The sequence below is a fragment of the Rattus norvegicus genome, chromosome 9, assembly GCF_021556685.1.
Source record: "Rattus norvegicus strain SHRSP/BbbUtx chromosome 9, alternate assembly SHRSP_T2T, whole genome shotgun sequence".
NCBI lineage: Eukaryota > Metazoa > Chordata > Mammalia > Rodentia > Muridae > Rattus > Rattus norvegicus.
The window spans coordinates 96710168-96854346 of NC_141542.1; the positions used below are offsets into that span (position 1 = coordinate 96710168).

General features: G+C 38.9%; 1 protein-coding gene, 2 long non-coding RNA genes and 1 other non-coding gene across 10 annotated transcripts; 2 read left to right on the top strand and 2 right to left on the bottom strand.

Annotated features, from left to right (window-relative positions):
- Positions 1–5478: 5478 nt before the first annotated feature.
- On the bottom strand, positions 5479–83475 carry Cul3 (cullin 3). 6 transcript variants are annotated; one of them, XM_087565481.1, is made up of 17 exons: positions 83329–83475; positions 83037–83227; positions 64542–64611; positions 44867–44980; positions 30795–30955; positions 30119–30233; positions 28256–28484; positions 24492–24637; positions 23525–23701; positions 22275–22445; positions 21716–21823; positions 18858–18982; positions 18256–18352; positions 17191–17325; positions 12049–12235; positions 9648–9793; positions 7168–7635 (listed from the first exon to the last, which is right to left on the bottom strand). In XM_087565481.1, the coding sequence occupies exons 3-17, from the start codon at positions 64560–64562 to the stop codon at positions 7504–7506; spliced, it is 2064 nt and encodes a 687-aa protein (XP_087421607.1). In that variant the 5' UTR covers positions 64563–64611; positions 83037–83227; positions 83329–83475; the 3' UTR covers positions 7168–7503.
- LOC148003802 (small nucleolar RNA SNORA23) lies at positions 73727–73852 on the top strand. The gene has a single exon (XR_015630016.1). It is a non-coding gene; the product is annotated as a small nucleolar RNA SNORA23 (small nucleolar RNA).
- Positions 83476–83876: 401 nt separating the features above from the next.
- On the top strand, positions 83877–86904 carry LOC134480395 (uncharacterized). Its single transcript, XR_015629672.1, has 2 exons — positions 83877–83919; positions 85829–86904. It is a non-coding gene; the product is annotated as an uncharacterized LOC134480395 (long non-coding RNA).
- A 37436-nt stretch (positions 86905–124340) lies between these two features.
- Positions 124341–131406, bottom strand: LOC134480397 (uncharacterized). Of its 2 annotated transcripts, XR_015629671.1 has the most exons (4): positions 131343–131406; positions 129350–129611; positions 128326–128418; positions 124341–126597 (listed from the first exon to the last, which is right to left on the bottom strand). It is a non-coding gene; the product is annotated as an uncharacterized LOC134480397 (long non-coding RNA). The 2 variants fall into 2 exon arrangements; XR_015629670.1 differs by lacking the exon at positions 128326–128418.
- Between the last annotated feature and the right edge of the window lie 12773 nt (positions 131407–144179).

Here is a 144179-nt window from a genome sequence, read left to right on the forward strand (position 1 = left end):
TCGAGTCCCTTATAAATGTGGGTTGAACTTTATTTCAAAGTACTAGAATCCAATCTAGAGATACTACATAAATTAGTGACAATATACATTAGTTAAATAGTTATCTGAAACTGGTATCAGAAATGACAGGATTAAAAATCATATCAATCTTTGGTTACAATAGATAGAACATTTTTTGTACAGATGTAGACGGTTATATTCAGGCATTTGTAGTACATTTCTTAAGCACAAAGAGGTATCCACATAATAAATTTTGATGACACAATTAACAGTGGTTAGCATACGTATTTTTCATATTAAATAAGTTTACTGTGATGTTCTAGGTATGTGGGTTTATAGGTTTGTGCACCTGTTTTTTTTTTTTTGTTTTTTTTTTTTGGCCTTAGGATTTGTCGGTATTTCATAATTATTTCCTAACTACCTTTTAAAGAAAACTAGAGCTTAAAGTCATTTTATCATTGTCTGATAATGAACTGTATATGTAACAAAGCATAGCAAAATTTCCTCTCCCAATGATTGGTTATATGATAACCTTTACAATCTAGTCTCTAATCATGCATATACAAACAGGCACACCCAGACCAAATGTGCCCAATTGGAGACACACATGCGCAAAAGCACTGACATAAAACTGGACTCAGTATAATTGTTGTTTAACCATCTTAACTCCTCATATTTTGGTCATGATGACTATAAAGAGCAGGAAAAATGGGACTTAAGGTGTATTTTGATCAGTCATACTAGCTTAAAAAAGCATGGATTCCTTAATCTGTTTTTATAATCTCTAGGTGATGAGAGGTCAGTTGATCAGAGAATGAGTTGGCAAGGCTTATGGGAAGCTTATGCTCAGATGAACTTTATGCAAACGAGGGCACCAAACCCCTTTAGTGTTTCATAAATGATGGCTCTATCCTCAATGGGTAAGAAGTCAGTTATTGGAAATTGACTAGCAGGTACCATATTGAGATATATTTCAGTGAGAGCATGCTGTCAGCCACTCCTTAGTAAGCTTCAATCTTCTAGATGGAAAATAACCTCCCATGAGAGTTACAATGCCACCTGCTCCCAGACTGCCACTGGATCCAGAAACTTGAAGGATGGAAACATGAGAACTAAACAATAGGCTGTGCTTTCATGTAGGCTGAGAACAGGACTTACTATTGAGAAGTCTATGAAGGGCAGGTGTATCTTGAGAGGGCAACAGTTGAGACTAGAAGATTGTATTAGAGCTAGGGGCAAGTGTGACTCATTAACCTTGAAAACTGGAATTGGGTTTTAAAAGCTTGTAGGTTGGGGTTGGGGATTTGGCTCAGTGATAGAGCACTTGCCTAGCAAGCACAAGGCCCTGGGTTTGGTCCCCAGCTCCAAAAAAAAAAAAAAAAAAAAAAAAAAAAAAAAAAAAAAAAAAAAAAAAAAGCTTGTAGGTTTTATATGCTTAGGTTATGCAATGTTTGTCCCAATCTGATGAGGGAGCAAACATTTTAACTTTTACTAGATAATTCTATGAGTCAATTACTGAAAAATAACCCAAATTTTACACTGAGGAATTAGGTAATCGAGAATCCTGAATTCTTCAGGAAGTTATCTTAATGTTAGATATAATCAAACCAAAAGCTAAAAATAGAATCTCTTCAAGCCATCTGGATTGAAAATTGCCAGGAAAACTGTTTATATTTACAGACATAATTTGTGAAGTTGGCTATACAAATCCTAATTTTTGCCACCCAAACTAAGTCACGTCATAACCCATGGCTCTAGTGAGATAATTCTAAACTCAGTCAATAGGTGCTTGGCTTTTTACTCATCTAAAAGTCACTGAACTTTGAATGCTGGGTTTTTAATCTAAGTTCATTTTCTCTTAATGACAGGCCAGCAGGGGCCACAGGTTGCTATTTTTTCTGTGGAGGCAATGACTGACTCTACCCTCCCAATGAGGACTAATAGCTTGGCTGTGATGAATGGGACCTGTGCTCATGAGCCCATTTTCTTTTTTTTTCTTTTGGTTCTTTTTTTCGGAGCTGGGGACCGAACCCAGGGCCTTGCGCTTCCTAGGTAAGCGCTCTACATGAGCCCATTTTCTTATAGACACACTTTGCCTGGAGAAAGTTTTAACAGCTGAAGTCTAGTAAATACAAGATACTAAAGCATCTTACAACTTGCTTAAGAATAACCTTAGCTAACTAATGAAACTGGGAGTTAGTGTCTAACACAACCGTTAAACAATGGCTCCCATAGTTGTCCCTCACCTTGCACCTAATAAAGGCACAATCTTTTTGGACACCCCCCCCCCCAAAACAAAACAAAACAAAACAAAACAAATGGTTCCCTGGGCTCTGGTGTGTACGTAGGATAACCACCAACAAAAGCTTGGCTCATTCTCTTCTTGAACTGCCTTTTATTCTTGAGCACACTTCTATAACCCAGGTGAGAACCTTTACTGCCTTGAAAATGGGAGTCTGCTCCTTTAATGGCTCAAGTCAGATGAATACAGATGCCTTCCAATAAGAAAGAATATGGGTTTTTGCCTAAGAGATGCTTTTCTTAGGAATGTTGCAAAAACCGTTTGTGGGCAACATCTTGAGAGGACTTTCTAAAACTCAATCAAGAACTTGCCCAGCCTCTCCTGTACCCCTCCATTTAGTCATCACAGTCACGATGTCTTCCTGTTTTGTTGGTGCACATATCTTGTGCCTCTTGCAAGAGTTGCATTGGAACAGAGTGAATGGTTTTGTATCACTCTACATCTTATCTTTAGTTACATTTCTCAGCCTTGTTTGATCTATAATTCTACCTTTAAAACACCAAGTTAGTAGGTCTAGACTAACACAGAGAACATATTAACTCCACAGATATTGATATCAGGCAGCAATCTCTTCACAAACAACAACACAAATCATATATACCAATATGCATGTTACAATTTTTTGTCCATGCTGTTTCAGAACACCAATAAGCCAATATAAACTACCACCAAACTATATGCCAAGAAAAATCTTTTAAGACCCAAATTTAATTTGCACTGCCTACCCTTTACAAACCACTGGTTGCTGGAGATGGTACATGAATAGTCATGAAAAACACAGGCTTTAGAATTGAGACCTGTGTCCAAATTTCAGCACTGTCCCATCAGTGAGATTCTGTACATCTTTTTCTTCAGGTTCTTCCCATTTTTCATTTTTAAACCAGTAAAAGAAGAGTTCCTAGAAGCTCCAACGATCTAAGTCAACAGCAAGCTTTTGCATTTATCTTTTGCTTTTTAATGCTTAAATAATGCTGCTACACCTCATTTGCATGAAACTCTACACCATGCATATTAATTATAGTATAATTATATACACCCCTATCCTGGAAGGAGGGACTACTTTAGAAGACAATTTTTACTGAAATATAATTAAATAGATTGTGAGATTATAAATGATATGAAATTATAATACCATTTGCCCATCAACTTAATGCCACTTGCTATGTAAATTTTTGCAGTTTCTAAAAGGTAGTATGTTCTGCCTTCCTATGGTCCAAACAGAATAAAAACGCTCAGAGAGCCAATAAGGTGTCTGTGTTGTTCACTTACACAGGCAAAGTGGCTTTTGTATCAGTTGTTTACGTGCACCAAATAAAGCTCCTGAATTAATACTATAGTGTCGTCATCTTTAATTTCTGAGTGAACTGTCTTGTACATGTTTTTGTTCATGGTGTCTCAGTTTTACTGTAGATTTTAACTTAGGTAGCTGAATGCTTCTAAGACTGGGAGCTACCTACTAACAGTAAAGCACAACTGGAATTCAGAGTGTCATATCCAACACACCAGATCCTACTAGGGCAGGCATTCAGCAATCACAACAGACAAATAATCTGGAGACTCAGGATTTTAATTTTTTCACACTGCAAGAACTGTGCACATTAAAACTTTATGCTCCATGAGCTGTACTTTATTAGAATGCTTAAACTTTACTTCAATTAGAAACACAGCACACACTAACTACTTGGAGCTTCTCATATACTGAGGTCCACTCAGGATCAAGTTAGACCCAAATAATAAGGATGAAATTACTTGTCATGTTTACAAATGTGCCATTTCTAAGAACATTACAAGAAGTTTTGTTCAAGTTCTCCTAAGAGCTAGCTTTATGACCATTAAGTTCACTTTGTCATTTAGTGTCCTTATACTTTATTCAGAAAGGCGTAGGTATAAACCTTATACCTGGAAAACTGACTTGGAATGGAAAACCATGAAATAAGGAAAAAATGAAGTGTGGATCTTAACCACTTACCTTGTGCTCCTCACACTAAGAATTTGAGAGTATATGCTCCTCTAAATGGACATGTTCCAAAACAGTAGCCATCACCATCCTTGCTTCTTGCCTAGTGTTGATATCAGCAAATATGGGCCAAAAAACATGCAGAATTCCATACTAAGATGCTTTTCACATTACATCCACTGCTTCATGCAAATTGAGCACAGTGACAGATCTCAATGGAAAGCCATATCCATTTGCAACACAAGACAGACATAAACTGTATATAGAGTACTAGCCTAGAATCAAACCAAGGTTCAAATCTTGGCTTGACCATTTTTCAGGAGCTACCTTGCACAACACTTGGTATAATGGCTAAGACAGAGGACACAACTAAATAAACAGAAGAAAGAACTCACACGTGACTGCTCACAGTAAGTACCTGTATGACTTGAGTACTTCTGCTCTCAGGACTAGAAATAATTTAGTTTCACTTCGACTTCTCTTCCTTACCAATAGAACACAAAGTACTCACTGCATAAAGAGGTGCCATATAATGCAAAGCTTATGACACAGATGCTAGCACAAAGGCTCTCCTTCTAAGACTGAGAGTGCCTTATGCTGTGTAAAACATGTAACATGAAAAAGTAGGCTGCTCTCAAAGGACAAGGCAGACAAGGGCAAGATACTGTATTATTTGTTCAAAGTAGATATTCAAAATGAAACCCAAAGGGCCATTGTGTAGACTGAATATACTAAAATCTAAACCCAAATAGAGAAACTAATTATTCAAAACCTATAAGGTGTCAGTGAGGACGCTAGCTTCTGGAAATTTACACACTATATAGTTTCTGGAAATTTACACACTATCTGTAGAGAATTGGTTCTTTCTTACCTAAGCCTATCCGTCTGTCTTGCATACTGAGGAAACAAAAGTCAACCATACTTCACTGTTCTCAAGAGTCTCACTGCAAAGGCATATTAAAACAGTGCCTTCCTGTCCTGTACTCACAACGGCCCCCCGTACATGCATCCTTTAATTCCATTTGTAGTTAACTGACATAAAAGCCTTGCAATTACAATCATTTTTTTTTATTTTGTGAGGCTGTTTCCTAATTGTAGTAAACTTTCAATATTTAAACGACAATTAAAAATGCTGTCCCACAAAGAATGACGGCAAAGAATAACTGAAGAATTAATGACATCATTTTTTATAGCTGGGAAATTATCCATCTTTCCTAAAATTCAAGTCACAAAAACATCTCATCACATCATTCTTTTAAAACATTTAGAGGATAAAAATGTCCATGACCTACTGCTGAGAAATACCAAATGCATCACAGGAATTTTGTAAGGTAGCAGAGCCAGCATTGCCCAACCGATAAATCTACTTTAACCCAGAAGCAAGCATCTACCAGAACAAGCAGCAAACCTTTATGTCCCTACATATACACCGAACCTGATCTGTACAGCTGAGCTGCCCTTACTTCCAAACTGTTAAAAGCAGCCTCCTTAGTAAAAATTCCAATTACACCGAAAGCAATTCTTCAGTGTCCCACTGTACCTGTGCAAGTACAGCAAGGTGTATACTGGCCACACCTTCACTGCCTCATGTAAAGGTGGGAAACATGTAGAGATTAAGATCATAAGACTTCAACCATTCAGTGCATATAAAAGCAAATTTAAATGCAACAAAACCAAGTCTAAAAGGAAAATTATAATCCAAGACGCATGGGGAAAATATTTATGTGGAGCTTTTAATCCATATTAGAATTCAGTTATTGTAACTTCATAAATTTAACACAAACCATCTTCTGAGACATACATTCTAATAAGTATATCAACAGTATTGATATTCAATGGAGAGTTGGTTACTTGAACTCAGTAACATTTCATTTTTCTGACAGAAATCTAGTGGTTTTCCCCAATTACATATCTAAAACATTATCTTTTAAGAAAAAAAAGGAACAAAATTAAATAAAATGGAAGATAAAAATACTCTGAAGTTAAAGCAAACTATAATCCTTGGCAGATCAATCAGGTAGAAAACGTCAGTGATAGTTGGAAGCACAGAGTAACGGACACGAATCTCCAGCACAAAGCACATCTTTGAAAACACGAACATGACTCTTCAGAGGACAATGGATAGCTAAATATCCACGTTTGAAAAATATTGCTTAACACTTTCCAAAACACAGCTGCAAGAACTGAAGAATTCCTTCAAACTATCAAGGTAATCTATTTATTGCATCTTTAGATTGCATTTTGAAACAATTAATGGTGTACCACAGCTTCACCAAAATATATATTTAAACTGTGTGTGGGGGGTGGGGGATGTATTTATAAACAAATGGTAGAATGGATGTGCTTTTCAAAGGAACTGAATTAAATATAACCAGCTGCCACCTTTGTGCTCTGACATACTTCAGTTAGTGTGTATGTGAATACTAAATTCATTTATTTTGTCTACAATAAATGAAATAAAAACACCACCCTATACAATCCACTATTAGCAGTAAGTACAACAGCAAAAAATTATTGTACAATTTATACATACTAAAATATTTTCTTTCTCTAGAAATAACTCAGAGCAAAACCTAATCATCTTAGAACTTAATTTGGAAAACCTCAGATTACAATAGAGAAAAACAACTCAGGGTATGTACTGATGTCCAAACAAAGGTCCTTGGTCGTAAGGCTGAGACAGTAAGTGCAAGTGGTAGGGTAGAGCATGCGCCAACTGTACGTCTGGGTCTCTGTATACTTAGCAAACCTGTAAACAACACCAGCTAAGGAAACGTCACAAGCAGAGCAAGAGGACTGGGAATTCTGTCTCTTTTGCCATTCTTGCTCCCCAACTTACACAATGCGCAAAGTGTAGTAAGCAACACTACAGAAACACACTTACAGCAACACTGAAGACCTGGGGAAATGAAATCCAACAATTTTATTTTAATGAGCTGTGTTTTCTAAATTTGTTTTATTTTTTTTTCCTGTTTTCATACAATATTGAAAACAAAACGCGGCACATTCACATTTTCCCGAGGAACTGTAAAGATGATCTCTACAGGGATAACGTTGGAAAGCCTGAAGCTCAATCAACTGATGTTGAAAACTCTCAGAGGGAGTAGAGGCTTGATCTGAGTGGTCTATAACATGTACTGCAATTTAACAGAAGAGATGGTCGTCTTAATAGTAGGATTTAAAAGAACTTCCCAGTCCATGCGAAGAGTACAGTCCAAGAATAAATCAAATTTCTGAATGCATTTTATGCTACGTATGTGTATACTTTGCGATCCTCAGGTGTTCGTGCCAAATATTCTCTCTCAATAAGTCCTTCAATACGTTTCTTAATAACAACTGGACTTGGTAAGAATCGAGCCTTCAGTTGCTGAGTTACCTAAAAAGAAAAGGTAAAGTCTAAATTTAACTAAAACACTTCCACATAAACAAACAAAAATCCCCATCTTCTACTAGAGCGGACATGCCACTTTAAAGCTAAAAAATTTAGTGACTGTACACCTAAATTTTTTAAATTTTTTAAAGTACCAGGCATGGTGCCTTATACCTATAATCTTAAGCACTTGGGAATGTGAAGCCTCAACATAACAGATAAAAGAACTGGACAGGAAAAAGTACCAAATATTAAAGCTTTTACTTGAAAATTTACTGGATGTTTAGAGCACACTTCCATGTGTCAAAATATGGATGCTAATGAGGATTAGTTAGAGTTCAGCATTCTGAATACATACCAGCATATAATTTAATCATTTCGATGATATTATTAACTTCTGGGTTACCTTCCCAGTTCATAGAACCTAGTAGTGTTTACAAGCAAAGGCTCTGGATCCAGACTGCTTGGGTTTAAATTCCTGATTATCTCAGTCCAGCTAGGGTTTCAGAGATGAGTTGACAGATAACAATCCTTTACAGCAATGGCATGGCACCCAATACTAAGAGAAACTTCTGGCATTCTTTACTCCAGCTGCAGTCAGATCTTAAGTATGTTGCTACCAGTAATATGTTCAAATGTAGCAGCCAGTCTGTTAACATAATATTTATATATATCTACACACACACACACACACACACACACACACACACACACACACACACACACGAACACTTTCACAATTTTAACTGCAATGTAGTCTGTTTCATTTTATAAAGGAAATTAAAAGTTGGTAATGACAATCAGTAACAGAACCAGAGAGAGTCCAAACCTCTTTGTCCTCAAAGCTCACACTCATTTCAATAATCCACCCTGACTCATTAGCCAGATTTTCTTTTACTCTTGTTGATCAAAGCTTTTTTCCAACATGCAATTATTGGAAATTCTTTGACACGTGAAATTTTAGCACCCAACTGTACAACTACAATATATCATCCTTCCACAATTTCCATTCTAGTATCAAAACCCTTGTTCTTGGCAGGTTTCTTTTCCAACCTTACCCTCTCTGCATTTTCACAGTGCATTTACCCAACCCACTTATTAAAAAAATAACAACAAAAATCTTGCAACCACCCACTTGAAATTGCCAATCCTTAACTCTATCTTATAGACTGTGAATAGACAGACTTTACACTTATTCTTCTTCCTTACAGAGTCTAAATTGCAATCAACCTTCAAAAGTACCTCCAACTCTCAGTTTAAACTTCATAATCACCCATTAGCCTGTTAGAGCCAGAGTGCTGACTCTGGAAGTGCTGATTCATTAAGTCTGGGTGGACCAATGACCTCTATTTCTAAGACTCATGACATTAGTACAGCTTCTTTAAAACCAGTTTTCAAGGGTTCTTCTCAGTGTCATTCATTAAGCACTCTCATTGCTCCAGAATATGGAACTGTAGGGCTTTTTCTTGCAATTTTTTTCTGTTGTTTTTTTCCCATGGTACTCCCGAACAATTTAACATGGACTCAGTTCTGACTATATTTCCATACAATGTGAGCTCCCAATTCAACATCTGGACTTCTCACTTTTTAACCAACTTTCAGTGCCACAATTGACTCCTACCCAGGCATATGCCAGCACACAATAAAAATCAACCATGCAAACCATTATTAATTAAGATATGGACCACTCTGTAGTTAAGGGGCTCAACTTCTGTCTACTTACTCAAGTGAGGAACTCAGGAGGCTAAAGTCATCCTCCTTATTTGCCATCATTGGTTAATGAACTGCCAGCTCTACCTCTCAAGTCTTAACTAGGTTAATGGTCCCTTCATGGGTATTGGCTTCCTAACTTATGAAAAGCTCTTAAAAAAATGGTGACTGTTACTAATGTTCAGAAACACAGGTGATTTGTTTATAAAAGCATACTGATATGCAGGTGTTTATGCACAGGATCTTGTTCTTGGTGAGCAGTGCTGTGTGACAATGACGTTGTTGACCCAGGCTTCCGGTGTCCTTACCTCTGCTACTAAAACATTGTGCTGCATCTTCTTCCTAGACTTCATTATCCGCACTATAGCAGCTTCTATCTCGTGTTTTCTGTCATCATCTACTTTCTGTCTTGTTTCTTTCCTTTCTGGGTCAGATTCACCTTGTTTGGCTGCAACTAAAATAGGAATAAGACCATTTATCAGATTTAGCTAATAATAAATGTAATTTAGTATTATTAAGAGAAAAAAACATCTCAATTAGAATATGCACACAAGTAAACAAACAATAACAAATATTCATGCTCACATCAATTAAAAATTATTCTTTTGCAAAATTTGAAGTTCGTTTTAGAGAGGAAAATAAAGTCGTCTTTTTTTAAAGAGAGTCTCATTATGTACTCCTGACTGGCCTAGAACCCTTAGACCAGTATGTCTTCAAACTCACAGTTTTACCTGCTTTGGCCTCCTGACTTCTGGGATTAAAACTGTACTGGATACATGCCTAGCTGACTAGAATAATCCCTATTCTAGAAGAACGAGGGAGTGGATATCCTCAGTGATAACATTAGTAGTACACACTTTACAAACTATCCAGGACTTTCAGACCTCAACTCTTACTTTTCCTTCATGGCATCCAAGATTTATTTCAACAAAAATATTTCAGATAGGCAAGTATCTGTGGTCTCTAATTCATAAGACACTGTAAGAGAGGGAGGGAAGAGCAGGTGTTGTCAAGATTCTACCAGTTAAACAGAAAGAAAGCATCACTGGTCTATCAGAAAGGGAAACTCTGTTCTGTAGACCTTGCCAGTATCTCCTTAGATTTTATTATCTAACAAAATTCTTTGCATAATCTCATCATTATATCCACACTGTATTCCAAACTTTAGGAAAGCCTCACTCTGTCCTTTCTATTGTGTTTGAAATAACCAGTAACAGACATATAAAGAACTAATGTACAACTAATGCTATAACTGATATAGTAAATAACAGAACCATTTGTTGTGCTATCTGGTTCTTTAAAAGAAGACAGTCATGAAACTTTCTGAATCAAAGCAGAAAATCTCAAAGAAACATGGCTGACTTATGCATAGACAGAGACATAAGATAGAAGATTTCTAATTTATAAGATCATTCTGGTATGCATAACTATTTAGCTACTTGTAGGTAAAGTTTCTTGGTTAAGAACACTGCTTTCAGCCTGGTGAAAATGGCTCAGCGGTTAGGAGCACTGACTGCTCTTCCAGAGGTCCTGAGTTCAAATCCTAGTAACCAAAACTATCACAACCATCTGTAATGGGATCCAATGCCTTCCTTCTTCTGATGTGTCTGAAGAGAGGGACAGCATAACTACACATAAAATGAAGAAATAAATCTTTTAAAAAGGGGGTGGGGGGCAAGCACCGCTAACCAAAAAATACTGCTTTCTGCTGGGGACATGGCTTAGTGTTAGAAGCACTTGGCCTAGCATGTGTAAGACCCTGGATTACAGCCCAAGTATTTTATCTGTCTGTCTATCCACCCACCCACCCACCCACCCATCCATCTATCCTAATTATCTCTTTCTCGCTCAGACACAGAGAGAGGCATGTGCATAAGAAAAAAAAAAAAACTGCATTCAGTATATTCAGTATTATCTGCTAAGAAAATAAAGAGTAAAAGGTAATAAAAATGGGGTTGGGGATTTAGCTCAGTGGTAGAGCCCTTGCCTAGGAAGCGCAAGGCCCTGGGTTCGGTCCCCAGCTCCGGAAAAAAAAAAAATAAAAAAAAATAAAAATAATCTACACAAAGAATTATTTCCCACCCATGTTTAATGGAAAAAAAATTAAAAGAAAGGAAGGTATGGGTTTATATTAAAAGAAATTAAATAAGTGATAACATGAAAACATGGAAAGAATCACAGTTCTGACAGCTAAGATGAAAAAGAAATCGCTGAGACAATTCAAACTATAGACACAGATAGTATGTACATGTTATGAAATTATTTTACTAGAGATACAGTATTTGAGTGATGAAGGAAAACATCTTACTTCAAGGAGATGTGTGTTCTGAGGTGTGATTGTACTAATATTAACCTTGAAACCAGGTAGCAGAATGCTTTAATTCTAAACAATGAAGACAAAAGGCTTTTTGCTACTTACAAACCAAAAATAAAAACCTTAACTGATTATACATACTGAATAGTATTTTACTATCAACATGACAGGCTTTACTAAAAATTCTTCACCAATGGTGTTATTTATGCTTTTAAATTAAAAGTAATAATACTGGCTTTACAATTCCAAACTTACCCTGTTTCTCATCTTAGGACCAAGCATATTTTTGTTGACAATGAAACTATTACTTTTTAAGAGGAAGAAACCCAGCAGATACAGAACTTTTCTATGTAAAATATACATAATTTTAAGAAGGAAATCTTAATTCCAGGTACCTGTTTGAATCTTGACTCTGTGTAGTTTGGATGTGAATTGATCATTAACTGTAAATATGTGGCCACTTTCTATCTCCTTGGACTTGGGTTCTTTTGTGAGGACCCGCTGTGTTGGTTTACCACAGGCGAGGGACTGGAGGGCTCTAACAAGTTCTCTTTCAGGGATATCAGTCTCTTGTTGAATTTCCTGAAAATTTCATTAGATTTAACATAATTAGATTTTCCTCACAAAGATTAAAAGTACATCAGTTAATCAGCAAATAAGTCAATCAAGCAGTAGAGAAAGGTTAATTCTATGAAGGAATTAATTTATAATAAAGAATCCCTGAATATTATTACTTGCTATTAAAATCTTATTATTTGGACAAACTATAAATTGTTAAAAGGCACAGGCATTTCTGCTTCAAAAAGTAGGTTCTAAAAATGCCATCTGCAGGCACTACCAGGAACCTGACAGCATTCAGATAAACTACTACAATGGGCTCAGGAATATTTACTATATTCTAAATTTACTTACAGCATACTTTGTTCAAGCTTTCATTGAAAACAAACGTCAGAATCTGGATCGACTATATTTACTGCCTCTGGGATCAAAATTAAGATTTGGCTACTGGAAATTAACATTAAAAACAAAATCTAAGACATCTGTTCTGAGTTCTAATTGATAACTTTTGTCAATGTTATGATATGAATACAATGCTATACAGGTAAAATAAAATAAAAACACCCGGAGAAAGGCTTGTAATTTTTAACTCACTGTTATCATGTCAACGGGATAATTAAAAGAACTATACTCAAATGACTTAGTTCACAAATGTGCTATGGAAATATAAGTTAAGTAAAAGTAAGAATTCTGTGAAATGCTATTTTACACATTTCTTTGTTTCAAATAATTACACGCTTACTACTGCTGCAGACATTACAAATACTAAATTAATAGGAAGCTAAATAGGTCTTATTTTAGACTACAGATAGTGAGCTATAACATATTTTAGTTATACTTAAAGAGCAGAAAACACTCTTAGGTAGAAACAGCTGTGTTGAGTACAGATTTATTTCAAGAATTCTGTGTCTATTTCGCTGAATCTGAATTCTTTATACAGGTTTCAATTGTATTTCTATTTCTCTATCAATATGCTTAAATATTTCCCTCTAACTATTATGTATTACACATACCATGTGGTGTATGACTGCTATCAATTACAAATGAAAACCTTTTTCTTCCTAGACAAGGTTTCTCTGCATAGCCCTGGCTGTCCTTGAACTCAGAGATCTGCCTGCCTCTGTGTCTTGTGTTGGGATTAAAGGCATGCATCACCACAACCAGAATTGGGTAGAATGTTTAATGGCCTTCCATTTCAATTATATCTGACATTAAAGTCAAAATTAGCTTATACTTGAGACTCATAAAAATTTTTAAAAAGCATACTATAGAGCATTAATACAGGAATGACTAGCCATGCTGCTTTGCAAAACAAATATTAGTTATTAAAACTGAGATGTAAGCTACTATTTTATGTTCCTTGTAACTATTTTGTATTACAGTGAACTTTATTCAAGACCACCTCCTCGAAAAGAAAAACAAAAACAACAAAACAACAACAACAACAAACCCCAAAACAAAAAACTCTCAACAACTTTATTACTATGGAGTAAATATGACACTACAAAATCTTCCCTGTCAGTTTTTAAATATTTTTATTGCACTTATTTATTCCTGGGTCGGTGTGTGTGCACGTATTTGTCCCAATTCACGTGTAGAAGTTAGTCCTCAACTTCCTCTACCATGTGGGTCCCAAGGATCAACTTCAGATCCGCAGGCGTGGTGGCAAGCATGTCTACCTGCAAGTACTTCTGCACTCTGTTTTCTCACCAGCCCAGACGGACTAGGTGACCAACAAGTAAGGGAGGAACAATAATGTGACACCAAGATCACAAAGATCACATAGTTTCTTCTTGGGAGCCCGAGGACTACTCATTCTAGGACAAATGAGGCACTATGATGGAAGATGACCAAAACGTCACGTAGAAAGGCCTATCTACATGAGAAGAAACTACAAACTACAGACTTTTACCAAAAGCAACAACCAACCTGCCCACCATGCAAAACCCCTTGGAAGCACACCCCTCAAGCCCACTCTACAGGAGGTTTTCTAACCTCAACCCGACATGTAAATACAACCTGTCAGGACCTTGAGCCGTAACTATGCAAGTGAGTCCTGCTAAGCACTCAACTGAGAAACACTGCGAGTGGATGCTTTAGGTCAGATCATTTAGGGATTTGGTACGTGGTGACACACCCACCTTACTGATTCCAAGACTCTCATAAGGTCAGCTTTCTTATTAAGTACTATAATGCCGCTAATCTCTGTAAAAAGAGCTGGCTAATGAAGCTTAAGTGATAGATGTTACATACAGTGTAAAATGCACGTTATCTGTCATGCATAGTCTCACATCACCTTAGATTTGAGGTATAGGGAACATGAAGGTTTTGAGGCCCATTACACTTCACAGAATTCTACACAGAAAACTCTGTGTATGATATAGCTAAAACTGGCAATGTTAGAGCAATAATCTAATTAATTTCTTCTACCTATAATTCGCTCATTAATAACAATGTATCCCAAGCTGGTTGAAAAAAGGAAGCTTCCTTCAACCATTAAAGTTAATACATCTATTCTATAGTAGCTTTGAAAAATGAATTTATATTTTTGCTTATCCCATCATACTTTTTAGTTCTCTATACACAGAGCTCTCAAAACTCAACCTTGATATTTATCATACATAAGACACTTCATAATGTTCACAAAAAAGCCTCAATTAAAAAATATGTATTAGATTCTAGGATAGTTAGAGCCACATAAAAGAGCCACTCTGCCTCAACTATGCCCCGCAAAACAAGCAAGCAAAAACCAAGCTAAACCCTACTGGATCTGGTGTATACATTCAGTTTGCAGAACACTGCCTAACATGCAGGATGACCTGGGGTTTGATCCTCAGCATCACATAAAACCTGATGTAGTGACTGATGCCTATAATCTCATCCTATTTCTATTTTCTACAGAATTCCATCGCTTAGATTTTTTTTTAGTTTTTTTGTATATTGTTTGGTTAAGATATACACCATGTTTGCTTCATCAACAGAACTCCATGTAATTCCATATAATTTGCTATGAAAATTAGCATTATCCTTAGGAAGAATCTATTTGTTAAATATAAAGAAAAAAAACTGTCTTGATTTGGCCACTGAACTAAAATATCTAAATTTCAAGCTTTAATGTATTATATAAAAATGATATTTTCTTAATATGTTTGTCAGAAACCAGAAACATAACGGCAAGTACCAAAACAGATGCTGAGTTTTAGCTTCTTGCTCTTAATTTCAAACTCATGTTTCCTTCCTATAAGCAATAGCTAAAAATTTGCTGTATTTTATGTATGTGAGTACACCATCACTGTCTTCAGAAGAGGGCATCAGATCCCATTACAGATGGTTGTGAGCCACCATGTGGTTGGTGGGAATTGAACTCAGGACCTCTGGAAGAGCAGTCAGTGCTCTTAACCACTGAGCCATCTCTCCAGTCCATATGAAGGCAATTTTAAAGGTTTCCAAAACATGTAAGACTTTACTTCAAAAAATTAAGATGATATTCATTCAACACCAAGCAACATTTATGCATATAGGAAAAGACTGGTTAAATTTAATGTAACCAGGCTTAAAGATGGCTGGGCAGTAAAGGTGCTTGCACCAAACTCTATCCTTGCTCCTCAGGGCCTGCATGGTAGGAGAGAAAAGAATCTTGCAAGTTGTTCTCTTTCACACACATTCTTTTTCACACACACACACACCCATGTGCATAGAAAATAAATAAAAAGTATTAACTATAAAAACCCTTGTTGGAGAGGTCTCACTAGTGTTAGGCTTTGAGGTTTCAAGAGCCTAGTGCTCTCAGCTGTTCCTGTCACCATGCCTTTTCTCTGACATCATAAACTCTAACTGCCTGAAACCATAATTCCAATTACATGTTTTCTTTTGTAAGTTGCCTTGGTCATGGTGTTTTGTTACAACACTTACAAAAGATGTGGCAAAACAATTGTGTCTGCAGTTTAGTGTGTGTGTGTGTGTGTGTGTGTGTTAGTGTGTGTGTGTGTGTATGTACAAATACACACATATATGAAGATCAACAAAACTGGCAAAAAGTACTTAGACTGTAGAGGGTATGGAGCATTTGGAGCTCTTGCCTTAGGGTACAGGTTGGACAGTTTCTTAAAAAGTTAAACATAGAGTTCTGTGTGTTTGTGTGTATATGTCTAGGTACATGCAAGTAGGTACGTAGAAGTCAAGGACAACCCTGGTGTAGTCTCTCACAGATCTATGGATCATCTCCCCAGTGCTTGGATTATGTGTGTGCGCCATGATACCCGGCTTTTAACATGGTGGTGGTGAAGGTGATCATACTCAGATAATGCAGTGACTTTGCTGACTGAGTTATCTTTCCATTTTTATGTTTCTAGTCTTAAACAATCTAGTACCAACTCAAAAACTTAGTAAGTGAAATAATGGAGAAAATGTGGCAAATTCACACAGTAAAACATTGTTGAGCAGTAAGAAGAATCAGCTACTGGCACTACACATTAGGGATAAATCTGAAGGAAAAGGACAAGAACAAAAACAAACAAACAAAAATCCCCAAAGCAAAAACCACTTAGCTGTGAAATCTCAACACAAACAATACACATAACTACATTACATTTACATTAAATTCTTCAAAAGGCAAAACAACCCACAGAAATAATACATTAATCATTAGCTAACTGGCACCAAGATTAGAGGGAACTGACTACAGATTTAAGAAAAAAAAAAAGAGGTAGTATTCATGATGATGATAATGGGACACACTGGTACCCCACTTTTAAAGTTTAGCAAGCTCTCTACTTATAAAATATGAAAGCTATCCCTCAATAATGTCAATGAAGAACAACAAAACAAAGCATGACCCAGGAATGGATTCAATGCCTAAATTTTATGCAGTTTTCCCTATTGGTATTCAAAGGGCATCTCTTAAAACTCCATCAAGACTCAAGTAACAAAAGTAAGAGAAAACAATAGCACTGGTCAAACATTATTGCTATAACCCATACCTCAAATGTGTATTTCTCTCTATTATTAAAAAGCATTAATATGGTCATCTGGAAAGTGGAGACTTGCAGTATGTGCTTCCGTGTATTAGAACCAGTTACTTGTGCACCGCCAACACCAACCTCAGATCCATCTTCCTGTTAAATTAAAAAAAAAAAAAAAAAAAAAAAGACATTATCTTCTACCAGCTTTTGCCATATTTTCAGAAATAAATCCCATAAGCTCCTCTGCTCTAATAAAATTATAACCTATTCCAATATAATCATGCTTAAACATACACAGGTATGCACACCTGCACGCATGCACATGCCTCTTTATTAAGGAATTATCCCCGTTTCCCTACACAGTGAATACCTCAATATAGCCAAGAAAGTTATCATATACTTAAATATGGAATTGCCATATACTTGTCAACTAAATAAAGTTCCTCATCTATGTTAACTGCATATAAAAACAAGTTATACATGTAGTAAGCAACACTAAAAATGTGACTCATTAAAAATAAGTCTAGGTTATATCTAGATTAAAAATTTTTGCTAAGCCTTGATTTTCAATTTTAAGGCAAATGGCCTTAAGAATAATTAGTCTACACTTCAAAACCTAAAAAAACAAAAACAAAAAACCTTACTAAAAAGAAACAAATTACTGGCACATTTTTAAAAAATTACTGTATGAATACATGCATGTCTTATAAGTATCAAGTGCCAATCCCCTGGTTTTCATTTACCAGAAATAAGAAAAGACAGAATTTTAAAAAGGGGCATATGGCTTTGCTCTGTATGCCTTCCAGTCAATTCACGTTATGCTATTTTCAGCAACAGGGTTTCTGGTTTAATCTTATAAACATAATACATAATTTCTTTAGTATTTTATTTTTAAAGAAGACATGCTCTTGATATTTTCAAATGCAGTTGACAAATGAAAAAGTACACACAGTAAGTAAAAAACAAAGATTTCCAACATAAGAGATGGGGAGTAACAGCTACACTCAGGTCAATCCTAATCACACAGCAGTTCTGTATATGCATGTTAACTTGCCCTGCGTATTGAAACGTGTCAATATTTACCTTTTTAACTGGACCATAAAAGGTGGCATTGAGATCTGCAGAACCCATGTGATGCTGGAGTGTGAGCTGCCGACCACTGTGTTTGGCTAAATAGAACCTGTAGGAAAGCAAAATAGTTTTATAAAATCATTTGAAATTATAAATTGTAAGATAACAACCCTTAGCAAACAGATAAGAGACTAAAAGATGAAGGCCTTAGGAATTAAGTTCTGTTCCTACTTTTTAGCAGAAGAGAAAGTTAGGGGCAAAGTATGGGGTGTTGTTAAAAGACCAATGTGACCTAAGTAGGCAGCCACAGAGAAAATCATTTCTCCTATATACTCTGACCAAGATTTTTCTACACAGCCTATCCTAAGGCAGTGATCAATACTAACATACACAAATGCTGAAGAAAGGATATCGATACTCTTCTCAAGTTTTATGCAATCTGTTCTTACATGCTAAAAGTTATTAATAAAAATTCTCCACAAGATGAGGTTTAAAGCCGCTTGCGTGTGTGTGTGTGTGTGTGTGTGTGTGTGTGTGTGTGTGTATCAATTAGGAATACAAGAATTCAAATTTAGTTATTAATATTCAGAGAAAGAGTCTTCTTTAGGTGTTACCGTCTAAATATCTCAAAAGCATGTCTTGGAGCAGGTGGGATGTTGCACTTTGGTGTGGCTGACTGAGTAGGCCAATATCCCGTTGTGAGAACCCGGACTGTGAGATCAACTCCACCTAAAGATACCTATACAAATAGAAAGAGGTGAACTAGAGTCATTACCTACACATACAGGCCGTACTACATTATCAAAGTAGCCATATCAAAATAGATATCTTCATGACTAGAATCATATAAAGAAAATGATCTTCTTAATGATATTAGATCTATTTAATCTTTCACATAATTACAATTATTTGACCGTGGAGTGGCTTTGAAGCATATGACACATGATAACTCATTTAGACAAAACTGTATCTTTCATCTCTGTGTTTAACATTTTTACCACATTAAACTAACATTAGCTGTAGGTACAGCGTTATGCATCTCTTTTCAATAAACATCTATCTGTATAACAGATGTCAACTTCAGTAAAATACATACTACCATCACTCTCATCATTAGGCTTTCTGCCCTTGTTAAAAAAAAAAAAACAAAAACAAAGGACAAAATTAATATTTACAAATTCTTAAAATACTATAATCACAGGTATTATTAGATTAAAAAAAAAACTTAAGTATTTGTTTGTATGACTCTAAAAAGTAAATCAAAGAACCACTATGCTGGCTAGATTACAACAGGCCCAAAACCTTCAAAGAGTTATGTTCAGATTGAAGATCCACAATATTTTAACAAAATTCAAATTCAGGGAGCTCCATTTGGCCGACTCTGCTGCTATACAGCAACTGTTTCTAACACAGGAAATTGCTGAGAAGATTCGAAGTTTAAATTCTGTAGCATAAACAGTTACTTTTTAAGATGTTTTTATTTACTAGTTTTAATCATGTTTATATGTCTGTATGACTTTGTGTGCTTGAGTGCAGTTGCCCTAGTAATACAGAGAAGGTGCCAGAGCCCTTGGAAGCAGTTACAGGCAGTTGTGAGCTGCCTCACATGGGCTCGGTACCAAAAAGCTCTTAGCCGCTGAGCCCGCTGTGCAGCTCTACCTGCTCTGACCGTGGAATGGCTTTGAAGCATATGACACTGCCCGAGACACTAATAAGGAGGGACAGACCTTCAAAGTATAAAAACAAAGATCCAACATTTGAGATAAGAAATTAATGCAGGTCCTGTCAAAAGGACAAAATAGCAGCCCACAGAATGGGAAAATATCTTCACCAACCCCACATTCAACAGAGGGATGATATACAAAATCTACAAAGAACTCAAGAAACTAGACATCAACAAACCAAATACCCTTATTTAAAAATGGGGTGCAAATACAAAGAGAATTCTTAACAGAGGAATCTAATGGACAAGAAACACTTGAAAAATGTTCAATACCCTTAGCCACTAGGGAAATGCAAATCAAAACAACTCTGAGAACCAATCTTACACCCGTCAGAATGGCTATGATCACAATTTCAAGTGACAGCTCATGTAGAACAGTGGGAACATTCCTCTACTGCTAGACAGAGTATAAACTTGTACAGTAACTTTGGAAATCAATTGGCGGTTTCTCAGAAACTTGGGCATAGTTCTACCCCAAGACCCAGCCACAGCACTCCTGAGTATATACACAAAAGATGCCCCACTCTACCACAGGACACTTGCTCAACTATATTCATAGCAGCTTTACAGAAAGTGGAAATAATTTAATGTCCCTCAACTGAAGAATGGATAAAGAAAATGTGGTACATTTACACAATGTTAATGGAATACTACTCAGCTGTTAAGAAATTTACAGGTAAATGGATGGAACTAGAAAAGATCATCTTGAGTGGGGTAACCTAGACCAAGAATATACTCACTTATAAGTAGACATTAGTGTAAGGTAAAAAATAACTATGTTACAATCATAGGCCCAAAGAAGGTAAGTAATAAGCAGGGGACTTGTCAACCTCACTAATTAGAATCGACATCATGGATGGACAGAGGGGAGGGGGCTAGACAGGGAAGGGGATGGGAACAGGAGGGATTAGGTGGTGAGGAAGACAGGAGTACTAGGAAAGACACCTGGCATGGAGGTCACATTGCTGAGACAAGCTAGAAACAGGGCAATAAAACTCCCAGGAGGATATGGAGCCTGAACCAGCCATCTTTGGTACACAACATTCCAGACACAAAAACTTTTGGTCTACAATTTGTGTTCAGAGGTGAAGATGGAACAGAAACTGAGGAAGTACCCAACCAATGATTGGTCCAGCATCTGAGACACATGCCATGAGAGGAATCCCACCCCTGACACTATTAATAATATTCTGCTATACTCGCAAGTAGGAGCCTAGCATAACTGTCATCAGAGAGACTTCACCCAGCAACTGATGGAAACTGATGGAGACAGACCCAGTGCCAAACATTAAGTGGAGCTTGGGGAATCCTGTGGAAGAGGGGCAGGACGTTGTAGGAGCCAAAGAGGTTAAGGACACAAGAAAACCTACAAACCAACTAACCTGGGCCCACAGAGGCTCAATAGACTGAATTGCTGGAAGAGTCTACATGGGACTGACCAACCTAGGCCCTCTGCAAATGTTCCAGTTGTGTAACTTCCTTAGTCTTTCTGTGGATGCCTAACAGCAGGAGCAGGGCCTGTCCTTGATTCTGCTGCCAGCCTTTGGGACCCTTTCCCCCTATTGTGTTGCCTCATCTAGAAGATGCACCTAGTCTTATTGCAACTTAATATGCCAAGGCTGGTTGACAGTCATGGGAGGGCTCACCTAAGGAGTAGATGGGAGAGGACTGGGAGGAAAGGAGGGAGTTGAAACTGAGGTCATAAAGTAAATAAATTAATTAACTTAAAAAAGTAATGCAGATTCTTACCCCCGTTGCCTGTAGATGTTGCCTGAACTCATCCATAGTTGTGTTTGAGATGCTCATATCCCTAAACATTCCTTCCAGTTTCGATGTGAATTGACATCCACACTCAGTCTATGGAAAAAGATCACAAATACGTACAAATAGCAAACTTTCCCGTGAGAAAGTGTAGAAAGTCTTTTATGTTATTGCCATCTCTAATTATTCTTCTGAAAGTCTTTCTAGTGGTTGCTCTGAGTCTGTGGCTACTAAACCTTAGCATGTTTAAAAATAACTTAAGGATTTTAGTTTAAAACATAATTTCTAGGCTCCTCCAGATTCCACCATACTCAAGGGAGAGTAGAGTATACTGAAATGTCCTACAGACATCTCAAGTGACGATGACACAGATCAGTTTAGAAACTAGACCATGCGACAGTGCTACACAACTTTGATGCTCTGTACCTTTAACACATGGAAACAAAGCCTATGCCCTGCTCAAAATGGCTACAACAGTGTGGGTGAACACCAGCATAGTGAGTCAACATCATTTGGGAATACTGCATTCATCTTAAATAAAGCTTACCTTTAATTTAGAAATCATATTTTTTTCAGAGTCATCAGAAACACTTTTATTTGTGAGCAGTCTTCTTGCCAGATGTTGTTTATAGTAACGTTCAAATACATCTTTTTCTTGCATAAACCTAAAAAGGACCATTGCCTTATCCAATATCGTTTCTACTTCCTGTTCTGTTAGCTGAAAAATTAATCAAAAGATAGTTCCGTTTTAAAACCACAATAATTGGTTAAGGGAATGAATGTGATCTGGGACTGTGCCCTACTCCACACACTGTTGTCCTCTCTACTGCACTGAAAGAATGGAGTGCTGCCACTCATATGGGACAGTCACTACTACAGGACTGAGCTAAGTAAAGGATAACCAAAAACAGATAAATTGATTGACGAGGGAAAGAGTAAAACTTTCTGCAGGAACTTGCATAGCCCCAAGAGTTTTGTTTTGTTTTGTTTTGTTTTTAAATTCATTAAAAAACTCAAAACTGACAAACAAATGGGTTTTTGTTAAATCCAAAGAATACAGTCTTTACTTCATCTTTTAAATAAAGGAAAGAAAATAGCATAGAAGACTGTAGTATGCTTGTGATTTTAGAAATGAGAGATTAAACTAGACATTATTGCTTGGCAGTCAGTGATTTGTTTCTCACTCAGCTGCCTCTGTAACCTGCAGCCTTTTGCTGCTTTTCTCCTGTCTCGAAATCTCTAAGTTGAGGTTTTAAAAGACCACACACAATCAAAATAGCTTATTTTGATTTTTCTACGGTTCTAAGTGAGCTCCCAAGGTCCCAGAGATAAAACTAAAAATTGAGCTTCAGTGTGTAGAACTTTCAAAAGTTATTTCAGAATTCAGTACACCTTTTCCATTCCTCAAAACCAAGCCCTTCTTGATGTTCTATACCCAGAACCAGATAAAAACAGTGACAATCTGTAACTGCCAGCGAGTTCTCCAATTTGTCATTCCTCTCACTAATTTTCAGCTATAAAGGCAATCATTTTAAAACCTGTAGGTGTGATGTTTGTGCTTTTTCTTTTGGGGGTATTTTTTAAAATGACAATTATATAAGAATGAATATGTGAAATGTCAAGCAATCTTTAAGCATATCTAAGACGTTTAAAAGGAGTGTCTCAAGACCTGCACATAAGTGCAGCAAAGAGGCCTGCCCTCTTTTTACATTTTTATCTGTAAAATACCTTACATTCATTTCCGAACTTTAAATTGCTGAGGAAAATCTACTGCACTTTAGATGCATTACTACTTACCCCTTTGACTCCCTTTTTCAGCTTATCATCAATAAATAATGAGAGGTATTCAGGAGACCTGGAGTTGAGGTTTAAGAAATACTCAAAGTCCCCAGCAATAGTCTGTTTAAAGAGTCGGTCATTATTGAAGGATTCTTGAAGGAAGCGATCAAACCTACTCTTCAGATCCAATAAGCCCTTCCAAATAAAAACAAATTTGGAAAACATTATAAAAATGTTCTTGTAAATAAAATACTTATGATCTAGCCTTACCCTAACATTGTTGGTAATTATGTGTCTGGAGATAATTTTACAGACTATTATTATTTTCCAATCTGTATATATGCTCAAGTGTTAGTAATGGAATGTTCTATCTTTCGCATGTATAATATATCAGGAATACAACAGGGTCCAAGAGATGGCTCAGCAGGTAAATGTACTTTTTGGATCCCTGAAACCCGTATCACAGGAGGAAAGAAACGACTCTGCCCTGACTTCCACAAGGCGCATGTGTATGCATATACCCCGTCCCACCTCAGCACCCTGTGTAAATAAATGAAATGCACACATTTTAAGATGAAACAAACAAAACCCCTGCTTCTGCTTTTCCTAACTTTTTGTCTGGACCAAATACAGTAGCCAGAAAATAAATAAATAAAAAATAAAGCTTAAAAAGACTAATTATTCAAATTAAACCAACTTGGAATACAATTTAGTCAAAGTCCTGCTTAAAACAAAACATTTTGACATTTAAGCAATTAAAATACAACCTGGCTTTCCCTGTATTTAAATACTAACAAACCACAAAATATAGATCACTTCAGATTAAACAAATTAAACAGAGGCTGAGTTTTAGCTCCCTGAAACACATGTAGACATTTTGAACTATTCTAAAATAGTTAGCATAGGTATATAACACCTAACTTAGTAAAAATGATGCATCAAATATTTGTAAAATGTGTATCATGAATGTAAAACATTAGTCTACCTGGATATAGTCAACAGGATTCTTCCCTTCTCCTTCCTCAGAAACAAGGGCTTTTCCTTGTTCCCTCAAATAAGAACTCATACATTCACACATTGTCTTCAAACCATTTGGCACACGACTAAATAATTTGTACATACAAGCAAGGTCTAGAATCAGAAAATAAAGAGACTGGTTACATTAAAGATGAAGGTAAAAATTTCAATCTGTTCAAAAAAGATGATCAATTACCACCATTTGCTGTCCACATGACTATAAAAAAATAGGTGTTAGTTAAAAGCTACAATTTATGAGCTTACAGTGCTTGGCTGGCTATGTTGAGAGCACTAATAAAGTGTTAGCATATTTTAACTTATACAGAAGGAACAGAACTCAAACAGCATACTAACCAATTCCTCTAAAATGACAAATAGTTATACATAATGTATCCTCTGTTACTCTAATGTAGAAAGTACATATATTACAAATGTCTACTAAAAGGTATAGTTAGACGTTACAAGTAAAAATATAAAACCAGTTAATATAGCTGAATTGTCAACCATTACAAAAATTAAACATATTAAAACATTTATTACTACTACTACTACTACTACTACTACTACTATTACTCCACTGTATCTCATTGTAAATTTTAAATAAATTTACAACCTAAATACCTCCCCTCCCCCCAACTAGTATTTCTCACTGACATTGTCTGTATCTCTGTTTTAAAGACTGATTCACCACACTACACTGTTTCAATTTAGACTCGGGTCTTCACATTTTTTTCCTGTCATTTTTAACACCACCACAATGTGGAGCTAAAGTAATTTTCTTCCATATGCCCAGTGTTTCTCTAAAGTAATTTTCTTCCATATGCCCAGTGTTTCTCTAAAGTAATTTTCTTCCATATGCCCAGTGTTTCTCTATAAAAATGTTTATTGGGACGCTATAATGTCAGAATTTTATGACATGAAAATGTTGTATTGTCATTAACTTTTGAAAATGGCATTAAAACAGCAGTTTCTAGGTCAGGGTTGGCTGACAGTTTTCTATTCAGCATCAAACAATAAATATTTTAGGCTAATGAGTCATATGATCAATCTGACATAAAATCAGTTTTGTCATCACAGTAAGCAATCTATTTTGGACTTTGTAAGAGCAAATTAGTGGGGCTGGGGATTTAGCTCAGTGGTAGAAGCGCTTGCCTAGCAAGTGCAAGGCCCTGGGTTCTGTCCTCAGCTCCGGAAAAAAAAAAAAAAAAGAGCAAATTAGTGTCTACATTTAATGTTGGTGTATTCTAAAAACAGTGAGCAAAGTTTACACAAAAGATCACTAATATCTGTTTTACTGAATTATTCACAAGTTAAAATCTATAATTCATTTTAGAGTAATCAATGTATAGCAAATCATGTTATACATTATAATCAAAACTTTATTAAAGTCATTACAAAGTACAATAGCAATTTATAAACTAGAGAATGCTTTGCATGCCAAATATCTGAAGTAAACTGTTTTTCCCCCCACCCCCCCAACCCCCGGAGCTGGGGACCGAACCCAGGGCCTGCCTAGCAAGCGCTCTACCACTGAGCTAAATCCCCAACCCCGAGTAAACTGTTTCTAATGTCTACTTTGTTCCTACGTCTTAAGTTTTACTCATCTGTACATTTAAGTTATATATATTAATCAATACAATCTCACTGAATTGTTTGTTCTCATGTTAAATACATGGGATAGTAAAAAATGTGAGCACTAATTGAAAAAATATGGCATTGAAAAATCATGTATTATTCCTCAATACTTAATTAAAAAATAAGCCAATAATATGAGATGCCATTTGAACTTACTGATTCATAGTGTTATATGTATCTAATGATCAATGTACATTTATCTTCCCTTTGTATCTTTCATTTTCTGATTTATGAGAATGATGATGAAACTGTGTCTGACAACAACTGTTCATGAGCCAGGCGCCCACAATGAACACACTCTTCATTTAAGCTTCTAGTGGTAGGGGAGGGAAGTTAAAGGCAATTTAAAAATCTAATTTAGAATCATAGGTAGCTAGCAGGTGCTAAGAACATTAAGCCTTTTTTTTTTTTTTTTTTTCCCGGAGCTGGGGACCGAACCCAGGGCCTTGCGTTTGCTAGGCAAGCGCTCTACCGCTGAGCTAAATCCCCAACCCCGCTAAGAACATTAAGAACTAAAGCAAAATCATGCATGGTAAGTGGCTACTCTGTTATTTAGAGTGCTTGCCGTAATGGGCATGCCGAGTAGTCGCAAACAAATGTCCACAAGGCTTCTCCACACGGCTTCCAGAAATACTGTTGTTCAAGCACTCCCAGCTCCTAAGCGCCACTTCCACAATGTAGTTCATGCAACAGCCAAGCTTTGGTGTCACTGTCAGGGGTTATTTTCCCACTATAGCAGCACATTAACCTAAAGTATGTGTTATCTAGCCCTTGGCAAGGTGCTTGCTAGGAGCCTGAGAAAGGAGGATTCAGGGTGTAATAGCCTGATAACCTGAGTTCAATTCCCAGAACTCAGATGATGGCGTGATAGAATTGACTTCCACAGGTTGTTCTCTTGACTTCCGAACAATTGTATATGTGTGTATACGTATACACATTCAATATAATAAACGCCAGTAAAACTAAGTCAGATTACATCTCGCTTACACAAATATCCAAGAGTACTATATTTGAGAAGAAATAAACTAGGAGACTTTTGTTTCCTCAAAATAATAATAGAAACAATAAATTTAGATATAGCTTTTTAGGAACTTGCCACATACTTAAAACTCTTAACTAAAACCACAAGTCAAGGATTCCATTAGAGACTAAAAGGATAATTCTTGCCTGTCAGTATTTCTCTAACACCTGCCTTTCTGTGTCTTGTCTCTGGATATTTCTGTCAAAAAACAAAACAACAACAACAACAAAAAAAAACAAACCAAACAACAACAACAACAACAACACCCAAAACTAACAAAACCCTTTCTCTTTCCTTATCTAGCTCACACAAATAGGTAGTATATTTTCTTTTACTAACAGTAAATAGCTAGAATACTGCTAAGGAAGAAAACTCATGGCTATTAAAAAGATCATCATCACTGTCATATAAAATGAAAGCTTCAAAGCAAAATACCAGAAACCAAGAATTTCTTACAGAACACCCAATCATTTCATAACCTCTAAACATAAACATAGTAAATTAAAGTTAAGAATGATCACTACAATTATAATGATTTTTTTTTTTTGGTTCTTTTTTTTCGGAGCTGGGGACCGAACCCAGGGCCTTGCGCTTCCTAGGTAAGCGCTCTACCACTGAGCTAAATCCCCAGCCCCAATTATAATGATTATTATGTCAAAAAATTGCTAACTTTTTGTTTTACTACTTGTCTACTAGTTTTTTTTTTAAATACTCTTTTACGGAACGTAAGAGTATGCACAAACACAAAAATGCTCCAACCTTGTAAGAAAATATATGAGACTTTAGCACTCAAACTCATTAGTATTTCAAAAAGTATAGGAGTGCAGTAGGAACCGACTGGCCTATGATTAAATATTGAGCTTCATCTTCTGCAAACATGAAGTGAGGGAACAAATATAAAAAGCAGGGGGCAAATGTAACTGAATACTCTAAATATGGAACATTTTCATGACTAATACAATAAAAAGCTTTATCCCAACCCCAGTGCTAACTAGGATAAGTTATTACTATAAAACACTGCTTTTTGAAAGCTGACATGCATTAAGTTAGAGTGATCTTTAACTGATAACACTTACCTTCTGTCTTCCCATTTTTCAGCATATGTACTAGCCCAGAATTTTCCATTTCTACAATAGTCTTCATGTGCTTGGAAATGAGTTCCCTCTCCACCACCTTCACAATAGGCTCTTCTGTGGATTTGTCGAGACAGTGCATCACCCGCTCTATTTCCTCATTAATCCTAGCTTCTACTTTCTTTATATATACTGAAGCACTGTTTTCTGCTAAAAATTTCTGGCTTTCCATCTGCAATTAAGAGTTAAAAAAAAAAACATAATAAAAAATGAGTTTCTGTTCTAACAGGGTTTCTATAACATTTACAACGAATCATACCAATGTTAGATGTCTTTAACTGCCAATGCCATTTCATGCAGTTTCTTATCATACTAAATTAGTCTTTAAAGCTTTTATTTACAGAAAACTAATTTAACACATTATCTTTAAGTAGTGTTTTAAAGATTGGCTAGTATACTTCAAATTCAAGCATCTGACCTAAGTCAGGAGGGAAGCTTCTCCCATTTACTATTGTAAACTTTAACAGGAAAGATTCAATGTCATAAACTTTGCTGACACACCATTATTACTGAAGTTTTTCTGCTACTCCATTTTATAGCTTAAAGAACACATACTCAGTATGAGAAAAATTAACTTTTAAATAATTACTCATCTTGTCTGCTTTGTCCTTACCAGTTTCAGAGTTACTGATGTCATCTCAATAGATTTTAACCTACCTGATAGTAGCATTAATACAACTAAAGATATATATAGATACATAACATGATATACAAAAAAATAAGTATCGCACTCTATCTAGCAGAAGTAGTTTTCACTTTTAAAATTAAGTTCCTAAGAACAGACTTTAATACATTAAACAACAATCTTGGTGAGAGCATCTTCAGTCATAATAAACTGTTTCTAAGTATACCTGTAATATGAATGTAATTACAATGTATTTTAGAGACGAAAGAAAATAACACTAAAACCAGCTAATACATTATTCAAAAATAACACTGCTTCTAAAATTATAAACTCATAAAGCATGACCCAGTCTCTCCTGTGCACTCACAAAGATCTTTCTAATGGCTGGCTGGCTATAAGCCAATTTGGAAGAAAGCAGCAACTCCATTTTTTTTTTTGTTTATGGGTAAATTATCAAACACTGTTTTAATACACATCTAATGGTTCTTACGAATGAATTACTTAACTTCCAAGTTGGCAATAATTTTATATTGATTTATTTTTAAAATCATAGTATCAGTATAGAAACAGTAATGTAGTTGGGTACCACTATATTTCCTCTGTAAAACAGTTGTTTTAAGGAAGGATGACTGGCTATTCTTACGGCTACTCATACATTTGTCAGTACTCAGTGTTGTTGCCATAATTCATTATTAATTGTTCTAATATGACCTCACTGTTAGAATTTAATTGGTTTTGAACACAGACGATTTTACTTGCTTTTCTAATCAGTAACCTTTAAGTTAGAAAAATATGCCATATGGAATCACATATTGCTAATACTGTATCAGTTAACTGATAGCTAAAAAGTCTGGTGATGTGTGAAATTTACAGTAATTAGATAAATACAATAAAGTCTTATGATACTTCTCAGCTTATGTTTTTTAACATAATTTTAAAGTGGAAAATTTTCAATTATTATTAATAAACACCTCACTGGTGTGTCAGAAAATGAAGTAGGGGTTCTGAAGAATGTATGTATGTATGTATGTATGTATGTATGTATGTATGTATGTATATAGAAGTATCCCCTCACCAATGAATGAGTTCTACTCAAAACAGGCCAAATGTTCAGATTAAGTAAATTCAGTGAATGTTATGATCATCATAAAAGAGCATTTATCTATACAGTCACAGATTACCTGAAAAAATTCTGCAGACATTTCCAAAAAAGGAGCCTCAAAATCTTCCTCATAGACTGATCTTCCTTCAAGACCTAAAATCATTAACATCTGGCAAGCATTTCTTATTGCTCCTCTGTCAAAAGAAGTTAAATTACTTAATAATCAAATATGTTAAAGACATGCAAAAGTTGAAATACCTTTATAACATTTAGCTTTTATCAATGTGACCAGTCTTCCATAAGTGTTCAATGTTCAACATTGGTCTGCATAACATACTGAGACCATGCGTCTAAGCTACAATGAGGCAGACTGCAGATCTGCATTGGCAGCACACCTGCCTAGCTTAAGCAAAATCCTAGGTTCAATCTCATTTAAACTAAGACAATGAAATATAAAATAAAAGGGGCAAAAAATTTAAAGAGTTCTTAAAGGAAAAAAGACTAAGCTGATACACCAAAAACAAAAGTGGGAAAAACTAAAATGGAAGACCAATTTTTAAAAATAAATAAATAAATAAGCTTATGACGGTGCCCTTAAATTCTAGGTAATCAAAAAAAAAGAAAGAAAGCCTTTTAAGATTTCAGTAACTGCTAAACATTCATGCTTTTAGTGTTTTAATGAAATTATGCCATCAACCAGTTCTTATGATATAAACTTGAAAAACCAAAACAAAATGTAAGGGTAAATGATATACCTGTCTACAACTTCTCCTTTCCTCTCTCTGGCAATCATATCCAATAAAGTTTGCCGAAGATGATCCCTAATACACCCATACCGTACAACTTGATCTCGAAAAATTATTAATCCCAAATTGTAGACATTTTCTACATTATTCTGTTGTACATATACACGGTCCTGCAGTTAAAACAAAATGTTAAGCAAAAATTATTGCATATATAAAATAATCTTCACAACCTACAATAAAAATTGTTTCAAACATTTTTGGAAATGTTTAGTACCTCTCAAGTTACATAGAGTTAAATCTTTATAATTTACCATGGTTACTAAATCAAATTTAAAAAGAACTTCTGTCTACTATACAGCTAAAATGGAAAGTACTGCTAACTGCAAAAAGTCTTTTGTATCAGCTACGTGATAAGCCTATTGAAAATTAAACAAATACAAGGAAATGTAGCAAAGAGTCAATGAAAGGATAAAGAACACCCAAAAACTTAAGTATGACTATATAAAATTAGTAATAATCTATTATAGCAAATGCCTGACATATATGGCTAGTCATCAAGACAAGGGCTGCAAGTATGAATGGCATGTTTTAAACAAGATCTTCAAGCAAATTAGTAGACTATAAGATAAGATACAATGAAATATTTGCTGTGTGGTAATGCCAAGTTCTCACTGCAGTAGGAAGCTCCCGTTTGTTAACTACATTGTTGATTTTATGTAATACAGCAATAATGTAGCTCTAATCATAATTCTTTGTTACTTTAAAAAGACCCTTTACTTCTCTCAAAAGGAACGTCTTAATAAAAAAAATCACCCCCAAAGACAGATAATAAAAACATTAAGAACTAATTTTAAATGTTATATTCTCAGAATTAGATCAAAGTGCAGCATGTTTAAAGTCCAACACTAGTAACTATCTACTGCAAAGAATGCAAATAAAATACTGTGCTTTTTATTTATACTTTAAAACCTCAAATTCAGACATTTTAAACATATTCTGAAAAATATCTGAAAGTTCAATTAAAGGAGTGCATTTCCTCAACAAAGGGAAAAACACATTTTAAATCTACTAGTAGTTCTCTTAGTAGTTATCTCTTGCCCAAGCACATAGAGTCAGCAGGAGTCTTCTCAGCTTGAGAGGCAGTCCATGGCACAAAGTGGGGAATCAATGGAGACACTCTTATGCCTGTCCTTTCACAGAGCTAGGAAGGGAGTCAGATCCTGCTAAGGACTTTACAATGGTTCACATCAGAAACCAACTCGTAAACACATCATCTGTAATACATTCCCTTACAACTTTTCAGTCCTTGCTAAGAACAGCTATAAACTAGATAAATTTTTAAGAAAAGCACTATTTGTTTAAAAATAACAAAGTCTAGCTATACCTTAACCAGGTGTTCTCCGTATCACATGCCTCCCTCCAACTGCTAATTAAGGCCAAGGGTCCCATCATCTCTAACAGAGTTAAGGAGGTACTTAGGTCAACAAGGCCACAGATATTAAAACTTTAACCATTTTAGCAGTTTATCCTTTCCCTCCTGGTAGCTCAAAATCAGCAAGGCACCCAATCGTTTACTAGGAATATAAAAAGATCAAACTCAAAAAACTCTAGGCAAAAGCCTGTCTAGAGGCGTAAAAACCCACTATGCCGAAGTAGTTTTTAATAAATTTAACCTAGGGGTTAGGGATTTAGCTCAGTGGTAGAGCGCTTGCCTAGGAAGCGCAAGGCCCTGGGTTCAGTCCCCAGCTCCGAGGGAAAAAAAAAAAAAATTTAACCTAAACAAGAGTCTAAAAATTCCCCTGTAAGTGGGCCAAATTGTTTCATTACTCAAGGTATGGTATTAAAAGTCATGCCACAGAGAAACAAGTCATGGTACGTGGCTCCAGGCTCATGAAGTAATCAGTGTGCAAAAGAAGGAAAACTTAAGCTCTACCATTCCTATCTAGTGTTTATTTTGAACAATGTTTGCTTTCAAAATTAAACAAGTGCTGAGGGTGGTAGCATACACCTAGACCCCCAACAACAGAATGCCCCCTCACTAAGCTCTTCTTAGCTAGTCTGTCAGAACATGTTTGAACCGCCTTGACAGGCTTAATCACAAGGCAATGTCATTTATTAAAAATTAATAATAGTGTTTTCAAACAAGGTTATTTCAAGCATGAAATAGATAAGAGGTTAAAAGGGCTTAACACAACGAAGACAGAAAGCAACAGTAAAAAGTCAAAGCACCAAATTCTACAGAATCAGGAAAAAAAAGTCTAATTAACTCATAGTTTATAAAATGAACTTAGTATTTCCTCAATACAACTCTGATTTCATTTTTTACAAAGGGCACCAAGTAAGGTGTAAAGTAGTAAGCAGTACACTTCCTGTGTGAATACGGTACTACTTACGGATAACTGGGTAGAAAAGCACAGGATGTATTCCTAAAAATCCTCACTTGGATGCCTTAAGCTCAATCATAGTTTCAACCACTGTACAGTGGGTTAAAAAATCTTTCTCAACACTGTGAAATTTTAAAATAAGAACATTCTACTTGTTGAGAGAAAAATATCTTGTAATTTTTGCTCAGGAATTGCCCTATCAAAATACAAGATAAACTAAAGTACACTGTTCTCCACTGTAAAATTTTATAATCAACAAGCAGAAGAAAAATAATAACACTAGAAACGAGTCTCTATTAAACTCGTTGGCGTTCAGAAGACATGTAGCATAAATGAGTTTAGTGAATAGATGGCTCAGTGGATAAGAACAGTTGCTGTTTTTCCGGAGAATCTGGGTTCAATTCCCAGCACAACACAGTGGTCTGTAACTCCAATCTTGGAGATCTGACGCCCTCCTCTGCCACCGACAGGCACTGCACGACCATACTTGGAGGCACAAAAAGAGCACTGATTCAAGGAGCATAATACATTTCTTTCCATCAGTTCTATGTCTGACATTTAATAACTATGACCGTCATGTCTGTTTCCTTATCTGTAAACATCTACCTCAAATGTTATCCATTTGCAATATTAACAATAGAAAGAACTGCCAAAGCTACCACTTTGCCTTCAAATTTAAAAATAAAAACCCACTATTAAAATAAAAAGCAAAGCTGGGTGTGGTGGCAGGTCTTGAATCCCAACACTCAGGACGCAGACAAGCAGACCTCTGAGCTTGAGGCCAGTCTGGCCTATAAAAAGTTCCAGGACAGCCAAGAGGACACAAGAGAATCACTGTACCAAAAACCTAAATAAATAAAATAAACACTCGACAACAGAACGAAACAAGAGCAACACGTAAACACCAAACAAGCAAGTGGTAGTCAGAACGCAGAGGAGATGAACTCTTAGTACTAAACTGCAGGAGAGATGTGGAAAACAGCATCCAAGTTTGTCAAAAATTAAAACCAGAGTTAGCCTATGACCGAGCAGTCATATTTCTTGGTACATACCCAAAATACAGAAAGCAGAGCTGGAGGGACAATGTTCACAACAGCAATTTTCACAAGTTCTAAAAGTCACAATTAAAATGTGCAGTGATGAATGGATGGGACAAACAAAATGTGGTTTACATATAAAATGAAGTATTATTCAGACTTAAAAGGCAAACAGGCATATTTTACAACATGGAGGAGCATGTGCTAAGTGAAAAAAGAAATCCTGTATTGCTCCACTTATATGTGGTACCCACAGCAGTCAATTCATAGATGCAAAGAGCAGAATTGGGGATTGAGGGAGGTGGGAGGTACGGGGCAGGGGAGGGGGTTCCAGTTTTGTAAGACGAACTCTACTGAGTGTTGTTACCATAATCAATTAAAACCTACACCACCACCAGAAACACACATACACACAGACCAGTGTTTAAAATCATCACCGAAACCTGGACTTACTGGGGCCAAGAGAGAAAGTACAGTTAAATCAGCACTAGGTACTACTGTAACTTAGTATCCCCAGTAGTCAGACACAATGTTACAGGTTAGTACATGTCCGCTGGCACTCCAACGGGCAAAGGTTCTGAAGAAGAAAGACAACCAAAACTGTCAATCATGAGATGGTTTCTTGAGTAAATCGCTGACCTGAGCCTAGCCATATCAAGGACCCCAGTATTTCCGACCCTCGGGAACTGGCAAAGCCTTCCTCTGTTTAGAGTGTGAGTGCTGAGCTATCAACTTCAGCTTTCTGCTTTAGGATGGCTGCAGCCTGAGACCACTCCCCTACAAGAACCTCCTACCGAGATGAGACTCGCTAAACCGCCTGCTCCCTTCCTCATTCTGCTGAACACTGTACCCCTGTCTTCTCTGAGAGCTGTTGGTGATGGGTCTTCCTTAGAGCACAAGACCCATTCCATCTCAGCTTTTCTACAACTAGGTCTGTGTCCTTTCTGCATTCTCCCTTAGCTCAGTCAGATTTCCACAACTAAGCCATGGAGAAAATAAAACAAAATTCAAAACACAACAGAATAAAGAGATCGCAGCACTAAGATGCTAACTGGCAGACTTGCAGTCTAATAGGTCAAATATGACAATACGAAAAACAGTATAGCTAATACCTCAGGCTTTTAGCTGAGATCTTAAAGGGGCTACAACCACTGTGTAGAAGGCTATAGCCAGGGGGGGGGGGCCCAAAAACTAAAAACATGTTAGCACTAAGAACGCCTTAATTCCACCAGATCATGTGTTCCTATTTGACCACCTACCAAAACAAAATTAAACTTTCTTTAGAAGAAGGTATCATCCATTGTCTCTAGTTTTTCACACAATACCAGCGGTCAATCCACAACTATTAATGCTGCTGTCCCTTGACAAAAAACAGCAAATAACTCAGACTCGAATGTCTGAATGTTTTAACTAGGGTGTGTGTGGTGGGTGACAGGTGGGGTACATATGACATAACCCTGGAAGCCAGTGATTCATGCCTCTTACCTTACTCAGAAAGTGACTTCAAAAAAAACCAAAAACTTAAAAATGCCAAGGATACACTTTAAAGACATTTCAAGAAGATAAAGCGATTTAAATTTATATTTGCTTTGCAACACAACTAAAACAACTAAGTTAAAAGGAAAAAGACCATTACTCAGCAATTGGCAAAATGAGCTGTCAAAAACTGGAGTAAGAATATGAAAGATATGAGTGATCTGGTCAACAAACCTGACCAAACAAGCATCCATATAATTAATACTCCACCTACAATTCTAGGTCAAAAACTTTATCAAAGACTGCATTAAAAAGAGGACCAAAAACACTTGTTTACTTTTAGTTACATACATGTTCTAATTTTATTTCTGCTATAATAAAATACTATTATAAAAATCAACTTAGGTAGAAAAGTTATGAAAATGTATTTAAACTTGTAAATCCAGGTAGGTCCAGTCCTTCATTGTGAGGAAGTCAAGGCAGGAACTTCAGACAGCAACCATAATCGAGAACAGAGAGGAAGGAATGCATGCATGTTCGTTTGTTTGACTATAATTCTTTCATTCTTACAAAGTTCATTCAAGACCACCTAGTGAGAAAAAAAATGGTACCTCACATACTGGGCTGGATCTGACCAGTATCAATTAACTTAGGACAATTCCCCATGGGTATATTCAATCCCCCACGGGCAGGTTCACAAATGGACTCAAGACCCTCACTGAGACTTTTCCTAGTTGATTCTGGGTTGCATCAAGTTGAGAACTAAAGCTAGCCACTCCTAAAAACAAAACTAAAACAAAAAACTATTTTAAATTTGCATAGGCTTATGATTTGTCAACGGATGGCATAACTGCCAGGGTGCCAGGTTTCAGAGCTTCTAAGTACTCCCATTATGGTTTTAAGAACTACTGAAAACTGATCTTGGAAACTGACATCTTCAGAGTGAGACTTTTACTATTACTTCAAACATATAAAGAAAGAAAAAATATTTTCAATGTTTTCAAAGATTGCCAAATTAGGTATGGGAAACCAGGATTAACTGTTTAAAAGGATTTCTACATTAGAAAACTGCTGATTGAAAAGGAACTGGAAAACAGCTACTCATTATTGAATCTGTTGTCACAGCACAAAGGTGAATGTTAGTTCAACTCTGGGTTTACCACTAATTCTACTAGACCAATGGCTTGGCTTGTAAGATTGACTATAATAACTAATACTCCAAAGTGAAACTGGAAAGTGGTGAAGACCACAGGCATGGAATGAAAAAAAGACATGGAATCATCTCACTACTCATGCCATATAGATACTGAATAATCTTGTTAAATCAATCTCTCTACCTCCAATTCTTAATCCCTATACCTTAAATTTCTTTATCCATAAAGTGAAGGCAATTTAATATTCAACTTGTGACCTGGGTATGTATATAAGTTAGTGGATAGAAAGGGCTATGTAATAAGAGATATTTACTGTCATATACTAAGGGAAATATTTTATTTTTATTGCTTAACTACTTTTAATAACTACTCTAAAACAATGATAAAACATATATTGTGAAGACTAAATGATAAAGTGCCTAAAATAGTGCCCTGCCCACACAATGGACTATGAATGTGCTGCCAGTTATCACTAAGTAGATGCCTTATCTACTTAACTGAGATGTATTCTTACACCAGGCTATCAATCTACTTTAAGAGTTCCTAAATTGTGGTCCACTTAATATCAACATAAATGCTTCCTGTTTACTTCCTTTTCACCAATCCCTACAAATTGTATCTTGCTGTTGCCTTTCAGTACTATAATAGTTCAAAGCTTTAGAGCTGAAAGAACCCTGAAAATTTGATCATCCCAGCACCATTCCCTTAACATGTACAGAGGGCCTCATGTTCCCTTCCATACAGATAAAGCCAATCTTGTGAGGTACATGAGCACAAGCATGACCATCTCTAAGACAGGATCCAGAAATTCCAACCTTGCACTGAGTTTTCTGACTCCCAGAAAGCGCCAGAGCTCTTATACAATAAATGTTTTATAGATATGAAAAAACAGGCTCATCCAGAGCATTAAGTAAGTGAAATAATGACAAAGCAGAAATTAAAGCTAAGACTCTCTTAATCATCATTAAGCGTTTTCTCACTGCTTCAAACTTCCCACATACACTGGCAGCAGCGCTTCACGCCAAAGTCAGCTTCACTCCATATACTTCATCAGGAAAGTTGTGGTCTAGCCACAAGCCCTGCACACAAGTTCGAACCGGATAGAATCCCAGCCCTAAACTGAGAAGGATAATGGACACAAAGCTCTACGCTTAGACAGAACTGTTTGTAACTGGTGCCAAGGGAAAATCAGTCTTCTCCAATGGAGTGTCACTTAGGCATATCAACCACAGTCCAGAGAGGCCCCATACCCAACATAAAATGTACTTCAGGGTTTTTCTATGCATGTTTTGTTTTGTTAATTTTTGTCTTATTTTTTGTTTTGATTTTATTTTTAAGTGAGAGAGAGCACAAAATCAGCAAGGGAACATGAAGTTAGGTGGGTAGGATGTGGGAGTAAGAATATGATCAAATACATGGAAAATTTTTTAAAAATTAAAAGACATCCAAAAGCTGGTTGTGAGTGCTCTGGTGAGGCTCAGGCTCAGGTAGAGTAAAGGAAGGTCACTGTGATCTATGGAAGCCAAACCCTTCTGTTCCTCAGAGAATAAGGCAAAGTCAACTGGGAAATTATCAACATTTTTCTGTGCTTCCAGTTTTCAAAAAGCAAAACATAACTGACTGGCTGGGATTATTGGCTATGGTTTCTGAGTGCATTAGTGTGACTCCACCTTCCTATTAATTCCTTATCCCTGGTCCCGTAAGTGTTTTGTTCTCTTTCTCACCTATGCTTTGATACACTTTGAAGAGGTCGTGTTAAACATGTTATATAGGGATGGCATCTTGTTAGTGCTCTAGCCACTACCTCTACCTCTCCTCCCCAAGACAGAAATGGCTTTCTATTCCTTTAATGTTAACCTGGGTTGCTAAAGGGAGTCTATCAAACATTTATAAAAATTCTCCTTTGTTATTTATTTCTATAGTAGACAGAAAAAAATAATGAAATAACTTCAACTATTAAGTACATTATTCTATAAAATACTAAAATATGGCTAGGAATGTAGTTCAGTTGGTAGAGTACCTGCCTACCATTCATTAAAAACTTCAGGTTTCCTCCTCACTATCACAGACATGATAGCACACTCATACAATCCCAGAACCCAGGAGGTGAAGGCAAGGAGGGCCACGGTTTTCTTCTACTATATAGTAAGTTTAAGGTCAACCTGGGTTATATGAGATTCTGTTTCAAAAAATTACAAATCCTCTCCTAATCACTAGTTTTTCTGGATAATCTAACCTGAAAAATGAAACTTCACCAAACTGTCTTAAAAGCTATACATGAGCAAACAATACACCCAATGCTGGAGGAAAGCCGAGTACTCAAGTGGACTTGCTCATCAGAGGAGACCAGAGTATGGGTCCTAGCACCCACATAATTATGGATCACAAACAAGTTAACTCCAGTTATAGGTGACCTGATGTTCCTTTCTGACCGCCAAAGGCAGCAAGCAGGGACAGACAGACAGACAGACACACACACACAGAAATCTTAAAAAAAAAAAAAAAAAGAAAGAAAGAAAGAAAGTGAAAAAGTGAATTTAAATAAAGCAGTTACAAACTCTAATGCATTCACCAGCCAAACAGGTAATGCAAATCTCACATCTCCCCAGAAATCTGAAGGATCTATGTGAGAGTGGGGTAGAAGAACTTTAAGAGCCAGAGGTAGTGGATCACTTAGGAAACTGTTTTCCAGATACAACAAAGATGCATATCACATGTGACAGTATGCACAAGTCCCAAATAAACTAGACCACATAAAGTCCCTGACTGGCATGAAGTCCCATCCCTAACTCAGGAACTACTGGCATTTGACTGCTCCTAAGAGAGGAAAACTCAAGTCAGCTTTAATGGCACCAATACCTGGTGCATCTACAACTACTCACACCACGAGTAGCTGGTTCAGCACAAACTGGACTTGATATGCAGAGAAAAGCTGAGTCAGCAGGAAGGTCAGAAAGGATTCCGGAGGAGTTGAGGAAGGGGAATAAATATGATCAAAATACATTGCATAAAATTCTCAATGAATTAATAAAAAAGAATAATACATACTAATATTTCAATAATTACTTCAACATGTACACATTTTTCTTAATTTTAAAATGTCATTTCTGGTATATTTTAATTAAAATCACAATAGTACATGTATTTAAAAAGTTTGAGACAGGAAAATGAAGGATATAAAGATAAAAAATTTCTGGCTTATGGGAAGTAAAGATAATTCTTTCTGAATTTAAAATAAGACTTACTAAGTACTTTGAAAAGGCAGTCAATTCAAAAAGATCGTATACTATACTGCTTGCGTGTGTCTAACCTGCACAAGGAGCTGGGCTAGATGTTACAACACAAAATGGTTGTGTAGGCACTGTCCCTTTCCTCAATTCAGTCTAGCAGATAGACCATACGATAGGACAATAATCCATGCTTTCTGAAGGTTTGCTTTTAGTTTGGCCCCAGATATTAAATGGAAAATTTTGGAAATAAACAATCCCCAAGTTAAAAATTATACAGCATTTTAAGTAAGGACATGAAACCTCACCATCTCACTCTGACCTACCAGACTGAATCACTGCTCTGCCTGGAATGTCCACAGTGAATTAGCCAACACCTTACTCCACCCAACCTCCACTTAGGAACTGGGTTTGCAGACCCACAAGTCACATGGCTGAAGTTTTTTTATTCAAATAACTTTCATATTAATTATTAGCTCCAAATTTCAGTAAGTGATGAGATGCTGTGACTGTTGCTAAAGAACAGTTCTGAGCACAAAGGGAGCGCACCTGTAACTTATAGGGCAAAACTCATCAGAACACTAGTAAGAACCTTTCATTCTCCTTGAGACAGGCTGCTAACTCTGTGGCTGAAAAGGACCTTAAAATCCTGATTCTCTTGACTCTGCCTTCCAAGTGCAGATATCACAGATGGGTCACCACTAATTCCACCCCAGCTTTGACAAGAAATTTCAAAATTTAATCAGAACAAGGACAGTTTTCAAAACCTTTCAAAACAAAGGATATGAGATTTCCAGAAAATTTAAGTGGTATGATTGGGGGAGGATGGGGCGGGAGGGGGGGGGTAAGGAAAAACAACAACAAAACAAACAAAAAACCCCCAACAACAATAAAAATTCCTCTGGGAAAAATATTGTCTAGTGGTGCTTTGAGACTAATTCACTCTCCCTCCTGCCCCCCCCCACCCCGTTACAATAATTTTAAAAAAAGGAAGATTGATCTTGGCCAATAGATAGGAACATACGAAATCAGATTCTAGCAAGGAAAGATGTAGGTAACTAGACAATTACAAGCTCACTTGGGAATGTCAAGTTTGAGGTGCCTTACAGACGATAAATGGTGCCATCAACTAAACAGATAGTGTTAGCCAAATCTCTTACAATAGTTATATATACAATTTGAAAATTGTGTACAGAAGCACAAAGAACTCTTAGGGTAAGTAGAAGAAAAAGTCAAAACGTCCAAAGATACCTTGATTTACTGAAGAAGAGGAGGAAGAGAAGGATGTGGAAGAGGAGCAGTAGCTGAGAAGGAAGAAGCAGAAGGTTGGAGGCACACAGTGCTTTGTCACAGTAACCAGGGACCAATATATTAAAAGAAAAGTGCACCCATCTGTGCCAAATGCTGCTGAAAAGTAAGTAACAAGGGAGGAGGATTAGCAGTGCACTCTGAGTCCAGATGTAGAACTTCTCCATGGTGATCCCAGTAAGGACGAAACTGAACACTGAACAAAAACTGAGGTAGATACTGAACTGGGATATGTTTAGAGTGAATATAAAAACAGAGAGCAAGTTTCAACATTTGTTAATCAGACATTTACCTGAAAGGAAGATAAGGACCCTGGGAGAGCTGGGCAGTAGTAGTATAAGCCTTTATTCCTAGAGCTTGGGAGGCAGAAGCAGGCGGATCTCTGTGAGTGTGAGGCAAGCCTAGTCTACAAAAGGCAGGGTCTAGGACAGTCAGGGCAGTTACACAGAGAAATCCTATCTTGAGAAGCAAAACAAACAAGCAAGCAAAACAAAATAAAACAAAACCACCCCTGGAAGATGGTAGTTCATCAGAAAAATGTAGCTGAATTTTATCCAAAGCATGCATGGCTTGAACATGACAAACATTTATGGAATCAATAAAAACATTACAACTCCCAAGCACTTAAGGGTACAAACCAGATAGTAGGAGATATGATCCCTGACACAGGTTAAAAAAACAAAAAAAAAAACTGGCCTATGTCATAAGGAGATGTCTTCTGGCATTAATACAAGTGGAAAAAGAAAAGAAAGAAAGAAAAGGAAAAAGAAACACATAGGTCCTACCTTTTTTCTTTTCTGAGAGGGAGATAGTAAGTAAGACCTTTTCCAGGAAGGAAGCCAAAGGACAGAGCTGAAGACTGATGAGCAATAGTCAGGAAAGAACTCAAACCGGGGGGGGGAAGCCAGGCAAGGGAGAGGGCTACCAGAAGGTCTATGACAGTGGACAAGTCCTGACACTGATCCCTCTAGTATGAGGTTTCCTCTAGTAGAGCATCTGAAATGGTAAGGTAAGTCACTGGATTCATCTAGTTATTATTGTGCTACCATGTGCATTATCAAAAGCATTAAGGGATAATTAGCTGAGTTTATTACTAGGCTATGTTCTACAATACATGGTTCATCTAAACCCCAATAGTACCCAACTGTAATTTTTCACTCTAGAAATGAGCAAAATGTGGCATGAACTTACTGTGTGACATAGTCATGTAAAGACTAGAGCCAGTACACAAGCCTTGAGATTTCATTGTTTTTGAAAATGGAAATGAAATAAATTTTTAAAATTATTAAGCATAAATTTAAAAGTTCATTAAGAGACAATGGCTAATAAAATTCCAATTCCTGGTGGCTGTATACTTGTGTTAGACAGCTGTACTGAATTTAAAGGCTCACTCCTATTAAAACTGCAAGGACAAGAGTTGCCAGCTTCCTTCACACTTGAATGTCAGACATTTGTTTTCACATGCAATCTCATTTATCCTCAAATTGTTAACACAAGCTGAACCTATAACCGGGAAGAATGTGACACTCAAGAGACTAGTTACTTTGGTTGAACTTTGATTTCACCCCTGAAAAATAAGGTGGCCTCTCCCTCTTTGCCACTAGGAGACCTCATAAAATCTGCCTGAATTTATTCAGCAGAACAAAACAAACAAAACTCTTCTTGCTTGTTCTCATTGGAAATATTTTCCAAATTGCTTTATTCTATTAAGAACTAAACTAGGACAAGCTTTTCTTTTCATACTGCACCTGAAGACCCGAAAATAAAACTGAAGAGAGTAAATTAAAGGCTTAAACTAAAATCATTATGTCAATTCTCCAACATAAACACTGACAAGGTCTGGAGAGATAGCTCCATGGTCAAGAGCACTGGTTGTTTTTTTTTTAGAGGACCTAGGTCAGATTAACAGTACCTACACTGTTTACAACTGTAACTTCTGTTTCACAGGATTCAAAGCTCTTTTCTGGCTTCCAAAGACACTGCATGCACATGGTGAACAGACATACATGCAGGCAAAGCAAAGACAGACATACATGAACATAAGCAAAGAAAAAAAAAACATGGATAACAAGTCATTAGACTTACTAATTTTGTTGTAGCATAATAAGCTGAAATAATTTAGATTTATTCTGTAAGCGTACAAGTATTTTTTAATTGAGAGTAAAAATCTCAGGCTAGGTGCAAAGCTTTAACCTGAACATTTGGGAGACAGGTGATCTCTGAGTTTGAGCTGTCCTAGTCTACAGGGTGATTTCCACTACAGGCAGGTTACAAAGAGAAACCCTGGAGAGAGGCAGAGAGGCAGGGAGGCAGGGAGGCAGGCAGCAAAGGAGGGGAGGGGGGAGGGAAGGAGGGAAGGAGGGAAGGAGGGAAAGAGGGAAGGAGGGAAATCCAAGGTTTCCCAAGCCATTTTTCTAAAGATCTTTTTTGACTGATAAAAAATGAAAACCAGCAACACCAATAAAGCACAGACTGACTGCAGTCATATACTGCAAGTATTTACAAAAGAGATGGACAGCAGCTATGAAAAATCTAACTATGAGGAACTTTCTATTATATGGGGGACTTTTGTCATTGAAAATATTTATAGTTATGTTTTATAAACTTAGAAGATTTGGCTTTCAACACATATTGTCATTTAACTACCTTTACCTCAGGAAGAAGTATTAAGAACAGCTTTTTTAATACTTATTTTTTGAAGCACAATGCTAAATGTTAAGAAAACATTGTTTTCCTCTCTTTTTCATATGCATGCTCAAACCTAGTAATGCAGATGCATACGCCTGTGGAGGTCCAATTCTTTCTCTGCATTCTTTTGGGGGCAAGGTCTCTCAACCAAACTCAGAATTTGCCAATACAGATAGTGTAGCTACTTAGATTTTTCTGGGGAGCCTACCCCCACCTTTTAAAGCTGGAACTACAAATGAGCCACCATACCCACTCAGCACTGGTATGGGTCCTGGGGAGCCAAACCCCAGCCTTCTTGCTTGCTTGCCAAGTATTTACCACCGAGGTGTCTCACCTCTCCAATTTTGTGCCTTTTTAGTGTTTTACTCTAATGTTATATGAGCGCACATGATTAGGATTTCACTGACACACAGGTAGCCTTTACAAAGGAAGTATTTTTACTTAGAATTCAAAAACCAGGACATGGAGAGATGGCTCGGTGGTAAAGAGTACTTGCTGCTCTTGCAGAGGACCTGAGTTTCGGTTCCTACTGCCCACATGGTGGCTCACAACTACCTGTACCCCAGTTCTTGGAAATAGATACAATGTCCTCTGACCTCTATGGTCACTGCAGGACATGGCATACATACAAGCATGCAGAGAAACACTCCTATAGAAAACAGTCCTTTTAAAAAAAAAAAAAGAAAGAAACAAAACCCCAAACTACTGTCAACAAAAATCTAGCCAGCACTCAACTAAAATTGACAGAAAGTCGTTGCTTTTAAATGTTGGACTTTTTAAAAGAAAGACAAGAAACACTCTACTTACCATATACATTAGTATGTCTCTAATCATCACCATGGCTGTTTGATGATCATTCCAAGCTTGATTTAGTGTTTGAAGAAAGTTGTTATTCAATGAATTTAGTACATCTTCTCGCACCTATTAACAGAACAGTTTATTAGTTTATTTACGCACATAAACACTCATACAAATACATGCACCTCTCCCACCTATACTATTTCATATAATCTCTCCACAGATACTATCTCTATCTCTCTATATACACTCTCTTTCTAAATACCCTCTATTTCTCTCTACTTTTTTACTCTCTGCTTCACTTTTCTTCCTACTACTACCTATCTATATTACCTATTTAGTTATTGCTTCTTCCACTAAAATTTAAATGCCTCCATGATAGCAGAATGCCTCTTTTAAGTGTTCTTCCTCTACAAATAATACAGTGTTTGGTGTATAGAAGATCAGATCAACTATCAGTCACTTTAACAAGCTAGTATTTTTAGGAAGTTCCCTCATATCTGAAAATGTCTTCTTAGTCCAATCATAACAAAAGACCACTATTTTTCCCTTTCCTAATCTACAAGCTAGCTACCACAATCTCCAGTTAACATTTCCTGCTGTCGCTATCAGCTCAATGAAAAGATTATTTGCCCAGAAAAACTTGTTCTATGCTTCTAACTTTAGAATGAAGTAATGTAGTTGAATCCCAAATTTGTATAATTCTTTGAAATTTCAGTTAGACCTTCATATCTGTATGTCCCACATCCACAGATTCAAGCAACAATTTATCAAATATTTGGGAGAAAACGTCTGTGTTCTAAAAATGTGTACACCTCTCATCCTTGTTATCATTCCCAAAACAACACAGCATAAAAGCCTTTTGAAACATCTGCACTCTACTCACTGTATGTAACTTAGACATGAGTTAGAGTACAGAGGATGGTGTGTGCACGCAGATTTCACAATACGGGAGCCAACCAAAACTTACAGAATTTGGTTGCTATGGGGGATAAGGAAGCAATCCAAGAGGACAAGAAAACAGTTCTATGCTGCCAACCTCCACAAATACTTAATTACAATGTCTTCCATGGACCAACACAATTCTCATTAACTCTAGTCTAAACAATTTTGTAACACAAAACATATGTTAAACCTTGTCAGGTTAGGGAAAATCTCAAGCCATTTTGAAACACATGAAGTAATGAATTCAGATATACATATCTATAAATCTGAGTTGTAAGTGCATATAAATAAAATGCCATTTCACAGGAGATTAATTAAATGGGTAGAAGCAAAGATCAAACATATAGAATGCCCTCAATGTACAACAGATTAAAGCCAGGAAACATGTCTGTCTGTCTGTCTGTCTGTCTGTCTTTCTTTCTGTGTGTGTGTGTGTGTGTGTGTGTGTAAGGGGGTATAGGTGACACTTTGTCCATGTGGAGGTCACAAAATTGGTTGTAAAGTTGGTTCTCTATATCCATCACATTAAATCCTGGGGATTGAACTCAGAAAATCAGACTTGACAGGAAGTACTATCTCATTTTTTTCTTATATGCTGGAGAAAGGCAGCTATTACATTTTAATAATGGGATCATACATATAACCTACCCAATGTACAGTATGAAAACTACTAGGCATAAACCCAGAAATTGGTCTATTTAGTTTTTGCTTTAAGATTGAATACCTTAATTTTAAAGTATGGCCCCTAGATTTGCTCTACGAGTATACTGACTATGATCAAAAGAGGAAAAAAATGTTAGTTAATAGGGCTGTGATAATGAAATACTTTCACACAACAGGGACAAATTTGTAAAATTATATATTAATGAGTAAATATACAAGTATTAAGTCTAGAGCTTGTAAGATGCAAAGTAGGGAACACATACATATCACATAAAAAAGCAGCATCTTGAAACAGTCTTCATCAAGCTTCTTATACTTCACAGGACTATTAAGGACCCAAGCACTGGGAGGAGACAGATGATCCTGAGTTCCAAAGATAGCTTTGGATTACATAGAAAGACCTTCACCAAACCAAAAACCTTATACAATCTACATATGAAAATCACATATTCCAAATACCAAAACATCTGGCCAATTATCGTTAAAAGTGAACAAACATTTTCTTCTTACTTTTCTTTCTCTTATTTTTGTTTATTTGAGACAGTTTCTTGGTATAGCCATGGCTTTCCTGGAACTAGCTTGGTAGATTAGCCTGGCCTCAAACTCAGAAATCCAATTTGTTTCTGCCTCCTGAGTGCTGGAGTTAAGGGCATGAGTTACACCTGACTGGGTATTCATTTCAATTTAGGAAGTTGTTCTTTAATGCACTTGACACATTTGTTCAATGAATGAAAAACTGACAATCTAATAAGAAGTTAGTATTACAAAATGTTCTAAAATGTACTGAATTATATACTTGAAAATGTAGCAGCATATATTTCATATAATATAATGTTTACCATTCATATCAGTGTAGTAGTTTGATTGAGATGTTCTCCATAATTCTTGACATGAGAATACTTAGTCACTTTTTGATGGCTGTAAGATTAGAAGTTTGTTCCTGCTGGAGAGAGTATGTTGCTGGAACCTACTTTGAGGATTCAAAAGCCTCAAAAGTGCTGTTTCTAGAGAGCTCTTTCAAAGTTTCCTTTCTGCGGTTTGAGACATGAGCTATCTCAGTTGTTCTGGCCTCTGTGGCTGCTGTCATGTCTGCTGCCATGCTGTCCCATCATTATCAATCCTAAACCCTGGAACCATAAGCCCTAAATAAACTCTTCCCTTTATATGTTGCATTCGTCATGATGTTTTATTACAGTAACAGAAAAGTACCTATGATAAGCAGCCTCCGAGCAAAATTAAAAAGACATCAACCAGCATAGGCATCACAAATGATTGTGCCATTTGCATCATTTTTCAAAACACCAGACCGACAATCAGTTATAGTGAGCTTTTACCAGGTAGAAAATACCTGACTAAAATCTGTTTTATGATTGTTTTATTGATTAAAGACTTGTTGGGATACAAACCAAGGTTTTCTGCAGGAGCAGCAAGTATTCTTAAGTCCTGACTTTTCTCCCCAGACCCATGATTATTTTTTTAACAACTGGGCACATATGCAAAACCTAACAAAAAACGAAGTATCTTAGACACAGCTGTTATTCTATTCATATTTATTCCAGACTATATTGTAAGAAAATTCTTTTAACAATTTCCTACATAATTTTCCTATCCTTAAGTAATAAAAGTGAAAATATTTATTCAAATGCAAAAGTAAAAATAAGATTAAAATTAACTTTAATAAAAACTAACAGCTTTTTGAAGGAAGGTTAAGTTGACACAGAAACTAAAATGCACATTGTTAGTAAGTGACTTGTTTTCAAAATTAACATAAAAATTAGGAACAGAGAGCAACATGTACCTGTGTTCTAACACTGTTGTTAACCTACTAATATCACCATTACTTTTTTTCCAGCAGCAAGGCAAGCGACCAGAACCTGCTGCAGAGGCAGTACTGAATAAAGGGACTACTATACACCAAATACTGAAAGAAAACTTACATCAAATTCATCCAGGTGAAGAGTTGACATTTGAAGAGCAACACAAGAAGAAACACGAAGAAGTAACCACGTCAGAAGTTAAGAGTAAGATGGGACCAACTGTGATGAGAGGAAAACAAGCAGTGGAGAACTAATGGCTGTGTGTGGTACTTGGCTTTGCAAAAGAATAAGAGTCTCACAATACAGTGGATCAGTCTGCAGAAAATTAAAACCACTTAACAACTTTTGAAAAGTAGATTACAGTCAAGAGAATGAGAAGACCACCACTGGCTATAAAGACCTATCTGATAAAAGATTATAATTCAAAGCATACAAGCAACTTTAAAAATTTAACAAAATACTAAATAGCCCTACTTTTAAAATGGGCAACAAAAGGTATCTAACTAAAGATAATCTGACAGCAAATAACCGTATGAAAAAATATTCAACACCAGGCCACTAGGGATAATACTGCAGTGATCATACATGCCTATTCCATGACTAAAGGCAAAACCTAACAAATACACGTTGACAAATCTGTGGAACAGGAAGCCTCTAATTCACTGTTGACAGGAATGCAAGTAAGCAGTTTTCACTGAGAACAAACAAAAGTCTTGTTCCCTTCAATACAAAAATCAACAGATGGTGGCACATGCAAACAGTGAAATACTACTAAGCACTAAGCAGGAAATACGGAACCAGGATGTGAAGAAGAGACTTAAATGCATCAGTCAAGCAAACAGTCAAGCTACATGCTGTTTGACTACAATTACATGACATTCTGGGAAAGGCAAAACTAAGAAATCAGTAAAATATTAGATTGTCAGTACAGAAAGATTGGGGGATGGAGGGGTTGTAGTCGAAGAATTCAGCAGAGTTTAACAGTTACACACACCCCCACATTTAAACCCACAGAATCAGTTCACACTAAGGCTTATGTTAACTATGGGCTCTGGGTGGTAATGAGGTATCAGTACTGGTTAACAAATGTACCACTCTATAAGGAATGCTCACTGAGGTGGAGGCAGTGAGAGCCAGTACATAAGAAATTATTGTACCTTCCCTTATTTTGCTAAAAATCTAAATTTCTCTGAAAAACAAATATTTAAACAAATTCTGAGGCCATCCTAAATCCAAAGGCAGACACACTAAAGTAAAGTGCCACCTAGGCAACTCTGGTAAGGTCCAGGTGCAGAAGACCACTGGCTTAAAGGAGCAGGCCAGTTCTGCTAGCTTTTGCACTACTTCAATATCACTGTTCTTATATTGCTGTAACAGTATTTACACAATTCTGGCTCCTGATAATATTGATTGTATTTGCAAAGCATCATGGAGAAAGAGCTATATCATAATGAAAATATATCATGTGAGAATTTTAACTGTCATCCTGATTTGTAAAGCCACAAACTATGAGGAGAAAAATAACTAAATAAATAAATCATACAACTCAAAAAAGAAGGCAAAGAACTCAATTTTAAAAATTGACACGTCTTGGGCTGGGGATTTAGCTCAGTGGTAGAGCGCTTACCTAGGAAGCGCAAGGCCCTGGGTTCGGTCCCCAGCTCCGAAAAAAAGAACCAAAAAAAAAAAAAAAAAAAAAAAAAATTGACACGTCTTGAACCGACACTTCATAGAAGAGGAAAAGCAGAAGGCAATTTTTCAAGGAGAAACTATTAACTATGCTAGAACTCTAAAGTAAGCTGACAGTATCAAGTGCTGGCAAAAATATAGAGCAAATGAAAGTATATTAATACAGCCATATATGGAACTAGGCATTTTTATGAAGTCATATACATACACACTTATCATATGCCCCAATAATCTCACTTCTAAATATCCCAGAGGAATTAAAATTTATTCATACCAAGTTTGAATACATATTTATAAGCTTTATTCACAATCTCAAAAAGCTGTATACAAGAATCATTGTTCATTAAACACCGGTAATTGGGTGAACAAATGGTAATACTCTGAGACAACAGAGTATAAGTTGATCATTAACAAAAGGAATCACCTGAATTGGTAGAAATAATTACACTCAAAGAAGCTGGTCACTTAAGGTAGTGAACTGTGATGCCAGTCACAAAACATTCTTTAAAATACAAGATTATAGTGAAAAGAGAACTGATCAGTACAGAGACAAGAGGACAAGGAATGCATGACTATGAAGGGAGTATTCAGAGTTCTGTGGGGTAAAGGAACTGTTCCACACTGAAAGTGTGGTGTTGCATCAATCTGAATACATGCTAAAACTCATAAAGAACTATGCATGAAAATAAAAGCTAATTTGTTTATGTTCATTAAAAATTTGGTAATAAAATTCTCAAGTTGGACCTTGTCATAAACTACAATTCAACAAGCACTGTTAAAACAACTTTAATGTCAAAAATGTTGGATTAAATAACTTCAACATATTAAACTAATACTATAACAAACTAGGTTTGCATATTATTTATTTCTGTGAATACAGCTTTTTCTTACATTTTTAAAAGTTTCAACTTTAGCTATGATTAAAGTAGAATTACTGAATCAAATGGAAATCTTTTATTTTTCAGTAATAAAACCTGTTCACCTACAAACTAAGTTCAAGCTACAATATACATATTCTTAAGTCATTGAAGCTCCTGGCACACAGAATGGGACCTGACAAAACAAGGGACGAAATACCCAATTCTTTGTTCTTGAGTTTCTATATCCAAGAGTTCCTACAGATGGACAAGAAGAATGATACTAGACCACAATGAGATAATCTGCCAGAATATTCCACTCTCCAACACACAATTTTAACCATTAATAAAACGCTCACCTTTTAAATTGTAATGCCCACAGTTAAAATCCCAAAGAACCAATTTTAATCAAATGCCCAGATAAAACAGAAATCACCTCCTAAAACAAAGTAAGTATATAATTCTAAAGCTTACCAAAACTGTAGCAAAGCTATATAATTAGTAACAAAGTAGAAGTAAAAAGTGGAGGACTTCCTTTAATACTCAAATTACAAGGCAATACTTAGTCCAAAAATAGACAAATCTCTTTATTTCGTTCACTGGAAAACAAACACACAATTAAAATGGGGCATGAATTATGTGGAATACATATTAATTATGCCAAGAACATTAAAAAAGTACAACAAAGGCATAACTCTGGGCATATTATCCTAGAAATCTGTGGTATTAATCATCACTAAGAGACCAAAATAACCAAAATAATCATTTTTCAGACAACTGTATGCAGGGTCTCTAACCAAGTCACTTACTTGGTCTCATCTACAGTCTGTTTCTTACATAAAGTATGATTGTGATTAATCATACCTGTGATTTCCTATCATGCCCGAGGTGCCTTACTAATAAGAGTCAAATATAGGGGGGTTGGGGATTTAGCTCAGTGGTAGAGCGCTTGCCTAGCAAGCTCAAGGCCCTGGGTTCGGTCCCCAGCTCCGGGGGGGGGGGGGGGGGGGGTGGGGGGAGAAGAGTCAAATATGATTTTTATTATTTTTGTGTTTAAAGAGGATTTTCTAGGAATTTTGAAATAACAGTCACTAAATGCCTGCTAAATAACTCTAAGGCACGTTGATCATTTCATTTAAGGACAACAGTGTAATAAATAATGGCACCTAACATTTCATGACCTACAAAAAACCCCATCTATTTCTACTTACAAATGTGAGTCTTGTAATTAAGTGTATGTGGTTAGGTAGAGTCCTTGTTACTTAACACATTTTTCAAAGGAATGCTATTAAACAGCCTACAGTTATATATCCTATTCATACAATAAGGGCAGTGTCAGCCCTTAAGACTACAGGTATTGCTATCCTTTCCTCTAAAACAGAAATAGTAACATTAGTTAATGCACAAGGCCAAAACTCCAATTACTTCTATCTTCAACATAAACTTGGTGAATGGATGTTGCCATTATTCACTTACTTCTTTAGATGTCTGTATCTCAAACCAAACATCTATCAAGGCTAAGAAAATGGAATTTACATTGTGTAGCTTTTTTAACTTTCCAAAAATCCATGAATGAGCTTTCTGAATGTCTGTCATAAAACTCATCAGTAGGTAGGTTGGCTATATCATTCTAATTACTTTCCATTAACTGTTAAGAATAAAGGTAGGAATTAGAAATATCATCCCAATGACTTTAAAATGAAGTCATCAAATAACAGCTACCATTCGAAAGAATAAACAAAACCTATCTTATACTGACAGACTTGTGACAGCTTCCATCAGGCAAAGAGAGGTGCTATAACAACGCTATAGTGGGATATAAAATGCATTAAATCATTTTATAATCTCTAGAGTAGAAGAATAGGAAAATTAGTTTTAGACTCAAAAGATACATAAAGTTCTGGGCTTGTACATTTTCATAATTTCATACATTAAGATATGCATGTTAGGGCAAAGAGAAAAGCATGGAAACTTGGTACTTCTGAGTATTCTTTTTGAGAAAGAAATTATTTATTTTGTGTGCATGGGAAGGTCAGAGAACAACTTGCCAGAACCAGTTCTCCTTTCATCATGTGGATCTCAGAAACTGAACTCAGGCTGTCCAGCTTAGCAGTAAGTGCCTCTTCCAGAAAAGCTCTTCTTGTCCAGTCTTCTAAGAAGCATTAATTTAAATTTCCAGTTTTTGTATGCATACTTGTTTTGCCTGAATATATGTTTTTGCCTCACAGTGAATGCAGAAGCAAGAGAGTGTCAGAGGTTTTGGGTACTGGAAATCAAATGAAGTCCCTTAGAAGATCAATCAGTCTGTCCATATACTTGAAGTTCTAGCTAGAGCAGTAAGACAAATAAAGGAGATCAACAGGATACAAATTGGAAAGGAAGAAAAGCAAATGTACTGCTATCTGCAAATGTTGATAGTATACATACATAAGTGACCCCCAAAATTCTACCACAGAACTCCTACAACTGATAAACACTTTCAGCAAAGTGGTTGAGTGTAAATTTAAAAAAAAAAAAAAATCAAATCAGTAGCCCTCTATACAAACGATGAATGGGCCAAGAAAGAAATCAGGGAAACAACACCCTTCACGACACAAATAATATAAAATATCTCGGTGTAACTATAATCAAGCAAGTGAAAGACCTGTATGGCAAGAATTTCGAGTCTCTGAAGAAAGAAGTTAAGAAAGATATCAGAAGTTGGAAAGATCTCCCATGCTCATGGAGATAGGTAGGATTAATGTAGTAAAAATGGCCACTGTACTAAAAGCAATCTACAGCTTCCATGCAATTCACATCAAAATTCCAACACAATTCTTTACAGACCCTGAAAGAACAATCCTCAACTTTACATGGAAAACAAAAACCTATGATATCTAAAACAATCCTGTACAATAAAAGAACTTCTGGATGCATCACTGTCCCTGACTTCAGAATGTACTACAGAGCAATAATAATAAAAACTGCATGGTACTGGCATAAAAACAGGCTAATGATCAATGGAATCAAACAGAAGACCCAGAAATAAAGCTACACACCTATAGACACTTAATTTTTGACAAAGAAGTTAATACCATTCAATGAAAAAAAGAAAGTGCCTTTAACAAATGGTCTGGTCTAACTGGATGTCTACATGTAGAAGAATGCAAATTGATCCATTCTTATCAACTTGCACAAAGCTTAAATCCAAGTGGATCAAAGATTTCCACATAAAACCAGATATACTAAATAGAAGAAAAAGTGGGGAATAGTCTTTAATGCACTGGTTTAGGAGATAACTTCCTGAACAGAACACTGATAGGTCAGGCACTAAGATTCACATATGGGACCTCATGAAACTGAAAAGCTTCTGAAAGGCTTTTTGTTCATCTATAGGACAAAATGGCAGCCTACAGAAAAGAAAAAGAAAGATCTTCACCAATCCTACATCTGATAGGACTAATATACAAAATATACTGTATATATGAAAACGGCAACAAGCCAAATAACCCAACTTAAAAATGGGGTACAGAGCTAAAAAGAACTCTGTTAACAGAGAAATCTATAATGGCCAAGATGTATTTTAATACCCAAAGTTCTGAGTCATCAGGAAATAAATGCAAAGAAAGACGACTCTGATCCCATCTTACAGCTCTCTGAATGGGTAAGAATCAAGTGACAGTGCATGCTGGCAAGGATGTGGAGCAAGGGAAACACCCCTCCACTGTTGGTGGCACTGCAACGTGTACATTCACTCTGGAAATCAATTTGGCACTGTCTCAGGAAATTGGTCATAGTTTTACCCCAAGACCCAGCTATACCACTCCTGGGCACATTCTCGAAAGATGCTCCACCATACCACAAGGACACTAGCTCAACTATGTCCACAGCAGCTTTATTTATTTGTAATAGCCAGAAACTGGGAACAACCAAGATGTCTTCAACTGAAGAACGGATAAAGAAAAAGTAGTACATTTATTTACACAGTGAAATACTACTCCATTATTAAAAACAAGGACATCGGGGTTGGGGATTTAGCTCAGTGGTAGAGCGTTTGCCTAGTAAGCGCTAGGCCCTGGGTTCGGTCCCCAGCTCCGAAAAAAAGAAAAGAAAAAAAGGAAAAAAAAAAAAAACCAAAAAAACCCCCAAACAAGGACATCATGAAATTTGCAGGCAAATGGATGGAATTAGAAAATATCATACTGAGTGAGGTAACCCAGACCAAGAAAGACACGCATGGAATGTACTCACTCACAAGTGGATATTAGCCATAAAGTATTCAATAACCATGCTATAATCTTCAGACCCAAAGCAGTTAAGTAACAAAGAGGGCCCAAGGGAGGATGCTTGAATCTCCCCTCAGAAGAGGAAATAAAAAATTAAATAGATATTAGAGGTGAAGGGAGGGAACTGGATATGAAAGGGCATGAGAGGGGAACGGGGATGAGTATCAGGGGTGCGGAACGAGGAGGCTCGGAAGAAACCAAAAGTCGGTGGGGGGTATCTCTGGAACTAGTTGGAGACCTAGGATAGGGGAGGCTCCTGGGAATCTATGAGGGTTACCCTGAGACTCTTAGCAGCTAGGAATATGGAGACTGAGGTGACTACCACCTCCTATATATCCAGGCAGGACTTCCTGTGGAGGGAGGGGACATCAATCCACCCACAAAACCTTTGACCCAAAACTTCTGCCTACAAGATGCACAAGGGATAAATATGGAGCAGAGATTGAGAGAATGGCCAACCAATGACTAGCACAACTTGAGAACCATCTTATGGGAGAGAGTCAACCCCTGACACTATCAATGCTACTCTATGCTTGCAGACAGGAGTCTAACATGACTGTCTCCTGAGAGGCTTCATCCAGCAGCAGATGGAGGTAGATGCAGAGACTCACAGGCAAACATGAAGCAGAGCTAAGGGACTGTGTGGAAGTGTTAAGGAGAGCAGCAAGCAAGCTGGAGGAAGGGTCAGGGACACCACAAGAAGACCTACAGAGTCAACTAACTTTGGCCTGTGGGGGCTCAGAGACTGAACCAACTAAAGAGCATACAGAGGCTGGAACTAGGTGCCCCAAACATTTGTAACAGATGTGCACCTTGGTCTTCTTTGTGGGTGCCCTAACAATTGAGGCGGTGAGGGGGAGGGCTGTCTTTGACTCTATTGCATGCTGTTGGATCTCCTTCCCTTAGCTGGACTACCTTGTGTAGCCTCAGCAAGAGAGGATGTGACTAGCCATGCTGCATATTGATGTCCTAGGGTGGGGTGGTTCGGGATGTGCAGGGGGGTCCCCTTCTCTGAGGATAAGGAGAAGTGGTAATGGGGGCTTGTGAGGGTGGGACTGGGAGAAGAGAGGAGGAGCAGCAATCAGGATGTAAAGTGAATAATAAACTAATGGTAAGAACAAGAGAAGGAGAATAAGGAGGAGGGGGAGGAGGACCAGCCAGTGCTTATAACACTGCTCTGTATCTCTAGCCCTTTAGAAAACATTCTTGTTTTCAAGTATTCTTTCACTGCTGGGATACAACTCAATGGTAGAGCATCTGCCTAGCATGTACAAGACTATAGCTTCAGTTCCCAGTACTACTAATACCTCTAAACTTGTGTTAATCCACATCAGAGAATCATTATTTCTAAATACATTACAGTACCATAAAGAAAAAGGAAGGGTTTGTTTTTTGTTTTTGTTTAAAAAGAAAACACAGGGCTTGTGAGATAGCTCAATAGGTAAAGGCACCTGATGCCAAAGTGACGCTGAGTTTGACTCCAGGCAAACATGTATTTAATAATAATCTGAGTAGGTGGAGGTCTAAGTCCAATCACATAATATAAACTGCCTCTCAGGAAATTTTGGTTATAAAAACATGATCCTTTCCACTTTCCTGACTTCTTTTAACAGACCAATGCAAACTACATATGAACCAAGAGTCACAGAGGTGAGCAAAAGGTCTCACGTGTATCTACTACTATTCATCAAAAGGTCATTCATTCACATACTTATTAAAAGACCACAGTCAAAAACTCTTAATAGAAATAAATGGAAGAAAGGTGCCTGACTGTGATTGTAAACTACTTAACAAATTAGGCACAAGTGATGGGTACTACAGAAGAAATATCATATAGCATCATTTTTAAGCCTGGTTCTTCTGACAGCTACCCCCACCCCCATCTTTCAAAGCAGCAGCCATTCAACGGTCTATGTATCTCATATCCTACAGGTACTCTATATACAATTCTCTAATAATCTCGTCTCCCTGGCCTAGCTCCAATCACTCCATTGAGGTTACTCTTCTGTGTTCTGGGTACTATCACCATGCATTATATCAAGGGAATTTACTTCCTAGCAGGTAGCCTTTGATTTCTATTATCACCTTAAACAACTCTAATATCCAACAAAACAGGCTCAGTTTCTCCCAAAAGCTTTAAGTTAAAAGTATAAGACAGCCCAAGAACTTAAGGTAAAATTCAATGAAGCATAGAATGGGGTTAGCATTAAGCACTTTATACTGTCAGCTCTATTTGCAGTCACCTTCTTTTAAAAATTTAAAAATAATGGCGCCTTCCAGGAATACTTAAGACCCAAAGCTCTTATAGTACTTTTCAAAGTCCAATCCCCACGTGCCAACCTCATTGCTAAAGATGCCTCTGAAGATCTTCCCACTCCAGCCACCTACCCACTGAGCAAATACACACCTGACTTCTTTCACAGGTATTATTTCCCTACTGGAACTGTTATTTGTCTGTCTTCATGATAAATTTTTATCTTTTAACAGTTGCCCCAAATGGACCTCCTTTTTGTATCTTGCTTTGAATTTCCTACACAAAATGATTTGTCCTCCAATTCTGATTACTTTCTTTAAAGCTTCTTGTTGGAAGGGACTCTTTTTAGGATGGATGAGAAGAAACTGGACATCTAAACTAAAATTAATGAAATGAGGCAATGAATCTGCAGATATGATAGAAATCTTTCTCCTACTGTTCTGCCAATCACATCTTAATAGTTGCTATCATTGTATGTCATGTATATATGCAATTCGACTATCTCTCTACACTGCTTTACATTTGCCTAAGAAGAGGAAGACTCAAAAAGTTAAGTATTCAACTAACTGGCCTACACTCAAAGCTTTAAAGTTATCAACTTCATTTCTACAACTAGTACCCTCACATAAACATTCCCTAAATCATCTATCTATAGATACAATATTTAATACATTAATTCTCCTCTCCTAAAATATGGGGGAGAAAAAAAAAATCAAGACTCTGAGAAACTGGTTTAGAGATACAATTTTCTACCAAGAAGGTAACCAAAAGAAAAAAAGAAGGAAGCAAGTTATTTGTTACCCAAGTAAGACTTAGCATTTTCAAATCAATTCAAAAGAAAGAAAGTCATCTAAAATTTTAAACTCTGGTCCCTCTACTGTTCCAATTTCTCTTTCTGTGAACTAAAGTATTTAGAAGTAAGGTCAGAATTACAACCCATAGATCCAAGAATGTCAATCTAAAACCTGTAATGCACAAAAAGGCCATGACAATAATAAAATCACATCAAAACTAGTTTCTTCTTGGACTTAATGAAAAAGGTTTTACTCTACACACATCTGTGGTTCAGATTATAAGTAATATGCATCAGAAACCATGTGTTTCCAAGTCTTAAATTAAATAACCTAAATGTGCCAAATGTGGTGTTGTCTGCCCATCATCCTAACTCAGAAAGTTTAAGATAGAGAGTCTGAGGTAAACCTGGATTATACAGGAAGATTCTATCTCAAAACAAAGAAACAGTCTGATATGATGACGCATGCCTTTAATCCCTGCAGTCAGGAGGCAGAGGCAAAGGCAGAAATGGAGCCAGAAGCAAGAGGGTATCTGTGGGTTTAAGGTTAGTCTGTTGTACAATATTGAATTCTAAGTCAGCCAGGATATATATATACTCAAACTGTCTCAATACATAAATGCATAAAAATTAAAAAAAATTCTAAGTTACTGAAAAAAGCCAAAGTAACAAACAAAAATTTGCCATAACTCCTTACTTAACTAAATAGTTAAGATTAAGAAAGTATAAATATGCTTCACTTTAGAATCAGTAAAGTCCAGAAAAGCCTAATAATTTTTTTTCAAGATCACTAGAAGCAGAGTTAGTCTATTAACCTTGTTGCAGTTCTCATTTCTATTTAGTACTTTCCCTACTGCAGCTCTATCCAAGTTACTTATTAAATAAATAAAATTATAAAAATTGTAAATTTTACAGGTAAAATTATACATGTAAGATCCCATGTATCTGACAACATCTGTGTCCTGTAGCTTTTACTATGCTGGTGTATATTATTACCATCACGGGTATAAATCATTAGATTCTGGATTACATCTTCCTAGTCTTCACTTCGATTCTCAAGACCTCTTAATTCTCCAAGCAACAGCACAAGTAGGATTTTAATAACCAATATAGGGGCTGGGGATTTAGCTGGGGCTGGGGATTTAGCTCAGTGGTAGAGCGCTTACCTAGGAAGCGCAAGGCCCTGGGTTCGGTCCCCAGCTCCGAAAAAAAGAACCAAAAAAAAAAAAAAAATAACCAATATAACAGCATGCCACCATTTTGTTTAACCACAGTTGGCTTTCTAACATACATATAATTAAAAATTCTGCCATAGCTTCAAGATCTGGCATGATGGTTTCTGACTCTCTTCAAGTTCATCTTGTCCTGTTCCCAGCACCTACCAACTCTTACACAAATCGTCAAGAGCAGATTTCCTGAGAGTAAAGACTTTAGGAATTGGTAAAGGATGTCCTGCTATTTAAAATCAAGTTTCATTGGAATCCCACCATAAGCATTCACTTAGAAATGGCATACTGCTGCTCTCTGTGCCTCAAGAGAAAAGCTAAAAATGTGACAGAGACAGGTACAGAAAAGCAAAAGTACTCTCTGGCATGGACAGGCGTTCTCTTTGCCTTGTGTTCTTCAACCATGTCTTGGACCATGTCTTGCTCATCTCTAAATCCCACTCACCACTTCACCATCACTACATCACGACATCTTCAAATAGCCCTAATTAACCCATCCAGTTACTCTCAGTATTTTTCCTTTATCATGCTTATACTGTATTTTAAAATTAAGAACATTTATTCCACGGCTAAAGGTAAGACATGTTTTGTTGATATATTCCTTACATCCAACTCAGAGCCTGACAACTAAGAAATACTCAGTATGCTAAATTCTGTAATGACAAAGCTAGGATACTTCTGAGGCACTCACAAACTAGTACTTTTGTAAAACTCCTTAAATACAGAAAACATCAGGACTATTTTTTAGCTATACTGCCATTTCTTAGGAAATAGGAAAGAACACAGCTGTGAGAAACTCATGTTTTCATGCTTACTAAAATACTGTATTTTTCTTATGACAAGGCACAAAGACCTAAGATCCCATGTTCTGCTTTGTGGTCTTAAGCATTTCACTAATAATTTCTTTGGGTCTCAGTTTCCCAACAGGAAATGTTCTAGAGATAGAATACACTACCAGTACTGGACTAGATATAGCACTTGGATTATTTTCACCTTTTTTCAATTTTGTAAACATTTCTGAAATTAATAAACAGCTACTTTAATAATTAAAATAATTATTTATATATAATTGTATATTATAAATAACTACAATATATTTAATAATCAAATTAATAAGTCTGTCTTCTCTACAACATCTCTTCACCTACCTTCATTGTCTGTATTGCTCTAACAAAAACATGTTATCAATACTGATTATTTTCATCACAAAAGTCTAAGTACTAAAAACAACATAAAAACAGCCTAACTTCATGTAAAAATCCAATTTCTTTTCACGTCTGAAAAGATAGGTCTTGGTTAGACACTGGCACTAATGTTTATTTATCTAGCCATCCATTTACCTGCCTGCCTGCCTGCCTACCTACCTACCTCTTTTCCTACTTACCTATTTATCTACCTTATTATACTATGCGGATAGTTCAAGTAACTACAAACAAGAAAATACAATGCAACACAATACAGGTAATATTGACTCCATGCAGAATATACTTGTATACATTATATCATACTTAGCATTGCCAAATATTTATTCACTGAAGCAGCTGATACTTACTACATCCAGAGACAAGCATTTTGAGCTACTGTATACTAACCTCTTCTATCCAATAACAACTCTCCTTTGGTAGTGGCCCATTCATATAATAACATTCTATCTGTAGCTATACTTTTTCTCCCCTAAGAATAAAAATGAATAAAAATAGAAAAGACAAAACTAAAAGAAAGCAAAAATACTAACAGACGTTGAAACCTAATTTATCTGAAACACAGAACAGATGTGCAGAGTCAGTAAACTTCCTCATTTGAAAAGGCTTTTAAATTTGTGGGGAAATAAAACATTTCAGATGGTAGGGACATATTAGAGATTATGTATAAGAAAATCAGAGTTTAGTATATAGACATAATTTTTAACTTTAAATCTAGAATAATCAACTTAAACACATGTCCTCAAGAACATACTGAGGGTAAAGCCTTTGTGTACATGATTCATAGTCTCTCTCTGCCATATGAAGATGAAGCAAGGAAGAATTTATGTGCAAACCAGACACACAGCCCTCCCTACGGTTATCTTGGTCTTGGGCTATATAGTATATAGTATCTAAAGCTGTGTGTGAATAGCTGTTGTTCAAGCCATATGGGCTATGATATTTGTCATGGCAACCCAAGCTGAGACAACAGTTATGGGACTGCATTAAGCCTTAACATTTCTCATGGCAGGATTATTCTTATGACTTTATTATGTACTTAAGCACATTTCAGATTCCAAAAATCATTCACTTAAACACTGACTTCAAACTCACTTTTTCCATGAGCCAGTTTTCATCAACACGAGTGTAGATTTTTTTCCTGAATCAGTGTCCAAGTTACAAAGCATTGCTTAAAATAATACTACAAATTACATCTTCTAATCAACTCCTACTAAAACCCTACATCAATTCTTTAGCATAATCTTCAAAATGATCATGTCAAGTATCTTCTCTCATTTTCAGAAGGCATTATTTAATGTTTATATATTCGACTAACCTGAAAGCCCCACCAACTAGGGCTGAACCTAACACATAGTAAATGCAAAAAAAAAAAAAAAAAAAGTTATAATCAGTATTATCATTATTCCCTGACAAATAGGAACTTAATTTTCTTAATTTATTTCTCCATTATCCTTGATCCCACATCTAAGAACTCAAATATTCTAATCCACCACCCTTTGGTGGCTTTAAGCAAAACATTCTACTCTTATCTTTCCTTTCTTTTAAAGTCTAACCTCTTAAGTTAGTCTTCCTTATTTCCAACAACTCCTTGTAAGTTTCCTCAACATTCATCCCTTGACTCTTGTCATTTCATCCTCTGAAACATAATGCTTACTCCTCAGTACATACTCCAAATACCAAGTGTCCACGTGCAGTTCTGAGTTTCCAGCATATCCAACTAACACGTACTTGTATTTGAAGATCTTATGGCTCACATGTAAAATGACTTCTAAGGTATTTTTTAATGATAAAAAGTGTCACTATAATCTAAAGCAAAACTTACTCCCTTTCTTTACCTGCTGCAAATCACTTTATAATCTGACGTCACAGTTCTACTAGATGTACCACAATTTTCGAAGCAAACTAATTTTGCCTGTCTTATTTCTATTCACTCTTTTCCGATCTTTCCTTTTACTCAGATTTTTCAAGGCTTTCTTCTGATTCTAATAAACACCATCTTGATTCTACATTTCATATCTTATCCTTGTATCAGTAATCTCTAAATTTTATATTGTCACTCATGTGTACCTCTTAAATTCACTTTTTAATTCAAATTCCTTAATGATGCATTTAAATTTATTAAAAGCTTCCTATGTTCTTTCCCATTAATAATTCAATAATCCTATAATTATACTCCTCAGTCAACATCCTCTTTTCTTCCTAAGAGTAACCAGTTGTTCTTTTGAAAAACATATACAGTCTGCTATACTAGAGTGCCGCCCAGTGTTTGGATGCAACTATAAACACTTGGTTAAATTTTCTTTCTCATGAAATCTTCCACAGTTCAGGTAATTTTTCCTTCATGTAATCCCTAAGCTATTATCACCTACACAATTCATTTGCCACTTAATAATGCACAGGGTTTTGCACTATTACTAAAAGGAATAATATACAATACCTCTGTGCACCTACTGTATTTTTTTAAATGAAAAGCTCAGGTATCTAGCAAAAACTTGAATGCACGATGAACATAATCCTCTTAAAAGTCATGAAATACTAACCTACCTAGCTCATACAATCTCTCCACTTCACTTCAAGAGAAAGACACTCTAGAAGACAGATAGGAACGGAGCTGCTTGCAACCCTACAGCGATGACTCGTCAAAGAGCTATCAATGAACACTGAAACCACCACAGGGGAGTTTCTACAGGACATTCATACAGTATCAAAATATCACTGAACAGATTACTTAGGAATTACAAAGGGAAAAATGGTACCTTTACAGTGAAGAAATCTGGCGGACACCAAGTGATCAAAGTTAACATCACCAATAATGGGATAAACTGACAGCATGTGCCTCCTGATGTGATGCACTGAGGACACAACATCACTTACGTATTATTCCTGCCAAAAATGCACAACCTGAAACTAGTCATGAGGAAACAATCAGACAAGCCAAAATCTGAGGGACAATCTATAAATCAACCGACCTACAACCTTCAAAAATGCCAATGTGCAGACAGACCAAGTTCTGAGGAACTTAGTATGTGATCCTAGATTGGATCATGGATCAGAAAAAAATTACTGTAGAGGACATCACTGCTACATAGGACAACCAGTAAAATCTAACATGGCACTGCACTAATGCTAAATTGTCTAGTTTTCTTCATACCTCTTTGGTTATGTAAGACAACTTCCTTGTTCATAGGAAAAATGAAAACAAATAATTTAGGGTAAATGAAATGTAAACCTCATCAATAATTGTTCAATAACAATTACAATAAAACATTAGTAAGAGACTGATTTGCAAAAAATTTAGCAAAACATAAAAGTTAAAAATATGAGTTCATTTTACTATTCATAAAACATTTCTACTCCCCCCAAAATATTCAAGAAATGAATATAATAAAAAGTATCAATGAATCTGTGATGTAACATTGTATTTGACAATCTTAAAGCAAGACACTGTAGTAAGTATATTTTGTAACTGAAATTAGATTTTTTGCAGTCTGTTCAATGAAAATCTTTGTTAACCACTAATTTATCTTTAAAGATTTTATATTTACCACAAACTTTGGCTAAAATGAGTAGTCTATTTCAATTTAAACATTTGTGAATCACTTAAATGTTTTCTTCATTAATTTATGATTATATATTCAAAAGAGACCACAAACTTCATCTCCTCTCAACTATTGTAAATTGTCCTTTAGCCTATTGTAGGTTTTCAGTAAGGTTTTACAATACAGTGGCAGCTAAATATAGGCTTCCTGTAGCCTTGAAAAGAATTTCCTGGTCAAAATACAACAGTATAAGGATTTTCTACAGTCAAAATTGTATTAGCAACAGTCCTGTAAATTGGGTACCTTATTTATGAGATGTTCAGTAACAACTTCTCTTAGTCCAGTGTAGAGCTTTTCTCCATGTTTATGCAAAACCATTGTATATGCATTTCTATAGAGCTCCTCAAAACTAAGACCACTGTTATTCTTACGCTGGATTTCTTGAATTGCATTTTTCAGAAGGTCCCAAATGCTGTTTACATATTTTTCATCCATGGTCATCTGTAATATCCAAGAGAGAAAGGGAAAAAAAAGGTTGAAAATAATTCTGTATTTGTTTGTATGATACCTATTTTGACTATGACTACAAACCGATAATGATTTATAGGGACATTAACAACTGTTTTATCTTAGTAAAATAAGGGATACATCTGAAGTTGCTTGAGCTAACAGAAACATTCTTTTTCAATCCTTTATAACCCCCTCCATTTAAGTATACCAAAACGCCCTACTTTAAAATCACAATGGTTTATGTATCCACAAGTCACTTAACCCTTTTCTTCAAGGTACTGAAAAGTACATATGACCAGGAAACACTGTACAAACTGACCATATCCACCAATATTTTTGGTTATATGCCAATTTAATCTGTTAATTCTTACTCTAGTACAGTACAAGAACCAGAAGTAAATAGCACAAAGAAACACAGGATATTAGGCCCCAGCCCATTCCTACACAATTTGCATTTTAACAGGAACTCTAGGCAAAATGTATGCAGAACGTGAAGTCACCTACTGAAGGATTACTTTGTTCACAATCATCTTTCTCATCATCACTGATTTTCCCTCCCTACTAAATCATTCCTATTTACATCTCAAATTATTAGGTTTACATCTTTAAAACATATTTTCACAATCCTTTTATTAACTTCTTTCCATTTTCAGCAAACAGCAAGGGATTGAAACAGTCCTTTACATTCATTCCAAGTTCCATTTTCCAATCTTTAATCCACCTCAATATAACATTCCTATCTCTTATTTCACTGGAACAACTTTAACATTCATAAATCTAATGGTCAAAGTTCTAGATGTCATTTTACTAGACCCATACAGCAGTATTTTGAAAGCGCTCTCCAATTCTATTACTTAAGACAAAAATCCAACTTGCCTTTCTTTATGCACTATAGCCACTTCATTTTTCTTCCCATTTCACTGGTTCCTACTTGGTTTGCCTCTGTTCTTACTACCATCTCCAAACTTAACCTCACATTCTAAAGAGAGATCTCATTTACTTCTCTAGCTTCAAGTCATCCCCAAATTTCCTATATCCTCCCTAGCCCTGTCTCTTGCACACTAACGATAGTTCCAGCTGCCTACTCTGTTTCTACCTTAATGCCTACTAAGCGACTCAACCTTCTCAAGGTTAAGACAAGTTCTAATCTTTCCCTCACTTCTACTTGTCCTGCCATCGCTTCCCAACTGAATAAATATTTACTTCTTCCTTCCAGGTGCTGAGGGCAAACATTCTATAATCATCTTTGGCTATTCCTCCCCATTAATTCCAACCCAAAATATAAGTCCTGTTCTCTACCTTCAAAACACAAGCAGAACACAACCCCTTCACACTAGTTCCATTAATACACTCGTGGTAAAACCATCATCTCTCAGACAGTTCTAACAGTTACTCCACAATTCTTGGTCTGTCTCCAAAAAGTGATCTCCTGAAAACAAAAATCAAGTAATGTCATTTACCTGTTCATAAGTCTCAAATGACTTTTCATTCCCCCTGGAGTCAGTCAAATGCCTGCAAGGTTCTCCCACAGAGCCTTATCTGATTCACCTCTCAACTTCATCTTTCCCACTTGTTCACTCTACTCTGTGCACACTTACTTCCCAACTATTTTTTGGAATATGGAATTAAACTCATATTAGTTTTTGTGCTTCCCACCCTCTGGAATGTTTTACTCTCCAACATATCTGAATGTCTCAAACCCACCAGTGACAATGTACTATTAAGTGGCCATCCTATTTACAATAAATACATCTTCCTACTATTGACCCTATCTACCCCTATTATTTTTCTTTTTCTGATGCTTCTTCAATAACTCAAATGTTAGTTAGATTCATTTTAAAATAGCCCCGAAGTAATACTTGGTACATAATAGGCATCTGTAGTTTCTGACTGAGTGGTCTTTCTGCTAATACCTTCTCTATTACAAAAATCTACTCAATTCAATTTTTACAACCTGGGAAACACTAGTCAGTCAATACCACTCTGTCCTAACTGGGTAAGAATTAGTCAGTGGAATTTTTTCCAAGTTCTGTTTATGCATAAAAGTGTGAAAAAGGAAGTATAGAAAAGATTTCGGGGTTGGGGATTTGGCTCAGTGGTAGAGCGCTTGCCTAGCAACCGCAGGCCCTGGGTTTGGTCCCCAGCTCCGGGAGGAAAAAAAAAAAAAAAAAAGAAAAGATTTCACTTACCCTAGCTATAAAATAACAGCTCAACTGAATCAAAAGGATCCTTAGTAGATTATTCAAGCTCAAACAGTTCTAACATTTTAGGGGAAGCTACATACAAAATGTGACGTTAATATAGTACTTCCTTCCATTCACCAAACTGATCTCATATCTCATAATTGATGTGTAATAAAGACTTTAAGAAAATGAGGGGTTGGGGATTTAGCTCAGTGGTAGAGCGCTTGCCTAGGAAGCGCAAGGCCTTGGGTTTGGTCCCCAGCTCCGGAAAAAAAAAAAAAAAAGAAAATGATAGTTCAGATACTTCATTCACACACAGAGGTTTTACTCTATTGATGCCTATCAGCACTGTAACAAGGACATCTCATGACATGAAATAAGGACACAAACTGAACACATACAACAATTTTAATGAAAGAAAGTTAACTCCAAAAATAACCTGTATCACAAAATGTCTGTAAGGGGATCTTTTCAGGCTCCTTACTATACAAATAAGCCAGACAAAATATAATCATCTCTATACAAATACATTGAGAGACTTCTAATATCACCTATTCTCACACAATTATGACAAACTATTTTTAAAATTTATATATTTAAGAGTTTTACAATTCAAGGACCAGAGGACAAACAGGTTACTGCCAGGAATTACTAAGGTAAAAACAATCAAGACAAAAATAAACACAAAGAAATTATATAGGTTTCCCCAAATCATCAAACACTACAAAATCCAAAGCACTGGACTCACCTCACATTTTACATGGTAGAGTAAATTAGATTGTGAGTAACTGATTATCTCAACGAACACAACATGCCACAATAGTAAACAACTCAGGTTGTGTTGTTAAAGTGGCCTCCATGTATACTGAGGCTTACTCATTCTCAAGCCACAGGACCTTAGCTAAATCATTTAACTCCTTTAGATCTTGAGTTCCTCATTTTAAAAATAGGCTTAATAATATTATCTAGTTCAGAGACTATCATAAAAAGTAAATGAGAATGTCAGTAAATTCAGCATGATTCATTCTTGGGCAAAGTATAATACCTCACTCAGAACAACAGAGGAGACTTAGCTGACAGAATCTCTCTTCAATTTTCATGTGTTCATCAAACAAAATTTAGAAAGTAGTTTTCAAACTCTCTGAATATAAACAGGCAAAACTGGAACCAAACTCCTTATCTATGTAAAATGCCTATCAGTGTTAAGCAGCTTTCTTTCAAAAGCATTATTCTCCATACTTCTTCAGTCAGTCTTATCAATCATCTTGGGAATTCTCATCCCCATTCCTCTCTTTGGCTCTTTTGATTCTCTACAATGATCCCTTATGCATCTTTATTCATTATTAAGGATACAATTACAATCCACACAAGAGTTCAGATCCTAAATTGGTTGCAAGAAACTCTAAAGTTTCCCAAACTGTATACAATATTTTGCAAATATAACTTGTATGCACTTCTTTTCTAGAAAAACTAGGCAAGCACCTAGTTTGTTTTTTTTTTAACAGAATTCTCAATCTGGGTTTATTTTTGTCTCACTTGATTGTAATTTTTTACCTTAGTAAAATCATAAAGATACATGATTGGCTTATGTGGCTTCAAAATCCAGAGCGCCAGCTCAGATTTTGCCCCAAAGCCTAAAACTGCTATCTAGACTCAACTACCTGCTGCACATCTCCACCCAGCTCCTGCAACAGGCCTACCTAACCATTTGTACGTTCCACATCAGCTCACCACTACACATGCCCAACATGTTCTCTGTAGTAGTCTTTCATTCAGTCATGGCCTTAGGTCACTTACTTTTACAAACCAGAAGCATAAGCCTACATTCTTTCCTATCGACCCTTTCTACAGGGTAACATGGAGTAGAAGGAGTGCCATAAGGGACATGCCTTCAAGATCCAGGAAAATTCCTTCCAGTCACAGAACCTCCTCCACCCACGTCTAGCCAGTGTTTTTCCCCCTTTTCTGAAACGGACTCTACGAGATTCTGAACCCAGTTCAGGTACCATACTCTTCTGAACTGTCCCCTGACCACACCACAATTCAGCATTCATCTCCTCCCCTAGCACTCAGGGTCTACCCAACACAACAACCTTCTTAGGTATTATTCTGTTCCACTTCTTTGACTGCACCATGAGAATCCTAAGGGACTTGTGTTTTTCTTCAATGTCACTTCAGTGGTAATAAAGCAGTAATTGTCACATGAAGATTGTTTTAGCTATTATTACACTAATGTTTTTTGAAATACTGGAAGAACATTAAACATGCTTATCTGCAGCATCTAATTATTTAACTATCAAATGTCTTTTTCAAATAGAAATAAAATAAAGTATGGGACAAGCAACAGGCTCTAAAATCTCCTATTTTCATACTTACTCTTATTAAAGACCCCAGAAGTCTGTTTAATAATTGCTTTCATTATTAAGTGTTAGCTGGGAAAAACTAGTGGACTAAATTAGCCATTCAGGAAAGGATCAACAAGCTATAATTTTTCTTACTCTAAGTAAACAAGGGTAAGAACAAGACAACAAACAAAACAGGCTGTCAGTACAGATCCCTCCATGATTTGGTCCTGGCATTAAGTACAACACTGGCAAAATAATTTTTACCAATAAGCTTCGATCTCTCACTCAATGTTCATTTCAGTAACTTTAACCATAGGAACATTAGGCTATACTTTATACAGGATGATTAAAAAAAGTTAAGGTTCTATCCTTTGCACATTTAAAAAAAAAAAGCCTTTAAAGTAACAATCTAAATTATCCTACCAGAATTTTAGTAAATCCATTGGTAACACTTATTTGTTTAAATTTGTTCTAACTACAGATAAACTCAGGAGTTTTGACAACCAAGGTTTTTTTCGGGGGAAGTACACACACATTAATGTCTACTATATACTTACAAATACACTCAGTGGACTGGCCCAAGTTCAACAGAAAAAGCTTATTTCTTCAACAGAAAAAGCTTATTTTTATAGGAAAGATACATAATTATTCTCTCATTAGGCAATAGCAATAAAAATAACCACTGACTTTAAAAAACTGTAATTGTTCACCTACACTATTTTGAATGGCGTAACCTTTGAAGGCCTGAGTTTGAAAGGATGTCTATTACATACACATCTTGATTGTGAGGCAAATAGTAAAAATTTGGGTAGAGAATTACATCATGAAACAAGTTAAATTTAAGATAGAAATATATTCTTTGTATCCACTATGTACAAAGCGCAACAAATTTTCAGTCTCTTGTGAATAATTTCCTACCAGAAATTTAGAACAGAGTGGGTAGCAGAAAGGGGTGAAAATGTGGAACTCCAAGCAATTCAGAATGACATGGCTAACACACCACACACACACACACACACACACACACACACACACACACACGGGGGGGGGGGGTTTGGGCTTAATTGTTAAGCTTCAGCCTCAACAAGGTTTTCCTGCTATACTGTAATCACTGTATTTTTACTAGTCTCAAAGGAAACACTAATTACTAATAATGCAGCTACCACTTAAGAGTCTAAACACCTCAGACTAGTAAGGTGGTCTCTCTTCCTTTGTTATTCTATACCCCAAAACATATATGCACATGGCATGATGACTAGGTGACATTAACTAATACTGACAAAGGATCTTACTTGTGGACAGGATTAGATGACATATGATATGAGCAATAACCTCTTTTCTTTTTCTTTCTTTCTTTCTTTTTTTTTTTACTACTAATCCCTTAACTAATGTTAACCAGCAAATACACAACCAAAGATCCAAGTTTTGAGCAAACAGCACAGTGTAAAGGCACTGAGTAAACAAGCTAATGTTTTTAACTTTGCTTTCCTTGTCATTTGAGGTGATGAAAAGTGAGATGGCATACTGAATGACTAAGAACATTGATGAAAGCACATAGAACATCATTTGCTTAGTAAATGTAAAGTTGATTCTTCCATCACTGAACAAGAGTATTGTATCCGGGTTGGGGATTTAGCTCAGTGGTAGAGCACTTGCCTAGCAACCGCAAGGCCCTGGGTTCGGTCCCCAGTTCCGAAAAAAAGAAAAAGAAAAAGAAAAAAAAAAAAGAGTATTGTATCACTGATGTTTGCTTCAATTTTTTTTAAAAGTGGAGTTCATTTAGGAATAAAAATGTGCAAAAAATAAACAAAACAACAAAAAATAGAACAGAAACAATCTAATAACTTATGTAATTAATAAAAAAAATCTATCAAAGTACAACAGCATGAAACAATTCCACGAAAGCACAAAAAATAAGCCTATCTATACCCAAGAGGTCTCTACTAGTATTAACTTACAGGACAGCTACATTTGTAATAAAAAAGTTAAATCAATAGAAGGCTCAATTATGCCCAGCACTTCAATCTTGCACATGAGTAGAATGCTCAGTGAAAGAACATCTTAAAATTTGGAACTTATTTTTCAAACAGAAGATTAAGCTTTCAGAGTAGTCTATCAAAGCCTGTTTGCTTATAGATCTGAATTATTAGTATTAATAATTCCATTCAATTATATTCTCTGAATTATTTTTATATATGAGAAACATGTCACAATCCAATGTGACCATAGCAAGAGGTAATCATTTAAGAATATTCATCCCTAGCATCTATTGAAGACTGGTTCCAAGAACCCTGAGGGATACCAAATTTGAGAATGTTCAAATTTCTTACCTACAATTGTGTACATATATTCTTCCTCTCATATACTTTTAAGTCATTTCTAGATTTCTTATAATAGTAATTACAATATAAATGTTCTATGAAAAGCTGCTGTACTGTTCATGGAGAAAGATGCCTTGGGTAAACAGACAGTCTACCTACTGAACAAAACGTTGGTCAGTATCTCACCAGCGGTGCTGCTTTTTTGTTGATGCAGAGAAGACAGAATCTCAAATAGTTGTTAAAGAAAAATACATGAAGGCATGACTTAGATTCCTATTTTCATAATTTAAAATTAGGTGTTTTAGTAACAGTGACGTTACCATTGTATATCCTTTTAGCTGCAATAACTAGATTTTTCATAATAAAATAGCTTTCCCAAATAAAACCTCTATAAACTGTAGGACACATCACCAAATTTTAGCTACATTAGAGAATCAATTACATATAAGCCAAAGAGAGAAAGAAAAAAAAAATGCAATGGTTTAATTTGCCACTTGGTTTTTGACTGGACTAAAACTACAATCAATTATGACAGCTCAAGACCCAGCACATACATTTATGCTACAGAATCTGTTTAGCCTTCCCTAACAATGGTCAGTTCATCAACGAAGCAAGCCAGAACTTAGCTAACATCCGTCTGTATTGCTTCAACTGAGAACTCAGCCATTGTCAGTAGAATATAGCATTCCCATTTTTAAGAAAAACTGAATTCTGAAAGGCTAGTCTACTATGTGAGACAAAAATGTTTCACAAATTCCAAGAGCACACATTATTACTTCCAAGGTTTACATATAAAGAAACTATGTAATTTCATTGTAATTTATTTATTTAAGAGCTAGAATGTGCCTTAGTTAAACCTCAAAGTAAAAGCTTCTTTATTTTACAAAGTAGGAAACAGACTAAGTGGCTTACCAAAGACCGCAAAACTTGTTAGAGCAATGGAGGAGCCCAATGTCCTTCTACTATGTCATGTCAACTCAAGCCTCACCATACTGAGAAATTTGTAATTTTAAAAGGCCAGCATTAACAATGAGTTAATATGGATACAGATTTATTTCAGTCTAGTCCACAAAAACAAGCTTTTAACCAAACCCATATGTTAGTTGCTCTTCCATAATTCAAGTAAGATGCAAATACCTAGGTGAAATCATTTTATCCAGTCCTCAGTTTTCTCATTTGTTAAACTGACAACCAACTTTCTTTAAAATCCTTGATATGGTTTGAATATTAGTGTCTGCTTCAAAGCTTTTTACTCTATGAATATACTGATAATAAGAACTGAGGACTACAGGATGTAGATTATATGGGTGGATTCCCTCCATGGGTAGAATTAATTAGATAACCTTGTAAGAGGACTTGATGGAAGGAGTTAACCCCTCCTTGACCTTCTGCTTTCTGCCAAAAGAGGAAAGAACATTCCTCTCCTCTGGAGTATGTGGCATCAAAGTATCACTTGGGAACAATGAACAGCCTGCAACAACTGAACTTAAGAAAAACATGATAATGGACTTTCCAGCCCCCAAGAACATGATAAAATAAATATTTGTTTTTTATAAGCTGTCCAGGTTATGGTATACTGTTATGGTTTCCAAGACAGTCCTAACTAATTTTTTAAATAAGGAACTAAGATGGCTTAGTACATAAAATGCATGAGGACCTGAGTCTGGATTCCCTGCACCCAAGTATGGTGGTGCATATCTGTAAGACCAGAAAGAAGAGCGAGAGGTATCTGTGGAGCTCTCTGGCCAGTCAATACAGTTCAATCAATAAGGTTGAGTAAGAGTGACTGTGTACTGGCTAGTTACATGCCAACCTGACAAAAGCTAGAGTCATAAGAGAGGAGGGGGCTCAGTTGAGAAAAATGCATCTGAGCCTATAGGGGATTGTATAGGTTAGTGACTAAGGGGGAGGGCCCAGCCCACTGTGAATGGTGGTATCCCTGGGCTAGTGGTTTTTGGTTCTGTAAGAAGACAAGGTGAGTAAGCTGTAGAGAGCAACACTTTCATTGCTTCTGCCTCAGCTTCCAGGTTCCCGCTCTGCTGCTCTGCTTAGTTCCAGTCCGGACAACACTGATATGAAAGTATAAAACAAACCCTTCCCTCCCCAAACTACTCTGGTCATTGTGTTTCATCACAACAATAGTAACCTTAACCAAGACAGGCTGTCAAACAAACAAACAAACAAACAAGCAAGCAAGCAAGCAAGCAAAGTGGAGAAGAGACCCAATTTGGACCTTGGCATTCCACAAGAATGTGTGTGTGTGTGTGTGTGTGTGTGTGTGTGTGTGTGTGTGTGTGTGTGTGTGTGTGTATTACACACACACACACACACACACACACACACACACACACACGGATTTGTTTGCATGTCCATGCAAACAAGCACATACTAGAGAGAAAATAGAGTTGAATTTGGCTAATTTATTTCATTTAAAACAACACTTCATGTTTCATTTACATATACCAAAGGAAATATTAACCAAACTCTCTCCTCTTCATGCTTTACATTCATTTTATTGTTTACCACTTTAGTACACTCTAAATTGTTTTTAAAAGAACTTAAACATGTCAACTTAAAAGAATCCAGTTTTTCTAAGTATATACATACTTAAGGCACACTGTACTGTGATACATGTAAGCTCCAGTGCCCTGGATCTGTCACCAGTCAATAATTTAAACAACCTTAGAACTACTTTCCCAACACATTTATAGTAAAAACAGCATACTATTCCAGAATCTAGAAAATATTTAACAACATAGTAAGTTTGTAGTATAGCAGGCAGGTTCAACCTGTGCCCCATGTGCTGCAGGCATGCTAGGATAGGTGTGAACACGACCCAGCACTTCTACAGATGACAGTGCCATGTAGTGAAACTCCAAAGCTGGACAGACCTAGTAATTTAATGGAAAACAACATTGCCTTTTTTAAGTCACACTTGAATATAAATCCTGGCTCTCATTCTATCCTTTTCTAGGTTTGTCAGAACTCCAACTAGATTTAAACAGGAGGAAAAATGTCAACTAAAAATTGTTTTTAGGATTAAGAAATGTCAAAAAATTTAAAACGAAATCCAGAATAAAGTAGATGTTCAACACAGTTTATTAATCTTATGAAGTAACTTCTTATTACTTGGAGAGAATGTATCAGTATCATAGGCTCAAGGTTTATTAACAGCTACTTTAGAGAATTAACTTACAGTGTTAAAAAGCTTTCTTAGTGATCCTGCCGTGCTGTTTTAGGAGAGGATCACAAAGAAATCTTGTATTCTCCAAGGAAAGGAGACTCTCCCTTTGACATCTGGTTACTTGCTTAGCAGTAACATTTCCCAGGAAAAGAGCAAAGCAGGCCCATTCCTTTCTCTCTATTACTCTGATCCTTAAATGTATACAAGTCTAATCAACAAGTGTTATTCAGTTACTTCAGACTTTCAGTTGGCTTTAGAGACACCAAAGGAATGCTTTCTAATAGCAAAAGCTATGCCCTAGATAAGAGAACTACAGAACTAGTTCTCAATTTCTTATTACCACCCAGTTAGGCAAGTAGGGCCTTGTTAAATAAGCTGGTGATTATTAGGGCAATGACTAGCCTTTTTCAGTGAGATCTTTTATAGAATCCTGTATCAATGGCAATATGGAAGCAGCTCTAAATGACCATTGAGGACGATTCTGAAAACACCCCTTCTACTACAAACCCCTCCAGTCTTCTGCAAACTGTCTGAGTGTGACTAACCCACAGGAAAGACTAAACATTTTTAAATATAAACATTTTTATAATTAGCAACTCTTTCTTTTAAATCTCCCAGTCACACTATTTATTAGAAAGGAATTTTTATACTATCTCATTTACTACTTATATTATTCTGTGCAAAACTGTCATTAGCTGTGCCATTTTAAGAATAAAGAAATGGACTAAAGAATATTGACTGTTGTTACTTCATTTACTGAATATTGTCTACTCTGTGTTGTGTACTACTATAACTAGACTAATGAAAAATCAATACAAAAAGACAATGTTTCCTCTAAAAGAAAATTATAGTCCTAAATAGAGATCACTCTATCAGGAATCTTGGCTATGAAAACAAAATGAAACTGGTAATGAAGCCCCCCGCACACCCCAAAAGTTTCTTTTCAGACCAAAGGCAAAGAACTGAGTAACGATACATGTTCCAGAATATAATTAAACAGAAAGATGCCAAAGAACTTTCAATTCCTGACACAAGTTTTCCTAGTGAGTGTATATGCATGTATATGTGTGTGTAGGAACAATTGTTAGATTTCTTGAGAAAGAATTCAGAGAATTCTTAATGAAATGTTTTAAGTACAGTGATTAAAAATTTGGGGGTTGGGGATTTAGCTCAGTGGTAGAGTGCTTGCCTAGGAAGCGCAAGGCCCTGGGTTCGGTCCCCAGCTCCAAAAAATAGAACCAAAAAAAAAAAAAAAATTTGAATAGCAGGGGCTGGAGAGATGGTTATGAACACTGGCTGCTGTTCTGGAGGACCCAGGTTCAATTCCCAGCACCACAACTGTCTGTTGACTTCAGTTCCAAGGGTTTTGACACCCTCATGCATGCATGCATGCAGGCAAAATGTCAATGCACATAAAATAAAAGTTAAATAATGAATCAAAAACTTTCTGAACTGAGCAAAACAGTGAGAGCTTACTAGCAAGGTATACGAACAAAGCATGTCAAGTCACTGAATGTCTGGCTAAATTAATGACCACTGTTTTACAATTCTTTTCATTAAGTATAACACAGTCTAGAAAGCATGGGCAATGAAAAAACAAAGAGGTGGTATCATCGAACATGGTTTTCCACTAATACCATGGTGGTATCTTTGACTCACACCAGGAATACATAAGCATTTTAAATTAAATAAATATTCAGATATGTAATGGATAAAAAACAAAGACTTGAACTAGAGATAATTTATGTGAAGTAGACACTAATTTCCTCAAAGTCTGAGTGAGTATGAGTAAGATGGTCAGAAAACAGTAGTTCTTAAGAGCCTGAGCCAAAAAAAGATGATGGCTGTGGCAGTGAACGGCATTCTAGACCCATAATGAGTATAAGAAAAATAGGAAACCTTAATTTAAGGTAAGCCTATCTCCTCAGAGCAAAGCTGTGTTTCAGATGGTAAGAAAACAAGAAAATCCTGAGGACAGTACACAGAGTTAGTTAATCTACAGTGAAAGGAGTGGAGCAGACTGTACAGTGAAGTGGGCTGAATGAGAGAACACGAAGTGTGTCCTGACAAAGTTGCCCTGCTGTAATATGGAGTTCAGCTAAGATACAGAAAACACTGAAACCAGAGATTAAGACTTTTACTGTTGAATCTCAGCTAATGCTGACCCTAGTAACCTATCACACTGGACTTTCAAGTAATTTCTGTTTCAGACATTAAGGAGATTACTCTTCTAAGAAAAATGATTCAAAGACCATTAATGATCTACTACTTTTATGTACAGAATCAAATACTTCACACCAGCATTTGCACTAAATTAATCAATTACTATTGTTTGGCTTAAAGAACTAGTTTAATCACTCACTACACATGTACACTAAGTGCTACGTACTCCATTTAAAGGCTGTGTCTGGTACAAGTACTGGGCAAAACTCTCAATCTAAAGGAGAAGTGATTCAGAGCTTCAAGAATTAAATTAAGTTTAGGGGTTGGGGATTTAGCTCAGTGGTAGAGCGCTTGCCTAGGAAGCGCAAGGCCCTGGGTTCGGTCCCCAGCTCCGAAAAAAAGAACAAAAAAAAAAAAAAAAAAAGAATTAAGTTTAGACTGCTCAGTACATGGGAAACATTCAACACATTTTTAGCTGTATTTCTACTTTACTGGACAGTCATTATGGAATACATTTAAACTCTACTCAGCTTAGTAATTCTAGAATCATAGATGGATTATGCAGAGTCCAAACTGCATTCTGTACAACAGAGAAAATAGGGACTTCCTAGAGGCAATCAAAATACCTGACAATAGGGAAATGATTAGGCAAATGTGGGAATTGTGAGGTGCCAGAGACTAAAATGTTTTTAAAATATAGTTACAGTACATATAACTATATATACTATGAGAAGGCACTATTAAAAAGGAATCCAGAGGTCTGAAGACTTACTGGTTAAGGGCATTTGCTCTAAGACCTGAGTTCAACTCCCAGTAGTACCGACTTCCTCCAGCACCAAGCACACACATGGTGCACATGCAAGCAAAATACCCACACACATAAAATAATAAAAATAAAACTATTTTTTTTTAAAAAAAGGAATAGGGGTTGGGGATTTAGCTCAGTGGTAGAGCGCTTGCCTAGAAAGCGCAAGGACCTGGGTTCGGTCTCCAGCTCCGGGGGGGGGGGGGGGGGGAAGGAATAAAGGGATATAATAGGTCAATATTTTTTTGCTTGCCAGGCAAATGTGTACCCTGGGTTCAAACTCCCAACACCACAAAAGAAATCAAACAACAAAATGACAACATGCAAAATAAAGCCCAACTGAACTATGTAATTACAAAGTAATATGAAACATTAAAAAAAAATCTGCTAAATTGTCAAAACATAGGACAAATCATATTTTAACCTTAATGATTCTCAGTATTAATACTTTTGGGTTCATTTTACAATAGACAAAAAAGAACTTATCACTTTATTTATTTTAAAATAAAAATTACCCAATAAAATACAAGTCTATCTGCTAAAGACCTGAGAATTCTGAAAGAAAAATACATTCTAAGTTCTCCATATGTATAATACAAAAAGTAGTAATATTTCTATACTCTTCCTGAACTGAACAAATGCTACTATTGACTAAACTCCATTTAATGAATGAATGATCTTCAAACAAATGACTGTTTTATGTGAATTGATTTAACTTCATAGTTAATGTGCTATATGTGAAAGGCCAAATTTTCACATTATAGCTGAGAATGTACAAATAGGCTTTAAAATTCATGGGGCTGGAGAGTGGCGCAGTGAAGATGAGTGCTTGCTACACAGGGATCTGATTTCAGATCCCAGCACTCGTGTAAAAAGCTGAGCATAGATGGGTGAATGGATACCTGTAACCTCAGCTCTATTGAAGGGTGGAGGCTGAGGATTCCTGGGACTTGCTGGCTGCCAGCCCATCTTCAGGTTCAGTGAGAGAACATATCACAAGGGAATAAGGTAGTGACAGACAAGGACATTCAAAGTTCTCTGACCTTCTCAAACATACCCACAGACACACGCGCCCACATGACACACATGTTCCACACTTAATGTAAATAACAGACATCTTCTTTCTCACATACATACATACATACATACATACATACATACATACTAGAATTCAGCATGGGTGCTAATTTTCTAGTATTCTGAACTGCTGTTATACCTAAAAATACATTGTCAGTAGACTAGAGCAGAAGAGCTAACTAAGCACAATGTATACTGCTCTCACAGAAGATCCCAGTTTGGTTCTCAACAACCAAGCCCTCAGTTCTCAACTTCCCATAGCTCCAACTCCAGGGGACCCAACACCCTCTTCTGGCCTCCACGGGCACCTATACTTATGGGCATAAGCATACACATATAACTAAAAACAAAGTAAGGGGCTAGAAAAATGACTCAATGGTTAAGAGCACCTGCTATACAGCTGCTGATGGCTCAGGATTCAGTTCCCAGAACCCATATGGTGGCTAGCAACAGCCTACAACTCCAGTTCCAGTAGATCTGATGCCCTCTTCTGACCTCCAAGGAGGCAAAAACACTCATATACATATAATAGAAAAATTTTAAAGATGAAAAGTAATGTTTCTTTTTATTTTCTTTTTCTCTTTTGCTTTTTAATTTCTAAAGCAAGGAAGCACTAACTGCTAACTATAAACACTGTCCCAAAACTATTAAGCAGAAAGCACTTACAGTCTCAGTATAACATTTTGATACACCTTCCTCCATAATTAAGTAACAGAGAATGAAAACAGATTAACAATTAATTCCTGGCTTTGTGTAAATAAAACTGTTATTCTACTATATATACAGTTTAGATAGTTTTCTGTACCAAGTACCTTCTCTAGGAGGAAAAAAAACTATCAGGAAGATCAAAGATGTCCCTTAAATCTGGCAAATACTTATGTAGATAGAAATATAAGAAAAAGACATCAACTATATACCCAAGCCCTTATCTCTTCATGCTCTAATGACTGTCACAAAACATCTTAACTTTTCTGTCATTTTGTGGGCACCATTTGCTGACCATGTTGCACAGGTGAAATTCATCTACAATCATGGAGATTACATCAAGAGTTGTCCCTGTCCCTGTTATAAGCTTTATAATATTAACTGACATTACTTCCAGGACTCATGGTAGCAGTTTTAAGAAAAAGGTCACAAAGTAGAAGTGATTTTCACAGTGTCTCCTAAATCTAAGGATAACATTTTCATTCAATAATCACATCTCCAATTCCAAGCAAGCCTGTTAAAAGCCCACAGGAACAAAAATTCTGGACAATGCATTGAGGAATGGCTTTTCAGAAAAATGTTAACCCAACAGACTATACAGAGCTAAGAATGCATGACTTAAGACACATGGTGGGGTTGGGGATTTAGCTCAGGCCCTGGGTTCGGTCCCCAGCTCCGCAAAAAAGGAAGAAAAAAAAAAAAAAAAAAAGGACACATGGTAACAGTGAGGAAAGTATCTCTCCCAAAGGAATTACTTGGCTCAAATCCATACACAACCTCCTTTCTTAATAACCTTCTCAGTTCCAGCACTTAAAAGTGTCCCCTGCTCATGAAGAGGGCCAGAACTTTGGTTCCCAGGACTGGAATGGGTAGCTCACAAGGGTCTTTAATTCCAGCTCCAGGGTATCTGACCCCACTGCCCTCTGCAGGCACCTGTATTCATATGCACAACTGAACACACATAATTTTAAAAAAACTTTTTAAAAAATTACCAACAAAAAGATGTATAATAAGCAATACTCTACATAATGAAGGGAAGTCTAAAAATTAAGAGATTAACTTTTTTCTGTCAACAATTAAAAATACAGAAATTAATTATTTTAAATAAATTTTGTAGATTTACTTAAATTGAGGGGGCAGGAAAAAAACTGTATTAATTCTAAGTTAATACGGTGTAACTTTTACTCTGCTTAATAATGTGACAGCAAGCTTAAAATATCCACTAAAAATGTAAGGAAAAAAAGTAAAGACCCTGATTTATATGGTAACTTTTATCAAAAGTACTCATCTATTTATGAAATATATCCTGTAAGTTAACTTACCACTGTTGTACAGTGAAAACCAACAAGTCTAAACTTATTTCATTCCTTTTACACATCCATTTTGTAAAAAACCTGAAATGAGCAACTGAAACTTGATTAGTTTACAGTCTGCCATAAACTATGGGTAACAACATATTCACATGGTACAACATATACCAGTTGTAAGAACATATATGTATAAGCAAATAATGGTATGTATTTCTGTGTGTGAAATACTACATACTTACAACTTCTAAGAGTCCATGTGGGCTGTACTTACTATATACAAGACATCTAATCTGAATGAAAGAAATCCTGACAGCCTAAGGATGCACTTCCCAGAACTCAATGAAGTATCACTGGGGCATTATCTAGCCTCAACCATGGCTGATTATTTTCAACGGGAACAACCTATGGTTATTTACTTACGAACTAGAAAACAAACAAAAAACAAAACAAAATCTCAGTTTCAATACTAGCTTATCACACACTATTACCATCTTCAGCTAATGATACAAAATTCTCTTCCTGCTTCTAATCCCCAATGCTAGCTCCAGAAAACACTGATCTTTTCCTTTTTCACATCTACTGCTAAGTCCTAAAGCTCTAGGAATAAATAGTACTGCATACAGTACTCAGTATATCTTGGACCAATGATGATTTCTCTACAGGTTCAAGTAGAGAAATCTAGAGATCAAAGAGTTGCAAACACAGATAAAGGTAGAACTGGTTACTCTGAAAAATATTAACTGGCCAAATATAAGCTCTTTCACTTTTTACCCAACAACAAAGACTCCAAGAAACAACAGAACCAAGAGCAAACATTTCCTAGAAAAATCAGTGTCACTGTTGACTTAAAAAAAAAGGCAAAAAACAAGACAAAACAAAATCCCAACTAAGTCTGAATTCTGCTATAAAAAAAAAAAAAAGAGGGAAGGATTCGGATTTGACAATCACTTGGGTGGTTGATTCAGTAGGGAAATTAAGCTCATAAACCTGGCTCACTGTCCAATTACAAAGGAAAACATAATAGTTACCTTTATTAGCGCTGTTTTTCCGGCATTTCTCACTTTCTGATGTAATCTCTTATTTAGAAAAATCACTCATAATGCAACTAATATCAAAATACCTCATTCACCCAATTATGCCCTACATGTTTACATAGAGCCCATTTATTTACATTAAGGTGCAAGTTTCTACACGCTGACACTATGTCCCTTGCAAAGCCACAATTTTGCATCGGTTGTAACTTCTTTGGTATGAGGAATTCAGAGGCCCTCAAGTTCTCCAGGTCAAAGTTACTTAACTCGTGGTCTTTCCTTTCCTCACAGCAAAGGGTACTTCAGGAAAAGCCTGCTCAAAAAGTGATGACAAAGGCCCCCTTTCCCTCCCACAGGACAGAATGCTTATGAGCCTTTGATGGGGAAAACAACTTCCTCCAGTTTTACTTTTAAAAATCTGCTCCACTGCTGGTTTGTCTATTTGACTTTTACCTGTTACTGTAGCGACATGAGCAAGTACGTCCAGTTTGTTACAACAGGACGTTTTAATTGCCTGCCACTGGCTATCTGATCGAGGCAAGACATCCAAAGTTACATACACTCCATCTACTAAACACCGCAAGCCTATGACTCAACGTAACGCCAAGACGAAAAGTTTCTGAAGAGAAAACGTTTGCTGTCGCTAAAGACGTACAAGGTAAAACAAGTCTGAGTGGCAACTATTCTTGGGGACTTCCTTGGCTAAGACACGGAAAAGCAAGAGCTCCTTCTGTGCCTGGCCCTTCAAAGAGTGGAGGGACGATTCTGAACCCGAGTGGGTCAAGTCCTTAGGAGGCTTGCAGGATCAAAGATGCTATAAATACTATGCTCGCTGCTAGTAGTGTTTTGCCAGTGGGTATTTCGTGGCATCTCTGTCAGTGAGTGGGGCAGTCGGATGGCAAGACCGCTCCTGACTAAGGAGTCGGGCGGAGGTGGACGATCCTTCCCCACCACCGTAAAAGCCAAGCCGGGTCCTTCTGGAAACCGCACGCTAAAAGTTACACACACGCCCCACGCGAGGGGTGCGGCGGCGGCAGCGCGCATCCCCTCAGGGCCGCGGCACCGAGGCCGGCGCGAAGGAGGCCCCGAGGCGGCCGGGGCGCGGGGAACGGCCCGGGAGGTAGCCGCGCCGGCCCCGCGCCGCCCCGTTGCCGGGAAGGCTCGCGCCCCGCCACCGGCGGCGGCCGTGGGGGAGGGGAGGCCGGCTGCGGCCTGTTGGCGGAGTTCAGCCCCGGCCTCGCGTGCGGCTCCCGGCCGCGGCTCCGGATCCCGGGCGCCGAGGACCGACTCACCGGAAAGGCCCGGATCCGCATCTTGGTGTCCTTCCGGCTGCCCGTGCCTTTGCTCAGATTCGACATGGTGCTCGGCCCCTCCCCGGCGGCGGCGGCGGCGGCTGCGGCTCGCACTCCGAGGCGCCGGTGTCACATTGAAGGCGGGAGGGCGGCCGCGGGGCTCGGCGGGGGGCGGCGGCGCGGCCCCCGGGCTGGGCTGGGCGGCGGGCCGGCCCCTGGGCGGCCGCGGCGGCGGGGGCGGCGGCTCGGGCTCGGGCGGCTCGGGCTCGGCCGGGGGCTGCGCTGGCGCGGCGGCTCCGCGGGCTTCCCCTCGCGCCGGGCTCGGCTCCCTTTATCGCGCTCCTCCGCGATGGCGGCGGCGGCGGCGACGGACAAACATCTCACTGCGCAGGCCGAACGTCCTCCTCCTCCTCCTTCTCCTCCTCCGCCTCAGCGAGACGAGATCCGGCCCAGAGGGTGGAGGGGGGAGGAGGGAGGGAGGAGAGCGGAGAGTGGAGAGATGGGGGGAGGGGGCGGGAGGACGGGAGGGGAGGCGGGAGGCCGCGGCGGGCACGTCCGATCTCGCGAGATCAGGGCGGGCGCAAGGCCGGGGGCGGGGCGGGGCGAAGCCCGGGAAGGGAGGGCGCGGGGAGAAGTAGGGGGGGTGGGGGGAGTTAGGAATGGGCGTAGTCAGCGCCCTGGGGGCGGGGCCTGGGGCAGGAGGCGTAGGCTGCGTTTTCAAAAGAGGAGCGTCGGAGACCCTGGTAGGCGGAGGTGGCTTCTGATTGGTGGAGCGCGAAGGTGAGGTGTCACGTGGGCAGTGGGCGGGGGAAGTTCCGAATGGGAAGTGGGGAGTGCTCTGTTGTGGGCTGGCGGGGCTGAGCTTGGCCCGAGCGGATTGCAGGTAGTCAGGGGAAAGGGTGTGGGGTGCGAGTAGGAAGGCTCCTATGTCCTAGAACTGTTCCTGTGTTTTTCTAGGGCACGTGGCCTAGGGATGGGTACTTGATCCCCGCCAGAAACCTGAAAGCAGTGTTTGTGCCTGAGTTACCTGCAGTCTATGAAACCAGTGTCCTGTATTTAGCTAGGTGTTGCAACGCCTCAGTATTGAGTCAACCCGGCTTTCTTACACTGCGCAAGCTCCGGGGCTTGTTGATTAGTTGGTACTTTCTGGAGAATCCAGAGCCCACTAATGTTAAAACCCGGTTTTTGTTTGAATTGAAATAAAACAAGTGCCTGATGTACCACAATATTTGTGTTAAACATATGACCATTTCCAAGAGCAGTATATATCATTAAAACCAAAATCACCGTGGCATTAAGCTTGCTGTAGGTTTGGAGACATTTTTTATTTGTTCGGGACCTCTTTTATCATCCTATAGTCGAAATGTCCAATTCTACTGCCTTTTGCTTCTAATTCAGAATGAATCCTACTTCTGATTTACCTACTTGCTCAATTGCTGTTTCCAACGACGCTGGGAAATCTGAGATTCTCCCAAAGTTTCCGATCTTCCCATTTTGAATGAACTGTTGTTAAGATTAACAGCCACATTTGAAAGCTGAGCTCTAAATAAAAAATGGAAAACTCGATAAAGCTTGTTTACTTATGGTTGAATTGACCCTAAATTATTTGTAATGTCTAAGCTTACAGAGTTATGCATTTGGGCTCTCGCTGGTTGAAGTGCCCCTTTGAAAAATAAACTTAAAGCAAAAACGTTTAATATTTAAAACAAGCTTAAGGAGAATGTTGCTTTTGCTAAGCTAAAAATAAAGCATCAAGAATGAGTTAAGTAAAACAAGGAAGGACTCTGATGAGTAAGTGATGCATAGGTGTTTATAACTAGTATGCTACCTGATCGTCATTTCCATAATTATCAGAATATTGAAACCTTTTTCTATTGGCTGTCCTGTCACATGACTCTTATTAAAAAATACATTTTTTGAGCCTTTGGCTTTAATCTAAGCTCTGCCACTTTATCAACTGTATAACTTTCCCTGAAAAAAAGAAACTGCATGTTCTCTCTCATGAGAATAAAGCCAATAGTATTTGTAATATGCAGTCAAATGTGCATGTGGGTATGGAGAAGGAAGCAACACTGGATATGGAAGGACTGAATGCACACAAGTTATGAAGAAGGATAAAAGTCTTATTTTTAGTTATAATTCTGTCGTGGGATAAAAGTGTAAGATTTTAATGTGAAGCTGCACAGCTTCCCCTCTAAATGCCAAGTTCGAAGATCATCGAGTCTGATGAAGGTGGTGTTTTTATTTGCAATTTAAAAAAAAATAACAAAAACTACTATTCTACATTGAGAGGTTTAGCCTTATGAAAAATAGCACATTGCCCTAATCTTTCTCATTTTTCCATGAACTTGGGGAAACAACCAAAACCTAGAGGAGTTAACTACCTTATGACCTATCTATTCACTCGTAACTATGTGACCACTTTCATTTGCTCTACAAACACAGATTTCCATGTTTGCGTTACTTAAGCAAAATTTAGGGGCATTTAAAAGAATCACTGTCAACTCTTAGACTTTTTAACCACCAAAAAAACTACAAAAATTTTTCAGAATTAGTATTATTGAGAAATTTGCTGATTTATTTGTTCATTCATTCAGTTGTTCAAATATTTACTAAGTTGCTACTATACATGTGAAGTACTAGAGTGCATGAATGAGTTGGGCCCCACCATCATAGAGCATAAAAGTCCTTTTCTATATCTCACAATTAGGAACCACAAACCCAAGCTGAATGGAGCAATAACTTACTGTATACTTCAGAAATCAGAGGGGTTTTTTTTTCTTTCTTTCTAGGGAAGCAGTGTCCTGAAAAATATATATGAAAAACACTTCTATATTGGTAGACCATTCTTCCGTGCCACGTGGTGATCCCTGACTTCCAAATAGAAGATGACCTTACAAGATACTATCTTTTTGTGCAAGCAGGCCACCTTCCCAGCAGAGCAAGCACACTGCAGTAAAACACACTAGATCTTGCATGCCTGACAGTTGTTATTCCTACTCCTGCTGACAGTGTCCTGACACAGGGAAACGGTGGCCCCAGATCCATTATCCAGAGGAGGACATGCAGTCTGACAGGTCAGGCCAGGCAGCTGGGTGGGCCAGCCCCTCCTCTAAGTCCCAGTGTGTAAAAAAGCACCATAAGGTACGAAGAGCCTATAAAAGGGAACAACAGCCTCTTTTTGGCCATGAGTTTCTAGGTATCCAGGAAACCAAGCCACTGTAATCAGTGCTGCAGACTCCTATGTTTGATTGTAAAGATATTGGTTATTAAATCAGCTTCCAGCCTACCAGTTCAATTAGAATTTTATGGTTTTGAACAGACCAAGACCATGGTAAGGGAAGTTCTATGCTTTTCAGATTAGAAGACAGATGAAATAGAGTCCCAACGCCTTGATGAAGGGACTAGGTCTTCTTTGTCTCCTAATAACTATTTCAGGTCAATAGATGTGGAGTTGTTTAGCTGCCTACTAACGGCACGTTTACATGGAATTGTAAGACGCCATGTTATCAAAGGGAAATCAGAATAGACTGACCATAAGCACCAAAACTTGACCATACACCTTTCCTGTTTACCTTTCCTTCTTACGTCCTGAGACAAGAAGTGTACGACACCTATAAGCAGACAAAATGAAGTTACAGCTTGAACTAAAGAAAAATCCACATGCCTAATCACTTCATAAAAAACACATCCCCATTGTCCAACACACTTTCATGCTAAATATCATCTGGTGGACAATTCTAGAAACTTTGTCATTGATTTAGACAGTGTTCTGTTTATTCCACTAAGTGAATCTTTTGTGAATAAAAATATGTATATATTATTTTGGCAGAATATAAATTCTCAATTAAAAATTATTGGCATTGCATTCATATGATCTTTTAAAAAAAACTTATTAGCATGTGTGTATGTGGCGGGCAGGGGCGAAGGGGCACGGACACACATTATGTGTGGGGACCAGAGGACAACTGGCTGATATTTCTTCACCTTTATGTGGATTCTGGGGTTTGAACTCAGCTTGTCAGGCTTGTAGCACATGCTCTTTTACCCTGTTGAGCCATCACTGTTGAGCTCGTTCCACATGATTTTATTTCGAAGGAAAATAATTTCCTCTTACCGATAACATTGTAACAGTAAAATGGCAAGAAGCCTCCAGGGGACAATTATGAATGTTCACTGCTTGCATTCATGACAGCTAAAGTATATGTTGAGATTTATAACTCATCAGCTCATTCTTTGTAACGTAATTTCGTAGTCGAGATATAGCATGGTGCCAGAGAGCCATAAAAGCAAATTGTCTACATTTTATTCTACATTTAGTAATTGTATAAAGTAGCCACCAACAAGGGTAATAAAATAGCATTATTCTTTTAAACTTCTTCAGTAAGCTCTTGTCTTCGTTGTTCAGAGTGAAACCGAGCTGGTAGAAGTCGTAATGTGAGCGAATTAAAGCCGAGTTGGTAGGAAAGAATTCACACTGACTAACTAAAAGACATCAAAACCAATGGAGCCATGTCTGGCCCCTAGGTAATATAATGAGATCCTAGAGAGACGTTGATTCTATGCCACCACATTCTGGATCCTGCCATTCTTTTGCGGCTGGATTTTGGATAAAGAATCTACCCACTGAATGGGCAGTTTGAGATGGTGGCAACATGGACATCTTGTTAAAATGACAACTTCACATTTAACTGAGCTAAACAAACAAACAAACAAACTCAAACAAGAATATTTATGTATAGGTGTATTAGGAGTGCTACTTCTCTGTGGCTGAAATTCTCATTGAAAAGTGCCTATTCCTACATGAACCTTCAGGTTTCTTAGAACAGCAACTTCAGATGCTTGAATTGTTAAGGTGGCAACACATTTAGCTAAATTAATTATGGTGAGAAAGACATGGGGGAAGGCATGCTTCTGATTAGCTTCCTAGTCTTTTGTTTTAAGGGGAATTTCTGACCGGATGTGTGTAGTCTTAGTAGATAGCAGTTACCACTACCAACCCTGGTAGCCAAAGTGGCTTCACGGATCCTTCAGTGTGAGGATGTGCACAAGTGATAGAGATAATCAGATCCATCTTAAAACCTTTGAGTGGATGACTCAAGGACACCAGGTAGTCCATTCAGGGACAGTGGCAGCAAATAAGCTAGACTCTGCGTGGTGGCTGGCCTTCACTTGCTCCTCAGCTTCTGGGCTCTCCTGCTTGTTCAGCCTGTGCCCTTACCCACCGAGCCATCCCTTAGCACCCTGAGGTGATTTTCATCTCTAGTGTGAAGAAGATAGCCTATCTTATAATTGTGCCCAGACCGACCTGTCTTTCTTCCTTCTTTCCTTCCTTCCTTTCTTCATTCTTTTCTTCCTCCCTCACTCCTTCCTTCTTTACTCTCTTCCTCCCTCCCTTCTTCCCGCCCATCCTTCCTTCCTTCCTTTTGTTTGAGCAACTTATCCAACGCTGTTTTGGATGAATTTACACAGCTGGCACGATGCTATGTCACATGGAAAGCATAAAGAAGATTCAAAACAACCAGCCAACTCTCCTGTGTATCAATAACGGATGTTTCTGTGAACACAGAGAAAATTAGCAATCGTTGTGGTTATTTGACTGCAATAGATGAGTAGCCAGAGAAAATACATCATATGAGATGATTGTTAACTATTAATATTGTCTATGCAGAGTATAGTGTATCTGAATCAGCTAAACTGCTTTCCATACCAAGACAGAGAACCCAACTCTGACTGGTGTAAGAACAATCAGATGACTGTCTTACCCAACGTGAAGCCCAGAGTCAGCTTGCAACCCCGATACAGTACATTTAGGTGACAGTTTTGGGAGCCCCAGCCTCCTCCGCTGGCTAGTGGCAAGGTATAGTCACAATATGTATGATTGTCTCGTTAAATTGAAGCTAGAGCAGTGATTCTCAACCTATGGGGTCATGACCTTTGGGGGCTCCATATCAGATATTTACATTGTGATTCATAACAATAGCAAAAATTACATGTATTAAGTAGCAATGAAATAATGTTATAGTTATGGGTCACTAAAACATTAGGAACTGTATTAAAGTGTCGCACATCAGGAAGGTTAAGAATCACTGGGCCAGAGGGAAACTTACTCTTACAGGTGCTGTGAGCAGAGAATGCTTCCCAGAGACAGATCTGGAGATAATCTGCCATGACTCACTGGAAGACTAGGTTACATGCCTAGTGTACCTCACTAGATGGAAGGAGAAATAAACACGCCAAATTCTAGTCACTGGGGAAAGATATGGGTCCTACAAGTACACCACTATTACCTGTTAGTACAACACACCCTTATTTATAGTTATCTCCTTTGAAGAGATTACAAATGGCAACCAATGCATTGAAGGTTTATGGGGGCGGGGGGGGGGAAGGAGAGAATTAAAATCCAACTATGCTGTAAGGAGAGCTCTCATATACAAATGCTAAGACCAAAGAGAGGAGAATCGCATCATAGCCGAAGACTCAAAGAGAGGTGAAACTCCCCACCTGGACATGACAGAGGCCTCTCTGGCCTTCTCTTTCAGCGGCATTTAGCAAAGTCTCATTCCCGGTTTCCTTTTGTTTTGTGGACTAGGGTAGCCAGAGTCAAATGGAAGCACAGTGGTTAGCCCACAGTGTAATTTGGAAGCTGAGGAGGCCTCTTTGCCTACTTCTTCATTTTAAAAATCAATCTATTTTTAAACAACTTGTCAACTAAAGCAAGCAAGCCAACAAACAGCCATGCAGCTAGGTTAATGAAGCCACTCAAGACCAGACCCAATGTCTCTACATCTCAGTGAACCTGTTCACAGTTACAATAGCTATTCTGAAATATTTAGGCTTGCCTGAGTCACACATGTGTGCCAGTCCAAAACCACTCAGATTCTTGAGGCCACCCTACTGTTGTGTTTTCCAAAGATATGAAGAGGTGGCCATAATCAGCAAACTGTCCTTTGGAAATATGTTAGTATTGCATCCAGGTCAGTTGTAATCTTGTTGCTTCTGTTGAGAGGACGTTAACTTCCTGTAAAGAAAACGACACAGTTTCCGGTGCTCTCCTCTCACGAGGCTTTTATGAGTGAAAGGAGGTCTGTCTTTCTGTGCCTCTTCCATGACTGCTTTGTCTGCGTCTTCCTCACCACCACTGCAGCTGAGTGTTCTTATGGTAGTGAAGAGTGCAGGGTTCCATTAGTTGAAGGACACGAGAGTTCATGAGTAAAGAAGGGTGATAGCGGTACTTACCATAGTAGTTATGAAATTGATATAAGAAACATGATGTGCTCTTATTCAGGACCCTGTGAATAATAAGCACTTAGCCAAGTCTGCCTCCTGGTCCATAGTGAGCCTCATTTTACAGGTAAGAAAGTCATCTCAGACAGGCTCAGCAACTTACCCAATCTGAGGGAAGTTAAGTGTCCTACTTAGAGGCTCCATTTAAGTAAGTCAGGACAAGAGGATTCAATCCCTTTTTAACTAATTTCAGGCCTGTTCAATTCCAGAGTCTGTTGTTTTCTACTATTGGTTGGTTGGTTGGTTTGTGGTTTTTTGGTTAGGTCATCTGTTTGGGCTTTTGGTCCAATGCTGTAGGATGATGGGATGAAATGCATAAAAGTTAGGGATCAAAAAACTGAGAGTTTATCTCAAGCGTTCTATACCTACAAGTCCAAGTCTCACCACAGATGTTACTGTGAAGGGAGAAGAGGAGAAGGGGAAGGAGGAGGACGACGATGAAGAGGAGGAGGACAAGGAGGAGGAGGGTGAGGAGGAGGAGGAAGAGGAAGAGGAGGAGGAAGAGAAGGAGTTCTGGAGGAGGGGGCGGCAGCAGTGGCAGAAGCAACAGCTGTAGCAGCTACTATATCTGAGATACTGATGGAATTTTTGTTGTACTTTTGAGTGATGGGTTCAAAATGTAGCAGTAGGCATCACTCAACAGAGGAAAGCAGTTTGCCCAGGCTCAGACAACCACAGCTGGTTTGGAACCCCAGCAGGGAGTGTGCAGGGCCTTCACGCTCTGACCTGTCTAATGGGTCTTCCCTTTGCTTTGTAAAAAGAAACTGTGATCCAGGCTGAAGTTAGCATTAGTACACTATGTAGCTGAGTCTTAAATGATCAGAATCTCAGAAACAAGCTCAGCTGACTTAGTGAGAGGACCTGACTGTGAGGGAATCAAGTCAACCGGATAGCACAGCAGCCCAAAGTAACAAAGAATGGCCTAGGCAACAAAGTATCGCCTACAGGAAACACTGGTGAGCCAGAGTTGGGGTTGGGCTATGTTTGGTGCAGTTTTCCTGCTATTTGCATCCTTGTGCATTTCCATTTACTTTCTCAGGGCCTTTGTTCAGGACCACAATCTCTCTATACTGAAAAATGCAAATTAAGGGGAGAAGATGTAGTTTTGTTGAGTATGTTCTTCTCGGCATATTAGAGAAAGGAAGTAAGTTTTCAAGTTTTGGAGCAAAATGAATTAATTTGCCAGAAAAGTAGATATATCTACTTATATAGTAGGCTATATATGCTTAATTGATACTGTTTTTTTCACTAACTATAATAGTACTTCTCTTCGCTGAAGACTGGGAATTTTATGGATTTGGACAAATTGCATTGCATGTGGCCAGATGGGAAAATTACAAGAGAATCTTGATGTGTCTCAGCTGCCCTGTGAGAGTGCCCCTCAACATCAGAATTTTAATCTCTCCACTTCCTGCTCCCTATACCCACCCCCCCCACACACTCCATTATCACTAGGATCCCAGAGTTTCTAGAAAGTCTCTAAGACTTTATCCACTCACTAGGGCATTTATTTACCACAGTGTATTGTTGTTTCTCCCCAAATGGATTTGCTTTAGGATTTCTTAACATAACAAATTTACAATGCAGTTCTGCTATGCTTTGATATGGTAGAACTTGGTGTGTATCCTTTCTCAGGTATCAACCAGGCCATAAACAGAGCCACCCTGATGCTATCCACGGGGTGTCTGAAAGTGGAACATTAGCTCAAGCTTTGAAAAGTGCTCAAATTATGCATGTTCCTTTACTGGAAAATGCACAAATTCCTGAAACAAATATATATTGTGCCGTGTGGGTGAAAATGCCGCAGCCCGGGTAATTCTCAGAGGTTTTCTTGAAGCTGAATTCTAAGCCCACAGCTTTCCTTTGTTTTTAGCTCCAACAGTGGCTGGTTTACATCGTATAAACCACCCTAAAAAGACAGAAAGGGAGAAATTGAACATTAAATAAAACAAATGGCATATTTCCGAGGTATCCGAGGTATTCGCCTCAATTATAAAGGCCTAACTTTCATTGCAGTCAGTAGTAGGTTTATTGTGAGCATTAAAGAAAAATAAATGTGTTTGTTTTTAAATTAAAACTATAAAACCTGAGAACAAAAAACATTCTTAAAATTTTGCAATTTGTTTCGCCATCTCTGTCATGCACGGTATGGGGCTTTATTTTGTGATAAAGCCCTGAACGTATTTCTTGATTTCAGTGTTGAAGTATGATTTTCCATGGCTCTGGGTATTGCCCTGTACTACTCCTTCCTGCCTTCTCTCACTCCCCCCTCCCTCCCCTCCCCCCTCCATCCCTCTTCCCTTTCTTTGTTTTCATCCCCTCCCTCCTCACTTCCTTTTTCCTGCCTTCCTCTCTCCCTTCTTTCCTTCCTTCCTGCCTTCTTTCTCTTTCATTCCTTTTTCTGTGACAGTGTCTCACGCACCCCAGTCTTGCCTCACATTTCCCAAGATGTTGCCAAAGATGACTGAATTTCGGATCCTTCTGTGTTTACCTCCTGAGTACTGGGGCAGCAGTTGTGTATAGCTGCTCCCGGTTTTATGTGGTGCTTGAGATCAAGCCTAGGGCTTTGTGTATGCGAAGTGAAGTCTGCACTCAGCCGACAGAGCCATAGCACCAGCCGGTGCACGTCTTTCAAATTGTTTTGTGAGGATTGTTGAATAACACCTTTGAAGTTTGTCTGTCTGTCTGTCTGTCTGTCTGTCTGTCTGTCTGTCTCTCTCTCTCTCTCTCAGAACATACATACATACATACATACATACATACATACATACATACATGTCTGTATGTGATGGCTTGAATAAGAATGGCTCTCATAAGTACAAATGTTTGAATGTTTGGTCCTAGTTAGTGCAACTCTTTGGGAAGATTTAGGAGTTTGGCCTTGTTAGATGAGGGCTGTCACTAGGAGTGGGCTTTGAGGTTTCAAAGCCCAGTCTCCCTTCCGGCTCCTTCTCCTCCCCTCCCCCGCCCGCTCTCTGCCTGCCACTTCAGATCCATTGTGAGCTCTCAGCTACTTCTCCAGCACCATGTCTACCTGTCTGATGCCATGCTCCGCACAATGGTAGCCATGTATTAATCCTCTGAAACTGTAAGCAAGGACCCATGAAATGTTGTCCCTTAGAAGTTGCTTTGGTCCCAGGAGTCTATTCACAGCAGTAGAACAGTAACCAAATATACTATCTTAAAGGATTAACTTCCTTAGCTTAGGGTTTCGTACCCACTATACAACTGCACATCCAGCTGTCTACACTCACTTCCATTACCCTGATAGAAACATATGTTGGGGTGCCAGTGCAAATGTGGAAGCTACCTATAGAGTACAAAGAAACTCTCTGTCTCTGATCCAGGAACCTCATGTTGTCTAACAGCCTTTATTTAATTGTGCCATGCAAATTCACTAGCCAGTGTTTCTATTCATAATCAAATTGACTGGATTTGAATTCACTTGGGAAACAAATCTCTGGGTATATCTGTAAGTCCCTATCTAATGAGGTTTAATTGAGGAGGGAAGATTTACCCTGCATGTGGATTGCACCATTGCATAGACAGAGATTTCAGGATGAAGAAAAAGGGAAGGCCAGGGCCTGGCAAGACAGCTCATTGGGTAAAGGTACTTGCCCCAAGATTTAACAAGATGATTTTTTTTTTTTTTTTGGTTCTTTTTTTCGGAGCTGGGGACCGAACCCAGGGCCTTGCGCTTCCTAGGTAAGCGCTCAACAAGATGATTTTGATAGTTGATAAAAGAAAAAAAAAAACTCTTAGCCATCATCCACCACTTTTATGTCTTTATGAATATGATGGGGACACAACACCCACACACACACACACACACACACACACACACACACGAATAAATAAATGTTTAAGAAAAAAAAAGATGGGGGTTGGGGATTTAGCTCAGTGGTAAAGCACTTGCCTAGCAAGTGCAAGGCCCTGGGTTCAGTCCCCAGCTCCGAAAAAAAGAAAAAGAAAAAAAAAAAAAAGAAAGAAAAAAAAAGATGGCGCTGAAGATATTGTTCACAGGCTAAGATGTCATCTTAGGGACATCCAACACCCATGATGGGTAGCTCATAACAGCCTGTATCCTGACTGCAGCAAATATGACACCTTTCTGACCTCTGTGGACCCCTCCACACACATACCACACAATACAGATATACAAATAAGAAAATATAAAAATAAATCTAAAAAGTGAAAGAGGAGAGAGAGAGAGAGAGAGAGAGAGATCAGCATTTACTTCTCTCTACTTCCTGACTGTAGATGAGATGTGACCAGTCCCATAATCACCCTGATACTGTGCCTTTCCCATGACAATGGACTGTATGAAGTGGTAGCTAGAACCAACCCATCCGTCCTTAGGTTACCTTTGCTAGGCGTTTGTCACAGTGTGACAAACAATAACTGACACAGAGAAAGAGGAGTCAAAGTTCTGATTTTTCTTGGCACTTGACGAAAAGTTATACATGATGTGGGTGCAATAATTCTCCTTCCTGTCATTTTGTGAGAGACTTTCTGCAACATGTACACCAGATTTTGGATAACAGATAATATCTCACAATGGTAAAGAACAGCCCCCACGGCTAGACTATCTTAGTTTAATCCTGGCAAGGGCCCTCCTTTACTGTCCGTTCTGCCAGAAATTGACCCCAACACAAGAACATGACTATGATGACCTTAGAAATCACTGCTATGTAGTAAGAAAGTAAGAAGACTAGAATCCAGAAAGAAGGATCAGTGACTAAGAGTATTTCACTTTCACAGAGGACTCGGGTTCAGTTCCCAGCACCCACATGTGCAGTGTGGGTTAGGCTGGTGCTGCTGTGTATTCAAATGTTAAATACTGGACCCCAAGAGCTGGCTGCCCCCGACAAGGAGATCCTCACATACACCAACCCAGGCTATGTAAACTTTCCCACCAAGTTACCCCTGATTGGTTAACAAAGATGCCTATAGCCTGACCAGGACAAAAGAGATGTGGGCAGGGAAAAGATTCCCAGGATTGCAGTTGGGACCAGGAGGAAGGAGAAAAAAGGAAGGGGTCATCGTGGATAGAGCACACGGCCATGAGGGCTGGACTGATGGAGCAGGAGTGGTCCAGGAGGAAAAAGGCAAGTCATGTCTCAGACATCTCCACAGGGAAGAAGACAAAATAGCATAGAGGGTGACATCTGCCCAGCTCTGGTGCTTTAAATTTTATTACAGATCTAAAGGTTTTAGTAACTTTTATTTGGGGATTATAAGGTCTCAGTGGAGTAGAAACACCTAAAAGATAGATAAAGCCAAAACAGGGGATGTGGCAAACCCTGCAATAATAATAACCACAACATCCGTGGTAGCTTACAACCACCTAACCCTAACCCTAACCCCTAATCCCTAACCCTAACCCCTAACCCTAACCCTAACCCTAGCCCTAATCCTAACCCTAACCCCTTACCCTAACCCCCAACCCTAACCCTAACCCCCAACCCTAACCCCTAACTCTAACCCTTAACCCTTAACCCCTAACCCCCGTCTCCTAGCCTCCATAGGCACTGCCTCCACACTCACGATACACATATATGCATAAATGCAAAAACACCCATACAGATAAAATAAAATAAATAAATGTTTAAAAAAGAAAAAAGAAGGCAAATAGAAAGAGCTGGGTACATTATGGATTTCCAGTGAATTTATAATGTGGACAGCTAAAGCAGAGCTCTTGGTGGCCAACATGAAATGTGAACGTCAAAGCCATTTGACCCACAAGTAAGGGAATTGGGAGATGGTATATCAGATCCTCCTTGTCATTTGTCGAGGGCTCCTGGGTCGGGTTGTGATTCTAGTCCTGAACGCTAGGCAATCTTGCATAGCACAAAGAAGGTTGCAGCAGGCCATGGCAGTTGGAAGTGAAGAACATGTATACTGTGTGGCTAAAGCTTAAAAAAATTGTAATAGGCACACTTCGAGCCTTTGCGGCAAATTTTCTCTGGTGGTATATTCTTAGGGTATTATTCAAAGATGTTCTTTTTTTTTTTTTTTCTTTTTTTCGGAGCTGGGGACCGAACCCAGGGCCTTGCACTCGCTAGACAAGCGCTCTACCGCTGAGCTAAATCCCCAACTCCCAAAGATGTTTAATGTACTGTTTTCCCATCTGTAGAATGGAAACGATATTAGTACCATTATATAAGGTTGGTAAAAGAATTAAATATTAAAATAATGGAAAAGACTTTAAAACAGGCCGCGGTTTCATGAGAGCTTGGGAAATGTTGGCTTTTATTACAGAAGAGCACAGCATTGATTCCCTGCTTGGTATTTTGTGTGTGCTATTCTCTGACATGAGAGTTTGACTTTTAATTCCTTAACATAATGACATGTTATTTTGCTAAATGTCTGTAATGGACTCTGGGAGATTCCCTGCATATTTATGTTTGACATGTGTCAAGGGGCAACTTTGGCTGCCCTCGGGGAAGCACCAAGAATGATGTATTTAAAGCTTATTTCTATTTAAATTTCCTTAGAGGATTTATGGGGCTGAGCACTCCTGAACTGTTTAATTTAAAGATTTACTGTCTGTCAGGAAAACTAATTAAAACTTGTTTGAAGTGTCAGTAACACAGTAGCATCAGTCTCCATTTTTCCCCTCTAAAATGTGAATGAAAATATAAAACAGAAGTATGTTTATTTAAATTTTATGTCTATGGGTACTTTGCCTACATGTATGTCTGTACCCCATGCCCACAGAGGTCAGAGGAGAATGTCAGATCCCCTAAGACTAGAGTTACAGATGGTTGTAAGCCACCCTGTGGGTGCTGAGAATTGAACCCAGGTCCGCTGAAAGAGTGGCCAGCACTCTTACTCCATGAGCCATTTCTTTAGCCCAAGAGAAGCATGTTTCAAATTCATTTTCTTAGCATTACATATCATCTGTGTTAGACTCCCGTGAATCCACATGATATTAACTACAGAATTCACCAGAATGCTCAGAACGTTAGGAAGGCTACTTAACTTTCATTTGAGATAAATTTGTACTATTAGCCAAACAGCACTGATAGGAAATCACCAAGCTTTTGTAAACTATGAATAAATTAAATCCAAATCTTTATGGCTTTCAGACATTTCAAAGATTCTTTTAATAAGTGTGTATTTATTAAAATAATATATTAGCAACAGATGTTTTAAAATAGTCATTTATTGAATATATGTGATTACTGAAAACAATGTAACAGTAATTTTAGGTTCTGTTTTCTTACTCCCTTGTCAGTTTTGGAGAGACTGACGTGAGCAGCCTCAGGAGGCTCAGCATGGCTCAGTGGCTCTGAAGATCATAGCCTCAGATCAGGCTAAGAAAGTGGTCCAGCTCACGGTCCATCAGCATCAGAACACACATGTCTTTCCCTCCTAGATACCCAGGATCCGAGCCCACATCCTAATTACCCTATGTTCCAATGTCCTCTTCTTTGGACATACTCTGAAACAAAACGAATCCTATATTTCCAATCAAATCACTCTTCTTCTATTCCATTCCTCAAAGGCCTCATTGTTTCTTCTAGGTGAACTATGACATTCGAAAGATCTATTTCTGCTAAAGGGTTAATGATGAGAATGAATCCAGTACAGTGTTATCTGGTACCTAAGTGTTTGAGAAAATATAATGTGATGTTTGCAGGACACATAGTCTAGCAGGGACAACCTGGAGACAGTTTTAAACCACTGAGAGTGATGATAGACATTAAAGTGTCCACCCTCAGATAGAGTTGTGTTTGGCAGTACGTTACCCATTTATAACTATTTTTAAATCAGTGACCCTTTTTAAAAAGTTATTTTTTATATGTATGGGTGCTTTGCCTGCATGTATGTCTATGTACCACATGTGTGCTGGGTGGCAGCAGAAATCAAAGCCAGGTCTTCAGGAAGGACAGTCAATACTCCTAACCACCGAGTCACCTCCTTAGCCCCCTTCTTTATTTTGTGCCCTCTCATAATCAATGCATGTGGTTTTATAAGCAGAGTCTTATGGGCCAAATCTGATGTTCTATGAGTTTCCTGCCATCTGAGCTGTACTGTTAGTAATCAAGGCTTGTCAGAGATGTTGACTGTTTCTGGGCATCGGTACAAGCCCTAGAAAGAAAGATCAGTTACATGTTTTCTTTAGTAATGACATACCTTAAATAATATACCCTCAGATTAAATGTGTCACCTAATCAACAGAGCTCTTACTTTGATGCTTTTGATGTGGGGAAGGTTAACAGCTGCCAAGCTGCCAAATATTATGTCTACACGCTTGCCATGCTGAGCAAGCCACCCCATTTGTCTGTCCTAACCCTATTCTCTTTTTGAGAGCCCGCTTCCATTGATTCTTGTAAGTGGGCAGTAAACCATATGACGATGCACTGTTGGATACAGCAAACTGGTGGAGACACGATAGACAGACAAAGGCAGGAGAAGGAAGGCTAAGTAAAACCAGGTAGGGGTGGGGGAGCTTGAGAGAGAACACTCAGTCTATAAAGTGTATTCCACAGAAGCATGAGGATTCCAAGTCTAACCCCAGGATCCTTGTAAAAAGACAGGCACAATGGTACCTTCTTGTAATCTCAGCATTGGAAAGGCCAAGAAGGGGAAGATCCCAGGCTGCTGGCTGGACACCCCAGCCTAATCAACTAGTCCCAGGCTGGGGGGGAACCGTGACTCAAAAAACAAGATGGTAGTAGATGAGGAAGAATGATCCCTGAGGTGCTCTGTCCTCCCCAGGATGTCTACACCCACACGAGGTCATGCCCTGCCCCAACTCACGTGCACACAAAAATAGGTAGCAAGACAGAGTCCGGTGATTACGCACGCAGGTCCAGGGAGTGGAGAAGGCATAGCATGCATCTTGGTTTGTTTGGGGCACACATGTGTAGAACAGGCAGCCCTGGAGCTTGCATCAACATGTGGGATGCTCAGCTTGCACATGGTACCATCACACCCAGCTATACACTCCTACTGGTCTTTAGCTACTTAGTAGGTTCTTTTTCCTTCCATCCTTCTCCGCCCCTTCTCTTCCACCCTTTCAACCCCTACCACTAGATAGAAAAATAAAAAGAATAGAGAGGAAAGAAAAGAGATCTCTGAATGGTTGGGAGTCGGAAAGGGGGCAGCATTATTGTTAGACTGCTTCCTGCTGACTAGAGGCATCGAGTTCCTTGGGGCAAGCTGTGAACTTCGCCATCAGGACATCTAATTTCTTCTTGTCATTGTTTTTTCTTTGCATTCCATTACTTAGCAAACTTCTACTAACAGTGACCAACAACAACCAAGAAGCCACCAACACCCACACCTTCTCTCTCTCTGAAAAGTCCTCAGAATTCCAAAATGTCACACAGTCACAGAAACTATCCGTGACTGGCAAAATTGCACACCTGCTAGAGTGCCAGGCAAATCATAATCAACTGCTGTGGACAATCTGAAGTCACCCCACAGCCCCACATCTGGAATAAACAAAAGCACATTCCTATTTCTGTGTTTTTGTTAAGGAAACCAAAGCCCCAAAATTCTGACTACACACATCTTGACTCTAGAATGGCTCCAAAGTGTTTCCCGCTCATGAAATAGGTAAATAGGTAGTCTGCCTGACATAGAAGCTGACTTCCACAAGAACATAATCCCAAAAGATAACATGTGAGCCACTTAAGTAAACTTATTATTATTTTTTTAAAGACAAGGTCTCACTATGTAGTTTGGCTGTTCTAGAACTCATAGAAATCAACCAGCCTCCACCTCCTGAGTGTTGGGATCAAAGCCATGTGCCACCATGTCCTGCTTCCTTATACAGTTTAAAGGTTTCTAGAAACCCTATTTTAAAAAAGGAAAAGAAAAAGAGGAAATAAACTTAAATAATATTATCTATATCAATGTCAGTGATGTTATATCAATTTAAATTTAAAATTGTTGAGGTATCTGCATTCTCTTTTCTATGGTAAATCCTCAAAGTCCAGTGTGTGTTTTTCACTACAGCACTTATCAGTTTAAAAAAACGAATCAAAACACCTCCCGTCTTCTCATTTGCTGTGGTGGGTAACCAACTACTATGCTACAAGAAGAGTCAATGGAAACCACATGTGCTTGCAGCCACTACATTTTCTAGTTGTCTTGTATTTGACATGGTCACACATGCTAATCAGATCTGCAGCACTGTGACAGATACTTGAGGAAACTTACAAAGAGGAAAGATTTATTTTTGGTTCATGGTTTGCTTAGTCATTGCTTTCGGCTCGAGGTGACACGGAATCATGATGACTCAAAAACGTGGCAAAGAAGGGTCGCTTGCTTCATGGCAGCCAGGTAACAGAGGAGAAGACAGAGAAGGGCCTAGGACCACACATATCCCCCGAAAGCGTGCCTCTGGTGACCTCTGTACTACAAATAGGCCCTCACCTGGGAAAACTTCGTCCCTTCCCATAAGAGCATCAAATTATGAATCTGTCAGTGGATGAGTTCAATGGTTAGGTCAGAGCCCCTGTGATCCAATCACCTCTCAATAAATGGAATCCACCAGCTGAGGACCAAGTCTTTTAGGTGGCATCTCATAGTCAGACCCTAACACCAGGTGACCAGTGCTAGGCCAACAAAACAAAGTCCGAGCTATTTGTGTCGTCTCCGGAATAGCCTGGTTAAGAGTCAGCTTGGCTTCTTTGCTGTCTTTGTCCCTTTCTACCAGCTTGACAGGAAGGACATGGCAGTCTTCAAAGCCGTTTATGACAGATGGCACAAGGAGGAAGGGACACATACCCTCTGAGTCATCATTTGGAGGATAGCCTACTATTCATCGTATGTGTTAAGCACGGAATGATTTTTCCTGTCTTAAAATGCTAATTTTTTATTTCTTTGTTTTGCTGTTAGCCTTTCCTGTCTGATAGACCTGTTCCCCCCGACGCCCATATTGCTATTAAGATCTTTTTCAATTTCTAGCAGCAAGTGATACCCTGGACATTGTGTGCATGCAAGTACATGCACAAGGATGCACACGCAACACACGGGCATTCTCATCACCACATAATGCATCTGTGTGTGTGTGTGTGTGTGTGTGTGTGTGTGTGTGTGTGTGTGAATTCAGGCACATCTAAGCTACAGATTTAGCCTGGAAAAATAAACCTCTTAAAAACAAATTGAGTTAAAGATATAAATGCACTATTATTTAAACCCTTCTAAGGGGCTTGGGGGTACAGACCAGTAGTGGAGTATTTGTATAGCATGTATGAGGTTCTAGATTCAGTTCCCAGCACTGAATGAAAAAGAAAATTAAACAAAACAAAATAACAGTGAAAACCTCTTTAAAAATGGAGCCAGGGCTGGTGAGATGGATGGTGGGCAAAGACATTTCCACCAAGCCTGATAACCTGCCCTTGATCCCAAGAAATCTGGCAGGGGAAGAACAACACTCAGATCTTGTCCTCTGACCTCCACATGCTTACACAAGTCTGCCTGTTTGTGCACAACACTGGCTATTTGGCAACAAATTCTCGAATGTGACATCAAACACCCAGGTAACAGAAGAATGAAAATAAGTTGGATTCAAACATTTTTTTTTCATCATAAGACACAGAGGAAATGGCAACCCACAGGATGGTTGAAAATAGGTGCTTGAAAAGAAATGTCCAATATGTATGTATTGAGGGGCTCCTAACCCTCAAAAAAACAACGGCAAGCCAAACAAGCTGGAAAGAGTACTTAAATAGACATCTCTCCACAGAATAGATACAAATGGCCAATTAGCACATGAAAAGATGCTCTAGCCATTAATCTGTTGGAAAGTTCAAATGAAAACCGTACACAAAGGCCACCTCACACCCATTAGGATGGCTGTTAGGCATAATCAGGCAACATGGAAAACAGCAACTGTTGGGAAAGATGTGAGGAATTCGGAACCCTTTTGCACCGTTGGTGGGAATGTAAAATGGTGTAGCTGTTATGACCAGAAGTGTGAAGTAGAATTCCCACGTGACCTCTCTACCTTAAGCAGCTCAAGGCAAGACCTTGGAAGAGATGTGAGTGTACTTTACCATGCTCATAGAGCCATGAGTGTCAAAAGACAAAACACGGAAGCAACCCAGTGTCCTCAGCAGATGCATGCTTGAGGGAAATGCAGCAAATAGGAACAATGGGATGTAACTCCGAAATTCTGAAACACTCTGCAGTGTAAGTGTTTTGCCAGCTGCAAAAGTAACAACCCCGTGTGGCTCTACTTATAGGAGGTACTTGGCATAGTGAAATTCACAGAGGTGGAATGCAAAATTTTGTTTGTACCGAGGGCTTGGGGGGAAGAAAATTGGGAGTTATTGTTTAGTGAGTCTAGGCTGTCAAGTTTGCACTGTGAAATGACTTCCTGGAAACGGATGGTGGGGATGGTTACTCAGCAGTATGGATGTGTTTAATATGACTGAACTGCACATTTAGAAATCACTAATAAGGTCAATTCTATTCTGCGTGTGCTCTAATTAGAGCCTTCAGAATCCTAGAACATTTGATTGGTAAATATGCAATTTATAACGGCTGAGAAATTTCAACGTCAATGTAGCTAAAATGGAAAATACAGTTCTACAATGGCGTAATGATTAAACAAGGTTTATTTTTCTCACGTGTTAATATAACTGTGGCAGATTAGTAAGGCCCCAGGGCAACTCCCGTGAGATCCTCGTAAGAGATATAGCTATTTTCATGGGAGGAGACTTGAAAGCATAGAGTTAAGTAACTTTCCAAGGTTGTTTGTCCAGGACTCTAGAATAGAATTTTCCACTTTCTGCACAGACCCAGAGACAGACATTTCTGTTTTACAGTACAGGATGGTTTCCAGAATTCTCTGGTCTCTATCCATGAGCACTTCTCCCGTTCAGGCTGTGTAAAAAGAGGGCACATGATAAACCCCAACAGTAAAATCACTTCAGGTTGAGGACCCTGTCCTAATATCAGCAGATTACCAGTACAGGCCTCTTGCTGTGGAGTAGTGATTGCAAGACAATAAGAAAGCAGGCAGGTTACTGACAGCATAGCAAGGCTAGGATCTACCCAGCTGGGATAGATTTCAAAGTGTGCCTTGGAAATTTTGTCAGCTGAGTGGGTGTGCTGGCTAGTCTTATGCCAACATGACACACGAGCTAGAGTTATCTGAAAGAAAGAAACCATAATTGAGAAAATGCCCCCAGAAGATCTGGCTGTGAGGCATTTTCTTAATTCGTGAGCACTGGGGGGAGGGCCCAGCCCATTGTGGGTGCTGTCATCCTGGGCTGGTGGTCCCGGGTTCTATAAGAAAGCAGGCTGAGCAAGGCATGGGAAACAAGTCAGTCAGCAGCATCCCTCCACAGCCTTTGCATCAGCTCCTGTCTCTAGGTTCCTACCCTGTTTGACTCCCTATCCTAACTTCCGTCAACGATGAACAGTGATGTATGTGTAAGTGTAGGCCCAACAAGCCCTTTCCTCCCCAGCTTGATTTTTGATGTTTTTTTTTTTTTTTTCACAGCAATAGAAACCCTAACTAAGACAGTGGGGTAACTTTTTTTGAAAGGCAAAATTGAATGGTTAAAAGAGACAGAAACCCTCTTCAATTCATTCTAGTTCAAAGGGAGTTTATTTTTAGGATGTGCGTGCTCTTGTAGACAAGACACAGCTGGAAAGGAAGCTGCAAACTGGAGAAGCTGCTACTGACAACACTTGCCTTTCGGTGGCTGCTGCACCCTTCTGCGCATGGCTTTGCAAATCCACTTTCTGTTCCATGAATTAAGTCTCTTTGCTATCTGTCTCTTGGCATCCGATCCCCCATACACAGGTTTTGACTTGACTTGAGCTGACTGAGGTGTTCGCTCAAGAGCACACCTAGATGAGCTTTTACAGAGCTTCCTACATTGCATGGACTCTGTGAATTCCAAATTTCTAGAGGAGGATCTGATTGGTCAGCTACACAACCCAAACGACCATCCCACAGGAATAGGAGTAAATATATGTGATAAAAATGCTGTCTTTTGTCAGCCCTGATAGTGTGGCATGAGGGACAACAGTTCTCAGGGAAGGGAATTTAGGAGGCTATAGCTCCCATAACATGGTTGGGAAATTAACTAATAGAAAGATGAATGGTGCAAATAAGTGTATTTTATATACATTGAGTAAATTCTTCAAATTAATTGGGCGCCAAAGTTCAAGTAGCATTCTATATACTGGATTTATAGAAGCTCAAGTTACATAAAGATAAGTAAGTAGGCAATGAGACCAGAAATATGAACCGATAGTTCACTGTCAAGGGCATTAAGTGCCAAGTTGAAACATTCAGGTTTTTATAACCCGCATAAGAACAGACTTCATAAGATACTAAAGAAAATAGACTTCTTGCTATCTCAATTCTAAAAAGAAATACAGTTAGCAGATAATTTTAATTCAACATTTTTATATTATATTATAATGATACCACTTTCCTCTTCTGTGTCCTCCCTCTAAAATTTAGAGTCTAAACCCTCTGCTCACTCCCTCTCAAATTGATGGCCTCTTCTTGATTATTGTTACACACATATATTCAAGCAGAAATATATGTATATCTTCCCAGTCTCCTGAGCCTGTCCAGAGTTGCTTATCTCAATATGCCTTCAGAGCTGACAACTGTATATTGGATAACCAATTAAGAGGCTCATCCCTAGGAGAGGCTATTCCTTCTTCTCTCAGTGGACTACTCTTTTTTTTTACTCTTTAGAAACTAATTGAAGTATCAAGCTAAGATCCTTTCAGTCATTTCACTATAACAGCGATCAGCAACATCAATCAGGATTTTCTGTGGTCCCACAACAAATAGTTGTGAAGCAACAACTACTTGTATGAATCTGTAGGGTAAGTGAACCAGTGTTTTGTTCACCTTTAAAAAATGTTTCAGCTGTGAAGAAAAATGAAATCGTGAAAACTCCAGGATATTGGATTGATTTGCAAAATATACTATTAAGCAAGGTAACCCTAATTAAGAAGAAAAAAACCCCTACATGTTATCCCTCATACATTGATCTTAACCTATAATGAATACATGTGTGAGATTAAAGTCTAAGCAAGAATGACCAAGAGTATCGGGTGATGAGGAAGGATGAGGGTAGAAGGCTAGATGGATATGAGAGAGGAAAAGAATTTGTAGGGGAGGCTGCTACTTGGAAACAGGGACAACAGTGGGTGAGGATGGGGACCAAGAACCACAAAGACACACTTTGGTATAGAATGTGTTACAAAAGCATGTAACACATTAGATGCTAGTTATAAAGAAATAAAAACATGTTTTCAAAAAGAGAAAAAAAATCTGCTCTTCAAATTTACCTGAGAGACTCCTCTAACACATTCAAAAGTTTCCTGGTGACTGGCCCAATACCCACATCCAACAGATTACAGCCCTTCCTACCCTCTTAGGATAAAGACTAGTTCCTCAAAGTTGGCCATACAGACTCCACTGTTGGAGTTGCTGGATGTTTTGACCTCAGAGTCCACCTGGTAATATCAAAGTGCTCTGTAAAAGACAAATCTCTGTGGAAAATAAAACCTAGCCTAGGATTTAATAAGCCCATTTCTTGCTTCAAATGCATTGCTAATGGTAAACTGAAAAGATTGCTAGATACAGATAATTAGTGATAATGGTGATTACTGGCCTTATGCAGTCTTTCCCCCAAACAGATGGTGGAGATGCTTTAAGACTTGATTTCTCCCTCTTCTTTAATAAAAGTTCCTCTTGGGTCAACAGTAGTTTGTATTAAACACAATGCACTATGTTACACACAGCTAAATAACAATTTCTGGGCAATTCTGTTAGCCTGTTAATTTGCTAAGCAATTAGCACTGAATGGATTTCTATCCTGAGTGTATTATAAATGTCAAATGCATGCTGTCTCTATTCTCCTTATTTCTTCATTTATATTAAGTGGGTACTATCAGATGGCAGACTTTCAGAGCACAGAGGCCAACTCACTTAGCATACCTCTCTCTGGCCCATAAAGACCTCCTCTCACTTAATGCATGTGAGTGGAGTCTTGTTTGAGATCTTCTAGAATCTTAAGACTGTGGGAGTTTCCTGGAGTCTTTTCTTCATTTTATATAAAACTATAAAAACATTACTAAGGTACCAACATTTAATGGTAGTTTATCAAACATTTAATTTGTGAAAAGGAACGTCGAAACTCTTCATTTTCTTTAGCCTTCCTTTCCCTGTTGACACATTGATGAGGTGATTTGGCCCCTGTATTATATTATTATTTCTACTCTAATCTGGTGAAATGTCAAAGCAGTGCCTCTGTTGCTGGTTAATTTTTATTGTCAGCTAACTTGACACCACTTAGAGTCATCCACTGCCAAGTCTGATATGGCTGTGAAAGGGTTCCTTCCCCTGGAGCAGAGCATGGGTCTTCTCTAGTAGTTGTAGGCACAAAGCTTGTTTGTATAATTATATATATATATATATATATATATATATATATATATATATATATATATATATATAGTTTAGTTTATGTTACTCTTTCAGGAATGTTCTCCCTGCTAAGGTTAATGACTCCATGACAATCAGAAACAGCATGATTCCAAAGGGAGGGCAAATGTATCTAGTGTTCTTCAGCAAAATGTTAACACTGTGACCTTCAGGACTGCCCTTAAGGCTGTGGGAAATAACTCTAAAAACATGAGTTCAATAATATTTAAATCAATGTAAGAACTGGTTTTTATAGGTTTCTGAACTATGCAAAATGTAAGGATGCAATATAAATTGTATGAGGGGCTTCACAGACCTGAAAGAACAGAGGCAGCTATATTAATGAGCTAGTTTTGTCAGAAAAATATTAAGGAAGGAGATAAAGAGATTTAAGGAGTAGTGGTCTCACGGCAAGATTCCACCCAGCTAAGCTTATTGTTTGTGTTTTCAGTTGAACAGGAATAGTTTAAACTTTTAATCTGGAGTGAACTACAATCCAGAAATGGAGAACACGCTTATGATCCAGATCTTGAGGTTGGAAAGACACAGGCTTTTGATCTAGACCTTGAGGAATAGTAGCCTTGAAAAGCTTAGGCCCAGGCGTGGTGGTACACATCTTTAATCCCAGGAGACAGAGGCAAGCAGATTTCTGAGCTCAAGACCAGCCTGGGACAAAGCAAAAATTCTAGGTTAGAAAAGCTTAGGTCCAGGCAAGGTGGTACACACCTTTAATCCTGGGATTTAGAAGATAGGTATGTAAATCTTTGAGTTCAAGGTCAGTTTACAGAGCCTGTTCCAGGACAGCCAAGCTTAGGCAGTGAAGGAATTGGGAAACAGAAAGCTGGTGATAATGTAATAGAACAAGGGGTCCATGTTCTAGTTCCAGCAAGCAGCTGAACTGGCAGCTTAGGCCTTATGGCTCTGGCTAAGGTCATAAAATGCTGATTTATGAGATAATATGCAATTCCTAAGGAACTAGCTTATACAAAATAAAAGACAGGGCTTTGGTCTGCAAGAGAGAACTATCTCAACTAGAGAGCTATCTCAAGCAGAACACAAAGCTGTCAGTTTACATTCACCACTGACTCCTGAGTCATTCATCCTCAGCTCCCAAACATCCTTTCCTTAGGGCTCCCGACCAAGCTGGTCGGAAAGCTGGTCTTCAGCAACCCAAGAAGATAGAACTTCAGTTGAAGAAGTTTGAAAATGCTTGGCCCAGGGAGTGGCACTATTAGGAGGAAGTGGCCTTGTTAGAGGAAGTGTGTCACTGTGGGGTTGGGCTTTGAGACTCTCCTCCTAGCTTCCTGGAAGAGAGACCCCTCCTGGCTGCCTTTGGATCAAGGTGTAGAACTCTCATCCCTTTCTCCAACACCATGTCTCCCTACATGCTGCCATAATGATAATGGACTTAACCTCTGAACCTGTAAGTCGGTCCCAGTTACATGCTGTCCCTTATAAGAGTTGCCTTGGTCGTGGTGTCTCTTCACAGCAATAAAATGCTAATCAAGACAATCAGTTAGGCCAGTATGGGTTACGAAGTGAGTAACTACACCATGCTTTTTAACATGAGATCTAAACTCAGGTCCTCATGCTTTTCTATGCAGCAGGCACTTTACCAATGGAGCAATTGCTCCAGGCCCTGGATGCTTCATTTGAGAGAAGTAAAAAGTACAAGAGAAAGGCCAGGGAATAGGATATTGGAGGGGATGGGTTAAAGAAAAGAAGAGAGAGAGAGAGAGAGAGAGAGAGAGAGAGAGAGAGAGAGAGAGAGGGAGAGAGAGAGGAAGAAGAGGATTCCAGGCAGGACATTCCTGAAAGTCGGGTGCCTGTATAAGAGGTGAACACCCCCTCAACCCCCGCAGAAAAGAAAGGTAGGAGGTCTTAACCACAGAGAGGTTGATAAGAATGGAGTCTTGTCGTAAAAGTACAGTGGCTGGTTCCTGCCATATCCAACTGCACTTCCTATTCAGTGCTAGTTTGGAATGAACCCAGAACCCTGGTAGTGAACACCTGTTCTGGGGTTACAAACTCAGGTGCCTCTAGGGGCCACAGAAATAGTTCAAATATCAGATGCAGCCAAGTATAGGGACACAAAGAGCTTTATATTTAAAATAGTTAAAGTTTCCATTCGTTCTGTTGGTTCTGGCTGCCTGTGACTTCTTTGTGAGCTTTGGCTAAACGCTCCAAGAAACCCCGTGTAAATCATTTCAGCCAGTGACTTACGAGCAATGCCTAAAAGAGGTGTGTGTTAGGGGGAGCAGAGGCTCCAGAGTCAGTTCTCTGCCGAGCCACTTCCCATTTAGACAGGCTATCATCAAGGATGGCGGAGGTCCAGAAGAGGCAGCCTTTCGACCAGGAATAGCACAGCCAAACTAGGAGAGCATATGAGTGTAATTCACGGGTTTGAAAACAATGCATTCAGGGGTTGGGGATTTAGCTCAGTGGTAGAGCACTTGCCTAGCAAGTGTAGGGCTCTGGGTTCGGTCCCCAGCTCCGAAAAAAAGAAAAGAAAAGAAAAAAAAAAGAAAACAATGCATTCATATTAGATAAAGCATAACTGTCTGTCTTGCAGCAGAAAATGAATACAATACAAGGAACGCTCAGGGTGGTAGAGAGCCAGCCTGATTGATGTAGAATCTTAGATTCTAAAATTACTGAAGCCCGCAAGTGCCTCACGTTCGTGTCTGCAGACTAAGATCATCCCTAGACTGTCAGAGGAGATCATGGGTAGGAAAAGATGGCTGTGACTTAAACCATTTTCACTTTCTATTCACTTGCCTGGGTGCTCACTGGCTTTCTCATTGTTCTTCTGTAAGATTAAATTCAAGGTTATTCCCCATAAGATCCCGCTTAAACTAAATGTGAGGCTTCATTCCTATGACCCTAGCACTTAGGAAACTTAGGCAGGAAGATCAAAAGTTCAAGGCTATGTAGTGAAACTATCTGATTTTAAGACTATAAAAAGAAAACCTACTGATCTACTAAGCATTTTCTAAAGTCGTTGGCTTCCCCAGGAATCATACAATTGCTCTTATATCCTTTTGTTTCTCCACTCTGATGCCAGGCATGCCTGCCTACACATTCTGAGGTTTATTAAAAACTATTTTTTTTTGTTGATTACAATTGAACTGAAAAAAAAATAATTCCCAGGTTTAACACCTCTGCCCCAGTGTTTGATGGGCTGGGGTATAATCAGTGCAGGCACGCATTCGCCATGCACCACAGCTGCAGACACTTGCCATACCCGAGAGGCTGTACATTATTAGTTAATCTCGTCACGTGGTCTGGCATATTCGTTTATTCATAAGCAAACCTCCGTACACAACTAATACCTGCCACAGTAAGCACTTGATGCTTTTTTTTCTGTGACAAATTGAAAGTTCTTTTAAAGAACATGTGAAACAGATGGGAAGCAGAGGCTAGCCTGGGCTGCTTCAGCAGTGTGTAGGAATGAGGTGCATGTCTTGAGCGTTTACCTAGTCCTAGTACGCTTTTCAGGAGGGTCCACTTTGAGGAGCTGGAAAACAGCAGGACCTGGGAATCCAAGTTTTCTGAGATCATATTTTTCTGTATCTAGTAAATATTAGTGTTCATACCCATAGGACATATACATGGTGCTCTCTCTCTCTCTCTCCCTCCCTCCCTCTCTCTCTCTCTCTGTCTCTTTCTCTCTCTCTCTCTCTCTCTCTCTCTCTCTCTCTCTCTCTCTCTCACACACACACACACACACACACACACACAGACACATACACCTAAAGAGATATAAGAAATTGGCTCACTGGGGCTGGAGAGATGGCTCAGTGGTTAAGAGCACTGACTGCTCTTCCAGAGGTCCTGAGTTCAAATCCCAGCAACCACATGGTGGCTCACAACCATCTGTAATAAGATCTGATGCCCTCTTCTGGTGTGTCTGAAGATAGCTACAATGTACTTATATAGAATAAATAAATCTTTAAAAAAAAATTGGCTCACGTGGTTAAAAAGTCACGAGTCCTGACTGCTGGAAGAGTTGGCATGCTGGAGACCCAGCAGAGCTGATGTAGTCTTTATGCTGGGAACAGCAAACTGGAGATCCAAGTGAGTTAATCTTTTGGATGTGTATAAAGGCAGGAAAGCATTGATGCTCCAGTTAAAAGAGAGTTTGTGGAGGAAGAATTCTTTTCTACCCCAAGAAGGGTCAGTCATTTGCTGGCTAAGAGTTGGTTGCAATGCTTATATTTGTACACACAACAGACCCAATTTTTTTTTCTAAGAAAATAGAGATCTTACTAACATAAGTAACTACATAAACAAAAATATTCAGGTTCTTTAAAAAAAAAAAAAACTTAGTCATCTGCTGTTTGCATGCAATGTCCTAATTACAAATTATTTTTAAAATCTCATTATAAAATGGAAAAAAGGGAGTATTTCTCTAAAAGCATTATGCTATTTAGGCTGAGTCCCTTATGGTCCCCAAAGCTGAAAAAGGAAAAATCTAGTTAAACAGTAGAAATGACTTAACAAACCTCTGGCTTTTAGAGGATGTTCTTTGAACTGCCCTTGCTCGCCCACTGGGTTCAGTCCAAGCTTTCTAAACTCTTAGGGAAGCAGGGCTTATTTAGGGGAGCACAGCATTTTGGAAAAGTGAATTACAGTGGTGACAGAGTTTTTATTTGCAAGTGCCTTTGTTTCTTTGCTTGTAAAAAGATCTCATCTTTGATGCATCATTAAGAAAGTCAGCAAACATAGACGAACTTGAGATAAAGCTAAGACCGTCCATCACAGCTAGCAGACACCTAACGGTCTTTTCATGTTTGTTTTCACACTAAAAGCAGAGGAAACCAGAGCAGCATATGTTCATGGCTTTTAGACCTGCTTTCTCTCTCTCTCTCTCTCTCTCTCTCTCTCTCTCTCTCACACACACACACACACACACACACATATTTTTAAAATGTTTCAGCTTAATAATAATAATAATAATAATAATAATAATAATAATAATGATGATACCTCAGGCTGGCCTTGAACTCCCTGTGTAGCCAGGGTGATCCCAAACTCCTGCCTCTACCTCTTGAGGTTTACAGGTGTGCACCACCACACTTATTTTGTGCACTGCTGAGGATCACGCCTATGGTTTTATGCAGGTTAGAAAAGTTCTCTCCCCATGCAGCTCCCACGGGTTTATTATCCTGTGGAATTCCTTTGAATTGTAAAAGATAATCAAAATAAGAGCGGAACAATTCTTTATAAAACTCATGTGATTCTTACTAAATTTATTTTCACCTTACCTATATTTATCATTTGCTCTTAGAAAATGGCCAAGGCAAATAAAATTACATTGCCCTTTGTTTCAAAATACTTCACGAATTAAAAAAAAAATCAATAACGTGTCACATTTGGGATGATATAATCTAAGGGTGTATTTTAAAATGATATCAATAATTTTGAATTATTTATTAAAATATTGTGTGTGTTTGGTGTGGTGTGTGTGTGTGTGTGTTGTGTTGTGTGTGTGTGTGTTGTGTGTGTGTGTTGTGTGTGTGTGTTGTGTGTGTGTGTTGTGTGTGTGTTGTGTTGTGTGTGTGTGTATGTGTGTGTTGTGTTGTGTGTGTGTGTGTATGTGTGTGTGTGTATGTGTGTGTGTATGTGTGTGTGTGTGTGTGTGTGTATGTGTGTGTGTGTGTGTGCACGCACCCTCAGAGCCCAGAAGTGGTTGCTAGAACCCCAGGAGCTGGAGTTACAGGCAGTCATGAAGTGCCTGATTTCTTGATGTGGCACTGGAAAATAAGCTGGATCGATCCTCAGGAAGAGCAGCAAGTGCTTCTAACCACCCTGCCATCTCTCCAGCCCCTTAACCTTGTTTTTGATTGTTTTCTGCTGCTTACTTTTAAAAAGGTAGGAGCTCAGAACTTAGAATACAAATCGAGAATAAATAATTAGAACATGGAACATAAAAACCTGGTGACCTTTAATCACAGAGAAAAAAAAGCCCCGTCTAAAGTGTGTCTGTCTCTACTTTTTTTCTTTGATATAGAATCACATGCAGGCATATATAAACACATACACACACACACACATACACACACAAACACACACACATACATGCAACACTCATATACACGTGTGCACATACACATATGCACACATTTATACACGTGCACACACACACACAGACACACACACACAGACACACATACACACACACACTTTCTCCCAGATGACATTGAATCAATAAGCCCTGGGTAACACGTCTGAGTCATAAGTGTGGTGACAGTAAGAGTAGGTGTCTGAGGTGTCAAAGAGATTCTACCTGTCCAAGGTGCTTCTTACACATGGAGCTGTTGCTGCTCTCTCTCTCTCTCTCCATGTGTGTGTATGTGTGTGCATGTGTTTATGTATATATGTGCATAGGCATGTGTGTGTTGCACATGTCAACAACCTTAAGTATAGCTCTTATCTACCTTGTCTTTTCAAATAATTCTCTCATTGGCCACTAGCTCAGGGGCTGGCACCACCCGGCGATTCCCATGTTTGCATCCCTGGTGCTGGCATTAGAAGAGTGAACCTTTATGCCAGGTTCTTCTTTCCCATTGCCTCTGTGCATGAAGCTCTGGTTCTCAGACTTGCAAGCAGTCATTTCACTAACTGAACTATGTCCATCCCCTGCTGTCTTTTAAATACCAGTTGTCCGTATCTTGCGCAGGAGCTGAATAGGGCAACCCTAAGCACTAACGAGAGATTTCTTTGTTTATGAAAAACAAACAGATGAAAACAATTATTATATTCTCAGGAAAGTATCTCTAAACCAGAAATAAGTGGCTCACGATGATGACACTAGTCCAATGTTTACATGTTATATTTGTGTTTTATACTTAAAAATCCTTTTATGATGCACATGGCTATGGTTATTTTTTAAGGTGGTATAGCCAGTGTTGCTATCTCCAGTCAGAACCTTTTCAGCACCTTGAGGTCGTTAGCAGCAATGCTACGGGCTCCTTCTCAGGTGCTGACAGCTACCAATTTCCTTTCTCTCTCTGGGGATTAACCCACTCTTGCACTTTACATAAATGGAGTTACATGAACATGGCTTTTGTGCTCCAGCTTGTCTCTCTCCGCACAACCTTTCCAGCTTCATCTATGTAGCAACAAATCAGCTCTCCTTTCCTTTCTATGTTTGTTTAATCTTCTGTTGTCCTTGTTTTATTCATGCATTCATCAGTTGATAGACATTTGATTCTTTCCACTCTCCAGATGTTACAAATAACGTAGCCAAAGCAGTTCTCAAGCTTTGGCTGTTTGTTTGTATGAAGTGTCTTAGTATTTGTGAAGTACTTTCAAACCTCTTGTCTCATTGGCCCTCACAAATACTCGTTGGAACAAGACGGTCTCCCTATTTCTATTTTATACGCGGCAAAATAGAGGTACTTAGAACAAATTGTCTAATACGTGCTAGAATCAGCACACCAATCTAGTTCTATTTTAACTGTGGTTTAAAGAATGTCAGTAGAGGGGCTGGGAGGTTGGTTCAGTGAGGAACGTGCTTGCTGGACAAGCAAGCATGAAGATCTGAGTTCGGATCCCTTGCACTTGTGAAAACGCCTAACATGGCTTAAAAATTCTGCAGCTCATGTGTTGGTGTGTAGAGACAGGGACTTGTGGGCCACAGAGCCTAACCAATGTGCTGAGCTCCTGGTCCAGTGAGAGACACTCTCAAAAGTAGGTTGGGGACCAATACAAGAACGTGTGACGTCAATCTTTGTTAGGCCTCCACATGCGAATACTTGTGCAAGTACACTCACGCGTACACAGGTCTGAGTGTGCACACACTCAAGAATGTCAAAAGAAGCACAGCGTCCCCAAGGAAAGCTGACATTTGTTTCATATTTCTAGGTCTTAGATGTCAGTGTTTTTACTCCTGCTGGTCGGAAAAACAATGCTGACACCAATTTACAGCATTGTGAGGAAAATGTTGCCATAACAAGTGGTGGAAATTTCCTAAAACAGAGTTGAAATAGAATTCTACTGGACGGTTGCATAGGAACAAGGATTCATGCCTCTCTTGTTTGGTGAGTCTACTTTCAAGGAAAATGCAAGGACAGATTGTAGCTGTTCGCAGTTTCAAAGCTTCACAGAAAGAAAAGGCTTTGGATTATTTTGTCTCTTAGTTAGCATGCATCTTGGAGACACGTCTAGGGCTGTATTTAAGTCTTAACACGGTCTATTAATATTTCAGTTTTGGCATGAGACACATGAGATAGTATTATTCACGCAGTCTTTGCCAAAAGCATTCTGAGTCAAAACTAGACTAAATACAGTCACTTTTTTTTAAATCATTTGAATCATCATATTTCAACATTTGGTAGAAGATTTTAGAAATGATTTAATCCAAGTCCTTCCACAATGCACGGATCCTGGATCATGAATTGAACATTCCCTTGTCGCTTGTCCTCTGAAGCCAAAAGCAGTGTCACTTATAACAAAGGACAGGAGCTCAGAAGCAAATGAGGAGGTTGCTTTTAGCTTTCCCCTGTGGGGAATGTCTTTCCCACATGTCTTCTGTCCTGCCCTATGCCTTCTGCCTTACGGAGCCATGTGTCCCATCTCATGTGTGTCACGACTCCTATTCCATTTGTCACACTGTATTGAGACATCGACTTTCATTATCATATAATTATTGAGATTTATGTAATTTTGCTTATCCTTAGCATTCAGTAGATTTCCTACTAGAGTTGAGTTTAATTGTGCATGTGTCTCTGTGTGTAGTACTGTATGTATGCATATGGATATGTAGGTGTGTTTGCATATGTGTGTGTGTCTGTGTGGGCCACAGGTTAATATTGAATATCTAGTTCTTCCAGTCCCCACCTTACTTTTTGAGAGAGGGTCTCTCACTGAACCTGCTGCTCACTAACTCAGCAGGACTGGCTGTCCAGTGAGCTCTCTGGCTCCTCCTGTCTCTTCCTACCCAGGGCTCCAGTCACAAGCATGCACACTTGACTTTGAACGTAGATGCTGGGGATCTGAACTCAGGTCCTCCTGCTTATACTGCAACCACTCACAGATGGCGCTTCTCTCTAACTCCTGGATTGACTGATTCTTAGAATAATGACTTTGAATTCCGACTTAGCTGATTATGAAAACAAAAAGCACCAATAATATAAACTGATATGTGCTGATCTCTTCATAGCTAGAACTATGAGATTTGTCCAATATCTTGTACACGACCCCGGCACTTAGGTAGTTGATGAATTCTATGAAGATTAGGAGCCAAGCCAGACAAATAAAGATTGGATCCTGATGTTTATCGAGACTTCCAATACCTATGCATGTAATTGATGGTGTGTCAGTGTTTGAGATGTGGCAAATGGTTAGTGGTGGTAAGATTGGGCCACCTATTACTTAACTGTATAGTCCCTCCTTCAATGTAAAAGTATTGAGCAATTGTTTTGCAGGTGGAACAAACAGGAATTTTTGACTGGTTGGATGTGGGTGTAACAGATTAAAAGTTGAGGATGCCTCCTGTGCTTTGGGTCACTGGAAGGGTGGAGTTGCTGTCCCCTGAGTCAGGGCTTGGGGGATCTGTGGTGGGGCAGGTCTCAAGGAAGTCTACTTTAGATAGACAATTGGGATACCTTAACCAAGAAAGGTCTGAGGGCCTGACAGTATGTTCCCAGAGAGGCTGAGGATGGAAATGCATTACCAAAGTTTAAGGCCATTTAGACATAGCAAAATCCAGGAGCATAACAGAGCAGTCACAGCAGGGCTGGGGTGGAGAGTACCTGGACAAGGAGTGTTTCCAGAAGAAAAAACAGTCCAGATGCCCTTAGCACATTGGATGTTCACACAAGTTCATATTGGCAGTACGGGGAATGTGTGGCTGGAAGAGGAGACAGGGAAAGCGAGAGAAAAGCTTCGTGGACTAGGGTCAGATCACACATGACCTGCAGGCCACTCTAAAGACTCGGGTTTGTTTTACTCTGTTCAGGTAGGTAGTCTTCATACGGTTTCTTGTGCAGTGGTGATGTGGTTTGACTTATGGAATCAAGCTCCTCCTCTGGGTGTTCTGTTGAAAATACACTGAAGAATTCTAAACAACAACAACAACAAAAACAAAACAAAACAAAACTTCGAGTGGAAGCATGGAGACTTTAAAAAGTGGATGTGTAGAAATCCAGGGAAAAGATGATGGTAGGTGGGGTGGGAACAGGAAGCAAGAAAAGTCTGGATTCTGGATCTATTTTAAAAGTTGAGCCAAGAGCATTTCCTTATGGATAGAATGTAGGCTATGATAGAAAAGGGGATCCAAGGTTTTGATCTAAACAATCAGGAAGATGGAGTTGTCCTCAACAAAATAGGAGTGTCAGTGGTGAAGGAGGTTGGATTAGGGAGATCAGACTTGTTTGCACCGTTAGGGTTTCTAGGTAGCAATTCAAGTTATACTAAGGTTGGGGAAGACAAAAAGACTATTGACCTAGAGCAATAAAAACAAGCAAACATTTAGGGACAGTTTGAGAATTTAGGGACTTATAAAGATGGACCATGAACTTCAGATAACACCACACACACACACACACACACACACACACACACACCCCATTCCAAGTGTGGGGAGGGGCAGAAGATAGAGCTCAATAAGGGTAACAGAGCCTGTGGGTACGAGGGTGAGAAAGATCCCAAGACATCTGAGAATCTGGCTCTTTTTATGATGGTTGACATGCATGAGGACACAGAAAGACAATGAGATTTACCCTAGGAATTCAAGACAAAGGTGGAGAACTCTTTTGGAGGAGCCGAGGAAAGAGTAGCACCTGTAGGTTCCCTTCTGACCCTGTTGGAAGTGAAGAAATGAGAGGAAGATTCTTTTTCTTGGACCCTGTTTATGTGTTTTAAGAACTTCTAAGGAAGATGGATGCTGTCATCAAAAGATGTATTCTATTGACTTCTCTTTGTATACCATGGGAGGTCTGTGGTGTTGGACTTCCTATTACACATAAAGTAAGCAATATAGGGACAAAGGAAAACAATGTGGACATTGCCCTTAAACTGTGTGTGACTATCATATTGAAACTCAAAATGATGGTTTCATTACAGGGTAAAATAATGACAACCAAACTGAGCCAGCCACAGGGAATGTGCTCCATTGTTATCAGTGGACAAAATCCTCGAGGGCACATTGTCAATGATGTTCAAGTTGAACAGCATTTTTAAATAAGAGCGTAGCCTTTACATTTCAGGTGGCTTAGAATTAAAATAGCTCAGATTTAAAATAGAATTAAAAATAGCTGCCAACAAACTTGAGTTCGAATTTTACCTTTTAGCTGGCTAGGTAAGACTTCTTACGCTCTTTTTTTTTTTTTTTTTTTTTTGTTTGTTTCTTTTTTTCGGAGCTGGGGACCGAACCCAGGGCCTTGCGCTTCCTAGGTAAGCGCTCTACCACTGAGCTAAATCCCCAGCCCTTCTTATGCTCCTAATGTCGTCACCTTTTATATCTTTTAATATGGATTCAATGAGGACTACTTCAGAGGAAAAGGAAAAATAAAATTCAGTACCTACTCCAAAGAAGTAATATAGACAGAAGAGTGGCAGAGAAGTCGTTGATGTGAGAAATGTTGGAATGTTTTCTGTATCTTTAATCTGTGTCTTCTATGGAACTCTTGGAAGCACTCTTTAAATTACTCACTATATTACACAGCCCATCAGTAGCAGCTGTGAGAGCCAACCATAACCCTTTGAAATGGAAATTTCTCTTTGGATTTAATATCTAGCAGAGAAAAGAACTGGAATGATAAAAACTGGAATCACCCTCATTTGGTTTATTTGTTATAACATAGACCACAAAGACTAAGTACATTTAGAAAACATGTGAAATTATACTAAAGCCGATGTGGAGATATTTTCAAAGAAAGGTAGTAAATATTAAATAAATATAAATATTGCTTTACTCTTTAAATTAATCCACTTAAATATCTTTGACATAGAAAAAAAGCGTCTTAGCTATTGTTTCATTTTATACATTGGATCTGTTCTCTTAATGTTAGTCTGATTGGGTTATTAGATAAATGGTTGCCTACAGTCATTGTTCTGAAGTGTGATTGATGTTGGATGTGAGAGTAGAAACACTGAGACCTCTTATTCTTTAGTGGAGGAACTCACTTGATTGATAATCACGATGAGTGAGCCAGGCTAGAGACAGTAGGTAAGATGGCGTCCTGTGGCATTATCCTTGGTTTTGTGTGGGCCTGGGAACAAAACACATTGTCCCGAGTATTGTTTTTGTCACGTGCCAACTACCACTCTCGGTTTGAATCTATGATGTCTTGTGAGTGGAATGGAGGATTTGAGATAGTCATCTGTGTGGGTGAACACCAAAGCTGCACCCAGGCCAGGACTAGAAGACTCTCGGGATCGGAATTAGTCACCCCAGTGACAGAGCCCATTTCTAAACTGAGTCACCCTCAGCGCCATCCTTTTTCCATGTTTTGGTCCTTTTCTACTGGACTAGAGATGAATAAAATGCAGCTGAAATTTTAGTGATGATTACTACAAACAAACAAACAAACAAACAATGGTTTGGAGGTTTCCAGAATAGGAACTTCCTCTTGAGAACTTGTTCGTTCTCTGTCTACTTCCTGTCTTCTTGCCTTGGCTCAGGTACCTTTCCTCCATCCCCAAAACATCACCAAGTTCTAATTTTAAAGATAGTCTTACCAAAATCATCCTCCTGTGACTGACAATGAGCATAGAGGAACCTGTTTTGAGAAACTTCCTTATGTCTAACCTTCTTGTGCTGTGGCTTAAGTTAAATTAGGCAGGAAAAGGGAAGAGACACTGCCATCGATGGGCAAAGATAGATGGGAAAATCTTCCCTGGCATCATCAAGTATCTGCGCTGAGAAGCAGAATCTCATCTATTTCAAATGGCTTGAGATGCTTTGCCATTGCATGCTACTGTCTTGGAAAAATAATCAGAATAAACTGTGGGTCTCCTGAGGGAGACTCTGGCATGAGTGTATTATGCAACTTTGTTTGCAAGTACAGGAGACTCTAGGGCTAAGGGTGGGTGCTGTGTTTTGAATACCCATTCTTCTCTTCCTGGTTTCTGTAACAGTGGCTAGTAAATAATGGTTGTTTAATAATCCTTATTGAAACAAACAAACAAACAAACAAACAAACAAACAAACAGAAAGGTGGTATGCTTGACACACACACATGCTCACATATACACACATCTGTCCTAAAGTTAATATGTGAGTGTATTACACACATTACACACACACACACACACACACACACACACACAAACACACACACACACACACACACACACACACACACACACACACACGGACTATATGTTCTAAAACTCAAGAATAAAGCATTGTTTTTTACTTTCTTCAGAGAGTAAAGTCTACTGTCTGGGAAGTGCAGAGAAAGATTCAATAATGTAATCAGGACTCCAATTGCATAGGGTCTTTATAATAGACCAGACATCAACCATTTGCATTGCGTTTGGCAGTGAGCAGACAGAAACATTATATTTTTAAACACACTGCTTGGATCATGATACAAATTTGCTTCTGAGCATCACATGATAGAAAGCTGCCAGATTCCTAGCCTCCATCAATAGGTTTAAGATTATGTTGCTGGAGTTGGGGAAGTGAACTCTTGGGTTGGTAACTTGTAGCGTTTCATTCAGATTTTATTGTGACGGTTGGGACAGAAGCTCAGCAGAGAACAAGGCACTGACTTTTAGGAATCACTTCCTACTTCTCAGCACACCTCAGGACTGGATCAGTGCCCTAATGCTACTAGTGTTAGACCTCTGCAGGTAGGAGTAGGAGGTAAATGAATAGCTGGCAGCAACTTCTAGGCCTTTTCTGGGTAGTAGCCTATTTCATGGCCTTGCTGATAGCATGACACTTCCTGCCAAACTCGCCGTAATGTAAACAGTTCAACAAGTGGGTGACTTTGGGAGGAGCCCTCTGTCATTCCTGTCAAAGGGCTTCAGCATTTCCTCTGGGTGGCTGCCTCCTCCCACAGATTCAAAAGAAAACAAACAAGCCTGCTCTATGACAGGCCAGTGGTACTTTACTGAAGTGTGAGGCACCTCCTGGTCTAGGCCCTCATGGTTTAACAGAGGTCACAAGTTGGCAGCTGAGGTTGCGTAAGGTGACTTTTTTCCCCTGCTATAATTGCATGTGAATGACTGTATTATAGCTCTATTCATACAGTGTAAGGCTCCCTACTCCTCACCTGACTGACTCATACTTTTCCATTACCTGACTGGCTTCTAAAGGCCCTGGCCTTACCAGACCAAACCATGGAAGGAAGGAAACAATATTAAAACCAAATTACTTAGGTTAAGTGTGGAGAGGCACCAAATATAGCAGACATTTATACATCGCCCTAAGATACTGGATCATACGCTATTAGAATCATTGTTTCCAGACCTAGAGGAAAGCAGCCATAGCAGGACCCTGAGAACTTGGCTATTAACATCTGTCTGCATAAAACCAAGACATTGGCTTGAAAGACACTCTGAGGGATTTCCTTGGACTAAGCTAAAACCTTATTTCTTCTTGACATTTTTTTCTTAGAATTTCTGATTTTAGAAGAGTTCTGAACTAAACACTGAACTAAACTAAAACACTGAACTAAAAATGGCTTCTTCTCCATCCTTTCATTTACATTTTTCTAGTATTACATGATATTATTTATTAACTTTCTTCCTACATTTCCTATGAAGGCATCTCTGGTGTTTGGGTTTATTTTTTTCTTGTATTATGTATTTGCACTTCATATTTCTATATTCGTGAACTCACTTTGCCTAAATTTGCTGAGCTGCTGCTCTATGCTGGGTCTTTGTGAACTGGGGATGTCAACTCGGGTTTAACTCTGAGTGAGGGCCTAAGGGACTGCAAGAGTGTTGTTGGGAGTCGGTGATTTAGGAGGTACTGAATCGTAGCCATTTTTAGTGATGGGAAAATGTACCCAAGATAGGCATCATAGATCCTTATGGTATATGATTCCCAGGATTTTTAGTTAGAGAATAACTGACCTTCTTCACACCAGCTGTCTCTTAAAAGCCCAAAGTGACTCAAACATGGTATTTATTTATTTAAAATTATAGACTTACAAGAAGTTACAAAGGTAATAGAGTGAGTTTCTGTGTTCAAGTCACTCAGTTTCCCCCACTGGATATAAGAACAAGGGAAATTGCTGTCTATACAATGTCATCTATGGTTCTGTGCAGTCCCAGTTACAGTTGCTAAAATCAAAATACAGACTTACTTGATTTACACCAAGATTGTTCTTGTTACCTGCTCTTTATCCACTATTACCAAACTTGGACAATCACTGGTCTATTTTTATTTTTCTACACTTGCCTTGCCATTTTGTGACAGTTATATCAATGGAATAAAAAAAGTATATGTCCTTTTGGGCCAGTATAATAGTCTTGAGATCCATCCAAGTTGTGTATATCAATAGTTTATTCCTTCTTATGTCTGAGTAGTACTCTACAGGGTGACTGCACTGCCAGCTGTTGCCTACTTCAAATCAAGTTGCTCTGGACAGATACATACAGGTCTTGGGGGCACATAATATATTTCCAATTCTCTAGGATAAATGCTAGATAATATGGGTAAATGCATGCTTAGTCTTTGTTAAAAAATGTAAGTGCTTCTCAGAGTGACCATTTTATATTCCCAGTGTACATTTGTTATTTAATAAGTAGGATAACTTATTAAGAATCTGAGTACTTAGGAGGCAGAGGCAGGCAGGCTTCTATGAATGTGAGGCCAGCCTGGTCTACAAAGCTAGTTCCAGGACAGGCAGGGCTGTTAGACAGAGAAACTCTGTCTTGAAAAACCAAACCAAACCAAACCAAACCAAACCAAACCAAACCAAACCAAACCAAACCAAACCAACCAACTGACCAGCCAACCAACCAACCTACCAACCAACCAACCAACCAACCAACCAACAAAAGACCACAAAGAAACTGATTTTTGATAAAGTCCCGAAATGAGAAAAGCCAATTTGTGGGTCTATGTGTATCATGGCTCCTTTGCAAGATGTCATAATAATGCAGAGATGCAGGTAAGATAGTATATTACTTGTGTCAGAACAGCAATATGCTGTTATATTAGATGGATGGGAGCAGGAATAGACACGTCAATCAACAGGCCTTCCTTCATTGAGGTCACTTTATCAACACAGGCACAGTTTGTCCTGGCATTTCAGATAACTCTGGGGCACTTTGTTGTCACAGGGTACTCATCCTCCAAGATACAGAAACTTTTTAAAGCACTATCTGCTTATTTTCATCATAGTCACAGAAGCAAGATCTCTTTAGTACTAACTTTTCAAAGAAGACTGCAAAGATAAAAGGTCTCGGAGTGAAATTCAGAGACAGTAATCAAAGCTACAGGATAGTGGGAGGGAAGATATCCCTGGCCTTGGACTCAGTTCTGCCACATTATTTTTGTTAGCTCAGCCATTTGACTGGCTCATGATACTTGGTTGTTCCAGGCCTCAGCTGCCTTTTCTATGCAATGGGGACACTACTGTTCTCTTTAGAGGGTGAATGACATTAAATGCAATTGTTCCTATAAATCAGTGGGCTGAAAATATCAACACCCACAGCTACTATTTGCTTGGTCTTATTACGTCCAAGACACTGGACGTCCTCTCTAGGTGCTTAAGGAATAGGACTGTGCCCACTCTCCTTCTAATTTCTTGTCTTCCTACTGTCTCCTTATTTCCTTAAGTGTGTAAGTGATAAGTGTGATGGTGGATTACAACTGCATTCTTGCACATAACGAAAGCTATATGTGCCAGGTAGAGTTCTAGGTCCTGAGGAACCAACCTCAAACTGCTTTCTTCTGTCTTCTTAATGCTTAGTCTTTCAGAGGAAGACTAAGAAGACGCCTACAGGCAAACAGAAATGCTTCTGCTTTTCAGACATGGCTGAGAGCAGTGAAACAGGAAGCAGGGCATTACCTAGCAGTAGCAGGATAGGGTGGCGGGGGAGAAGCGGAAAGGAGAGAAGGCAGTTTGAGGAGATAGTTGATATGAGGCAGGGAGACAATGAAGAGAGCTCTTTGAGAAATAACTCAAGAAAGCAATCTGTAAGAATTAGGTCACAAGAGAGAAATAAAAAACAACAGCAGAAAGCAGTAGGGAGACAATGAGGCAGAGTGTGTAAAACTCCATTGGTAGAATGTGGATAGGACCAGTGACAATATATTAGAACTATGAGAACGATCAATTGGGAGAGGCAGCAATGGGTCCAGGAAAGCTTGTCTTGGGCTCAGGACCCCTTGGATTCTTTCCCATCTGCAGCACTTAGCTGCAGTACATTGGAATACGTTTTTAAACCTGTCTCTGACTCCAGGTTGCTTACTACCAATAGGAGTAAAATAACACCATGTCCTTCGGATGGTTGTTGTGAAAATTAAACAACGTAAGTCATTTTAAAGACTGCAAATTGTGACTAGCATTTGACAATGCAGACTTAGGACAGCTGACAATTATAGGCACTGTATGCACGCACGACTATTTTTTTTTATTTTTTAATTTTTATTTATTTATTTATTTATTTTTATTAACTTGAGTATTTCTTATATACATTTCGAGTATTATTCCCTTTCCCGGTTTCCGGGCAAACATCCCCCTGCCCCCTCCCCTTTCTTATCGGTGTTCCCCTCCCTGTCCTCCCCCCATTGCTGCCCTCCCCCCAAAAATCTAGTTCACTGGGGGTTCAGTCTTAGCAGGACCCAGGGCTTCCCCTTCCACTGGTGCTCTTACTAGGATATTCATTGCTACCTATGGGGACAGAGTCCAGGGTCAGTCCATGTATAGTCTTTAGGTAGTGGCTTAGTCCCTGGAAGCTCTGGTTGGTTGGCATTGTTGTTCATAAGGGGTCTCGAGCCCCTTCAAGCTCTTCCAGTTCTTTCTCTGATTCCTTCAATGGGGATCCTATTCTCAGTTCAGTGATTTGCTGCTGGCATTCGCCTCTGTGTTTGCTGTATTCTGGCTGTGTCTCTCAGGAGCGATCTACATCCGGCTCCTGTCGGCTGCACTTCTTTGCTTCATCCATCTTGTCTAATTGGGTGGCTGTATATGTATGGGCCACATATGGGGCAGGCTCTAAATGGGTGTTCCTTCTGTGTCTGTTTTACTCTTTGCCTCTCTATTCCCTGCCAAGGGTATTCTTGTTCCCCTTTTAAAGAAGGAGTGAAGCATTCACATTTTGATCATCCGTCTTGAGTTTCGTTTGTTCTAGGGATCTAGGGTAATTCAAGCATTTGGGCTAATAGTCACTTATCAATGAGTGCATACCATGTGTGTTTTTCTATGATTGGGTTACCTCACTCAGGATGATATTTTCCAGTTCCAACCATTTGCCTACGAATTTCATAAACTCGTTGTTTTTGATAGCTGAGTAATATTCCATTGTGTAGATGTACCACATTTTCTGTATCCATTCCTCTGTTGAAGGGCATCTGGGTTCTTTCCAGCTTCTGGCTATTATAAATAAGGCTGCGATGAACATAGTGGAGCACGTGTCTTTTTTATATGTTGGGGCATCTTTTGGGTATATGCCTAAGAGAGGTATAGCTGGATCCTCAGGCAGTTCAATGTCCAATTTTCTCAGGATCCTCCAGACTGATTTCCAGAATGGTTTTACCAGTCTGCAATCCCACCAACAATGGAGGAGTGTTCCTCTTTCTCCACATCCTTGCCAGCATCTGCTGTCACCTGAGTTTTTGATCATAGCCATTCTCACTGGTGTGAGGTGAAATCTCAGGGTTGTTTTGATTTGCATTTCCCTTATGACTAAAGATGTTGAACATTTCTTTAGGTGTTTCTCAGCCATTTGGCATTCCTCAGCTATGAATTGTTTGTTTAGCTCTGAACCCCATTTTTTAATAGGGTTATTTGTCTCCCTGCGGTCTAACTTCTTGAGTTCTTTGTATATTTTGGATATAAGGCCTCTCTATCTGTTGTAGGATTGGTAAAGATCTTTTCCCAATCTGTTGGTTGCTGTTTTGTCCTAACCACAGTGTCCTTTGCCTTACAGAAGCTTTGCAGTTTTATGAGATCCCATTTGTTGATTCTTGATCTTAGAGCATAAGCCATTGGTGTTTTGTTCAGGAAATTTTTTCCAGTGCCCATGTGTTTGAGATGCTGTCCTAGTTTTTCTTCTATTAGTTTGAGTGTATCTGGTTTGATGTGGAGGTCCTTGATCCACTTGGACTTAAGCTTTGTACAGGGTGATAAGCATGGATTGATCTGCACGCATGACTATTATGAAGCAAAACGATGCCTGTAATGTGCTCTAAGGTCAATAAAATTAGTTATTTTAAACTTAATCGTACCCTATCCTCACTGATTTTGTCTTTCAGAAACTGTTGCCACTTTAGCATGCTAATATTTTAGGACTAAATGACATAACCCCAAACTTACAGGCGGACTGAAGTGAAGCAGGTCAGAGTGAAGACTGAGTGAAGCGGGAAGCAAGTGGTGGGCAAATGAGAGCGAACAGTCTGATTTGTCTAGACAGGTAGCTGTGCCTTAGCCGCAGTAGCCTGCTTCACTATCAGCAGCGTCACAGGCGAATTCTTCAAGGGAAGCTGAGGATCTGGAATTCTTAGATAAAATTTCAGGCGGTATACACTTTGGCATTTAAGCCACAGAGTTCAAAAAAACCACCTCGCTTCTCCAGGAGCTGTGCTTTAGGAAGGTGAACTCTTCCCGGTCCACCTGCTGGGAAATGCTGAGGGCGGCAGATGAGTCTGTGAGATCATTCAGGAATGGAGTTCACGAAAGGCCAAAGTACATGGGTTAAGCACTGGAAGCCCTGGAGCAGACAGAACCAGGAAAATTGTACTCATAAGCTGCTCCAAAGAAGGAGGATGTTAAAAACAAGGTGGCATTTGACCCAAAGTGACCTAGGTATGTGTGATAACTTCATCTGAGGCTGGCCCCAATGCCACACATGTCTGCACTTCGAATATACAGGTCGTTCTTCAGCAATCAGGTTATACAGTAGCAGTATTGTTAAGTCCCACGGCTTCCTGGGCCCTGGATTACACCTGCTCTGCATAGCTATGCATCATCCGCAGTTAGGCAACTGCTTGCTTTTGTCTTGAGGCTCTCCTGAGCCGTTCACATTTGGAAAGCAGGAAGGCTTCACTAGAGTCAGATAATGGAAGCTGATAGATGAGCTAAATGGGAGAACAGGTGTGCAGACAATGCCGTAGTTCATTAATGGATTGCTTCCACTATCATAAGGCTACTGGCTTATAGTTTCCAGAACTCAGCAAGGCCCAATTAAGGATTCACGATTTTTGAAAAACGATCTTCTATCTATCGGTATAATAAAGAGGAAAAAAATCTGATGTCTATCGCTAAAATTGAAAATAAGAATCAAACATCAGATATAATTTAAGACTTACAGGGCAGTGCCAGTTGGTGGACGATTCTTTCTGGCTTTGAAAGTTTTTTTTTATTATTATAGATTAGCTGTGCGGGTAACTGGTTTTATATGCATCTTTTTACATGCACTGCATGTGTTTTGATCATAGTCACCCTCACTCCCCTCTCTTGTTCATCCTCCTTTCCCAACTTGTCCCCCATCTACTCCATGTCCTGTGTGTGAACCCGTGACTTTAAGCAGATTTGCATATAGGATCATGGGTGAGAGGTTATTTAGAGGAACACAGGCAAGGCACTACTGAAGAAAATGTCCCCTCCCTCCCAGCAATCATTCATGACTTAGAAAGGGATGGCTGGGGCCTTGTGAGCCCTTTGCCTCTACAATATAATGTTGATTGGTACAATCTTGTTCAGTTAATTATGGGCACCGAGAGTTCACAAGTGCAAGGACCATATCCTTCTTGGAGGATAGCGTTCAACAACACTTCTCTTTCCTCCCACTTATGCATATTTTTCTGCTCTCTCTTTCATGATATTCATGGGGCCTTCGAGGAGGAGGTATAGATGTCTCTTTTAGGGATGAGCAGAAAAATGGTTCCTAGCAAGGTACCATTTTGCTCTGCCAGGGACACTTAGCAATGTTTGGAGACATTTGTGGGTTTTACAACCTAGGGGAAGAGTTAGTTATTGGTATGCAAGTATAGAGACCAGGGATCAGAGTTTCCCCATCAGCCACCATGCTAAAGAACTATTAGGTTCAGTTTGTCAATGGTGGCAAGGGTAAGAAAACTGCTATAATTTTAAAGGGAAGAATTTGTGTGAGTGCCATTATGAGACGGTAACTTCAGAAATGAAGTTAGGAGCATAAATTAAAGACTGACACACAATGCACTGAGTTATAGGTATGCATTATGTGGTTGTGACAAATATGCCTTCCTTCATGAAATCTTAGCTTTATCAGTCAAGCCACTTATACATGCAGGGGCCCATCTACCTCCCCTTATAACCAGAAGTCAATTTCACTGTAAAAAGATGCTTAAAGCCACACAAAGAAGACTGCCAAGAGATGGATGTGCTGATACACAGAGTAGTAATCAGACAAATAATTCAAAAGATAACTGAAGGTCTACAATCCTGCAGGGGAACCCACCAATTGTGTCACCTCCAGCAGCTGGTTACAAGGTGTATCTTCTTTGCCATTTGCTTTGTTAATTGTAGAGGAATTTTTAACCAAGCAACATGGCTGGAATAAGAGATAAATATAATTATATGAATAATGTGATAATAAATTATTATCAACTCTCACAAGACAGACAGGAAAGGGAATACAGGAAGGGAGAGGGGAATTCTGTTCTGTCAGTTGAGTTCAGTGGAGTTAGTAAGTTGGGAGTCAATTCTAGTCTGTACAGTTGAGTTCAGTCAGTGAGTGGAGGCAGTAGGGTTTGAGGCCAAGCAGAGCAATCCAGTGAGAAGCTGAGAGATACCAGTTTGAATCAATCAGCTTGGAGAGGAGTTTAAGCCAGCATAGCTGAGTTAAACCAGCCAGCTAGAGTTCAGGAAGAACTAGAAAGGGTGAGTTTATTCTGTAGTATGCCTCTGAGATGACGACTACATCTGGCAAATAAAAGTTACTTTTATAGTTAATGGATACTTTAAGTATAAAGAAAATCAAAAGACAAATTAGTAGAGGCCAAGGAGCTTGTGTATACTGTGCAGCAGACTTTCTATCTGTCAGGTATAATATTTGTTAGGAAGTTCTCCTAAAGTTGTGGGCCATTACTTCTGAAGGAAGAGGTGTTAGGCTGAAATGGAGACCAAGCTGTTGGTGAAATATTGAATTTCTCAAAATGTTGGATGGAAAGGAAGTATGATTCATGCTAGATATTTTTTCTTTCCCTACAAGGACAATTTTGACTTCCAAAGTGTTTTGTTTTCCTCCATCTTTATTAACTTGGGTATTTCTTATTTACATTTCAATTGTTATTCCCTTTCCCGGTTTCCAGGCCAACATTCCCATAACCGCTCCCCCTCCCCTTCTCGATAGGTGTTCCCCTCCCGACCCTCCCTCCATTTCTGCCCTCCCCCCCAACAATCACGTTCACTGGGGGTTCAGTCTTGGCAGGACCAAGGGCTTGCCCTTCCACTGGTGCTGTTACTAGGCCATTCGTTGTTACCTATGCAGTTGGAGCTCAGGGTCAGTCCATGTATAGTCTTTGGGTAGTGGCTTAGTCCCTGGAAGCTCTGGTTGCTTGGCATTGTTGTTCATAAGGGGTCTCGAGCCCCTTCAAGCTCTTCCAGTCCTTTCTCCGAATCCTTCAACAGCGGTCCTGGTCTCAGTTCAGTGGTTTGCTGCTGGCATTCGTCTATGTATTTGCCATATTTTGGCTGTGTCTCTCAGAAGGGAGCTAGATATGGTTCCCAAGCATTTTGATTTTGCTGTAAGGAATCATGGGTGGGGAACGGCTTTTGAATGAAACTCATATATGACTTAATAAATTAGGTAGACTTTCTTCCTTGTCTATATACCATGGAAGTATTATGAACCCATGAAAATCATCTCAACTAGAAAAACACGAACACACACTGAACTATTTACAGGAGATGCTTCACTGAGAAGCTAAATTGCTATGCACATCGTCTTTTTAAGCTGATATGATCTACTCATAATGCCTGTCAGTTATCCTCTTTCTCACCTCTGACATCAAAACCAGGAAGAAGACATATGAATGGAGTATTGACCAGATTCAATAAGTACTTTTCATATAATTATATAAGCTTTACCTGTGGAAACATTATCATTCAGTGTCTATGATAAGAGTGGGGCCCAGAGTGGCCAGGTACTTTGTTTAAAGTCAGCTCATAAGCGGTGTTGGTGGAGGTGCTGAAGTTTTAGGGTAGGTGATCTAATCCCAGAAGGTGCAATTTATACATACTCAACACCATCTCTGCACTCTGTTCTGCAATCAAGGTTTAGAAAAGCTCAAGCCACTTGAGTTTGTTTTGCTGGATGTGAGTTGGGGAGACTAGGACAATCGATTCTTCGTTTTTTTGTTTTTGTTTTTTTTTTGTTTTGTTTTTTTTTTCCCTGAGATTTATTTGAATTCTTTTATCCTTAAAGCAACAAGGTCAACAAACATTTGGAATGGGTAAGATGTATAACGTGTGCAGAGGGCGAGAAAACAGACTGTGGTCGGGAAGAGTGGCTCGCGTTCTAGTTAAACGAAGTTACAACAAAGTAATGCAGGGCCGATTAGTATCTCTGAGCCCCCAAGTCTTCATTTTGGTAAATGAGTGGACACCTCGCTGAGTTGTTGTACGAAACACACACACCAAAGGTACATCCACGTTAAACGATGCCAGCTGAGGCACCAGGCCGTTCCTGGTACCTGGGAACTGCTCGTGGGATGTGAGTCCCTATATAGTTGCAGAGGCTAGTGGTAGAATTCTCGACTTGGGATGGATTTGCAACTAAATCTCAGATAAGTATTTTAAAACTTGGGGGTTCCCCCCAGTGAACTAGTCTATGGGGGGAGGGCGGCAATGGGGGGAGGGTTGGGAGGGGAACACCCATAAGGAAGGGGAGGGGGGAGGGGGATGTTTGCCCGGAAACCGGGAAAGGGAATAACACTCGAAATGTATATAAGAAATACTCAAGTTAATAAAAAAAAAAAAAAAAAAAAAAACTTGGGGGTTCCAATCTGTCTTTACCAAGGAGAATTGAGTCCCTTGGAAAATGATTTGGGGGACTTTGACTTCTAAGAACGGGTATGACATATTGTATGTGTTCACTGTACATGGCTACCCACATTTTTTAGGTAGCATATTGCTTACTAGTAATGATTTAATTTGTGTGTATGTGTGCTGTAAAATCTATGTTCGAGAAAACGAAACCAAGTAATAGCCAGGAAGGTGGGTGTTGTTGTAAAAATATAAAAATAAAAATGTATTGTGGTCTTTTTACCCGCTAGGTCCTCACCACAGGTGCCCCAAGATATCTAGCAGATATCTTGGCGGAAACACAGCCCAGCCGCACACTTTCCTACACTCAAACCCTCACATAAAAGAACACACAACACAGTAATCTTAGATCCAATTGGTAAGATATAATTGCCCACTTAAACATACAAAGCCCAGTACCATCCATCCCTTAAGAACATTAATAACAACCTGTAAATACACAGAGCAGAATCTTAACATCACCTGCCATGGCTTCTCCCCTCTCTCCGTCTCCTTCTCCCTCTCCCTTAGTCTCCTCCCCTTCCTTCAAACTTATCTCCCGCCCATCCTTCCTTCTCCTCCAATGACAGGCCTCCTTCTATCCTGTACCTGCCTCACCTGTGACATCATCCTCCAGGTGGGACATGTAATGAATTAGTATGTTCATATGGATCATGAAGATAAAGTACCCCGAGGAAGATGGCATGGTTCGCTACACGGATGGATGGTACTTCCCTGAATCAACATTGTATCGATGAAGGAATGGCAGTGGAAGACGATGGTGTGAGAACTGACAAGTGCGTTGTTGATGTGCCACACAGGCAACTTAGAAGCCTGAGTGACATTTTCTGTTTTGTGACCCTCAACGGGCGATGGTTACCCGGTTTGAGACGGTGAGCACTCCAGCCCCTGCCTCTAGACCCAGAGCCTAAGAAAATTAGGAAGGATCGCCCTCTAGAGGCCTCGTTAACAGCATCGCTGTGAACCCAGGCGGATGTGGGCAGATGACAGTCTCCTTCATTAGGACCTTGCAACCGAAAGCAACTGCTAATTTGAGAGGCTATGAATTCAAGGTTTGCAAAGGGTAGAGGGCTTTACCACGTGGGGCTAGTTAGCACAACTTAGGTAATTAGACAATCCAGTTTGCCTCCCTTCTGAGCTTTCTCGGCACACTAATTGAATAGAGCAGCGGATCTTTAATGACAAATCCCTTTCATAAGCAGGAAATTAAAACTCAGTAAACAAAAGAAACAACAGTTAATTAGCAAGAGGTGGCACATTTTTCCGACTCTGTCATGGCTACAAGAGTGACTGCTTAAACATTGTCTTTATAATTCGGTTCATTTGTCAAGACTAGAATGCATCGAAATATCAGGGCCACTAAATTCTGCTTAGATTCCCATCTTATACTGTTTTTTTTTTCCTAGAAATGTTCTAGAATTAAGAAACTATATGATTAAATGGGTGAGAGATAAGATCAAGGCTGGAAGGACTTAGACAGTGAGCAGGAAACATCTTTTTGAAGATACAATAGGGCTGGAGAGATGGCTCAGTGGTTAAGAGCACCGACTGCTCTTCCAGAGGTCCTGAGTTCAAATCCCAGCAACCACATGGTGGCTCACAACCATCTGTAATGGGATTGATGCCCTCTTCTGGTGTGTCTGAAGACAGCTACAGTGTACTTACATACATAAAGTAAATAAATAAAATATTAAAAAAAAAGAAGATACAATATAGGTGGCAATAAACATTTGTGAAGAAGGCCTAAGTAGAGTAAGAAAAAACAACATCCAAATCTAAACAGAACACTTTTGTTCAAAAGAGATTTCATGAAGCTCACACACACCAGATACATATCCAATTTGACCAGACAGCCTCTAGTGTATTCATGTTAGCATCTATGACCCTTGCTCCAGCCACTCGCTTTTGGGGTCACATGATTGACGTCAGTAATAGTAAGCTTGTGGTGTTGCTGTTATGTCATCGCTGAGGCTAGGCAAAGCCCTAACAATTCGGTAATGGGTACACGGTGGAGCTCTGTAGGCAATAACACTCAGTTCCATTACGAACTACTAGCATGTATGCAGAACTTCACTCAAAAGGAGAAAAACGCCCCACACTTCTTTCAAGGTGCCATACTTCTGAATGTTTCTTTGGTGTCTCACTCACAGTGCGCTGAAAATAAATTGCCGATTGAGTCTTGGCTGGCATTTCTTCCCAGGTCATAAATTTTCGGAGTCAGGCACAAAATCAGTAAACAAGACTTATAACATCGGGGAAGTGCAAAACAGACAGCCTCAAGGCAGGATGTGAAATTGACTTGTAAGATGAAGCCCTTACATTCAGACCTACACAACCAGGAGGAAAAAAAAGTCTTTTTTGACAAAGCACAGAAACATTGGGCCGCTGATTTAACCTTGACAAGATGCATGGAAAAGTCTCATCGAGGATCCAGGCCAGAGAATACTCTTTTGGGGACTAGATTTCCCCGCAACTTAAATAACATGCCGGTAAATACTACCCACTTTACATTCCCTAAGGGTTGTATTAATAAAGGAAGGTGTCATTTAAAAATGTCTTGGAAATGTCTCTGTTGATCCTAAAGGACACTGAAAATGATTACTAGCCTGAAATGGTAAACACTGTGTGTGTGTGTGTGTGTGTGTGTGTGTGTGTGTGTAGTGCTCTCTGTCTGTCTCTGTCTCTCTGTATTGAGTGTAGTATATGTACTTTTTAGTGTAGGAGAGAGCATGCTCATTTGTGCAGAGGCATAGGGTCAAGGTAGGAAGGGTCATATTTTCCCTCCCCTTTCCTTCCTCCCTCCCTCCCTCCCTCCCTCCCTCCCTCCCTCCCTCCCTCCCTTCCTCCCTCCCTCCCTTCCTCCCTCCCTTTCTTCTTTCCTTCCTTCCTGTTTTTGACAAGGTCTCTTTGAACCCGAAGTTGATTTCAGTTCAGCTGGCATGGGTCACCAATGAGATTCAGAGATCTGCCTTTCTTCACACCCTCAGTGGGGTGAGAGGCATATACCCAGCTTTTGTTTTTCATGTGAGGGCCGGGGATTGAAAATTCTCGTGTTTGCACAGCAGACATTTTACCAACTGAGCTGCCTTCCTGCACCATGGAAATATTACCTCTTGGTAATAAAATTACATAGCACTTAACAAACAATTAAATTTACAAAAACAACTTGGGGGAAGGATTGAGGGACCTGAAGGGGATAGATACTTCACAAGAAGATCAGCAGAATCAACTAACTTGGACCTTTGGGGGCTCCCAGAGACTGAACCACCAGTCAAAGAACAATCATGGGCTGGGCCTAGGACTCCTCCTGCACATAGGTAGCAGATGTGCAGCTTGGTATTCATGTGGGTCCCTAACAACCAAAGCAGGGGCTATCCCTTAATCCGAGGTCTGTCTGTGAATCCTGTTCTAACTAACCACCTTGTCTGGCCTCAGTGGCAGAGAATATGCTTAGTTCTGCAGTGACTTGATGTGCCAGGGTGGGGTGATGATACCCAGGGAGAGTCCTCTCTCATTCTCAGAGGAGAAAGAGAGGGAAATAGGGAGAGAGACTGTGTTTGGGGGGTAGGACAAAAGGAAGGGGGGACTGTGACTGGGTTGTAAAGTGAATGAATGAATAAATTAATAAATAAACAAATAAATAATGAAAAAATTACAAAATGTCTAGTCTGTTTTGTTTGACATGGTCCCTTTTCTAGACAGAAAAGAGAGTTGTTACAGACCTAGTTTCTGAGGTTGTAAATGGTCTGGGGCACATTTCTCTCCTTTTCATTGTACTAAAGATCAAATCATACCCTTTAACACAATTGTATATTGAATCTTATAATTTCACAAAAATATTAAGGCATAATCAAAACTCTACTTATAGTCCTTATAATATATAAGTATACTTGGTTATATATTATATTTATTTATAATATTTATTTGTAATGTATATCATCTATAATATGTAACATTAGAAATGTAATTTAATATAATTGTCATATGTATTGCTTTATATCTCACTGACAAGATAAATGAATAACAAAACACAGAGAGCCCTTTGGACACTATGTTGCATGTTGTTCTTCACACTCAACTAACCTAGACAGTGTCTGTGAAGCTGATTGACCAACTAATCTATGGCTTAGCTACAGTGACTGATGCTGTACCTGTGAACCATAAGTACAGTAACAGACACACACATTCTTATGGCTAAGGTATCAGACACCTTCTTACAATGTTTATCACAGCAGGGCAGTGTCTACAGCAGTTCAGCAAGACTTTTGCTCAAGTCGGATAGCGTTTGAGTTCCCTGGTACTCCTGCAGAGCCCAGTGACCTACTGTCTGCATGATGGTTGCATTCTGATGAGGTTTGGATGGCAAATCTCTTTCTTATGGTTATGATTGGGGAGCTGTCAGGAGAGCTTTGAATATAAGGGTATGGATATTGTAGGGAAGTTTGAGGAACAAAAACAGGCTCAAGGATAGTCATTAGTTCGCACCAGTCTCAGAACAGCTCCTCAGGTCTTAGGAGAAAGTGGAAGAGGCTTGGTTACTCACTGCTCACCCTGTGAGAGGCATCACACAGGTAAACTTGGTGACATTTGGTCTGCCTAGCAACTAACTGTCTTTATATACATAGATAATATCTTGCCAGTAAGATTTGATCTTTAGTACAATAAAAAGAGAGAAAAATGTTTCAAACTTTCCTGGACTGCTGCAGAGGCGAGAGAGAGAGAGAGAGAGAGAGAGAGAGAGAGAGAGAGAGAGAGAGAGAGAGAGAGAGAGAGAGAGGGAGAGAGAGAGAGAGAGAGAGAGGCAGGGAGTCAAGTCTGGAAAACTTTAACTTTGGAATTGAAGAGGATGGGCATGTTCTGTTCTTACTAACTTTACTTTTCGAAGGAAGGAATGCCCACCTTCTATTCTTGCCACATAGGGACATTGTGCCAACAGCTTTGTTATGACTATAATATTAATTTAAAGAAATGAGGATGCAAAGAGACACTGGGCTAGACAGTTCAGGGAGTACTTAACCCTTCCAACGTTATTTAACTGGATGTTAAGAGTTATTAGAAGAGTGTGCTGAAAAAAATAAGTACACATTTAATCTTTGTTGTAGCACTCCTAAAATGGTTTCCCTTTTCAAGATGGAAGATTTCAGTTGCATGCAGAGTAGCCCCTTGATTGACAGCTGTCACTCTTTTCCTTTGCAGGGACATCATAGCAGCTGCCCCTAAGCAATGATTATTTCAAGGCAAGTGGAAACCAGATGGATTGTTGCTGCTCTTTCCTGCAGATACTGAGTCCAGGAGGACTGTGACCAATACTACTTCAGCTCCAGAAAGCTGGACGCAATGCTGAAGGCCCCATAGTCACGAGGATAGTGCAGTTGTCAGTCAAACAGCCTTCTCTTTCTGACTTATCATGGCCGCAAGAGCTTATGAACACTTCACAGCTGCTCAGGGAAACATCAAACCACAGACACCAGAGAAGACTTCAGGAAATCTCTGTGGCTGTAGCAGCCACCTGTGTAGCCAAGGCTTTGTTTCATTGACAGTATCAGTCTTGGGGCCACCTGCTTTGTGTTACCTTGCAGGAAGAACGGTTTCATTTAGCTCACAGTGCATAGCAGCTTGAGATGACCTCAGGATAACTCTGTGCAGCACTCCAGATGAGCCATCATCTCCTTAGAGCAGTCTCCACTCCTACTGGGAGAAGCACCTCCCTGACCCATAACGGCTCCTATGTACAAGTAACTGACTGGCATATCATAGTAACCAGTGGTGTATTTCATCCTGGGTTATTTTGAGGAACCGCCTCCCTGACTGCTGTTTCCTTATGCCTACCAACATGTTTCAAATTAGTTCCCAGTAAAGTCTCTTGTGAATGTTTTTATTGCCCATTTCTGATATTTATATAATAAAGACCAGTGGGTGATTTTCCTGGCTATCGGCCCCATGCACATCCAGCAGTAACATTTACTGCCATGGTTCTGAACCTGTGGGTCGAGACCCCTTTGGGGGTTGCTGAATGACTCTTTCACAGGGATTGCCTAAGACCATCAGAAAACACAGATATTTATTTACATAACAGTTCATACCAGTAGCAAAATTATAGTTATGAAGTAGCAATGAAAATAATTTTATGGCTGGGGGTCACCACAACATGGAGACCTATATTAAAGGGTCACAGCATTAGGGTTGTTGAGAACCACTGATCTAGAGGGTGATTGAAGGGCTCTAGAGAGCTACAGGAAGCAGAGGTTGTGGAGACTATTAGCCACTGTGGAAGAGCTAAGAGAGGAAAGCTTGCAGAGGAATTGCAAACTCCAACTACTAGAAGAGCTGCATAGAGCCTCAACAAGCATAGCTGAGAGATAAGGACCTGACACTCCCCACCCCCAGAGCTCAGAACTGTCACTCTAGTTGCTCGGTACTGAGACATTGGAACTCAAGGTCTAGACTTGAGAGTCTAGAGTCATGGTTGTCAACCTTGCTAACACTGTGACCCTTTAATACAGGTCCTCATGTTGTGGTGACCCCCAACCATAAAATTATTTTCGTTGCTACTTCACAACTGTAGTTTTGTTACTGTTATGAATCATAATGTAACTGTCTGATATGGAGAATATCTGTTATGTGATCCCTGTGTGGACTGCGACCCACAGGTTGAGAACAGCTGCTCTAGACTTCTAAGACTCTGGGTTTTCAGTGCCTAGAGCCATGAGCCTCTGCTTCTTAGGGTTCATTGCTATAGCATATGACTGAAAGACCAGCTTGAAAATGTCTGGCACTCAAGCCCAAGGCTGTTAACTCTAAGGAGCTATTCTTTTTCTAGGCAGGATTTCCTTCTGAGTGGAGACCCGAGACTCTCTCATCTAATGTTTGCTCCCCACTTCTGCAAATGACTTTTCACTTTTTTAAGAGACAGCGATTGGCACTGTGGATTTGTCTCCCATCACCAACAGAAGATTTATCCAAAGAAAGAAATCTGAAAGAATTGCCCGAGTTGTACTGTTTGTTCTCCTTACTCCATTACCTTGTGCTTTTTCTATTCTTCTTGCTGTAGAGTCTAACGTTTGAAAGACGGGTCTTATGCACAAAAAAATGAGTTCTTTGACAAGAGAGGCGAAACTGATCATTGTCTTAGGAAAGTTTACGAATAAATGTAACTTTACATTTATCATACCTCAGGTCACGGTCAAGCGTGACGAGATTTAAAATATGCTTGTAGTTTTTGGTACATGGTCAGTGCCCAGTGTGCTGTGATGATTGAAACACATGTTTTTTCATATACACGAAGTAATCGACGTCTGAGGTAGAATATGACATAAAAATATTCTCCAATCATAAGTTAGGTGGGAATGATCTAAGACCCCAGGGAATTCTGAGACTTGGAGACAAGGCTCTGGAATAACTTCAGAAGCTTTGCAATGTTCCTGACCTGAGTAGCCAGAGGAGGCAGCAACGGGAGCATCAGGATTTTAGTTGTAATGTTTCTGTTGGATTTCTGAAGCCCAGCTGAGCATGGACATTTCAATAAATTGATGTATTCATGTTGCTGAAGAGCAGGTGCTAAACTGATTAGAGAAAATTAAGAGCAGCATTTGATCAATGCAAGAACCAGCCTCTCTCCACATTACTTCAAGTATGGCTTCCCAGAAGCTGATGATGATAGAAAAGTCTGATGGTTGCAGTAGATGGGATCTGCTTGGATGGTAATATATTCCTTTGCATTACACTATTTCTGAAGCTTCTCTTCCCTCTGTGTACTTTTGTGTCCAACAGCTTTTGTCTATGAAGAACGCCACCTTGGAGGCACTGGAGAACTTAGTCTATTTATAGAACTCATGACCTCATGGGCTATAATAAAAAGACAAGAATCTGGAAAAAAAAAAAGGATTACCTTGGCTCCATCAGGAGTAACTGTGACCTGTTACCTGCACTCCAGAGCTCCCCGGCGGGATCAGGCTGGAATTACAGCCCCTCCCCACAGGCCTCTGCCTGAAATTGCACCTTGATTGGTTTCCTCATCTAGTTTTTTCTAGTCATTTGCCCCCTGTCTAAATCAATCCCTTGTACAGGAAGCCCAATCTCAAGGTCATTTTCTGGGGGACTAAATCTGAGCCAGTAAAGGAAATGAGCTGACTTACAAAGTTACAGTTTCTCCCAGCATGCCTGCTTTAGACCTTTACTGATATCTTCTAAAATTACTATACAACCATAGCAGCAGAAAGACAATCTGAGGGATATTATAATCCAGTCTCTGCTCCTTATCTAACTGTTCTTGTGAACATCTTATTGTTAGACAGGAAAGTGAATGGATGATCATGGCGGAGGCATGAGGTGACTTTTGCTTTCTTGGTTTACAAATGGAAAATTAGCCAACCAAAATTAGGAAGAGCAAATGATACGTTGAAACAGAAATGCCTGGTAGCAATGCATACATGTTTATGTGTATGTTGCAGTTCGGTCTACATATTAATGTTAGCATTCTTTAAACTATTCCAGGCCATAGATTATTACTCATAAATATTTGAGAAACTGTAGTGTTTTAGGACCACTTGGATTTTGGGATCCAATGCCACCATTAGTAATATGCCTTTTTTAGTTCTTTTTTTTTTCCTCTCTTTTTTCTTTTTTTTCGGAGCTGGGAACCGAACCCAGGGCCTTGCGCTCGCTAGGCAAGCGCTCTACCACACTGAGCTAAATCCCCAACCCCCCTTTTTTAGTTCTTGGTTCTGTTTTTCTTTATGCTAGTTTTATTCTTGACGTTCCCTCTGTGGTAACAAATACAGTTTGCTGCGAGCATCCTATCTTCTAGGAAATACTTACTTCTTGACAGTTCTAACAAAAGGTCTAGAGACAATTTTTTTTTTTGAAACATCTTGCCTTTCAGACCTATTCTTGAATCAATAATTGTGGTCAGGGACCAGATCTTCTGGTCACATGACTGGGGTCAGGGCAGAGGCAATTCCTGAAAGTAGGCAAGGTAAAGACTTAATGGGGAGGGGCAGTTCTTGAAATCGACTGGGCTTTGAAACCCAAATTTTTGCCACGGGGAACATGAAACATATCTTTTTTTTTTTTTTCGGAGCTGGGGACCGAACCCAGGGCCTTGCGCTTCCTAGGCAAGCGCTCTACCACTGAGCTAAATCCCCAACCCCCGAAACATATCTTATTAAACAGAACCAAATCCAAACCCTTAATTGAACTGTAAAAACTTACAAAGCAGTTTATGAAGGGAGGCCACATACTAAATTATTTTATTTGAGTTGTTTGTCTAAGGGTCTATGTAAAAAGATATTAGGGGAGGAGGGAGGGACAGAAAAAAGATATTAGTAAAATGCAAATAATTTCTAGTTTTCTTTATCTTACTAATATAGATGCCAATACAGCGTAGAGTTTGTTGAATATATATCATATGCCAATGGCCTTAGCTGTATGTAATATAGTTATATATATAACTTTATAACTTTATGGAAACCTTAAATGTATTTCATTTAGTGAAGATTCTCCTGCAAAACAGACCCAATGAGAGATACATGAAAATGTATTTTGAGGAACTGGCTCATGCAGTTATGGTCATCAAGTCTTGTGGTCTACTGTCTGAGAGCTATAGGCCTAGGAAAGCCGGGAGAGCAGCCTAGTCCAAAGGCCTCAGAATCAAGAGCTCCGACTGGATTCATTGCCAACAGGCAATGATGTGGGGAGGATGAGCTGAGCTGTGAAGAGGGAAAAAGGAGCAATTTTCTCCTCCCACCTCCTCCATCTTTTATTCTATGCAGGTTCTCAGTGCTCGATGGTGTCCACCCATGATGGGCTATGATTTGTTTTAACTCGGTCCTCTGACTCAGATGCAAATCTCATCCAGAAATACCCTTATGAATACAGCCAGAAGTAGGTTTAGTTTTAATTTTTTCACCCTGGGGATTTACCCCATGGTCTCCTGCTAAACAAGCATTCTACCATCAAGCTACAGCCCCAGCCCAGAAATAGTTTTTTTCTGTTTGTTTGTTTTTAATGTGGACACTCCCAAGTCAGTTAGGTTCACATATAAAAGAAGCTACTATATCTGCTCATATCTGCCTGATCCGACAGGGAAGAAATGATGTCTTTTGGGGTTGGGTCCCCAGCTCCGAGAGAGAGAGAGAGAGAGAGAGAGAGAGAGAGAGAGAGAGAGAGAGAGAGAGAGAGAGTTCTCAGGCTAGCAAAAAGCTACTTGAGGGTTAAAGGCAAAGCCAGTGTTCTAACTCCCTGTTTCTATGCAAAGTAGATAATTGGCTAGGGGAATACTGAGAGACAGTTATTCTGAAAATCACTCTTGTGCAAATCTACTTACTTTTAATGGAGTCTTTACTTTGCAAGAAGTAAGAAGTGCCATATTAGGGGAGAGGACATGGGGAATTTAATTATTAAGTTAAACAATAAACTCCTTAAATTACCTTCATTTCCAAAGGATTCAACAGTCCCTATTAGTTGAATAATAAATAAGTAAATAAAACCGAGAAACAATTGGAAAACCATTATACAACAGGAAAAAGATCAGTGAAGACTTAGCACCCTGGGGCCTCGGCAATATAATTAAAATCAGCATTAAAAAACTAACTTGCCTTATAAAGCAAGAAGAGCATCAAGGCCGATGGCCTGTTTTCTAGAACCTTTCAGACCCAGCATGCATCAGTAGGGTTTGCACACATGTTACATTTTTTTCCCCTCGTATTTGGTAAAACATGTATGTTTTTCTTTTGTAAGGGGGGGATTTTTCGAGAGATGAAAAAATATATTAATAGTTAATGGCTATCATTTATTAACATCCTCTCTCTCCTCCTTTCATTTCCTGTCCTCTCTTCTCTCTCCTTTCCCGTCCCCACCTCTCTTTGTTTCTTTCTCCCTCCCTGCCTCCCTCCCTTGAATCAGGGCCTCACTATGTAGTCCTGGCTGCCTAGAAGTCTCTCTGTAGACCACACTGACCCCAACTCACAGAGGTCTGTTTCCTTAGTGCTAGAATTAAAAAAGTCTGTGCTACCCTGCCCCCTCCAGTCTTTGGTTTCTAGTGTCCGGACCTTCACACATGCTAGGCAAGTACCCTACCACTGAGCTACATTCTCAGCCCCGAGTAAGGCTTTATAAACGCCGGACACACTGCTAAATAAGTTCGATCTATTTAAAGTTCGAGTGTAGCTTTATTTATTTATTTATTTATTTATTTATTTATTTATTTATTTATTTATTTATTTTATTAACTTGAGTATTTCTTATATACATTTCGAGTGTTATTCCCTTTCCCGGTTTCCGGGCAAACATCCCCCTCCCCCCTCCCCTTCCTTATGGGTGTTCCCCTCCCAACCCTCCCACCATTGCCGCCCTCCCCCCATAGACTAGTTCACTGGGGGTTCAGTCTTAGCAGGACCCAGGGCTTCCCCTTCCACTGGTGCTCTTACTAGGATATTCATTGCTACCTATGGGGTCAGAGTCCAGGGTCAGTCCATGTATAGTCTTTAGGTAGTGGCTTATTCCCTGGAAGCTCTGGTTGCTTGGCATTGTTGTACTTTTGGGGTCTCGAGCCCCTTCAAGCTCTTCCAGTTCTTTCTCTGATTCCTTCAATAGGGGACCTATTCTCAGTTCAGTGGTTTGCTGCTGGCATTCGCCTCTGTATTTGCTGTATTCTGGCTGTGTCTCTCAGGAGCGATCTACATCCGGCTCCTGTCGGTCTGCACTTCTTTGCTTCATCCATCTAGTCCAATTGGGTGGCTGTATATGTATGGGCCAAATGTGGGGCAGGCTCTGAATGGGTGTTCCTTCAGTCTCTGTTTTAATCTTTGCGTCTCCCTTCCCTGCCAAGGGTATTCTTTTTCCTCATTTAAAGAAGGAGTGAAGCATTCACATTTTGATCATCCGTCTTGAGTTTCGTTTGTTCTAGGGATCTAGGGTAATTCAAGCATTTGGGCTAATAGCCACTTATCAATGAGTGCATACCATGTATGTCTTTCTGTGATTGGGTTAGTTCACTCAGGATGATATTTTCCAGTTCCAACCATTTGCCTACGAATTTCATAAACTCGTTGTTTTTGATAGCTGAGTAGTATTCCATTGTGTAGATGTACCACATTTTCTGTATCCATTCCTCTGTTGAAGGGCATCTGGGTTCTTTCCATTTTCTGGCTATTATAAATAAGGCTGCGATGAACATAGTGGAGCACGTGTCTCTTTTATATGTTGAGGCATCTTTTGGGTATATGCCCAAGAGAGGTATAGCTGGATCCTCAGGCAGTTCAATGTCCAATTTTCTGAGGAACCTCCAGACTGATTTCCAGAATGGTTTTACCAGTCTGCAATCCCACCAACAATGGAAGAGTGTTTCTCTTTCTCCACAACCTCGCCAGCATCTGCTGTCACCTGAGTTTTTGATCTTAGCCAATCGCACTGGTGTGAGGTGAAATCTCAGGGTTGTTTTGATTTGCATTTCCCTTATGACTAAAGATGTTGAACATTTCTTTAGGTGTTTCTCAGCCATTCGGTATTCCTCAGCTGTGAATTCTTTGTTTAGCTCTGAACCCCATTTTTTAATAGGGTTATTTGTTTCCCTGCGGTCTAACTTCTTGAGTTCTTTGTATATTTTGGATATAAGGCCTCTATCTGTTGTAGGGTTGGTAAAGATCTTTTCCCAATCTGTTGGTTGCCGTTTTGTCCTAACCACAGTGTCCTTTGCCTTACAGAAGCTTTGCAGTTTTATGAGATCCCATTTGTCAATTCTTGATCTTAGAGCATAAGCCATTGGTGTTTTGTTCAGGAAATTTTTTCCAGTGCCCATGTGTTCCAGATGCTTCCCTAGTTTTTCTTCTATTAGTTTGAGTGTGTCTGGTTTGATGTGGAGGTCCTTGATCCACTTCGACTTAAGCTTTGTACAGGGTGATAAGCATGGATCGATCTGCATTCTTCTACATGTTGCCCTCCAGTTGAACCAGCACCATTTGCTGAAAATGCTATCTTTTTTCCATTGGATGGTTTTGGCTCCTTTGTCAAAAATCAAGTGACCATAGGTGTGTGGGTTCATTTCTGGGTCTTCAATTCTATTCCATTGGTCTATCTGTCTGTCTCTGTACCAATACCATGCAGTTTTTATCACTATTGCTCTGTAATACTGCTTGAGTTCAGGGATAGTGATTCCCCCTGAAGTCCTTTTATTGTTGAGGATAGCTTTAGCTATCCTGGGTTTTTTGTTATTCCAGATGAATTTGCAAATTGTTCTGTCTAACTCTTTGAAGAATTGGATTGGTATTT

Bases quoted from the DNA above. Each gene is read 5' to 3' on its own strand.
- Cul3 (XM_087565477.1), bottom strand. From the start codon at position 83,102: ATGTCGAATCTGAGCAAAGGCACGGGCAGCCGGAAGGACACCAAGATG. The intron at 30,956-44,866 runs GTAAGTAGAGTG...TTTTAACTGCAG, and splicing joins GAGACATACTAATGTATATG to GACCGTGTATATGTACAACA. The intron at 30,234-30,794 runs GTATATCATTTA...TTCTTTTGACAG, and splicing joins AAAGGAGAAGTTGTAGACAG to AGGAGCAATAAGAAATGCTT.